Here is a 142,809-nt window from a genome sequence, read left to right on the forward strand (position 1 = left end):
AGGACTGTTAAAACCTTGAGAATTTTACCTTTTAACCAATGACAGATTATCTCAGACAACACAAAGCCACGTAAAACGTAATTACTGGCACAGCACTGCTTGCGATCATTTTTACACTAAATATTGTTAATTTAAATACTGGCTAATTAACTTAATGTCATAAGATTCATGCTCTAAATAACTGTGTTGTCTAACATCTTTAAGCTGCACGTCTTCCTTCTTTCTGGCTCCCTCTTCCTCCTACTCCAGCAGTGTCAAATTGCATCGAAGTCAATTAAGAGCTGCTCATTTATTATACACACCTTGTTAGAGCAAGCAGGATAATTGAATGCCGAGCCTCCCTCCCCTCCATGTCCACGACTGAGAGTAACACGATAGGTGAGAAGGATTTTTGAGATTAGGTGGTTTATAAATAGATGCACAGGAGGGTTTTTTAAAAGGCCCCCTTGTTGTTTCTTTGATTTTAGCTATTGAAATGTGCCTTAACCTGTGGGGCTGAGGGTGCAGGGACAGCGGGATTAAGGATTTTTTTTTTTTTTTAATCTGAATTTCTCTAAGTGAAGGGTTTTATTGGGGGGGGAGAACAAGGAGGGTGGCAGAGGCAGAAAGACAGCTGGGGGATGAGTGACGAGCAGAGCCCTCCCTTTGTGCCACCATTTGGTGGCTGCTGTGAAATGGTGGCAGCAGGGAGAGCTCCCAGCTGGGGTCCCTTGAGCAGGGTGGTGGGGAAAGGAGAGGGGAATGGGATCCCTGAAAAGCTTTTGATAATCATTGTTTACTGTAATGAGAATTAAAAATAAACTTCTCTCCTTCCGTGGGCATGGCTGGGCCCACCTGTGCTGTGCCAGCCCAGAGAAGCAGGGATGAACTATGAAAAACTCTCATCTGTTGCAATTGCACTTCAATAATTCCATTATCAGTATTCAATAATAACATTTTGGGATTCTGGAGCGATACCTTGGGCCCAGACAGCCAAACTCAAGGAAACAACTTTTGTTTTAGTGGGGAGCAGGCCCTGGTGAGATGCGGGAGAGCTTGGGGTTGGCATGAGGAATTATGAAAATTTATAAAAAACTCCTTTTATCAAAATCTACTTCACAAGTGCTCTCTTCCAGGAAAGGGGAAGGACTTTAAAATATCAACTCTAGGCACTTCCTCCCCTCACCCAGCTCTGTTTTGTTCTGCTCCTTCAGACCATTTTCCTGTCCCTTTCCCCTGCCCAGGAATGCCCACTCCGATCAGATAAAGAGCTGAAATCTGCACCCATAAATTACAGTACAGACACCAAAACCTCTCAAAAACGTCTCCTGAAATGTCCCTTCCCCGCAGCAGGAGCGGCCGGTTCACTGCAGGTGACTCATTTAATTCCATATTTAAGGACACATCCCTCTGCTATTTATTAGCTGAACACAAAGTGCCCAAACAGAATTGCACAGTCCCGACCCCAGACTAGAGGAGTTTGTGAAGTTTTGAGTTTGAAATCACTGCAGATTTATTGTGCCTTTGCTGAGAGTAGAAATGTGCTCCAGAAGTTTGAAAATATTCATTCTCAGGGGTGGTAAAAATTCAATGAAATAATAAATGGAATGAAGAATAAAATAATAAATGTAATAAAATAATAACAAAATAAATGGAATAAAGTAATAACGTAAGAAATAAAAATAAATAAGAAATGAAATAAAGATAAATTAGATAAAATAATTTTAATAAAACCAACATAGAATAGAATAGAATAGAATAGAATAGAATAGAATAGAATAGAATAGAATAGAATAGAATAGAATAGAATAGAATAGAATAGAATAGAATAGAATAGAATAGAATAGAATAGAATAATAAAATAAAATAAAATAAAATAAAATAAAATAAAATAAAATAAAATAAATAAAATAAAATAAACTAACCCTCTTGAAGCCCAGTTACCTGTTCTGCATATCAGCTCTTTGGTAAAGTTAAATAAATTGGATTTTTTCCAACCAATACGAAGCAATTAGGCTCGATTGGGGTTTAATGATTCTCCAAATGCCTTTTTTTGTTCTGTCCCTTTGTCCTGAGGGTTCTTTCCTCTCACTACGGACCCAGCCAAGAGAGGATGATAAAGTGCCCAGGTTAGACTGGAAAATTTGAATAAAATCTCCTTCCTAGCAGCTCCTCCTCAAAGAAAGAATGGTATGAAATAAATAAACAAGCAAGCAAAGAGTTAAAAAAACCCTCTTCTAATTTCCTTGAAGACAGTAGAGCTGGTTGCTGTTGTTTGGATAATAATGATGATGATGATAATAATAATAATAATAATAATAATAATAATAATAATAATAATAATAATAATAATAATAATAATAATAATAATTTTTTCCCATGGCACTCATCTCAGAGAGCCCCTCCTGGGCAGCAGGACAGAATAAAAGGTTTCCAATGCTGATGTTTAAATGTTTCCAAGGAATTTGTTAATCCCACTGGACAAGGCTCCTGCCCTCTCTGGAGCAGCAGCCCCATCCCGCTTTTAGCAGATCCTATAAGGCGATGACAGCTCACAAGGAGTTGATAAACGCCATTCCTCAGGAAGATAAATGTAAACCAAACCCTCAAACCTCTGGCTATTTATCCACAAATCCAATTATTTTACACCGGCGTTTTAAATTGAAAGGGATGGGGATTTTTTTTAAAGAACAGCAAGGACTTGGGCCCGGCTGTTGCTTATAAACCCCGAGAAAGGAGAGATATAAAACACAAAAGTGAAACAAAAGGAGGTCAGGAGGAAGGCATCAATATTCCCTCCTGCGGGAGGGCTTCCAGAATAGTCAGATCCAAGGAAATCCCGATCTCTTCCCGAGGTGAGCAGGACAGGATGGATTCCAGAGCTCTGGAGCAGCAGAGCTCCCACCAACCCCGGCTCCTGCTCCCAGATTCCCGGATTTGGGAGTCCGAGGCTCCCACTTTGTTGGGATATTATTTTATCACGAGTTTGGAAAGAGCAAACGCTGATTTTCAGGAATACCTTCCCTGGAGAAAAAGCCCACTCCATAAATAAAGTGAAATTGGGAATGATATTCTTAATCATAAGAAGGATAATTGTGTTTTGGGATACACAACTTTGGAGCTGGGGTATCAGAAATGAACCCGGGGGTAATTAAGACATGCAGGAGAGACCTGAGATATCCATGGGTGTGTCTCGAGCCATGAGAACAGAGATGATGAAATCAAAGGAATTACAGAAATTAGGATAAATACATCAGAATTTAAGCCTGGCGCTCTGGGGGATCCATGTAAATTCTCCTATTGGTGCTGCAAAGCTGGGAAGTTCCACTTGGATATCCAACACACCACCCCAACACCCTGAGATGTGTCCTGGGCTGTTTTTTACTATTTGAAAACAGCCCTGGAGCTGCATCTGTCCATCAGAGAGAGCTGTGACCCTTGAAGGGGCAGTGCTGCTGCTGCCCCAGCACAGAAACCCCCATAATCCAGGGGTGAATTCCCCAATATTCTCACTCCTGCAGTGCTCTGCCAGCCAGCAGCTCTGCCTCTGTTAAAATACACTTTTTACTGATCCCCGGGTTCACATAACTGCACTGGACCCGCAGAAATACAGAAATGTTGTTGCAGCCACCACGTGAGGCTCAGGCAGCAAAAACTGTGGGAATCGGTGAATTCAGGGATGGCATCTCCTGCCCAACCACATCTAAGATAAAAACGCCTCCCTGTGATTTCCATGTGACAGGGAATTGCTCTCTCTGCGTGTTTGAAACCCTTTTACACCGCACCCTGCCCTTGCTGGGCTCCCCTGGAGGCTGGAATAGGTGAGCGCTCCTGGCTGCTCACCTAAATAAAATAATAAATGTAATAAAATAATAATGTAATAAATGGAATTACAGGCTGTCTGAAACCTCCTTAGACATTCAAAACTTCTTTTTTTGGTTGTTTTTTTTAATCTCCCCCATTCCCCATCAGCATCCTAATGACTCATGGGGAGTGCTTGCACACAAACCCCCTGGAGCCAGCGCTTACAGTAAAAATGTTTGGAGTGTGTGTCAGCACTGCAGAACGGGCGCATAGAATTTATCAGAAAAGCTCTGCCTGAGGACCACTCGCTGCTGTCTGAGATATTCTGGGGTATTTTCGCCGGGAAAATTCGAAGCGTGTTATCATCCCCCGCATCTGCCCGCGGAGGGGAAATTTCGTCATCCCTCCCGATGTTAAAATTCGCTCAGCTGCGAGCGTGAGAAGAGGGAGGTTTGGCCAGAGCCCTGCTGAATTTCAGAGTTTTTATTCCACCTCAGCCGCTCCTTAAGAGGTGCCGGGCTCTTTGCTTGGGATGAATTTGTGTCCAGGATGGCACCACTGCCCTACAAACACCCCAGAAAACTCGATTTTCCCAACCCTAATTCAGTGTCACATTCCTGACTCTAATTCCAAATGCTGTTGGAGCAGTGTATTTCTAATTATTTTTTATTTGGTGTGTTCTGAACGTGGTTTTTATATTCTGAATAAAATGGTGTTCACTCAAATTCCAGCTGAATATTTTGTCACACTCAGGGCACATTTTCCTAAAATCCTCATTTTTGCTCAGATCTGCCCCACAGAGATCCGTTTTCTAGATATCCACTCTAATTCTTTATTATAACACCCAAATTCTCTGCAGTTGTAACCACCCCATTTTATGACTAATTATTTCCCCCCCACACACATATTAACACTTCAAACTAATGGGACTTCCAGCAAAAATTAACATTTATGCCCTGGTTTATATTCTATCTATTTTATTGTAATATTGGTGAGAAAGGAAACAGAGAAATAGCCACACGACAGCTGTAAATTTTACATTTCTTTGCAGAAAAACCTTATTTATGATCGCCCAAAAACTCCCACGCTTGAAAATATTTCTTAGCCCGACTGTGCCTCCAGAAAATATTTATGGAAAAAGTTCAGTTCCGAACGAGGAGTGATCCATGACTTTTGTTTGCTGCCAGTACTGTATCTAATACTGCGGCTGTTTAGATCTTAGGTCACGGAAAGGAGAGAAAAGGAGATATTTCCATATCAATGGAGCACTCTCCTCAGGAGCCAGGCCACGGGAACAATATTTGCATCTCCAGTTTGTTAACAGCACGGGCAAAACCGCCAGTGAAAATTCTTAAATTGGGGTTTAATGTGACGGTCTGTGTGCGAAAAAGAGAAACAAAAAGGCACCACGAGCCCCGTGTGCTCGGGAGTGGCCGGCTCTGTGTAAATATCGCCGTAAATCACCGGGGAAGAGCTGAACCCCTCTTGGCCGGGCACAGAACAAACTCCGGATTAAAATCCCACCCAGAGCTGTCCCCTCGCAATCCTCCCGGGCTTCCAGAGGGGAATCAGGCAGCTAAACGGAACCGGGTTGTTAAAAATGCGCTAAATTCGTGATATTATTGAAGAAATCTCCGTTTCACAGAGGTGCAGAAGGCAGCACCTCGAATAAACCTCGCAGATAAACATCTCCCTGTGCCGGCCTGCTCAAAGTCTGCTCAAGGATCCTTCCTGAGCCGTCTGTTCACAGCCCAATTCCTCCTCTTGCCCGTGGCTATTCCTGATACACATCTAACTTTTTCTCTTCCAGAACATCTTGTGATAATGAGTCCCGTGCAATATTTGTGTTGCAGTACAAAAACAAATTCCTTTTGACGGTTTTAAACACTCCACTCATCCCTCAGCCGCAGTTATTTATCGGATATTTCTTGCTGAAATAGGACTGAGCCCACTATTCCAGCTGACATCACAGCATCACCATTCTGTGTTTTATTTTCTAGCACAGCCCTTATCCAGCCTAACATTTTAAAGAAGAAATTGAAATCCTGACTGCTGAACGCAGCACATCAAACCACCCTCAATGATGCTCACATATTATTTCACACTTAAGAGCTCACTGGAAAAAAATAAAGAGACCTTTTCAGTGGAACCACATGTGAGTGGAATTGTTGATATGTTTGCTATCACTAGTTATATTTAAAGATGCTAGAATGAAACAAAAATCAGAGTTTTTCACAAAAGGGAACTGATTTCTGCAGCACCTTTGTGTTCCAAGCCATGACCCCCTCCTTAGGACCAAAAAACAACAGCAGCTGAAGGAAATTCAATATTTCTGAAGTTATGGCCACAAATTCAGGAAAATAAATATAGAATTAAGGGACTGTGCACTGCCAGTGGTTTCTGAAATCCCTTAATTGGGTGATTTTATGTAGTGCCAAGAACCCAGCTGAAATTTTAACTTTCAAAGCACGAGTTCAGGGCCCAGTTCTCAGAGTGATGAGCACACTCAGGTTCTACAAAAGCCACTGTGCACTATAGCACTTAATAAAAATCAGCCCCCATGTTGTTTATTTAATTTATTTTTAAAAGATTTTCTTTGCTTTAGTCCACTAACAACTAATTAAGCTGCCTCCAGATTAAGAGGCCGAGCCAAGAATTACAGGATATACCACATGCTTTCTCAAGGCAAATATTTACAGTTGTTTGTTGGGTCGATGTCTCTGACATCCATCTTCTACACACACAGGCCATGAAAAAAAACCAAAAAAAACCCATGCAACATCACAAAAATCACCACATGACATGATGTGAAAGATTTGCTTTTTGAAAAGCAAGATGTACTTTGCAAATTGTCTTGCAGATGCTGTTTCTGTGATGCTGGCATGGCTCCTCCGAGAGAGGGGGGCCGGGGCCAGAGCAACATGAAAGGCTCAGATCAAAGATTCTTTTTTGGTAGGCAAAGGCTTCTGGCTCCTTTTTCCTAATAGGAAAAGTTTGTGATATCAGAGCAGACCGCACAGCGAGCGGGGCTGTGGCCCAGCTCCCCACCCCCTTTACCCTGCCCTGCCCCTCCCCGGGCTGGGCTGGTGCCTCTGGGGCCGGGGGGGATTCAGCACAGGCAGAAAACGCTGCAGAAATGCGGATTGGGTGATTTGTTTGTCACTTCTGCCTTACAAACCCTAGGCCTGGCTGGCTGGCCTCGATGAGAGGCTCCAAGGCCTTGGTGACGCTGTCCGGAATCGTGGATTTATTCCTGAGTGTCGTGAGGGCAGCCCTGAGTGGGAAAATGCTCTGCCCGAGCCTCCCAAAATCCTGTTCATCCCTGGATCCAGCAGAACTCAGGAAGGGCTGGCCCCTGGGGGAGAACCAGGCAGCTCTGGGGGAGCAGGAACAGAGGGAGACCTGCCCAGAGCATCCCCCAGTGCTGGGGAGCTGCAGCCCCCCCAGTTTGGGATAAATCTCCCATTTTCCCCATGCCCAGTGTCCGTGTGCTGACTGAGGAAGGGCTCAGAGCTTTTCTTTTTCTGAGCACTTATATTTTTATTACAGGAAATTAAGAGGCTGAATGATGTGTGATTCAACTGTGGATCCCTGGACATGAAATGAAACCATAATAAAACATTTTCCTATGAAATCAAAACCAGAAACCTGACGCTCTCCTACTCCTGACCTCTGCTCTCTGGCCACGGTAGGAGCCAACCACTGCTCCTTGTAGTGTTACATTAATAAGCATTTAGATGGGTTTAATGCTGCTTTAAAATCTATTATTGACCATGGAATCCCTAAGAACAGACCCCTGAAGGGCTCCCAGGGGTCCCTGACCATGACAAGGCAGGACAGGGATCTCCTTTAGCACCTTTATGCCTGCTGGACTTCAAACCCAAGGCTGTGAGTCCCACTCTGTTTATTTACTTTGCCTCCTCCTACCACACTGAGATACAGATTTTGGTCCATCCTTTAGAAGGATGAAGTGCAGAAATGAGGCTAGGCAAGAGAAGGTTGCTTCAAAGATGATTTTTGCTTTGAAAATTGCTACTCAGGAGGAACAAATGCAGCCCCTCGGTGTCCTGCTGCTGCTGCTGCTGGCAGGGAAAAACCTGTGAGAACTGGGAGCATCAGGCAAAGAAATCAAACTGATGCTCTAATCAAGTACAGCTCAAATCTGTAATGCCCAATAAAAGACAACCAGCACAGCTGGGACTGTGCCAAACAACCAACAATACAAACGGAGTTTTCCAGGGAGGGCCTCTCATGTTAAACTACAAAAATTATCAAACACTGCAGTTACAGCTAACCCAGTGCAGGGGATCACCCTCTGCTCCCCACCCTGTGCCAGCACCTCCAGCCACAGGGAGCGGGTTCAGGGGCTGAACCAGCCGAGCCCAAACCATTTTCTCTGACACTCAGGCTCCATGAAATGGCCAATTGCCAGGGATGAGTCTGGGGGAAGGAAAAAGCAATGATTTCCTTCAGCTCCCAGTTAAATAGGACACCACCTTCCTGCCCCTCACTCCTCTTGTGGCATCCCTCATCCTGCCTTTCGTGCCACATTTCTGCTCTGATCTGCCCCACACCAGGCACCAGACCTTCAGGGCAGCCCTCTCCTTATTTTGTTATTAAAATGGAAATAAGGGGCAGCAGTGTTAAACCAGCTTTATGCCACCTGTGCTAAGGAGTCAGAAAATGCTGGCTCAAACCCTCAGGACAGAAGGCACTGTTTGAAATGGAGCAGTCACCTGGGCACCCTGGAGCAGAGCTGTAAATAGAGGTGTAAATACAGGTAAATACAGGTGTAAATACAGGTGTAAATACAGGTGTAAATACAGGTAAATACAGGTGAGGTGGTGCCAGGCTGAGGGACAATCACCCCTCACACAGAGCTCCCTGCTCAGCTGAGTGTTCACTGCCAACACTGCCCGGGCTGCTCAGAGAGGCCACAACACCACAGGTGTCACACCTGGGTGACAAAGGGCCCTCCCCTCGATGCCTGCAGTTTTCTCTTCCCTGTGTTCCAGCCCCTGCGCTGCCCAGGGTGAGCTCTGAGCTCACAGCCAGGGGCACTCAGCTCTGCACACAGCAGGGACACAAAACAAATCCTTCTCCTGCTGCACACCAAGGACAACTTTCAGCCCCAAAGCACAAACAAGGGTGGCTGGAGGGAGGAACAAGAAGGATGGGACCTCCCAGCCTGGAGCTGGAACTGGACAATTAAACCCCAAAGTGCAAATGGACCAGAACTTAGAAAAATGTGAGACCTGGTGACCGTTTGTCCATTTTATGTCCATTTTGTGCCCATTTTGTGCCCATTTTGTGCCCATTTTGGGTCCACCTTGGGTGCAGCCCTGGCCAGGCTCTTGTCCTGCCCAAGGTGTGCCCTAAAGGCCTTTCAATAAATCCCTGCTTTATTCTCAGCTCTGCACACTCTGTTCCAGCTCAGCCTCCCCAGGGCATCTCCCTGTGCACGAGGGACACGGGGAGAGATGGACCAGCACTGGAAAGTGAGACCCAGACAGGGCAGAACCAACACATGGGGAAGTGAAGTGATACAGAAACAGGGAGGAGGAAACAGAGGAAAAGAAAAACAAAACAAAAAGCACTGAAGGTTCTTTGTCCTCTACTCAAATCTGGAGTGAAGGATCTGCTCTGGTTCTGTGTGGTCACACAGTGTCTGGAACACTCAAATTCACAGGCAGGGGATGAGAGGATGGCACGGACAGGAGGACAGGGACTGCTGGGTTGGGGCAGCACCTCAGGCAGGGTTTTCCTGGTTTGTGACCGTGGATTTCAGCAGCAGGCTGATCCCACAGCACCCAGCTCCAGAACTGCAATCTGTGGCTTCTCATCTCCATTTAGAAGGATGTGAAATGCACAGTGACAAAATGATGCCAGAGCAAGCAAGGCCGAGGAGGAAACCCAAAGATTCTGCTCGGATCCTTCCAAAAGAGGGAGTGAAAGGCTTGAAAAAATAAAAAATAAGACATAGCACTGGTCTCTGCCAGTATTTCTGAGACATTCAAATGGGAATGGTGCAGGCGCAGTGGGGGGTTCTGAGTGTCCCCACTGAGGAAAAGACAGCAGGATCCAGGATTTCCTGGGAGCAGCACTTGGAAAAGGCTTGGACATCACTCGTGGTTAGAAAATCCCAGCTTAGGTCACAACTTTGGCCACAACAGCCCCTAGAAACCCTGAACTTGCTTGAGCACAGCCTGAGATATCCCAAACCTTTCACAATCCAGGTAAGTGACTTGCAGAGAAAATCCAGATCCCAAACATTTGGGGAATTCTTCTCAGTTCGCCAGTAAACATCTCCTCAGCCCAGTCTGAGTTATTTGGGTTACCAGGTCCCTGATCTTTTGTGAGCACCTCCAAATCCATCCACAAATCCCAAGAGCAAAACAATGAGGATTAAGAGAGTTGAAATAACCAAGTCATTTTTCCTGAATTTTCATGGATACATGCAAGATACGTGGGCTTTTTATCAAAAATATATATTCATGTAAATATTCATATTTATATCAAGGGATCCTCTAATTTTATTTACAAATGCAGCTCCCAAACACAAACACTGATAGACAGCCTCAGTGAAACAACCGTGTCACAATAACCAAAAGTTTGAAAAACCAAGAAGGGATCTTCCCCCATGCAACAAACAACAAATGCTGCTTTTTTGTTAAATGTTAAAAATAAAAGAAGTCATCAACTTACATTTAATGGTGGGACATTCTGGCACTGTCCAAACTTTCCTGCCTCTTCGAGTGATGCAAGAAATCACAGGAAAAGTTTTCACACTTCTTCAGAGAGGATAAAATCCCTGTTGCTGTTCAAAAGAAAATCAAAACAAAAGCATTAAAGATAAACAGTTAAAGGCAAAATGTTTTTTAGTTCTTGTTTCCCAAAAGAGACAGAAATTAAGCTCAACAACTCTCCTTTTGCCACTTCAAAAAAATTATTCTAATTATAAAATTACAGCCTTTGCTGACCTTTTCAGAGTATTTTCAGTTATGCTGTATAAATCTCCTGAACAAACTTCCTCCATTACCCACCATCTTTACTTAGGAAGCATTTCTGAGGTTATTTCTAGGAAAAAGAAACTAGAAAATTACAATATTTGCTGTTGTTTCAGTGCTGGTTTGGGTTTTTTTTTTGTTTCCTCCTTCTCATGTGTCATCCTGAGGTGACTGGAATGTACAGGAACACCCCAACACTCAGAAGAATAAAGTCCAAAAATAATTTTATTACAGAACTCAGGAAAAAAAAATGCAGGGCTGGTAATTTTTCCTAATTCCTCCTGCCATGAAATAGAAATGCTTTCTGGTTCATTGAGCAAATTGGTGGGCCTGAATTCCAGAAATTCAGATATCCTGACAAAGGCAGCATTATGAGCAGACAGGTTCTGTGTTGGGAATTCTGGCCGGGCGCCACTTTGTTAATAAATACAAGTGTTGATTTCAGCTGGATTTAAAGATTGTGCTCTCTGCTCGAGCAAGTCTGAAAGTGCCAGAGTTGTAAAATTATCGTTGAGCTGGAGCTTTGGAACTCAGAGAGAGCAGCGCAGATAAAAAAGATCTGATCCTGCAGGGAGAGGGGCAGGGCCAGCAGTGCCCAAACCCTGCAGACAGAGATTGCACCCCTGGAACAGAGGAGCTGCTCAGATAACCCAAAAATATATATTCAGTTTTACAAAACAGATTTAATTCGGCTTTTCATGTTTTTAATTGGAATTTCAGTGATAGATGACAAAGCAGCAAAGAGCAGGATTAGAGATCAGAGCTGAAATTGTTCCTTTTTGGGTCTTCTGTGCTCTTCCTCATTAAAAAGAACTTAATTTTCTTCAATAAAATGGGTAATATTCCATTATCAAAAATGGCAACCAACTAGAATTTCAACAAAAAAATTTCAACAAAAATCTTTACAATCTGCACTGCAAGATCCACACAGGCCCTGAGTGGGAAATTTAGAAATTCCCTATTTTTTCCAAACCCTTGAAACGCATAAACATTACAAGGAGAGATGCTGAGCATCTCCTAGAAGAATAAAATGAAACCTCCGGTGTGGAATGGGCTCAGTAACAGGAATCCTGCTTTAATCCTATTTTTTTTTTTCCTCTAAAAGCGTTGGGAGGGTTTTAATTGCAGCAGCCTAACGAAGCTCTGCCATTCCCCTTGCTTTTCCCAGGGCTGGGCTGAGGGAGGAGGAGGGAAAAGCAGGAGAACAACGCTTGCCCAGGTGCTCCTCACGGCATTGTGAGAGCTAATCCAGTCCAAATAATCCAAAATATCCCGTGAAGGAGATGGCGACTGCACAATGAACCCTCACAAAGACATTTATTCTCCTCTCAGACTCCACCAGGACCCCGGCTGAAGATTCCCAACTCTTTTCCCCCAGCTGAGCACGTTTAAATCTCTGCACCATTGCTGCACAAACCCTTGTAAATAAAAGTAAAAAAAAGAAAACGCCCCTGTGCCTGTATTTCCACACCCTCGAGCTGCAGCGTTTGCAGAAGTGCAGGCACTGAGCTGTTCTACCGAGTTATTTTACTTCTGTATTTGTACAGCTCAGAAAAAAAAAGGAACAGTGCAGCTCCAGTGGGGTCGTGTTTATGATTTCGAGTTACTTTATTTTACTTTCTTTACTTTACTTTATTTCTTTACTTTATTTATATATTTATTTGCTTTATTTATTTACTTTATTTATATATTTATTTGCTTTATTTATTTACTTTATTTATTACTATATCCATTTACTGTATTAATTGACTTTCTTTACTTTTCTTTACTTAGGAGATGTGTGTGTGTGTGTTACATCCCGTGGCAGACACGTTGTACTGGGATTTTTATCCATTCCAATGGATTTTTATCCATTCCAATGGATTTTTATCCATTCAAACGTCACCCCTGGGAGCTGTCTCACCACAGTGTCCTGTGCTGCTCGAGGGGGATCAGTCACCAGCAATAATTGCTTTGATATCTCATCAATATCGAGGTGCAATTAAAATATCGAGGTGCCACTGGGTGTTAGTGCCTGGCCACGTGGGGGATGCAAAGCTGTGCCCACCCTAAAGATAAACGCAGAAACTTCCCTGCTCTGAGCTAGAAGGAAAAGGTTTTAATTGCCTGGCAGGTGGCTGGAGAGTGCACACCACATCTGTGGGCAGAAAAACCCTGTGCACTGAGAGCTCCTGTTTGAGATACACCTGAAACCACAGGCAGAGCTCTCAGCTCTTGGTTTGCACCTCCAAATTCTCCTCCTGCTGCTCGGCCCTGGCAGAACTGAGCAGGGAATCGGAGATTCCAGAACGGAGCAGGCAATCGGAGATTCCAGAACGGAGCAGGGAATCGCAGATTCCAGAACGGAGCAGGGAATCGCAGATTCCAGAACGGAGCAGGGAATCGGAGATTCCAGAACGGAGCAGGGAATCGGAGATTCCAGAACGGAGCAGGCAATCAAAGATTCCAGAACGGAGCAGGGAATCGCAGATTCCAGAACGGAGCAGGAAATCGGAGATTCCAGAACGGAGCAGGAAATCGGAGATTCCAGAACGGAGCAGGGAATCGCAGATTCCAGAACGGAGCAGGGAATCCGAGATTCCAGAACGGAGCAGGGAATCCGAGATTCCAGAACTCAGCAGGGAATCAGAGATTCCAGACAGCCAGGGCAGAAGGATTCTGCTGAGTTATGCCTTTAGATAGAGCTTTTATGGTTAACCTTCAAAAATCTCTCACTTTCTCCCCAGTTCTTATCCTAAATAACGTTTTCAGTCTGAGCACCGCTGATTTAATTGCTGTAGTCAAAACAGAACCACAAAGATCTTAACACAGAGCCAAAAGAATGGTCCTTGTTCCTCGTCTTACCTCAGCATCTGTGTCATAAAATGCCCTTAAACTAATCAAAGAGCATTTTTAGGGATGCAAAAATGTCCCGAGGCAAAAATACCTTTTGCCTGCTCTTGAATTTACAAGGTTTGGATCAAATTATTTCAATTCACTGTGAGAAAAGAGGTTTTGCAATGATTACACATTGAGCTGAACCTCTTCCCCAAAGCACTCTCACACCAGAGCAATCCTCCAGCCCAAGCTGCTGCCTGAAAATTTCTTGCATTTATTTTTGCTCCTTCCCTCCACCTTTTGGCTGAAGCTTTGCCCACTAAAGCCACACAAAAGGAATGAAATGATTTAATTTTGAGAGTTTTGCCAAATAGAATGTGAGATTCACCTGTCAAATACTCAACCCAGCTGAGCACCAAGCTCATTTTTTGCTACTTTTTCTTCAGGAAGTGCAGATTTTAAGCTCTGGCAGATGATAACACACAGAGCCAGGGTTGGTTTTTTTTAACCCAGAGATGCAAAGGAAGTGGTTTTGTTGCTAGCAGGTACCTTGCTTGGGATATTAAGATAATGAAAGTTCATCACTGCAGACAAATTGTAACTGCTGCCCATCCAATCTGACCTCGAACCTGAGAGACTGAAGGAGAGAACTGCCTTTAGAACAGCCCTAAACCTCCAATAAATCAACTTCACCTCCCCTGAGCTGCGAGAGCTTCGACAGACACAGATTTAGAGCAGGAAACAAAATAATCTGTAAGAAAGAGAGGTTCCAATGGTGCTATCTGCATGCAAATCACAGGCCAGTTCGAACTTTAATCACATTTAACTTTCCTTTCTTCCAGCGATTGCTCCCTGGTTTTAACGATCACACTCTGGAAAAGGATGCAGGGGAGGGGTATCAAGAGGCAAATTTACTCCAGGAGATAGGAAAGGTCACACACTGACCCCTAATTCTGCGAGGCAGGGTCTTTCCCCAGGAGAAATGCGGATTTCAAACCGGTGTAGGGAATACACAGATATGAGCATGGGTTTTAATCAGAGCAATGGAATAACTGAATAAATACCAGCAAAGGCAGTCCCAGCTCTTGCAGGCTCGTCTATAAAAGGTCTTCTCTACACCAGTGTTTCTGGAGTTATTTAGGGTTATTTAGGGTTCAGTGCCTGGGAGTGAAACACCCACCCTGCAGCATAACCCGGTCACCTCGCTAAGGACACTTTTCCTCCAAGCTGAAATAGTCACTTTTCCTGATTCAAATGGGTAAAAAATATAATTTATGTCGGTGGTTAGCGATTAAATCCTCTGCAATACTTCAAAAGCCTGTTTACCTGAGATTTAACCCCAGTATCTTGTGATCAGAGAGATAAGCTGTCTCCACGCTGTCTGCTGAGCACCTCTTTCCCCCTGAGTTAACTTTGGTTTTCCTGAAGTACCACAGGGTGTGAGTTCCCAGTCTGTCCCTGCACACTCACACACAGGGCTCCATCACCCTGCAGATAATGTTTCAGCAATTTAAGATTTAGCAGCTGCTGCCAGGAGCTGCAGTTGGGGAATCTTGGGGCTGCTGCTGCTGCTTTGAAGCTGCCAGGTCCCAATAAACCCCCCAGTCCTGAGTGCTGCATTTGGGATTATTACCATTTAATTGGGAGATCTTCTGCATTTGGGATTATTACCATTCAATTGGGAGATCTTCTGCATTTGGGATTATTACCATTCAATTGGAGATCTTCTGCATTTGGGATTATTACCATTTAATTGGGAGATCTTCTGCATTTGGGATTATTACCATTCAATTGGGAGATCTTCTGCATTTGGGATTATTACCAGTTAATTGGGAGATCTTCTGCGTTTGGGATTATTACCAGTTAATTGGGAGATCTTCTGCATTTGGGATTATTACCAGTTAATTGGGAGATCTTTGGAAAATATTGGAAACGCTGAGATGCACTGGGGTAGATTTCTGCCAAAATCAGCTGGAAGCAGCAAAGCAAACTTCATTCTTCAGGCCAGCTTGGAGTAGAATGGGAGAGATGAGTTTGACCTGACATCCTTTGGAGTTTGCTGCTACCATGGGAGCAGAAAGGAGCTCAGGGGCTGGCAGGCACTCCCTGAGAGCACAGAAAATAACCTGCATTTACTGCAGGTTGTGCTGAGGGCGGGGAGTCTGATCCACAGCTCATTCATCTGCTAAAAAGGAGATGCGAGACCTCCCCTGCTGGACAAATTTCAGCAGAGGAGACAAGAAATCCAGAGCTAGGGAAGGATGCAGGGATGTATTTCCTCCTTGAGAGAAATACTTATCTCTGATACTGTTAAATAGAAAATGCTGAAGCTGAGCTACTGGAGGGGGCATCAACACTGATAAATATTTACTTGAAAATATCGTCCAAGCTGAAAGTTAATTGAAATGCTGAAGCTTTGTTTGCTTCCCCCTTCAGCACAGCTGAAATAACAAAACCAGTCGGGCAACTTTTCTATTTTTTTTTTTCTTCTCTTTATTTCTCTCTCTCTCTCATTTTTTTTTAGGTCGGGTATGTGCTGAATTACTGACAAAAAAGCTTTGGGGTTCTCAGAAGAGCTGAAACACCCCAGGGACTTCTCCCAGCTCCAGACAGAGTGACTTCATTAAATGAGTGACTTCATTAAATGAGTGACTTCATTAAATGAGTGACTTCATTAAATGTCCTGGGTGCTCTGGTTTGTGGTCAGACACAGAGCTCACTGCTGGGACACCCCTTCCCCAAACACTCAGATCTTTACAAATGAGAGTTTAAGGTTCTCACTGGTGAGGGTGAAGGGCCTGGGTTTGTTTTTGCTGCACACCTCCCCCTTACAGAAATGAGGAGCGTGGAGATAAAAATTGAGTTCTCTTTGCTCCACTCCCTCCTCTGTTTGCTTTCTGGATAAAACGAAATTTCTGAAATTCCACAGGGGATTGTAACATTTTGTAGAATGCTCACATTTAGTAACTTCCGTTTTTACGTATTTAAAACTTGTCTGTTTTTTTTTTGTTGTTGTTGTTTTGGTTTGATTTTTTTTAATGCTTTTTACAGCGTAGCTGTAATTGCATAACGTAATTCCATGGAATGCTTTCACACCTCTTCTGCATAAAGGTCAGTGTTAAATAAGAGCCACTGCCTTCATTTTACAGCTGGAGAACTTCACCACAGCCCCCTGCAAGGCACTGGGCATTAATGCATTTATCTGTCCCCCTGCAGCCCTGGCTGGTGCTGGGAGTGGTCAGAGAACCTCCCTGAGCCCATCCCACCCTCCCGGCCTTGCCTGGCCTTTCCTTGGGCCTGGAAGCAGAACTCCAAGGGCACAGGTGGAAGGGGAGGTGTAAAGGAGAAGGAACGATGCCTTAAAATATCCTGAACACAGAGGATTTTTCTTCCTGGCTCTTCACACTAATATCATTTTACCTGTGTTACCTGAACTAAACCCAGCAGCAGCTGCTATATCCCATAATACTATTCTTGCTTCATTCTGGTGTAAATTCAGATTAAGTTTATAGTTAAAATCTTGATTATCCTGGCCCAAAGCAATCCAAACAGGACAAAGCCCATAGGTCAAGATTCACGAAAATTAAGAAACCCAAATGAATGAACTGTTCCTATTTAGAGGGGATGGTGGTGCAGGAAAAGGGGGAATGGTCTCAGGTTAAAAGAGGGGAGGTTTGGGTGGGATATTGGGAAGGAATTCCTGGCCAGGATGGAATTCCCAGGGCAGCTGTGGCTGCCCCTGGATCCCTGGTAGTGCCCAGGGCCAGGCTGGGATAATCTGGGGTGGTTGGAGGTGTCCCTGCCAGGGCAGGGGTGGCACTGGAGGGGCTCTGAGGTCCTCCCCCACCCAACCCATTCCCTGATTGCCACAATTCCCAGTATTCCCAGTATTCCCAGTATTCCCAAACTGATCTTCCAGCTGAGGCGAGGGCAGAGAACACTGACCCTGCTGAGAAAAGCAGTTCTTAAAGAAGAATTTGACCTGAAGAGCCACCCCCTACACACTCAATAAACTAAGGAACAGCCCGTGTGCCACAGACAGTTCTTTTTCAGGGAAATTCTGTGTAGAACTTTTCCAGGACAGGTCTCTGCCCTCCCCCTTTCAGTGGAAAAAAGGCAGAAAACAGAAATTATTGTCCTGCGTGTTTCTGATAATAAGCAAAGATTTTCACATGTTTCACACACAAGATGAGGTGATGCATGCCAGGATGTGGGTGACACAAAGGTTAGTGCTAATATTCAAAAAATACCTGTAAATGATGAGGAAATAAAATTGACAGAAAAGACACGTAAAAAATTCCTGGAACTTTCATTAGAAATCCTCACCCACACAAAACCAGACAGATATTCCTGCATTTTGCCTATTTTTTAATAAGCTTTTTTTTTTCTTTTTCCCTCTGTTTAAATGTCTGACAGGATAATAACCAGCAGCAGCAGGAGTGTCTCTTTGATTGCTGTTCCGTGGGCTCCCAGGTAAGGTTTTCCCACTGCAGCACAAAGGAGCCATTCAGGGCCCCACAAGGCCACGCTCAGAACAAACCCAGCCAGGAAACTTTGACCCCACAGCATGAAATCATAAATTGATATCATTGAGGGACAAATGTAGCATCTTATCCCACGTTTATTGCCAGCAACTGCAATAAAATAAAGATAAATGGGAGGGATGAAAGGATCAGCAGGAGCTGATCATATCAACACCTGAGTGTTAGATGGAGTCCAAAGAAAGCAGAGTCCAAAGAAAGCTCAGCCCAGGGTGTGCAGGGACAGGGATGTCTCATCTGCCTGCCAGACAAAGCTTTGAATATATTAAAACCACTTAATATTAAAAAAAACCCCTTAATTCTCCTTCTGAGGCTCCCTGTTGAGGCATTCTGGTTGTGCAGCTCTAAAACACTGAAAAATGAAACTACAGTACTGGTGCTATTTTTGGGGCTGTTTTTCAAGAACCCACAGGTTGTTCTGGGACACGGCAGAAACTCGAGGCCAAACCTGCAGAGCTCTGAGTTTCTCAGGCTGTGTTCACAGGAGGCTCTGGTGCCTCCAGAAATTGGAATAAGTGCCTTGGTAGTTTGGAGAGCGGCTGTAGAAACCCTCCTGGCATTTTGATTTGCACAAAGGTGTTTGTTCTCCCTTTGAAGAGCTTCAGGATTTTTGAAATGGTGGAAATGGCAGATTTGTGAGGCATTTTTGGCCAGAGCAAACCTCTTTTCCCCATCCACCCAGTCTGGCTGGGAGGTTCTGTGCAGCACAGGGGGAGATTCTTCACCTGCAGGTTAAAAACTCCAGGTAATGAGGGGTGAAAAAACTCAGTGTAAGCACTAAACTGCAGAGAGTCCATCCTGATAAGGAAAAGCGAATCAAAAATCCCATTTCGGAGGGATTAACTGTGCAATCAAGGAAAAACTCTGCTGTAACAACTGTGCTTTTAAAATCATGAAGACTTCAAGAACAGAGGATGAGGAGAGCACCTAATGATTTATTTTCCTAATTTCAGAATGTGCCTTGTACCTTCTTTTCCCCTGGTGAGAATCCATTATTAATATTTACAAGCAATTCTCCAGTAAGCAGGTAAAGGCTCATAATCAAATCAAATTACTGTGCTCCTGATGACACTTCATGAGATGAGCACTTTATTAGGGAACAAAGGCTTCCAGAGAGATTATTTAATGAGAAGTACATAGGTTTCTTTAATACTTTCATGGTAATTGCTAGCGAGACAATTATTTTTCTTGCCCAATGATTCTTCCTCCCCTAGTGAGCACTGTTGTACTCAATGCTTAGAGCATGATGTAATTATCCAGAGTTCATTAATAGGCAATATTTCTTGTCCTTTCATTAAACCAGATCTGTGCATCTGTTTGAACAAGAGTATATAAATCAGCAGCCATGCAGTACAAAGTTTATATTATTTCTTTAACTGCTAAGAACAATATGAGGAATAAATTGAGGAAACCTGACTCTGGTGGCGTGAGCAAATCTCTATCTCCCAGCACATCTGCTCCACTTCACTTTCCCACCAGTCAGGCAAGGACAATTATTCCCCAGCCTTGTAGGGAGCCCTGAGAATCCAGAGCTGAGCAATAATAAATTACTAATGTTCTTTTTAAACCTCTGCCAGGCAGTGCTGAGCAGTGATAAGACGCGGTGATAAGGCCAGAGGGACGGGAGCCTCTGTGGCCCCAGTGGCGTTTTGGTCCCAGCAGGGGAAGAGCTGTGGCAGGGTGGTGGAACCCCGGGCACTGAGAATTTCAGATTTTCTGTGCTGGCAGGCACTGACCCCCAAGAGAACACTGCACTGACCTGAGGCCGTGGAAAAGGCTCCAAAATTGAGTGACAGCACTGGGATTGTGGGTGTGGGGTTTGAATAGAAGTGTGTGACATCACAGGGTGCAAAACTTAGAGTTTAAGGGTTAAGAATATAGTAATATACATAAAGCAAAATGGAGGATTTAGGGTGGAGGCCAGTCCTTCTTTTGCACCTTCTTCTTCATGGTGGTGTTTTGTAATTGAATAGAAAAATCCATGCTGCGGGCCAAGGGTGGTTGGGTATTGGGTTAAAAGTAAAAATAATTCAGGTGTATTTCCTAACTGGACAGTTTATCCTTAAAAGGCCTTGGAAAGAAAGAGTTAGGGGCCACTTTTTACTTTGTTAGCTAGAACTCACAGAGACTGTAACATAGATAAGAATTAATCAACATCTGAGTCCAAATTAATCCATCAACTGCCTCAAGCATTTAATCCTGACTCTGGCAGAAAAGAAGATAAAAACCACCAGCAGTGACCATCATTTGGGGGTGTCTTTTGCCAGTGGCACCCCTTCCCACCACAGGACTTCCCTGAGAAGTCTTTCCAAGTGGGAAGCAGCAGCTCCTGCAGGGATTTGGGTGGGTGAAGCAGCAGTGAAAGGTTCCCCCCTGCAGCCACGATGGAACCTTGGACAAGGCTAAGGAGAACCACGGCCAAAAAGGGACATCAGGGAAGGGCTCCCTGGGTGACACACACAGCATCAGGGGTTTAGAGGCACCTGCTGAACCCCAAAATATCAAACCAGCCAGGGCTGAGCTCTGCAGAGCAGCAGTGACCTCACCCTGTGATTAACAACAGTGTGCACCGATTTCTCTAAAACCTTACAAGGTTTTCTACTTATAGAAAGGTATAGAATGCCTTAAGCAGAATAAGGTATTCTACTGAAGACAAATCTACAGTTCTGAGGCCCTCTGGGCCTCTCTGCCCCATAAAGGCCCAGTCCTTTCCCAATTCCAGCCACCAGAACGGTGGGAAAGCAGTGCAGATGCTGAGCAGGGAACAGGGGAGCTCCTCCTGAGTGCTCCGTGTGGGAGCAGGGTTTGCTGCAGGGTCCCCCCTCCCTCTGCAGCTGGATCACTGCACAGAACCCCTGAGTTCCCCCTGTGTGGTTTTACATGCGGGGCTGATAAAGATCTTTTCCTCAGTTTCATGTTTGCGTGGTGTTCTTGTGTAATGGCCAAACCTGTTTGGTTACAGATTCCTGTGTCTGGCCTGATTAATGCCCTCCTCTCTGGACCCCACGAGGGAATCTGGGAAGCTTTTGGTGCTTTTTAGGCCTCTTGTTGCATTATCTGGGCTGTCATTCTCTATTCCAGCTCTGGATTGCTCAAAACCCAGCGGTCTGTGCATTGCTTAAGGCCTTGCTCAGCTTCTCTGTTCTCCAGAGCAGCTTTTCCCTGAACTGCTACTGAAACCAATTTCAGGAATAACCAGCTGTTACGAGAATTTAATGGAGATATCCCAGAGTCTCCTCAGCCGAGGATTCCAAGCTCTGTATGTGCAGGGAGCCAAGAAAGGCACAGCTCTTACAAACTCCAGATAATTCGGGTTGTGAACGCCCTATCAACCTCAGAGCAGTGAACAGGAAAACTGGGATGTGTGTCCAGGTTTAAAGGGAGGAGACAGCGCCCAGCACTGAAAGGAGCAGTCCAGTCCCAATGTGAGGCAGCAAAGTCTCTCCTGGGGCACAAAGTCACCCCCAGAGTGGTTGGATGGTCATTTATTCCCCACAACCTGAAGAAAAGCAGCTCAAGTCACACCTGTCGTGTGGAGCACTGCTGCTGCAGCCTGGAGAACCTGGGCACACGAGGCACAGAAAGGTGATTAAATAAAGTCACTTGGATGTGACATCCCCATAGAGACTGTTGCTGCAGCAACAAGACCTTTAGTTCCTCAAGTCACTTAAAGATAAATAATAGCAGGAAAAAAGAGATTCTGCTTCCCAAGCCCCTGTGGAAGGTTCAAAAAAGCACATTTCACCTGAGGAGAACTCGGGGTGAGCGGTGCTGTGCACATCCAGCAGGTGTGCAGCACTGCAGGGCTGTAATCACCACTTCTCCCTGATCCTAATTCTGAGGCAGCTCATCATCCTCTCCATCTCCCCCCCTAAAAAATACCAGAGGAAAAGAACCCAGAGCATTTGGCTACAATGTCCTATTTGGAATGGCTAATAGAGAAATGGGGGTGGGAAATGAAAAGTGTATTTATTGCTGATTCTCACGATGAGATTTGACAGATAGCATTTGCCTCCAACCTTTCAAGCCAGAAGTGGAACAGATGTTCATGAAAAGCCAGTTAATTTCCTGCCATTTGTGAACTGATTAGAAACTGAAACATTAGCACACTGACACTTCTTTATTTTTAATCTTGCTTGTGTTTTGAAAGGAAAAGAACCACCGGGAGCTAAGGTCTGGTTTTCAGATAGGAATAGCTGCACATTTTTATTTCCTCTTTTAACCCCAAACGTCACTGGTAAGGAAATGGGAAAAAGCCAAATTAGTGCTGCCAAGTGTGTCCTGGTGCAGCTTTGCCAGGGAATGAGGAAGAGGAGGCTGAGCTTCCACACACCCCTAGCTCCTGTTACAGCTGCTAAATCCATGTACAAAGGCTCTACAACCAGTTTCCAACAGCTAGTAAACAGCCAGGTATGCTTGTACAGGTCACTGTCAAAAACAAAGCGTTCTGCCCCGCAGGGGAGGATCCAGGAATGAGGAACCCTCCTGGCTTTGGTTTTCTGTACTGCTGTCACCCTTTCAGAGCTCCCAGACCAGAAATTCAGGCCCAAGTACAAATATGGGGGAAGCAGGTTTGGGTCTATTCAAAACTGAGTGATGGCTCCAGATCTAATTCAAGGAAACAACATTTACAGACTGCACTGAATCCCAGGGGGAGAACTTTGGTATTTGTGTTTTCCCTGCCCTTAGAAAGAGGATTTTACTCTCTTGGGTCAGATGGGGCACGTTACTCAAAAGTAAAGCCGGGCAGAATGTTTCTGACAAAGCAAGGTTTTGTTGGGCAATCCCAGTTTGCCAAGGCTGGGATCTGTTATTTAAAACATCCTGGGTTTGACGAGCAGGCACCGGGGCTGGGGCAGGTCCAGCCCGGGGCTGGGGCAGCTGCTGGGCAGCTCCAGCTCCTGCCTTTTCCCTGCTGTCCTTGTCAATATTCCTGGAGGGCTGTGGAGCTGCTTTGCAGCCAAACTGAAAAACTTCATCTTCCCAGGCCCCAAAGCAAGCTGGAAATGAGCAAGCAAACAAAAAAGGGAAAGGAAACCCTGTGAGTTGCAAACCCCGCTTTTCAAGGCAGCTGCACTCAGGAGAAATTACAACCAAACAAAACAAGAGCTCTGTGTTTAAAACCAGGATTTCAGAGGAAAATCAGTCAGGAGAGATTCTGACCAATGGTTGATATTTTATGTATTTTTCCTAAGCTGCACTCACACCCACAGCTGGAAGAGCATGGGATTTCCAGCGTGGAGCACAAACTTTGCTTATCAGCACCAACGTGTGCAGATAGAGGAAAGAAGAAAGAGGAACGACAGAGGGCTCAGGGAGCAGCAGGCTGTGTGTCCGTGTGAGAAATCACAGAAGGCCCAAGCTGGGCCCAGCGGGGCAAACCCCCACGCTGCAAACCAAAAGTTTTGTTTCCTTGGAGAAACCTTCCCTCCATCCCTCCCCCGAGGCCTCTGGAAGGCTCTGGTTGTTTTCCCGCCCGAGTTTCACGTTTTACTAACAGGTGGCTGGGCTAATCCTCAGAGCCCCAGCAGCACACAAAGGCAGGCCCGTGCTGAACGCCGCTCTCCTGCTCCGAATCAGCAACACGCCCAAGATTAAAGGTTATGAAACGTCCGCGGCGAAACTCGGCCCAGCTCCGTGTCCTGTGCCTGGGGATGTTACACAAACCATCCCCTCCCGCTGCACCCCAAACCTCCGGGACACACCCCGGCTTGGAGCCAGCCCCGGGTGGCAGCGGGACAGCGCGCGGGAAATTAAAGTCAATTAAAATTGGGGTAACTGGCTGGAGCTGGGGTTCGGCCCTCCCGCTGGAATCGCACGGTTCCCCTTTAAACGCCTCCCTTGCTCTGCTTTCAGGATCGTTTTACTTTTTAATTCCTTTCTTCTTCCGACTTCTGCCACCACTCCTCTGCTTCCTCCCTCTCCTGGGGGAGGGGAAAGGGAAGAATAAATGCTTTGTTGTTGCTCCCCTCCTCCAGTCTGTAAAGTTTGCTTCTCATCTCCCCCTGGAAAAGAGCATTTCCCCCTGGAAAATACAATTTCCTCCAGGAAAAGAGCACTTCCCCCTGGAAAAGAGCATTTCCCCCTGGAAAATACAATTTCCTCCAGGGAAACAGCACTTCCACCTGGAAAATACAATTTCCTCCAGGAAAACAGCACTTCCTCTTGGAAAACACCAGTTCCCCCTGGAAAACAAACACCAGTTCCCCCTGGAAAACAAACACCAGTTCCCCCTGGAAAACAAACACCAGTTGCCCCTGGAAAACAAACACCCGTTCCCCCTGGAAAACACCAGTTCCCCACCACTGGAAGAAACGCTGCCATTTTTAATTGACAATTAGATGTTTGAAAAAGAGACGGGAAAGGGGGAGGAAAGGCAGATTTTGTGGGAGGAAGGATGAATCAAGTTGGGTTTTTTTTGTTGCTGGACATGTGAAGGGGAGTGGGACCCGCTCACTCCCAGCGGGGACAGCCCGGCCACCCCAAAGGGCTGGAAAGGGCCAGGAGTCACCACAGCTCCATCCCCTCCTTCGGAGGCTTTTGGGTGTTTTGCTTCTCCCTGAGGCAGGAATTTCCTATTCCCGGGCTGTTTCTGGAGTGCTCAGCTGCTGAACAATTCCCAGCCACAGGAAACCCCCTCACTGCACCCCAGGAAAAGCAGGGCAGCCTCCCTGCCCGCCCCAAAGTTTGGAATTGCAGGCAGCCCCTGCAGGCTCCTGTGCCAGCCCCAGCTCCGCTCCCAAAGCCAGGATATTCTGTGAAAGGTGCAATTTGTTGTCTCACATTGATCTTAAGTGTGCTCAAATTAAATCACCATCAGATTGCCCAGAAAAAAAGTAACAAAAGTCACTGACTATTTTTAGAATCATTCAGGAGCTCTGAACTGGCAGGAGAGGATTGTTTAAAGAAACCACAAAACAAACAAAATCACACAATTCCCCCCAGGATTAATTTGCACAACTGTTGCAATCTTTAGAACAGAATTTTAAAAAAACCCAACAAAAACCTCTTATCACTTTCCATTAAAAATACTTCTAATGTTTCTATATGAACTCAAGTTGATTTTTAAAATTCCCCCTTCCTCCCTATCTGTTTATAGTGCTCTACTGCTAATTCAGGGACTAGATAGTAAATTAAGTAACTTAATCTATTACAAAGCAAAAAGAAGATGACAAGAGAAAGGTTGAATGAGTGTGACTTGATCAAATCATGACTAAGGGAGGATATGACAACAACCTAAAATATGTGATGTGTGCAAACTTTAGAGACTGGCACAGAATTTATTCTGGATTTATTCTGCTAATAAATTCTGATAATAATTCTGAAATAAGGCTGGGTAACAACAGAGCCTCCAAAGGTTCCCCAAAGTCTCTCCAGCAGGAGATGAGGGAGATGCTGACAGTTCCTTCTGCTCTCAAAGTGCAACCAACTCACTCCAGAGAGGGAGAGAATAAAGAAAACAACACCCAACACCTCCCGACCCCGCCCCTGCATAAACAAAGATCTTATCCCAGCACAGCTTTGATCCTGAAATGCAGAAATGACCCAGCGCTCCGGGATTCCACTGCAGGCTCTGACCTCGGAGCAGAGCTCCTCACTCCTAGAGAGGAGCTGTCCCAGCAGAATTATCAAATAAATCTTGTCTAGGAGTTGATTTTCATATAAATACTGTTACAGGTTCAGGGCACAGAACAATACTGAAGTGACAGAGGACTAAGGGGACCATTTTCTTAACTTGCCTCATTTTTATTTAAAAATAGAATTTTAAAATCGTCCCTACAGTCTATTTAAAAATGCTATTTAAAATCAGAGTATTGAATGAACGTGAGCAGAGGCATTTACTGATCTACACCAAGTCTGTGTTTATGTCACAAAATCAGTTTGCTGGCATTGTTTTTTTATATTTATGTTGCATAAACCCAGCCTAGTCAGATATATTTATTTTAGGCACTGCAGTTTTAAAGGTTTGTATTTTGTTCTAACTGAATCACAACCAAATTCAGTTCATTCCTTCCCCCTTCCCAGATACACCTAAACCACAAAAATAAAGCCACAGTTCTGCAGAAGGTTTGCTTTTGGATTAAGATACTGAATTGCTGGACCTATTCCAAATGTTAAAAAAGTCTCACATATCTAGACTTGAAAACTCTATTTTTCATTTTAGAATTGATAGCACTGTAATCTAAACTACAAAATAAATAGACAAACCAAATACCACGGGGGTTTTATTGCTAAAATTGGCTTAAACCTTGTTAAAGCTTTGTGGGTTGGACCTGAACAGAATTCTGGTTACAGCGGGGTGATTTCCTGAAGCACTTTAGCTCCAAGTCCTGCAGGGGATCAGCTCCTGCTCTCCTCTGGTGAATCACCCAGTGTGGGGTCACCTCCAGGAGCACCCCTGGGTGCTGAGGGGTGGCACAGAGCACCCTGCCTGTCCTGATTCACTGCTGGATGCTTTAGAGCAGAATGTAAAGGGTATTTGTGTCATTCTCATGATCTGTTCTCTGTGCTGGGTTTTCCTTTGTGTCTCCCTCATCCCCTGAATTTCCAGAGGTGCCTGAAGTGGGCAACAATCAGCAGGTCCGGTTTGGTCAATGCCAGGCACTGCTTGAGCATTTGCTTTTTGCTGAGCATTCTTTACAAAAGTGTCTTTTATGAGCTGGCACCGAATTCGTTCAGTGCCCTTCCTTTTTGCTGTGATCCCTGCTCTTCCATTTCAGTCTGAGGTGATGGTGAAAGCCCTGGCTGGGCTCATTAAAAGCAGGGCTCTGTGAGGAGTGAATCTCTTCCTCAACCATCATTTGTGCTACTTTTGCCTAATTTTAGCTCAATTATTAATGGACAACAATGCCAGGGCCCCAAGAGCCCTGAAATGAAAGGTGCTGCTCTGGTGTGAGATGTTCCCAGGCCTTGGCACCAGCAGCTCCTGGTCCAGCTGGAATTGGCTCTGCCTGGAACCCTGCATCCAGCCCTGGGGTGCCACAAGGAGCTGCTGGAACCTTTAATGGGAGGGTGGGCAGGGGCTGGGATGGAATTCCCAGAGAAGCTGTGGCTGTTCTGGATCCCTGGAAGTGTCCAAGGCCAGGCTGGACAGGGCTGGGAGCAGCCTGGGGCAGGGGAAGGTGTCCCTGCCATGGCAGGGTGGGATGAGAAGACCTTTGAGGTCCCTTCCAACCAAACCCATTCCATGATTCCGCACTGGAGCGTGAATTTAGTGGCAAAACACCCCCAAATGTACCCGGAGCTGCTTTACATGGGATCCTCCAGCTGCCTCTGCACAGGGAGACAGAAGAATCTGGCCCAAATACATGAGATGAAGGTGATAAATCAAATAAACAACTGCTCAGATGGAGCTTGAAACCAGAGGTGCATAAAGACAAAGAGGAAAGATTTGAGCACTGCTGTTCTCCAGGACACTGAGGAAAAGCAGCTCCTTCTCCTGTTCCAGGGGTCCCTGAAGCCAAACTCGTTTTGGGTGGAACTGCAGGGAAGCGTTCTTGGGCCCGTTCTCAGAGCTGGGGTTATTTGCATAGCAGATCAGATAATATGCAAGACCTGCAAATCTCTTATTTCTGTCATCAGACAGGAAACAGAAATAACAGAATGTGACTTGTGGCTGATCGTGTGACAGAAAACTGAGCGACGTGGAGCTGCTCCTGGAGCATCTTCAGCAAAATCACAGGACAGGGCTTGTTTGCACAAACCATTTGACAAATCATTGTGAATAAATCAACTTGAATCAAGTGATTTTAAATGAAAAAAGGGTTAGATTATTCACGATGTCTGTGTCAATAATTTGTCTTATTCCATAAAATATTACTTTTCATCTAAACTACCCAATGCCTGTATTTAAGTCATTCAATCATTTAATGGTAAAGCGAGACGCAATGAGTGAGATTTTAAGTGAAGAAGAACAAAGTTTTGAGCCTCTTGCAGCTCAGATTTGGGTCACTTTTACTCAGTCCAGTCTGCTCATTCCAAACCCAAACCTGACTCTCACTGACATTGTAAATGTCCCTTCCCCTACTCCAGTACTATGAGGTTTTTTTTCTTTCTTTTGTTTTGAGCACAACAATATTCAAACATCTCCTGTGTGGAACCAAACTCAGCAATTTTTCTTTCTGTAACTTCCTTTGACACAGAAAACACCAAGAGCCTCTGGCCCAGACAGGCAGGAGCTCACTCCAGTAACATGAGATTTTTTTCTCTTTTATTTTTCTTTTTTTGCTTTTTTGAGCACACAGGCTGGGGAGAGATCCCCAAATCTTCTGGATCAAATTCCAGGATTGGGGTTTGTGCCTCGATTCTGCTGTCACTTGATAGGCTTTGAGGAAGGAGGTGCTGTTCTTGCTGCACAGAACAAATCACCCTGCACTGTATCCATGGTTGGGCTGCAATAAAACCCCTCTGTGCCCTGCAAACTGGGGCTGCACTTGGGAAATTGTCCTTCCTTTTCTCCCTGTCCCTGCAGAGTTTTAAAAGCAGCGATTTCTCAGAGCTCCTTCTAAGAACAGGGATTTTCTGATCAAACCTGCAGCAAGGAAAAGCCCTGCTGCTGTGGGAATTTGCATTTCTCACTTCTCCAGCCCCTCCCGACCTGACTCTGTTTTTACACCACCAAAAGCACTCGGTCCTGGCTGTGCTGCATTTATTTGCTCTTTCAGCTTTGATGGAGAATTAGCTGCTGGCTGATCTTTATGAGGAGCAGGGAGACACCACGGAGATTTTTGGGCAGATGTGAAGCCCTGTGGGAGGGGTTTGGGGATGTTTTTCACTCCTGACAGCCCTGCAAAGAAACATTTTGTATCAGTGTTCCACATGCACTTGGTTGGGCTTTTTATTTGCAGGTTTCATTCATTATAAGGAGGTTATGGTAAGGAAAGAAAGATTTGGAAATTGCTATTTTTCACTGTGAGTTATTCTGATGAGGTTAAAGATAACAAGTTAGGGACCCCAGTTACCCCAGTGTACCCACATTAACAACCCAAACTGGGGCCACACAGGTTGGAATTATTGGCTTGTTTGGGATTTGGGGTTTGTCTCCACGTTTCTATGAGTGGCTCGACAGGAAAAAACAAACAAACGAACGAACCCAAATAACACCAAAATATCAAAACAAACAAACAAACAAACAAAAAAACCCAAAAAAACCCACCACCAAAACAAAACAAAAAAACCCAAACAAACAAACAAAAACAAAAAACCCCCATAAAAACCCCCAAAAAAACACAAAAACCAAAACAAAACAAAAAACAAAAAACAAACAAAAAACCCCAAAAAAAACCAAAAGAAAAAAAAACAAAAACAAAACAAAACAAAAAAAAAAAAAACCAAACAAACAAACAAACAAACAAAAAAAAAAAAAAAAAAAAAAAACCACAAACATAACAAAACAAAAAAAAAAAAAAACCACCTGTAAGTGCAACTGCTGGGATAGTTTTAGAGGCTGAACCATCGGAGAAATTAAATCCAAGTGCCCTCTACTGGCCCGGGAGAGAGAGAAGGGCTGAGAAAGGAGAGGAGGAGGGCGCAGGGAGGAGGGAGGGGAGGTGGGACAGGACTCAAAGGAAACTGCAGGGAAATGGGGATGGCTGAAAACTCTGATCCCCGGCAGAGGCTGCGCTGCTGCTGCCATGCTCGGGACACTCCAAAGAACATAAAGAAAATATTGCTGTGTGAGAGCAGGGGCGGGAGAGGGGAGATAACAAAACTCTTTATGGTGAAATGTCTGTGTTAGGACAGAATATCACTCTATTTTTTCTTTTTTTTTTCTTTTTTTTTTCTTTTTTTTTTTTTTACATTTAAAAAAATTATTTTTGCCATCTCAGTTTCTCATTGAGAAAAATTAGTGGTGGAGGCAAGGAAGAAGAAACCTTTTTTGATTGTTTAGCACTCGGTGTGGTTATTTTAAAGCTGAGTTGTGTAACAATGACATTACCACACGAATCTGGTCCTGGCAGGAATTATATCATCCCTGCTTATGGGAACTGAATCCCCGAGTTCCAGGAACGCTGGGATGGTGAGTGTGTGCTCACACTGGCAGAACACTTCATGGAAAATCTGTTTCAGGCTGATATTTCTGCACAGAACAACTCCTTCCTGCCCTGACAGAAAAGCAACAGCTATGATTTTATTGCTGACATTGAGTTCACAGGATGAAGAAGTTCTGAGTCAAACAGAACTGTGGGGCACTGAGATTTTATTTATGAGATCAGTAATCCACAGGATCCTCCCAACTGCCTTCATAAAACCTAAACCAAACTAACATTATTATAGATTATAGATTTATATTATAGATCTATATTATAGATTAACTGCAGTACCAACAGCAGGGCTATGATAATTTTTATATATATTTTTTAAAGCAGCAAACTTCAATAAACAGCATTGAGATTTTATTGTGCTCAGTAATCCACAGGATCCTCTCAACTCCCTTCATAAAACCTAAACCAAACTAACATTATTATAGATTATAGATTTATATTATAGATCTATATTATAGATTAACTGCAGTACCAACAGCAGGGCTATGGTAATTTTTATATATATTTTTTAAAGCAGCAAACTTCAATAAACAGCACTGAGATTTTATTGTGCTCAGTAATCCAGAGGATCCTCTCAACTGCCTTCATAAAATCTAAACCAAACTAACATTATTATAGATTTATATTATAGATCTATATTATAGATTAACTGCAGTACCAACAGCAGGGCTATGATAATTTTTATATATATTTTTTAAAGCAGCAAACTTCAATAAACAGCACTGAGATTTTATTGTGCTCAGTAATCCACAGGATCCTCTCAACTGCCTTCATAAAACCTAAACCAAACTAACATTATTATAGATTATAGATTTATATTATAGATCTACATTATAGATTAACTGCAGTACCAACAGCAGGGCTATGGTAATTTTTATATATTTTTTTTAAGCAGCAAACTTAATAAACAGCACTGAGATTTTATTGTGCTCAGTAATCCACAGGATCCTCTCAACTCCCTTCATAAAATCTAAACCAAACTAACATTATTATCCTGCTACAAATCAAACCCTGCCTAAAAGAGTGACCAGACTTTGTGGGAGCCCAGGTTCATGCATTAGACTTTTCATTAAAAAAAAAAAAAAAAAACAACTGTATTTTGCATTTTGCATTTGTTAGGCTGGAATTTGCGAGAATCACACAGAATTCCAGGTAACCAGCACTGGAGCAGCCTAAAAAAAGCTTCAAATCTTGCTCACCTTTCTGATGTAAAAATAACCCTTTCTGATGTAAAAATAACCCTTTCTGATGTAAAAATAACCCTCTCTGATATAAAAATAACCTTGTTCTCAGTGGGCTCAGGGTCTCTGCCTGCAGCACACGCTGGTGTTTGGTCCCTTCCTTTAACAGTGTCCATCTGTGGCTGCCCTGCCAACGCACGGCACCGCTGCGTTTAATCTGATTTTCAATAGCCAGGACTGTTTCCTCTGTTAATCTCTGATTTTTCACTGCTGAGCAGGGCCTGGAGCTGGCTCTGCAGCAGCCTGTGCAGCCCAGCTCGGGTGGGCACCTCCCTCCTGGCACCTTCCTCTCCCTCCTGGCACCTTCCTCTCCCTCCTGGCACCTTCCTCTCCCTCCTGGCACCTTCCTCTCCCTCCTGGCTGAGCTTTTCTGCAGGGCAGCACCATCCACTGCTCATCCCCTGCCCAAACCCCCCTGGGGCCGGGCTTGAAATCAGAACCAGCTCAGTTTGTGATGGTCTAAGTTGAGTGTGCAACAAGAAAAAAATAAAGAAAGAAAGGAAAAGCTAAAAAGGAAAAGCCTGTGCCTAATTGTGGACATCTCCCACCTGAATGGTGAATCTGGTACCACACGTGGTTTGTGGAGAAACAGCTCAGGTGTAGTAAAGGAAATTTCTTTATTAATTTTCTGGGAAAAGGAAAATTAAACAGTGGATGCAGCTCTCTTATTGCCTCTATATCTCTGCCTTGAATGCAAAAAAACCCCAAAAAACCCCAACCAACCAAACCAAAAAAAACCCCCCAAAAAACCCAAAAAACCAACAACAACAACAACAAAAAAACCCAAAACAACAAAACAACCAAAAAAACCCAAAAAACCCAAAACAAACCCAAAAAACCCCCAACCCCAAGACATCCAAGAAGGATAAATAAGTGTAGGAAGAATAAAGCATTGTCCTCCTGGAGGTGCCTGATTTGAAGTCAACACTGCCTTAACTTGCAAAAATTGCCAATTAATTTATTTTTTTTTTCTAAAGAGACTTAACAGCAAAATCTAAATTCAGGCTAACAACTGGAATAAAAATCTCACTTTAAATACCTGAGATGGGTGTTGGTGATAACAACTAGGCTGCTGCATTAGTTTTAACTATCTCAGATTGCAAATTGAGATCTTTCAGGAGTACTTTGTGTTCTCTTGTTGGCAGGGTAGAGCTCAACTGAACGTATTAAGAAGTCAGATATGAAAAAAGGACTTAGATAAATGTGGTCGATACATGGAGTCCAACGATAAATTGAAAACAGACAATATTCCATAAAAACAGTGATTTGTCCCCAAACTCCCAATTCCAGTTAAAAACTAACATTGTATTTTTCACCTTTTATAGGAACTAACAGTACAATCCTGTGAAGAGTCATTTAGGAGTAAATTCAAGGTAAAAGAGAAGTTGAAAACGAGCTAACAATGTCAATTTTGGGTGACCTCCACAACACCTCACTGCCAAAGAATCTGCATTTATAAAATATCCAGTTCTCGGAGAAATGACAGGCAGAACCCCCCAAATTTGAAGTCTGCATGATCAGTAGTTGCTTAGGAAATTCTTGGCAGCCGCGTGCAGTAAGAACAAAGCTACATCTGTGAACAACAAGCCTGAGGAACACGTCCTGCACACCCCTGAATTCTATTTCCAGCCTCCAGTGCAGACATTTACAAGAAATCCTGCCAGTAACCAGCAGCAATTTTAGTGCAATGTTTGTTCCCAAGTTCTTGAAGCACCTACTCTGTGGAAAGGACTGGGAATAGCAGCAACCATCTTTACCCTGTCTACAGCAATTACATTTTCTCCCCCTGTGAAGCTCAAAAAACGAGGCACAGACTGGAGGGAAAGTGAGGAAATTTCTTCTGAATTCTTCCCCTTTCAGCATATGGTTTAGTTTCAGTTTTTTCCAAGCTAGAACAATGTGCTGTACAGGAGACAAGATGATGAATGCTGAGTTTTGGGCTCAGTTAAAACAAATAACTTTCTCTAAAAGCACATGCTTTGTTTCAAAGTGACGTTTGGTAAAAGCCTCGGTGTCCATGTTGTGTTACATCACTGCAGCTCCCTGACTGACACACAGGGAGAAGAAAAGGAGATTTCCCTTAACCCTCACCTTGCCACAGCCCCTGTGTGCTCTGAAGGCAGAATTCAGGGTCCTTTTACATCATTTCTTAATCTCTTTGCACTAATCAAGGCAGTTACAAACTTAAGTGATGCTGAGAATTTTGGTTGTTGAGAATTAATAAAACACAATTTCCCACCAAGATTAACCCAAAAATGAGTTTTTCATGGTTTTCTTCACCAAGAAAGCTTTTCTGATGCTGGAATTCAGGTTCCTTTTACACCATCTCTTAATCTCTTTGCACTAATCGAGGCAGTTACAAACTTAAGTGATGCTGAGAATTTTGTTTGATGAGAACTCATAAAACAGAGACAATCCCCCACCAATATTAACCCAAGAAAACCACAGGGGATTCACCCCATAAACCACGGGGGAACAACCCCATAAACCACAGGGGATTCACCCCACAAACTCCAGGGGATTTGCACCACAAACTCCAGAAAATTCACCCCACAAACTCCAGAAAATTCACCCCACAAACTCCAGAAAATTCACCCCACAAACTCCAGAAAATTCACCCCACAAACTCCAGAAAATTCACCCCACAAACTCCAGGGGAACAACCCCATAAACCACAGGGGATTCACCCCATAAATCACAGGGGATTCACCCCACAAACTCCAGAGGGGAATCACACCATAAACGACAGGGGAACAACCCCACAACCTCTAAAGGATTCACCCCACAAACTTCAGAGGATTCACCCCACAAACTTCAGAGGATTCACCCCATAAACCACAGCAGAACCACCGCACAAACTCCAGGGGATTCGCCCCACAAACCATGGGGGATCACCCCATAAACCACGGGGGATCACCCCACAAACCACGGGGGATCACCCCACAAACCACGGGGGATCACCCCACAAACCACGGGGGATCACCCCACAAACCACGGGGGATCACCCCACAAACCACGGGGGAACAACCCCACAAACCATGGGGGATTCATCCCACAAATTCCAGAGGAATCAGCCCGGGGGAATCGCCCCACAAACTCCAGAGAAAGCTGGAACCAGAAGACCTTACCAACACCTTACTGCTGCCTCCTTGGGAAGCCACAAAAAGACCAAAAACACACCGAACACAAAAGTTTCCCCCAGAGGTGGCTGGGCACAGCTCTTACCTGCTCCTGTGAAGAGCCAGCCCCTGCTCCAGCAGCTCCTGGGAGCTCTGCCTCCCTTCCCCAGCCCCTGCAGAGGATTAAACCTTCTCATCACCTCCCAAATGAGCCCAACTGGGCTGACCCCACTGCAGCCCTTAACCCCTTCTGGCACCTGCAGATCCTCCTCAGCAGATTAAGGGCAAAACCTCGTTTTTACCTGGCAGCTTTGCTGTGTTTGGACTGTGTGGAGGCAACAAAGTGGGAGGAGAGAGCCAAAACATTATTGTCAAGTGTAGTCACAATGGCAATAAAAGCCTTTGCATGGATTTATGGATTTATTTATTCTCGCTGGAATTAAATTTGTGTGCCTGTGTCTCTGGCAGGGCTCCCCCACTCACTGCTGGAAGCACCAAAGTCCTTCTGGTGTGGCCCAGTCCTGGGTTTTTGGGGTAAAGAGAATTTTTTGTATGATGCCTAAGACTGATTCTGCTCCATGACTGTGGTTGTGAATATTGATACAGCCTTTTGTGGCAATAAACAAGGAGTAATAAAGTAATCTAGCCCTGATTACTGAATTTGATGAAGGGTTTCTGAACAGGGCATTTGATAATTATGTGGCTTTTCAATATGTGAAGTGGTGGTTAAAAATAAAATTAAAAAAAAAAAAAAAAAAAACAGAAAAAAGACTGTTTCATCTCAATTTTACAAGCAACTTTTTCTCAAGCAATTCTTTTCCTTCACTTATGCAGCCATTGGCAGGACTCAAAAGCTGCAGAGAGAAAGTTTCCTGTGATGACAGAGTCCCAGCAGTCTGGGCTACTCCAGTTTAATTTACCAAAGTAATAAAATTTCAGCCTATACCAGCTCAGAATCTATTTCTCCAATGGACTCGAAACTGCTGACAGCAAAAAAAAGTGGAAACTCTGCAGCTTAATCCCCACTTCCCTCTTGTGTTCCAAACAACTCCAGGGAAGTAATCACAAACATCCCTGAAATCGGTGAACAAAGATGAGTCTGCAGAATTCTGCTCGTGTTTTAAATATCACTGGGGTCTGTCCTTATCACTCCCTGTGTGCCAGGAATAAAAAACCTTGCATAAAGGTGGGTGAAGGGGCAGTGCTGGATTCTGCATCACCTGCTCACTTTGGGATGTGATAAAGAAGGAATTTGGACTTTGTTCCTTTCCGGTTTAAAGTCAAATCTCTGGTGCTTCCTGTGCAGGAGGTTCTTTCCTCTGCCCTTCAGCAGGTGACAGATTTAATAGGAAATGATTAAGTAAAAGCAAAGAGTGGTGATAAGAGGTTTATTCTTCTTCGAGGCGTTTGATAATTTGTTTTCAGAAAATGGCACTTCTTAAGGAATTTGTAAGCATCTTCAGCCTCGTCAGGGCTGCTGCAGAATTTCCTGTTTTTGTGTTCTCAGAACTGCTGAGCTGCTGAAGCTGCCAGTAAAGCCCAGGGCGCGTTATCCAGAAGAGGAGGAGCCTGTAACAAATCCAGATTCTGCACTGAGATTCTCAGAGTGTGTGACTGTGCAGAACCCAGAGCTATTCCAGCTCCAGCCTCACCACGGGTCAGAACCCACAGCCACAGCTGTGATTCCCTGCTAATAGAATTGATCATAATCTTTATTTGAAAATAACTGAAACACTCTTTCGGAGGTAACCACAGCAGCATGAAATCAGCAGATCTCACACCTCGTGCCTCCCTCTGAGAGCAGCCCTGTCTCACGTCTGGCACTCCCACACCCTGAGCAGCCACGGGGTTTGTCTCCCTGAAAGGGCTTAATTCAATTCAATCTCATGTTGTGTAGACAAAGCTGAATTTTATTTATTTCTTTTTGTGGAGCCCGCTGGGTCTGACAACCCCAGTTCTTCTTTCACGCTGGGGATGCACAGGAGGCACAGGTCCTGCCCAGGTGGACAGGGAGGGGTTTGGATCAGGCTGGAATCACCACGGATTGGAATCCCTTTACAAGGCATGGGAATGCCAGGGAGGGGAGCAGAAAGTGCCATTAGAACAGAGAACCTTTGCTCTGTGCTCTCTGGGCACCCCAAACCTGCAGGTTTGCAGAACCCAGGGCAAAAATCCCACTGAACTGTGGGGGCTTCTCACCTCTGTCCTCTCTGATCAGTTCGAAACAGAATTCTGCAGAATTTACAGAATTCCCTCTTGCTTTTCAGATGTAATCTTCACTCAGATAAAGAGAGAATAACAACTATTCCCTCCACAGGCAAGGTTTGTCTGTGCTGATTTATGCCTTAATGTCACATCAATCACCAGAGCATGAGGATGTAAATAACAAACTTTGTTTGAAAATGGAAGCAGCAACAGATTTTTTGTTTCAAAGGATAAGTATTAGTTTATTTAAAGATAAGGATGTCAAAATATACAGTATTGTATCATTAGGATCAGTGTGGATTAAAATGTCAGGCCCACGGTTCCCTGTACAGGCTAGGATTGAACAGAAATCTTAATTTTCTGTAATATTTATTAACTACAGTTATTACAGGAGCCTAGTGAAGCACAGAGCTGCCGGAGCAGCTTTGATTTTGGTTTTTATTAGGGTTAATTACAAGTATGGACATAAACAGGTACCAGGGTGAACAACTAAGTTTCCTACGACCTAAGGAACATTAATTCCCGGCTGGCAGGCACAGCCCGGCGTTAGGGGACGTGGGTGCCCTCTTGTGTCCTATTAGAACCTTAAATAGCTTTTAATTTGTTATCCCACCTCGCCCGGCCCAGAGAGGAGCTGCCCCAATCAAGCCTTTGCATTTTAGAGTTTTAATTTCCATTAATAACCGGGGAAGCAGGGTTGGATCGCCACGGGCTCTGTCAGGGTTCAGCTCTAATTTCAGCTCTGTCGGAACCCCCCAGAAGTGACTCTGCTGGGTTTTTTTTGTTTTTCCCGTGAAGCAGAACGTGTGTCCAAGGGGATTTGTGGTGTCGGAACCCCCCAGAAGTGGCTCGGCTGGTTTTTTGTTTTTCCCGTGAAGCAGAACGTGTGTCCAAGGGGATTTATGATTTTCCTGGCTGCTCTCAAGCTCTCCCCAGCGGAGGATCCGCTGCCCGTGCCTCGCTGCCCTCCTTCTCCACGTGCTCTGTTTTTCTGCATTTACTGAATTCTCTGCCACCCTCGCACCTGCCTTACCCTCCCCTCCCCACGCTCCAAACCACCCACACCACCTCACTTTAAACACATTTCTTGGGATCTTCAGAGCTGCTTTCCACAGGTGAGGAACAAACCCTGCCAATGACACCCTGCAGTGGTACCCCAGCATTTGCTTCAGCCTCGGGCGTTTGCCGGCAGCCCTGGGAGGGAAAAGGAGTCAATTCTGCTGCCAGGAGCCCCAGAGGGCAGCTGAGCCTCCCTTCAGCAGCCCCGGCTGGGCTTTACTTGGATTTGCCAGCAGGGAGGATGGACACGGGGTCTGTCTGCACTTCTGCATCCAGCATCCTTTTGGAGCCCTGTGGAAGGAGGGAGACACCTTTAGAAACATTTCCAAGTGTTTCAGAACGGCCAGCTCTGGAACTGTGCCTCAGACCTTTGCTACTGCATATTTCCCACTGATTTAATCTCCCTGCATCTCTTCATTTCCCCTTTATTTAACATGCACGGATACACGAGCACCGTCTGCATCATGAGAACCACACAAACTCCCTGCCCCTGACTCTGCCTAAATGCGGGGGTTATTTTAATATAATTGTCTCAATTGGCGTGGAAACAATTGTTTTCAGGGCCTGGGCTCCCATGGCAGAGCCAGGCTGCTGCGTGTCTGTAGCATTGGAGTTCTGGCATAACTTTCTTTAAAATCTCCCTGCCCTGAACGCTTCACTGCAACCCTGCTAGGAGTCCTTCAGGCATGATGAATGGTGTATTATAGCCAGCCCAGCTCTGCTCTAGGTTAAAGGAACATTAAATACTTTTATGCATGACAGGTATTCGACAATGTTGGAGTGATAAAGCTTTTTTTACACTGCAAACCTAATTCTGGGTTTGGAACCTCTCCAAGACACTAATCCAGCTTAGATGAAGGAAATGTATAGCTCTAACCATACCAACTACATTTTTCACTAGCTGATAAAAACTTGGCTCTGGTTTGAGGTGCTTGACCTAATTTTGCTGGCCTTGAAGCTGCCAAAACTTCAGCAAAAGGGACCCACAAACAGCGTTTGAGGTCACTGTAACCACCGTGGGGTGTCAGTGCTGTTTGTAACCCAAATCGTGCCTTGCTGAGCAGAAAATGCAGCATGACAGAGCTAAAGGTGACTCTGTGCTTTCCCTAGGATAGGAACCGGGCAGAATGATGTGTGAATTGTCCTTTCCTGGAGATGTGAGCCACCACCTCAGGACGATTCTGTGTTACACGTGGAGAGTGAAAGGTCTCAACTTCCTCATGCCCTTCAGGGAAGTAAAAACAGCGAAGTTTTTACACTGATTAGGCTCCACCTCGCTGATCTTCTTTAAATGTTTCACCTTGGAGGATCTAAGTATGAAAAAGAGCAGCCAAAATTCATAATGGACTGAAAAATCTCATCTACAACTGATTGTAACCTTGTGCAGCTCCGCTGGCTGCAGTGGGTTTGTTCTGCTTCCCCTGATGCTGAGTTTGGAGGATGCTCTGGAGCAGAATAAAAGGGTTTGGCCATTTGCAGGTAGCAGCAAATCCCTCATTTATCCACCAACCAATGCTAAGTGAGTTGCTCATTCCAGATTTAACCTGAAACCCTAAAACCTCCACGTCAGGCAAAGAATTCCCACATCACAGGAGTAACGGGGTCTGCCAGCTCCACCTCCTGATGAAATCACTTCTGAACTGATCTAGGGAATAAGGTGACACAAATTCCCTTTCTTCCTATAAAAGGGTGGAGGGAGGAGACAGGAGAGGAGGCTCCTTGGAGAGAATCCCCTTTTTGCCTCACTTAGCACTCACTTTGCAGAGGTGACTTTATTTGCTCACTGCAGTCTCCTGCTGCACCCATTTTCAAGGCGCTGGCTGATTAAAGCAGGAAGATCAGGCTGGCTGATGATTCTTGCTGAACTGGAATTTCCGAACCCGGTGTGAAAGAAAGAACTTTGTTCTGCCTTCTTTAATGGAAAAATCCCAGCCCTGCCCTGAATTTGGGAGCTCGGGTACCAGCAGCTCAAGGTTTTGTGACAGTGAATGTGCTGGTTTGGGCAGAGCATTTTGAAGTGCACACAAAGAAAAATCGTGGTACTGGAGCATTTCCCCCCAGATTTTGCTCAGGAGAAGCCTGGGTCAGTGCAGCACACTCTGATCTGAATAAATCCAAATACTTTCCATGTGCTGAGCACTCCCAGCTCCTGACAGCTGCGCTATGAGTTATTCCAGCTCAGGAAACAATGTTATTAATCTTTTTCCCCCCTTTCTTTTTCTTTCTAATCTAATCTTTGAAAGACTCCCTAACTACATTTGCTACAGCTTATAAATTAATCTCTTTTACCATAGGAACAACCTTATCTGTGCTCAAACCCTGCAGCAGGGCAGTGATGCTGTTTGCATCCATAAATGGCTCCAGTTGTAGCCAAAATTCCAGCATTTTTAGCCAAAATTCCGGCGTTTTTAGCCCAGGCTGGGTGAGCTGCTGGATCCCCTCTCCAGCATCTCCTGCTCCCATTTGATCAACAAAAAGCTGAATTTTTCTGCTGAGTTGTTCCCAGACAACTGAGCAGTTATCTTGAGATGGCAGTGCAGGCATTGGTTGGTGTGTGTGATCTGATGCTTTCAGATCAATGATTGCACATTCTGATCACCCAGGAGATGAGGAGATCATTTTTTTTAGGAATTGCAGAATGAGTTGCTTTGCTCTTGGTAATCTTGAGGATATTCAAAGACAGATAATAATTTTCCATGAGAGTTTTCCCTCATTGTTATGTGGTTTGCTGCCACTCTGAAGCACAATAAATTGACCAAATCAGCTTTACTGTTGTCAAAAACTCCTTTTTTTTAAGAGTTAATGGGAGAGGGAAGCTGCAGGAGCGCTCTCTGTAATTGCAGCAGAAGATAAGGGACTGCACAACCAAACTGAAGCCAGCAAAAAAAAAATAAATCCTACAGATCATCTGCACTTCCTCTCCATTATTCTGTTTAATTCCTCAAATGGTCTTTTTACCTCTCACAATCTCCTCCCTTGATCTAAAAGCTTTTCTTGCCCTTTCAATCTGAGCCACCTTTCCTGCCTCTCTCCCGTTCTCTTTCCTGAATTTTGGAGGTGTTTCCTCACTCCTTCAGATCTCCCTTTCTGGAAGAATTCTAAATTTTGTTTTTCATTAAACTCCACGAAGGAGTTTTGATTTTGATCCCCTCCCTTGATTCTGACCTCACAGGGATTTTGTTTGGCAGGGATGTCCCAGCTGCACCCCTCGGGGCAGGCGGGTTCCCCTGGTACCCCACTCCCCTCTCCCCTCAGGGACACCCTGGAATTTGCAGGATCATTGAGCCAGGGCAGGAACCCCAAACCCAGCGCTGGGGAACCAATTCCAGCTCTCCCTGGGCAAACCATCCCTCCTCAATCAGCCTGGACTCTCCTCCCTTTCCCAAACCCTGCTGCTCTTTAGCCCAAGCCCTGCCAGCAAAGCTGATGCACAAATCCCCCTCAGATCAAAGCCTGCGTGCTTCATCCAGCTGGAAAATGGCAAAAAAAGGAAAAGAAATGAACGTACAAAGCCTTTAAAAAACCCTCCCAGGGACTGCCTCTTCTCTGTCCTCTTGTAGGAGGGTTCCTTGGTGTCACCGCCGTTCTGGACGGAGTCGGGCTCGGCTGCCGGCTGCTCCCGGGGCTCTGGCTGCTCCCTGCCCTTCTGCCTGCCCAGCTCCACCAGGCTCTTCTTGTCCTTGGAGCCCTCTTTGCTCCTCTGGCCCCCAGGGTCGCTCTCAGACGGGGCAAGAGGCTTCTCCGTGGGGTTTAAGGTCTGTGGTGGTTTCAAACAGGGGTTATTTTTAGTGGGGAATAGAAAGAGTTCAGAAGGAGATGCATAAATATGTTAGAGGGGGAAAAAAATTTAAAAAAAGAAATGAAAAGCCACCTGGCAGGGAGGAACCCTGCTGGCCAGCAGGTTTGGATTTACAGAGGTTGGGTGGGCTCAGGGAAGGGCTCCAGGGAGCTGCTGGAATTCCACGAGCAAAGACTGCGGGATGGAACAGTTCCTGCATGGAACTGCTGGAGCTGCTCAGGGAGGCAGAGCACAGGCACAGAACCCCACTAAAATACCCCAGTGTTTTCACCCCAAGCTGGGGAAGCACCCAAAAAACACAAGGAAAAGATTTGAGAAAGGACAAAAATCAAAAGACCCCATAAAGCAAAGGATGGAAACAAATTCCCTGTGAGTGAGCAACGCTCCACCCAAAATTTAACAGCACAGGGTTTGGCTGTGGGAGGCCAGAACATCATAGAAAATTTCATGTACAAGTGCAAAAGGAGAGACAGGAAATCTTCCGAAAAACCATAATCATAAAGCACCTGTCCAGGCCTGGAACTCAGAGGAGTTCAGGATATATTTGAAGTTCACACAAGAAAAATCATATCTGGCAAACAGAGGACGAGACAATGAAATTGTTACTGTTTGGAAAGCAGTAAATGAGAGTGGTTTTGCCAGGAAATCTGTTTGCAAATAGGATTTTCTTCTTTCTCATGAAAAAAAAAAAAAAATAGACCCATATGGCTTTATTTATTACCATCATTAAAACAGCACAAATTTACCATGTTGAAAAGCTGGAAATCTCACATCTGCCCTCCGGCCGTGGCCCAAGCTTAGAGCTGTGTGTTTTTCCAGCTTTGGGAATTTTAGCATTAGTCTTGAAATATTTGGTGTTCTTCTGCAGGCCTGGGGTTATGTGCTCACACGCCAGGCTCAGCTTTCATTCAAAACAAAAACATTTTTAGATCTCATGATTTCAGAGAAAACCCTGAAAACAGAAACTCTAGAGAAACAGAATGCAAATACACCTCGTGTAGTTCAAAATAAAAAATGTTCGAGCCTGTCTAATTTTGGGGAAACAAGAATGAGAGGGGACAACAATCCTGCTGCTTGCCTTTTTCAATCTATTCACCTTTCCTCACTACCTAATCTTAAAAAACTTCCATGCTTAAATCACAGAATGCATTTAATACATTCAGGCTTGACCAGGAGACTCAGCTCTTCCACTAAATATGACTTTTGGAAGGATTTCTTTTTCCAAAGACAGATATATGTGGGTAAATATTTCCTCACACCTGGATTTCTCTGCTCTTAGACTTAAAAATCCCAAAAAGGCAGCAACTTGCCTTTGTGCAGGAGAACGTGAAGGGGATCAGGAGATTTATAATTCATCAGAGTTTATATTTTAGTTTATATAGTTTATAATATAGTTTATAATATTGTTTATAATATAATTTATAGTCCATCCAAGCAGACTCAGAGGGTCAGAGGAGAGCAGGGTGTGGGCTGGGGCTGCACACACCCCCCCCGTGTCCTGGCACCTGCAAATGGCACCTGGCAGTGCCCAGGGGTGCAGGAGCTCTCCCAGCACAAGGATGGACAAAAAGGATGGACAAAAAAATAAAATTAATGTTGTCTCTGGCTCAGTTAAACCCGGGAGCTCTGAGCTGAGTTCCCCAGACCCTCCTGGCTGTGATTTCCTCACCTTTGCAAGGTGAAATTGCAAATGTTCACCTTCACTGCAGCAGCAACCACAGCCCTGGGGCTGAGCCCGACATGGCCGAGCTCAGCGGGGCCAGAGGAGCCTGGAACCCTCAGAAACGCTCTGTTAAATCTGTGGCTTTGCTCTGTGGGTGTAAAATTAGAATTTTCCTCCCCACACGTGCCTGAGACAGCGCTGCAGCCACAGCAGAGCCGTCCCCGTGGCTGAGAGCAGGTGGGGCTTTGATGTCAGGCAGACAAAACACTTCTTAAAAAATATTCATAATGCATTTTCCAGGGGAAAAAAAAATAACCTAAACCCTATCAGATAATCTCCTGGAGGTGTTTCATATTAACCTTGAAAGGCAGGAAATTGGCATATTTGATATTGATGGGAGCAGCTCAGGAAATGCAGAGCGAGGCCATGAAAAATGAAGATGTTAATGCTCCTTGCTCCCAGCAGTTTGCTTTGCCTCCCTCAACATGAGCAGTGCCACTGAAACAGAAAAAGAAAAATGGACAGTATTTTCCTGTTATCTTAGAGGAGAGCTTGGTCCCAGGGTGATTTTTAAGCCCAGGATTTCTGTGGGTTTCGGAGCGGTGCTGAAATTTCTGGAGGGTGCAGAGGGGCAGGGATGGGGAGAGGAGAAGAATCACAGCATTCCAGAGACACATTGGGATAATTTAAGGAAATCCTTTCAAAGAAATCCCCAAAAAAGGAAGAAGTCAGCAGCAGATTTTTCCTTAGGCTCCTCTGTGGAATAAAACTCTTCTACTTTACACCAGGGCAAGGGAGAGAAGGAGGAAGAGCAACAAACTGATTTACAAAAATGGAAGAAAGCTGGCTGCTCATTAAAACATTAAAATAAATGAGCTGCTCATTTCTTAATAAAAGAAAATAGATCCAGGGCTGAAACTTTTGGTGTCTTACCCAGATCACCTCACAAAAGTCCTGTATGAAATAAGGATTAAGTGTCACAAGACAAGGCCCTTCTATATTTAGGATGCTTTTAGAGACATAATTCATAAAAATTAACCTTGGTGCCATCAGACGTTGTGAAAAGAGGAAGGGGGAGATATCATTTTACAGCCATTTCAGAAAGGAAATTCTGAAATGTCAGTTTTGAATACAACTTCAGTTTTCGTCTTAAAGGAACCTGTCTATACACAGAACCTTGTTTTATCTCTCATTACCAAGAGATTAATTCTTCTGGATTAATTCATCTTCTCTTGCAGCAGATGAGGGTTTGGCTCTGAGATTAACAGAATTTGTATTTCTGATGAAAATATTATTTTTGTGAAGCATTTTGAAAGCCATGGAGAATAGAATGCAAATACCACGCCCAAAGGTTGGGTTCTGATTTTATGAACACAGAACGAAAGAAGCAAAACCAGAACAAGAAACAAATATTTTCATGGCCTTTGTTACATTGCAGTGAACAGTTTTCATTCTCACTTTCACTTCTCTTTTGTAGAGTTTCCACCTAAATGATTCTTTCCTCAGAAGAGAAGTAAATCAACAAAGTAAAAATAATTCTGTGTGTTTTTGGTTCCACTGCCTGAGCCAAGGTACTTGCAAAAAGTCAAAAAGCAACAAGAAGAGGAAGAAGACTAAATGTAAACCTATTAATTATTTTAAGAAAAGGAACACACCTGGAAAAAGGGTTTTTTTTCCTTAAGTATGATGTTGACTTCAAAATATTAATATTATGAATAGATAAAAGAAACAGAGAAGTTATGAGCAAATATACGAAGCTCAGTGAGTGTAGCATTTTTCTCAAAGACTTTTACATTTTAAGAGGTTGAGCTGTGTGGAAGGAGGTGACGAGAACCCAACACCAGAGGATGAAGAAGTCCAGGCCAAAAATAAAGAGTCACTTACGCGGTGTGTGGGGCTGGGACCTGCTCCCTCTTCCGAACTGGGGGTCCCTCCATCACCCTTGAGTGACTAAAATAACAAAGGTCCTGTTTGAGGCGCTCAGTCAGGAGGAGAACCCACAGGAATGGGGCTCTGAAGGCGCTGCAGCAGCTCCACCTTGGAAATCTCCCCATCTCCAGGGCGGGTCCTGCTGGGTCTGCTCTGGGGATTGTCTCCTGTCAGTCAGGATTCCCACCAGGGCCTGGGCAGGGATCATTTCCTCCACTGAACACCCCAGCCCTGCTGCTGGAATTCTAGGAAAGAGCTTTTCCCTGCTGCTGGAACTGCTAGGAAAGAGCTTTTCCCTGCTGCTGGAATTCTAGGAAAGGGCTTTTCCCTGCTGCTGGAATTCTAGGAAAGGGCTTTTCCCTGCTGCTGGAACTGCTAGGAAAGGGCTTTTCCCTGCTGCTGGAACTGCTAGGAAAGGGCTTTTCCCTGCTGCTGGAACTGCTAGGAAAGAGCTTTTCCCTGCTGCTGGAATTCTAGGAAAGAGCTTTTCCCTGCTGCTGGAATTCTAGGAAAGGGCTTTTCCCTGCTGCTGGAATTCTAGGAAAGGGCTTTTCCCTGCTGCTGGAACTGCTAGGAAAGAGCTTTTCCCTGCTGCTGGAATTCTAGGAAAGGGCTTTTCCCTGTTTTCAGAGCCAAGTCTGTCCCACAGACCTAGTGGGACTCGCTCTCTATTTATCCACCCTACCAAGTGCATGTGCTGTGAATAATTAAAGCCCACTCAGCTTTAAAGAGATGTTTTATATTTTGTCATCAGCATCTGTTTAATCCTGATTTTTGCTTTCCAGTTTATTCCTGCAGTCCTTAAACCTCTAAATAATAATTCTCCTTGATTCCCACTCATCCCAGCCAGGACAATCCAAGCAGAGCCTGAGGCTGCAGCACTGGAAGGTCACTCAGAGCAAACCTTGACTCTCAAATACCTTTTTAAGGTGAAATCCCCTGTTTCCATCTAGATTTAAAAGTGAGAAACGCTTGTTTGACCAAACTGAGTAAACAGTACAAGCTTTGTGAGAATTAGGTTAAGCTTAAGTTACAATTAAGCTACAAAGGAGACAAGAGGAATGAGGATTTGTGTTTCACGATGTGTTGGAGGGTTCATTGTGTTCTCCTGGGTGCCACAGAAGGCACAGAGAGCTCAGCAGCAAAGCGCAAAATAAACTCCAGGATTTCAGAGTGCCCAAATTTAAATGTCATTTCTCATTGCAGAAGTTCAGTGAAAACAATGAAAGGAGGTGACTTTTGTTCTAAATTTATCTCAGGCAGAATTGTGGTTTGCTGCAGCTCTACATTTGTAACGTGAGGCACAACCAGCCTGCTCCCACAGACGGGGTGACTGCAACTCAGACTGTCCTAAAAACCACAAAAATCAATCCCTGGCAGCAGCAGGAGAGAAAACAAAACCACTCCATGGCAATTCATGGCTTTTGTGGGGAAAATGCTGCTCCTGGGAGGTGCCACTGCTGGGCCTGGCCCGTGCTGGTGCTGGTGGAGCTTTATCTGTGCAGGAGGGGAGGAAGCTCAGTGTGGTCTGTGCAAACCCGGTCCGGAGTGCACCAAGATGGGCTGAGATAAGATCTGCCCTGCATTTCTGTGTTAGCAAATCCTCAAATACCTTCAGAAAAACAAAATTCTGCTCCAACAGCCATCAGTGTTACCTTTTCCCCTATAAACACCCCAAACCTGGATAAAAATAGCCCTGCTTTAGCCAACCTCTCTAACCCACCTCTTATTTTTATTATTATTCTTCTTATTTTTAACCAAAAATAACAGAGTAAAGACCTTGAGGTCTAGACAAAGCTCCCTCTTGCTGCCAGTGAGACGAGGATGGAACAACCCCAGGGATTTCTCTGCAGAGCACTGCTGACCTCTCATCCTTGCCTCTGTCACTTGGACTCGCTGCTGGCCAGGGATCCCAAAAAGCTTCCTGCAGTGAGCAGGGTGGATTGGGATGTTTTAAATGGAAGATGGGGACAGCCAAAACCCTGCTACGTTTCTGTGAATAGCTGTGACAAGATAAAAGGGTTATTCTCGATTCTAAATGCTATTTATTGCCTAGAAGCTGGATCATGTGGGGGAGTAGGGCAGCACAGGGACTGCAGATGGTTTGGGAGCAATCCTCCTTTGGCAGGCAGGATTAGATTTTATTTTCTGCCTTTCCCACCTGACGGACTTTTGCAGGAGTGAGTGCCGCCTTTCCTTTCACGTGCCAGTTTACCTAACCTGCATAAACTGCCAGAAAAACCTGTGGCACTAAAAACACAACTCAGAGCCGGTGCAGGACAGGACACAGCACAGGGAGGTCTGACAGGGCCGTGGCCAGCGGGAGATGGATTTGGAGGGGTTTGGAGATGCGTTCCTCCAGGAGCATCCCACCGGGGGATGGGTGTGTAAGAGGAGCATCCCCGGTGTCGCCACCCCTGGAGCTCCCCGGGCCACCCGGGCGGGGAAAGGGCCACCGGAACCCTCGGGACATTCCGGGAGGAGCCGCGAGAGGGAGATGCAGGACGGGGAATGCGCGGGGGGATGCGGGGAGGAGTCCCAGCGGTGCATCCCTGAGCACAGCGCATCCCTGAGCATTCCTGCGCACCCCTGAGCACCCCTGAGCATCCCTGAGCGCCCCTGAGCATCCCTGAGCACCCCTGAGCATCCCTGAGCACCACTCATCCCTGCTCATCCCTGAGCCCAGCTCCTCCCTGAGCATCCTTGAGCACCCCTGAACACCCCTGAGCACCCCTGAGCACCCCTGAGCATCCCTGAGCATCTCTGAGCATCCCTGCTCATCCCTGAGCACCCCTGAGCATCCCTGAACACCCCTGAGCATCCCTGAGCATCCCTGAGCACCCCTGAGCACCCCTGAGCACCCCTGAGCATCCCTGCACATCCCTGAGCATCCCTGAACATCCCTGAACATCCCTGAGCACCCCTGAGCACCCCTGAGCATCCCTGCACATCCCTGAGCATCCCTGAACATCCCTGAACATCCCTGAGCATCCCTGAGCATCCTTGAGCATCCCTGAGCCCCCCTGAGCACCCCTGAGCACCCTTGAGCATCCCTGAGCCCCCCTGAGCCCCCCTGAGCACCCCTGAGCATCCCTGAGTATCCCTGAGCACCCCTGAGCATCCTGAGTATCCCTGAGCACCCCTGAGCATCCCTGCACATCCCTGAACACCCCTGAGCATCCCTGAGCATCCCTCATCCCTCCGCCCTCCCAGACAAAGGCAAAGTGTTTTCCAAGCCTCTCCCGCAGCCCTCCGAGCTGCTCTTACCAGCTTAAAAAACTTCCTCAGGTTTGCCTTGGGCGTTTTGCTCTCGGCCCCGCGCGGTTTCACCTCGGCGCTCTCGGCGCTCCTGCTCTCGTCCCTGTCGGGAGCCGCCGCCTCGGGAGCCGCCTCTGCCTTCTCATTGCTCACGGCCTCTGCCTCTTCCGAGGAGTTCTGGGGTGGGGAAGGAAAGTGGGAAAAGCCTCAGACTCCATCCATGAGGAGTTGGTTGATTTTTTTAAATTTTACAGTCAAACAGGGCATAAAAGCATCCTCAGCTTCACCGTGCTCTCCGTGTTGCTTCAGGAACTCAATTAATCCCAATTGAAAAGAAGTAAAGAAGTGTTAAAATCCCACCAGTTGATATAAGTGAAAGAAATAACCTTTCTTGAGTTGCTGGTTCCCAATCACAAGAATCTAGCTTTGATTACAATATAAAAATAATGAAAATGGAATTACACACAGCAGATGAGGCTAAAGTAAATCCAGTAAATATGAGAAAAATCATACTCAGGAATTTGCACCCAAAAGCAGAATTAAGACTATTTAAAACACACTACGGACACTATTAATTGCTGAAACATGGCCTTGGACACATCCAGAGATTGGGCAGCCACAGCTGCTCTGGGAATCTGTGTCAGGACCTCACCTCCCTCAGGGGAAGAATTCCTTCCCAACATCCCATCTGAACCCCCTCTGTGTCAGTTTGAAGCCATTCCCCCTGCCCTGTCACTTGTTTGTTCTTATTTGTCACCACATTCTTTTATTTGGACTCTGCCAGGTTTATTGTGAACAATGAGATTTCCTGTTCCCCTTTACAGCCGTTTTTCTGTGTGCTGTTTCTGTGCTCTCCCTTTCTGAGCAAATGAAATCCCAATTTATTTAGCCCTTTGTACAGAAGGCATCCAAGATATTTACTCAGTTTTCTATTACATCTTTCAGCTCTGTCACATTTTTAAGTTGCAGGCAACTCCACGTTCAGGAAGGGGGCTCACCATGGGCTCCTAGAGCAGCAGGAGAGGTTTTGCTTTGTTCCTGACTCCTCTTTTGTGGAAGAAACAACATTTTGGGGGTGGGGCAATGGGGAGAAGAATGATGAGGGAATAAATATTCCTTATCCCCCGCTGCCTGAGATGGCTGCAGCAGATCCCACCTCCCCATGGAGCTGTAGATTTAATTTATATTTATGAACAGCTTTGAGATAATCAGTCTATAATAATTTTACTCTGGATCTCTGCCTACTCACACGTTCATATCATCAATTCCCCATCTCTTTGCTGGAAGGGAATGATTCAGAGCAGAGTGGGAGCAGTGGCTGAGCAAAGCAGGGCTCAGCTCCTGGATCTCTTGATGATCTTAGAGGTCTCTTCCAACCTCATTATTCTGTGATTCCGTGATTCCGTGATTCCGTGATTCCGTGACTCCGTGACTCCGTGACTCCGTGATTCTGTGACTCTGTGATTCTGTGATTCTGTGATTCTGTGATTCTGTGATTCTGTGATTCTGTGATTCTGTGATTCTGTGACTCTGTGATTCTGTGATTCTGTGACTCTGTGATTCTGTGATTCTGTGATTCTGTGATTCTGTGATTCTGTGACTCTGTGATTCTGTGACTCTGTGATTCTGTGACTCTGTGACTCTGTGGTTCTGTGATTCTGTGATTCTGTGATTCTGTGATTCTGTGATTCTGTGACTCTGTGATTCTGTGACTCTGTGATTCTGTGATTCTGTGATTCTGTGATTCTGTGATTCTGTGATTCTGTGACTCTGTGATTCCGTGACTCTGTGATTCTGTGATTCTGTGATTCTGTGACTCTGTGACTCTGTGGTTCTGTGATTCTGTGATTCTGTGATTCTGTGACTCTGTGATTCTGTGACTCTGTGATTCTGTGATTCTGTGATTCTGTGATTCTGTGATTCCGTGACTCTGTGACTCTGTGACTCTGTGATTCTGTGATTCCGTGATTCCGTGATTCTGTGATTCCGTGATTCTGTGATTCTGTGACTCTGTGATTCTGTGATTCTGTGATTCTGTGACTCTGTGATTCTGTGACTCTGTGATTCTGTGACTCTGTGATTCCGTGACTCTGTGACTCTGTGATTCTGTGATTCCGTGATTCCGTGATTCTGTGATTCCGTGATTCTGTGATTCTGTGACTCTGTGATTCTGTGACTCTGTGATTCTGTGATTCCGTGATTCCGTGATTCTGTGACTCTGTGACTCTGTGATTCTGTGATTCTGTGACTCTGTGATTCTGGGATTCTGTGATTCTGTGATTCTGTGATTCTGTGACTCTGTGATTCTGTGATTCTGTGATTCTGTGATTCTGTGACTCTGTGATTCTGTGATTCTGTGATTCTGTGATTCTGTGATTCTGTGATTCTGTGACTCTGTGATTCTGTGACTCTGTGATTCTGTGACTCTGTGACTCTGTGGTTCTGTGATTCTGTGATTCTGTGATTCTGTGATTCTGTGACTCTGTGATTCTGTGACTCTGTGATTCTGTGACTCTGTGATTCTGTGATTCTGTGATTCTGTGATTCTGTGACTCTGTGATTCTGTGATTCTGTGATTCTGTGACTCTGTGATTCTGTGACTCTGTGATTCTGTGATTCCGTGATTCTGTGATTCCGTGACTCTGTGATTCTGTGATTCTGTGATTCCGTGATTCCGTGACTCCGTGATTCTGTGACTCTGTGATTCCGTGACTCTGTGACTCTGTGACTCTGTGATTCTGTGATTCTGTGATTCCGTGATTCTGTGACTCTGTGATTCTGTGATTCTGTGATTCTGTGACTCTGTGATTCTGTGACTCTGTGATTCTGTGACTCTGTGATTCTGTGATTCTGTGACTCTGTGATTCTGTGATTCTGTGATTCTGTGACTCTGTGATTCTGTGATTCCGTGATTCTGTGATTCCGTGATTCTGTGATCTCATTGCCCCGAGGGGGCGGGTTGGGATCTCACTGCTGCATCCCAAGGGAGTTTTGTCTCTGCACTGGGATTGGTGGCACAGCCAACAAAAGCACCCTGGCACCAAATGCCAACCTCCAAAAAGCACTGCCCAGTTATATGAGGGTTTGTCAGCTATTCAGAGATGGAGTTGTTTGAAGTATTGGGGATTTTTTGCACATTTCTTCAGGAAATTCTTCCGCAGGACAAGGCGGAATGGCCTCACGCTGAAAGAAGGGACACTTAGGTTGGATATACAGAGGAAATCCCTCCCTGGGAGGGTGCTGAGGGCCTGGCACAGATTCCCAGAGCAGCTGTGGCTGCCCCTGGATCCCTGGAAGTTTTCCAGGCCAGGCTGGACGGGGCTTGGAGCAGCCTGGGACAGTGGAAGCTGTCCCTGCCCGTGGCATTGGATTGGCTTCGAGGTCTCTTCAACCCAAACCATTCTGGGATTCCCTATTCTGCTTCTCCAGTAATTAACCAGTTTGCTGTGTGCATATAATTAAAAAGAACATGATTTTCCTGCAGTTGCATGGCAAGAGTTGCTTAAAATTCAAGTTTTTTAAGCAAACACATCTGCTTTTAAAGATCCCAGATCCCAGAGCAGTCTAAATAATGCTGCCTTGATCACCTCCCACCCTGGCCTGGCCTGCTTTCATCAGAGAAATGTGAAGCATCACATTTCTCTGCCCTGATCAGATATCTACAAGGCCTGAAAGCGGCTTTCCAACACAAATATTGGAAATTGCCCACTGTAATTCCCTATTAGTATTCCTCCTGGGAAAAAAAAAAAAAAGAAATGCTGGCACAGCAAATATTTGAATAACTGTTCTGAAAATTCTAGTGAAGACTGATCAGGAAATGGGGCAAATACAAAGTGGCTCCCAGCTGAGAAGCTGAATAAGGAATTTTTCATTTTCCCTTTCCATATTTATTCATGTGAGGCAGAGCAGCAGCATTTACTGCCACGTGTTGACAGGCACTTCATTAGCTGCACTTTGAAGTGAAAGCTCATCAGAAGATGGATATTTAAGAGACTGACTGGAAAGAGAAGCTGGAGCTGAATCCTGGATCTATTGAGTGTTGTGGTTGCTGTTTGTGAGTTATAAAACAAAGCTACTCCTGACTCTGAGTTCTCCACCTATCTGAGCTGGGATTCTCTGTCCTAGCAAAAGGACAGTGCATTGAATGCATCAGAAAAAGATAAATTCACTGCAGAACACTCCACAGACTCTTCAAACCAAGCTGAGTTTGAGGCCAACCTGTTGTCTTTTGGTTTTTGGTACATCTCATTTTCTTTAGTTTTAAGCTGACTGGGTCATCAGGGTCTTTCACCAAAGGAAATATAAAATATTATTCTGTGCCAAGAAAACTCGCTAAAACCACATCTGACTTTTTACAGGTAAAGGATTCAATGCTCAAACAGACAGAGTTGTTGTTTTTTCCTAATTCTTAGGACCAAACTCAGTTCTCTCCTGCAGTTTTCTGAAGGGAATTTCTGCAAAAACCTTTGGTCTGAGCGTGATCTCAGACCCGAGACGTTCTAACCCAGCAGAAGGGAGCTCGTTTGCCAAAGTCCAGGTTCCTGCAGTACCTTTTTCCAGAAGAGCTTGCTCAGGGGCAGAGGGGTGGCCGGGCCCTTGTCCCTGGTGGCCTCGCGGGGGGGTTCGCTGGTCACTCCCTGCGGAGGGGCCGCAGCCTCGGGCGCTTTCGGGTTCTGCTTGGGCTGAGGCTCCTGGGCCTGGGGGACATTCCTGTCAGCTTTTGCACAGGGGGCTGCAGGCTGCTCGGGGCTCTGGGGACCACAAGGACAGGGCTATTGTGGAGAGCAAATCCAGCATCACCTGGGGCAGGTGAGCACCACCTCTCCCCACTCAGCTGCATCCCTTCCCTTCCCTTCCCTTCCCTTCCCTTCCCTTCCCTTCCCTTCCCTTCCCTTCCCTTCCCTTCCCTTCCCTTCCCTTCCCTTCCCTTCCCTTCCCTTCCCTTCCCTTCCCTTCCCTTCCCTTCCCTTCCCTTCCCTTCCCTTCCCTTCCCTTCCCTTCCCTTCCCTTCCCTTCCCTTCCCTTCCCTTCCCTTCCCTTCCCTTCCCTTCCCTTCCCAAACCTTCCCAAACCTTCCCTTCCCAAACCTTCCCAAACCTTCCCTTCCCTTCCCAAACCTTCCCAAACCTTCCCAAACCTTCCCTTCCCTTCCCAAACCTTCCCTTCCCAAACCTTCCCAAACCTTCCCTTCCCAAACCTTCCCAAACCTTCCCAAACCTTCCCAAACCTTCCCAAACCTTCCCAAACCTTCCCTTCCCAAACCTTCCCTTCCCAAACCTTCCCTTCCCAAACCTTCCCAAACCTTCCCTTCCCAAACCTTCCCTTCCCAAACCTTCCCTTCCCTTCCCTTCCCAAACCTTCCCTTCCCAAACCTTCCCTTCCCTTCCCTTCCCAAACCTTCCCTTCCCAAACCTTCCCTTCCCTTCCCAAACCTTCCCTTCCCAAACCTTCCCTTCCCAAACCTTCCCTTCCCAAACCTTCCCTTCCCAAACCTTCCCTTCCCAAACCTTCCCTTCCCAAACCTTCCCTTCCCAAACCTTCCCTTCCCAAACCTTCCCTTCCCAAACCTTCCCTTGCCTTCCCTTCCCTTCCCTTCCCAAACCTTCCCTTCCCTTCCCAAACCTTCCCTTCCCTCGAGCAGAAGCAGCAGAAGACACAGCAAGCCCAGAACACAGATAAAGAAATTAAAACTCTCAGAGACTGAACATGCCAGCCAGAATTCCCCTTTCCTTGCATTGCACAGATAATTCAACCCCTCCTACTCACTTTGGTGTTGGTTGTCTGCTGGGTTTCTTTCGCAGCCTGAAGGGAAACAAAAGACAAAGATGAGTCTGTCTGAGGCTCTGCAGTTCCACAGGCCAGGAATTGTGTCACCAATTATTTTATTTTATTAGTGAATGTGTGTGCAAGTCTTGGCTCCTGCAGTCATGGAAACTGATCCACTGGAAGAGTGGAGGGAATCCCAGGTCCCATCTTTGTACCTGCCTTGGTGCTGCATTCTTTGTGCTTGTAGTCCTCAATTAGTTCTTTAAAAATACAGATATTTAGATATGTATTGCCATACTCACATTCCCATCCAGCTCAGGTAAATCATTACAGAGAATTTAAAGGCATGAACAGATTTTTCTGTGTCTGCAGCTTGCAGTGCTCAGAGCTGGGTGTTTTCCATGGGAATCCCACAGCATCGCCGGGGATTGTGCTCCCGTCCCCTTCCAGCAGGAGGCCTGGATTTCTGGGATCCAGGACAGGAATCCTGGAAACCAGGGCAGGGAACAGCCTTTGGAACTCGGGCTGCAGCTCTGCCAAGAGCAGCTCTCAGGTGCTGCACCCATCCTCTCACAGCTTTGGGCACGAGGGGGGATTTCCTTTGGTAAAAGCGTTCAGTGAAATCCTCCTGAGTCCCTCAGAATGCACAAACACAGGAGGAGCTGGTGAAATTCTGATTCCCTCAGAATGCACAAACCCAGGAGGAGCCACTGAAATTCTCCTGATTCCATCAAAATCCACAAACCCAGGAGGAGCCAGTGAAATTCTCCTGATTCCATCAGAATGCACAAACCCAGGAGGAGCCACTGAAATTCCTCCTTGGCCAGGGATGTTACCCTGCAGCCCTCACCCAGCAGAGCTCCCCCAGAATTACCTGAGCTGTACAGAAACCCCATCCAGCCCCCGCCTGAGGCCAGGCTCCAGCAGCCTGGCACAGACTCCGGGCAGTTTTCCACAGAACACCTGAGATATTTTGCAGGTGAGATATTTTGCAGTGCAGGTGAGATATTTTGCAGTGCACATGAGATATTTTGCAGGGCAGGTATTTTGCAGGAGCCAAGAACTTTTTTTTTTTTTTGTGATCAGCTCTGACAAACAACATCCAGAACGGGAGGTGAGAACAAGAGTGAGGATGCCACGGGCTGGCTTCAGCATTAGTGCTGGAAGGGAGGGATTCACCCCTCCCTTCCAGGGGAAAATTCCAGAAATCAGCACAGTTACACCTCAAAATTAGCATGGAATGAAGGGAAATGTGCATGGATGGGAAGAGCATCACAAGCTGCTTCAAAGTTAGGATTTGGTGGCACAGGAGCCTGAAAAACAATGTTCCTGTTAACTCACAGCCAATCTGAGCTGTGTTTAGGCAGAGAAGTGGATTTTGGACATGCAGAGAAAGCACTGTCAGAGGAGACAGGCAAGAGTTTGAACACAAATATATCTATTAAATGATCATTTCAAATAAAGGAATTGGTTATCTATCCATCCAATTCACACAGCATGGAAAGCACTGCAAATCTAAAGATACAAACTATATATATATATATATTTACTGGAAGTTCTAACTCCAGGGCTGGCCTCTGACATCCCTGCTCTGAGTTGAATTCCCACTTTTAATCAGCCTTAAAAGCAAATTGTTGGCACCATTTTAATCCCTCTCCTTGATTCCTAATAGGTCATAAATGATATCTCAGCTCCTGATTCTGTAGATTCACAAAGAAAACTGTGAAAATTATCGTAGAAACGAGAGAAGGCTATTTTAAAAGTGCTATTTTATAAAAAATATTTTACTGGTGTAAAAACTTACTGCTCTTGCATTCCTTCAAGATAAGTGTTGTCATTCCAGGCAAAAAACTCCTTAAACGTCCATTAAATATTCCAGGGAATTTTCTCACTACAACTTATTGCAAGATTCACTGTTGGTACTGAATCTTTAAAAATGCCAGCCAGGATTGCTTTTTACCAGGAAGGCTTAACTCATTATGAACAAGTAATTAATATTTTAATTTTATTAAGAAATGGAGCAGAGATCTCAAATTTAAGTTTTTTGGCAAGAACTGCACACTTAAATTCATTTGGAATATTATTATTCCTTCAGCAATGCAGATGACATTTTTTTCTCAAAAATGAAGTAGTGGAAAGAACATTTTTTGTTTTCAAATGTATTAAAGAATGGCCTGTGCCCTTGATCATAAAGCCCCCTACTCACCAGAAATTCTACGTGGGTGTCTGGAGGGAGAATTAAATATTAATTATGTTCCTCCCCCACTGGAAGGGTCTCTGCTTCTGCATTCTCTGGGTTAAAAAGTTGCAATTCTCTGCTTCTCTGCCATGATTATCTTCAGAGAGTGCAGAAATCCCCAAATAGAGTTTGAGACTAAAAGTTTTGGGTGATTTCTGGGTTTTAATATAAAAGCTCACGTCCTCTGAAACAGCCATTGTCTTAACTGTGCGTTTTAAGCACTTTAAAGTACCCATCAAACCCAGATTTTTCCTACTTCAAACTAAAGTAGGACTAAAATAAAATAATTTTCTTATTTGTGGGGACAAATCCCTATTTCTGCAGGAAATTCCACGTTCCAGCTGCTGTATCAGATGTCCCGTTTTAGCCAGTTTTGATGCACATTAATGGAATAAAACCTGAACTGGGCTGAGCTCCCAAACCTCTCTGGTTCCAGGCTCTGCTCCACACAATCCATTGTTTGTCAGCACCTTGGATTTATTTTGGATTTTAGTGGGGTTTAGTCTGTGTTAGTAACGAGGGCAGGAATTGTCACAGGAATTGTCACAGGAATTGTTGCAGGAATTGTTGCAGGAATTGTCACAGGAATTGTGGCAGGAATTGTCGCAGGAATTGTCGCAGGAATTGTCGCAGGAATTGCTGCAGAACCCCGAGCTCACAGAGGGCCCAAGGAGAGGGAGGCTGCAGCTGGGGATGTTTCCATCCAGAAATGCTCCCCGGGGATCTCCAGAGCTCTGCACATCTGGCCAGATGTTGGGAAGGAGCTCCTCTCTCTCTCTGCCAGCAGCCAGCTGTGATTCCTCAGGGTTCTGCTGCTCCTGGACCTTCATACCGACCTTGTGCCTAAAGAGTTTGCTAAAGGTGCCGTGGCCCAGCTTGGGGCTCTCTGCCTTCTTTTTCTTGGCTCCTTTGGAGGGGGATTCTGCCTTCGGGCCGGGCTGCCCCCCGGGGCCCTTCTCCGCCTTGGAGCCCTTGTGCACAACAGCAGGGGCAGGTGAGGGTTTATTGCAGGTATTTGCTTTGTCAAAGACATTATTCCATCACTCACACACGTGGGGTTAAAGGAAATATTCCCTCTTAGCCCTGGACCAATTGTGGGTTTTTTTCCTGAGTGATTTCTCAGCTCTCCTCAGAGTTTCTTTCACATGAGCAGCAAAATAAAAGCCAAGGCAATCCACCTGATTCCAAACCAGACCTGATTCCAAACCAGACCTGATTCCAAACCAGACCTGATTCCAAACCAAACCCGATTCCAAACCAGACCTGATTCCAAACCAGACCTGATTCCAAACCAAACCACAGCTTTCCTTCTAAAACCTCCACTAAACTGAAACCTAAATCCACAAACTTCTGTCGTTTCAAGCCATGAAGAAGCAATTTAGGATTTATAATTTTAAAACAGGCAAATATAGAAACCTTTGGAGGAACCTTCAGTCTCTTTACTGCAGCATAATAAGGACTTCAAAACGTTTTATATAATGCATTATTTAGGAAAAGGGCAATGTGAATATTCATGATACACACTGCCTAAAATATTTCAAGCTTGCATTAATGTCCTTGAAATTAATTAATTAATTGTTCGAGGCTTTAAAGCAGGAAGATGCCTTTGGTTACCTGGCACGGAGGAGGAGGAAGGATTACCCCTCACTAATTCTCACTGAGAATTAAAACTGACCCTTTTTCCTGCAAAACTCTCACAATTCCCGAGCGCAGAGTGACACAGGGTGAGCCCAGGGTCTGCCACGGGAGGGTCAGGTCAGGGGTTTGGGGCAGAGCTTGTCCAAAGAACCTCTGGGGTTGTGCAGGTGCCCCAGGAGCTGTGACAGAGGAGGGGACGGCCACCAAGGCTGGCACAGCAGCTGAGCAGAGCTGAGGCAGCGCTGGTGGGAGCCTGGTCCCACACAAACAGAAAGTTCTGTCCCCCCAGAGGGTGCTGGGGCCCTGAGCAGGCTCCCCAGAGATCGTTCCCTGCTCCAGGGAGCCCCAGGAGCGCTCGGACAACGCTCCCGGCGGGATTGGTGGGGTCTGGCAGGGCCAGGGGGATCCCTTGGGTCCCTCCCAGCTCCAGGATATTCCATCATTCTGTCATTTGAGGGCACAGCAGCCACCCAACAGCCCCACAGCACTGGGGAAAACTTAACAAAGCTTTGCCTTTAACACACAAGTTGGCTTTTTTAAGGAAAGAAAAAAAAAGATCATTATTTCCTATCAGCCAAAAAATCTGGAGCTTTTCTGCCTTGAAGTTCCTAAGCATATTTCCCCTTTATTAAAGTACAAATACCATATCAGATAAAGGAATTCCCAGTAAAAGAGAACTCCCACTTAATCTCCTGTGAGCAGTTTGCACATCCTGCAAATCACCTGGGTTTGTTTGCCCTGCCAGGTGTGCCAGCAAAGCAAACCCTCCCAGAATATTCCAAATTACAGCAGCAGTCACCTGGCACAGGGGCAGGTGACACAGTCAGGGATGGAACGGGGCTGTTTCCATCCAAACTGGATTATTTCCATCCAAACTGGATTATTTCCATCCAAACTGGATTATTTCCATCCCAATCAGATTGTTCACCACCTCTGGGAAGAGCTGCAAGTGCTTTAATCACTGCATTTTCTGCATGGCTTGGAAGACCTTCACCCCTATTTGATGATTTTCAGAGTTATTCAGAATTATTGAGAATAATTTTCAGTTATTCAGAATTAAATCCCTCATGTACTCAGCAAGCTTGCTGCAAAGACTGATCATTGAATAGGACAAAAGAATAAAAAAATAGGAGAAACCCAAAAAATATTGTGACTTTCGTTAAAATCCGCATGGAAAAAACCCTTCCATTTTTAGGGTTTTATTCCTTATTTCTGAATAAAGTTTTTTTCAAGGCACAAGGAAAACTGTTCTATGAGGAAACGGATTTTTTTTTTTTGTGGACTCAGAGATTTCAGTGAAATTTTAGATCAAGGACAAGTCAGAGTAATAACCAGAAGTGTTACAAATCATCACCAAACTTGCAGAAAACACAACAGATTTTGACTTTGGAACAGATGATATTGGGAATTGCACTGTTTAGTCTCTTTTTAATTTCAATTTATCCAAGGAAAAATATCTGAAATTACTTGAAATGATGACATCAGTTGGGGAAAAAACCAAAAAAAATGAAGAGGAAATCCCTGTGTGAAAAACACCAAAGACCAGAGAACAAGAAACTGCCTACCTTGTCTTCAGAATCACTTTTGGCTTCAGCTTTGTTTGGGGAGACCTTAAAAGAATTCGAGAGAAAACAACTCAGCCTTTCAAAGGATGGAAAAGATACATTTGAAATCAGCAGGTTTTCTTTGCACAAAGGGAAAATACAAACATTGCTTCCCTCAAACGGGAAAATTTATAATGCAAATATTTCTTGAGAACAAACTAATGGCTAAAATGAAAAACGCCTGGGTTGAATATTTGCTATTCAAGCTTATAATCAATGAATAAAGGTGAATTTTAGAGGTGGTACAAAAGGAATATCAAGCTGAAAGTCTTCGAGACAGTTAAAAATCTGTGAGTATCAGAGAAGTGGAGTTTGCAGAGCAGGGGCACTCATTGATCATTTCATTTTCCACAACCCCTCACCTCACCCCTCCAGCACCCAGCACAGAGAACATGTGAAATAAATTCATATTTATTTATACATTACTTATACAGTTTTTTCAATCCCACGGGGGATTTTTGGAAGCAATGGAGACACAAAGAGATGGAGAGGCAGAACTTACCAGTGTTTTGAGGAAGCTCATGACTGAGCCCTGTCCTGCAGCTGCCTGGGGACCGTCCTGCTGTGCCTGTGCCCTCCCAGGTGCTGCAGCCACCTGCTCACCTGCACAGTCCTGCCCAAGCTCCTTTTGGCTGCACTCATCTATCTCCTAAAAAATAAATAACAGGGGGCAGAGGTTGCAGGCTGCCAGCTTGCCCGGTTCCCAGTGGAATGCAGAAGTGACTTTTGTGACTTGCTGGGAGTCACAGCAGCAATTCCAACCATTCCTGCCCAGCCCACGGCTCAGAACAATCCAGCATTTATCCCTCTCCTTCCCCTTGCTGCTCACACATTCAGCACTTGCTGCTGCTTGGGGAACGTCGTTCTCAGCCACGACAAGCACAGGGCGAGCCCCAAACCCCACTGTTCTCTTTTGGAGGCTGAACTTGTGAAAAATGGGAGCAAACGCTGAGATTTTGGCCTTTGCCAGCCCCGTGTCTGAGTGCTTGGCTTCTGAGTCTCTATTTTGCCATGCCAGGAATCATTTTTATCTATCAAACGCACATCAAAAGAAGGAAAAAGGGAACAAATCAAAGTAATCCCCTTTGGCCAGATGGAGCTGCCTCTTCTCTTCATGGAATTACGGTTCCCAGAGCCCCAAAAAGTTTTCCAGTGCTCAAGCACTCACAAGTGGGTAATATTAAGATATTTGTTTTCTGTTTAGACACCTGGCCAAGGATTTGGTTTTAAAGATCACTTCTTGAACCAGTTTTGGAGAGTTTGGCACCTCTCACGCTGAATTTACCTTCCATTTCGGCCACCTTTGCCTTGAGCCTGCACAGGAAAACTCAACACAAGCATTGTGCAGCACAGTGACACCAAAGAGTGCCTCAATGACATCAAAGGTTTTTGCCCTGACCAACCCATTAAAGCTCAATGCTTTTTTTGGTGGGAAAAAAATAGGAAAAAAAGCATTTTAAAGATCCTTTCCTTGTGCTGGATGATTAAAACAGCACAAAAATTTTATAATATGGATTTCTTTCTGTCACCAGGGGAAGGAATAGACTTCAAATTCCTTAAAACTTCAGAGGGATCAGGAGAGCTGGGCGTGGGGTGGGCAGTGCCAGCAGAACCCAGGGAATTAAAGTGTGCACTGAAATGCCAGAAGGGACTTCTGGGCAATTCCCACCCACCAAGGTCTCCAGGCTGGCCCAGGAGCAGCAGAGCAGTGCTGGAATGCTCAGCAGGCTGCTCGAGGGTCTCTCACCCCTTTGTGCAGTGCCAGCCCCAGCACGGCCCCAGAACAATCTGTCCCTGCAGGACACGCGTGGCCACGCAGCCCTGGGTGGCATCCACACAGCTCTGGTGCCATGGAAAGTGCTGGCTCTGCTCCAGGTGCTAAAGGGACAACTGAGGCAGGAGCAGCAGGAGGAGGAGGAGGAGGAGGAGGAGGAGGAGGAGGCTGATGTGTTGCTGAACAAAACCAGCTTCACAGCCCAAGAGCTTGGTGCCATCAAACTCTTTAGTGCTGGATGCTATCAAGAAAAAAACTGATTGGAGTTTTTTTGGGGTTTTTTTGGTGGTGATGGGGTTTGTTTGTTTGTTTGTTTTGTGGTGTTGGTTTTTTTTTATAATTATAGGCAAGCTCAAGCCCTGGTTTTGGGCTGCATTTCAGGAGAGAGCTGCACACAGCTCACACAGCTCTTTCCAGCACCTCTGGCTGATCCAGGACATCTCCCTGAAGAGGTCACACTGAAGAGAAAACCACTGCAGATCCTGAGAGCTGGGGCCATCCCCAAATCCCTGAACTCCACCTTCAGAGCTCAGCTGTGCCTGTTTGATGTGCCCGTTTCAATGCACCCTTTAACTCCCCGGGTTCTGTTGGAACACACAGAGCACATCCACACCCAGCTGTCCTGATCCCTCTGAAGTTTTAAAGCATTTAAAGTCAACTCCTTCCACTGGCGAGGTAAAGAAATCCACATTATAAAATTATGGTGGCATTTTAATCACCCAGCACAGGGAAAGGTTCTTTAGAATGCTTTTACTCTGATTTTTCCCACTAAAAATGACCCTGCCCTGCTGGAGGATCCCTCTCTGTGATTCCCAAGCTGAGGCTGCCTTTGGCCACAGAGGATCCCTCAGATCTGGCCTTGGAAGGGGGCTCTGATCCATCCCGTGCTCCCATGGGAATATTCCTGCAGGAATAGCCCAGCCTGGGGCCACCAGCACAGAAATTGGGCATGGAGAGGGCACAGCCCTACAGGATCACGGCCTCAGAGCCACAAAATCACCACAAAAGCCTCTGTGGCTGCTCCCCGCTCAAACCCTGAGGGTAAAGAATGAAAGAAACCCCAGCAACAACAGGAGATCAGTCTTAGGAGTTAATAGATGCCATGTAAATGTTCAATTCATGTCTTTGAGAAGCTAAATTTGGGGGTAATAAACACCTTAAATATACTGTAGTTTCAGTTCAGTCATCAGGAAAAAAAAAAACCCCAAACATATCAAAAGAATGTATTCCTGCCAGCACTTTTGTTTGCATGAATCATGGCTCAGTGAAACATTTCAGGCATATAATTTATCTTTTCTTTGGCTTACATAGTAAATGCTTCATGAATTCATGAATTCTGCCCTTGTTTTAATTATGCTGCGCTCTGAATGTAGTTTTGTAGACCACAAAAATAAAGAGTGGCTCAGCAAACACAGAATGTTTGTGCAGCTCTTAAGCTACAACTGTGGAGCCTCTCTCTTACTCACCAGCAACGCTGTTTGTTTTGTCTTGGCACTCAGTGCAGGGAAACTTTGCTTTTAGCATTTTCAGATACTACAAGCCATAATCCACAAAGAAAAAAAAAAAAAAAAGACAGAGAGAGAGAGAGAAAAAAGGAGCTGTTGGCAGCGATATCTTGATTTTTAGTATGATTATTTGGTAACAGTTTGTAATTACTACAGTAACAGTAATTAAATTAGGCTTGGTCATTCTCCCATCCAAGAGGAGAATTGGAACTTCAGAGGGAACAGAAGGCAACTGTGCTGCAAGGCAGAGCCCCAGCCTTTGTTTTAGGGATTGAGTTGAATTTGGCACCACATTGCAGAGTTCAGCTGATGTATTTTCCCCAGAAAAGGTGCATAACTCCTCTCTGCCCCCACCATATATTCCTTTTCATGCCTGAAGAACCAAAGACAAAATTATAGCCCAAAAATTTGAGCGTAAGGTTAAAATTCCTCCCCCTGTGATCCAGATCTGTCATTTATTTGAACCCCGATTTTTTGAGTCCTCATGGTGCAGCTTTAAGCACACACCTAAGGGATGCAGAAGCATTTTTGATAACCAGAGCTGTCCTCAGGAATGTTCCTGGGTTTTAAAAGCTGCTGGGATCCTGCAGACACTCCCTGACAGACCCAACACCACCCACTGCCTGGGATTTCCAGGTTATTCCCATCAGGGACCTCCAGGATGTGCGTGGGTCCAAGGGGACTGGAGCAGAACTGCAGAGCAGTAGGAATTAATGAGAAATCCAGGTGTTATTGATGTAATAAAGCTTGATCTGGATGAGCACTGCTTCCCTGTTTGAGGTGGGAGAATGGTTTAGATTCCCTTCTGTCCCTGATCATGCTCATACAGCACTGCCTCACCTCAGCTTTCAACTGGACTGTTTGCCCCAGCAATGCTTAACCCTGAATTCTGGTTAAAAGTGCTCCAAATTGTTCTTTCCTTAGATTTTCACACCACTCCTCCAGCAGCACCAGCTGTGACCTTCCCCACCCCGTAAATGAGAGCAGATTCACTGCAGTGACAGCACCATAGGAAATGAGAATTTGCCTTTTGGTGGGAAGAGAGACAATTCCTGCAAGCCACGGGGAAGATTTGTGTGTGACAGTAAAAATATCTGCAGGAATTCGGGGTGTTGGAAAGCTTCATTCTAAAAGGCTGAACACAGGATTCATTTCAAATTATCCACCCTGTTCTCCTTAGATGCTGAATGCCTTTATGGGTTCTTTAAATGCCCACCCTGAGCTGTCTGAAACACCAGGGATGGGAGCACTCCTGAAGGGCAGGGCTGGAAAATGAGACTGCTTTTGTCTTAAAAATGAACCCTCAGAAAAATATTACAATGGGTAAATGTGTACAAGAAACGTGATCTTCAAATTTGAGAATGTCTATTTAAAATAGAGAAGACAAAGATTAAAAATAAAAGAATTTCAGGGCAACCTGCAATGCTGGCAGTGTAGGCAGTGAGTATCTCATGAGTTAAGTTCAACACTACCCAAGGCATCAGTGACCACTTATCAGTGACCACAATCTTATTTGTGAGACTGAATTGGCCAATAAAAGCAATTATTAAAATGGTATTTACACATTGTTTTTTCCCTCCTGTTCCTGACATCAGACAGGGTTTCAGTTTGATCACCAGTTCCTGTGTCCACCTCTCCAGCAGAGCTCAGACTTACACCACTATTCCCTTTCAGAGGACGGGCTTTTTCTGTAGATAATTCCCTGAAAATTAATTTTATAATACCCTTGCTTAGATCAAATTCAGCAGGAAGTGCAAAATCTAAACTCAACTTTCAGCTCCTTTAACCAGAGCGCTCTTTCAGTTAAGATCCACAGTTTCTTATACCACATCCTCGTCCGGTAAAATCCTTTCTAATGAACCACCTTTCCTTGACTAAAACTCCACAATAAGCTGGAATATAAAGTTGTTGCTGCATAATATTCCTTTTTTTGAATATTCCTTTCCCTATTCTGATGAATAGGGTATCCAGTGTCTGTTGCTCGAGAAGTAGAACTATTTTAAAAACGGCACAAAACACACCAAAGAACTTTTAGAAAACTACCCCGTGCCAGACTCCAAGGACCTAAAGCACAAGAAAGAGTTTTAATTTCAGGTATTTTTGCTTTCATTTGCAGCTGGCTCTTCCTAGCAATTGGAGCTGTGCTGCCCAGCCCTTTCAGGGAATTATAAATTAAATTAAACTGGAGGTGATGGAGTCATGAGACAGAGCTTCACTCCTTGGCCACAGGTGCCCCTTCCACGCCTCTGTCCCGCCACCCCTGGGCTGTCACCTGCGGTCATTTTAGGGTCATTTTAGGTCATTTTAGGGTCATTTTAGGTCATTTTAGGTCATTTTAGGGTCATTTTAGGTCATTTTACGGTGCCACACTGATTCATTCCCACCCCCACGCGGAGCTAGGGGATGGAACTTGGATGAATCTCGCCAACATTCCCAAGAGTCTCCATTAGCAGAAATGAATTAATGGATATTTGATGGCAGCACTTGCCTTGCCCAGCGGGACCCCAGCGTTGGGTGCGCCGGCCGCGATGCCCCCGTTGGGAACGTCCAGCTCCTGCCTGCCCTCCTGAGGGTCCCCTCGTGTCCTTCCCTTGTGCTTCTCCAGCCTGAAGATCCTGTCCAAGAGCGTCACTTGTTTGGCCTTTGGGGCGGCCACATCCTGTCCCTCAGGTGTCTCCTCGAGCTCCACGTCCTGCAGCGGGGCCTGGCCCGGGTTTTTCTGGCTCTCCTGCCGGTCCGCAGCCGTCCCGGGCCGGTCTGTGCCCTCCCTCGGGGCTGTGTTCAGCCCGGTGGCATCGGCAGCGGGCTCTGCGGGGGCCGGAGGCTCCGCGGAACGCCCTGGCACAGCCCAGGGGAAGGCGAGCGCGGCGCGGGGCCTGGCAGCCGGCACAGCCCCGCTGGCAGCTGGCACAGCCCCGCTGGCAGCGCTCCCACCGGCCTGCCCACCTGCCCGGGCACCGCGCAGCTCCGCTGGAGGGACGGCAGCGGCATCCCGGCCAGGAGCTGCCCTGGCATCCCCTGCAACAGAGGGAGAAAGGAATTATCTCTCAGTGATGGGATTATCCTGGCCAGGATCCACCCTGGAATGCCCTGGAATAGAGGGAGAAAGGAATTATCCCTCAGTGATGGGGTTATCCTGGCCAGGATCCACCCTGGAATCCCCTGGAATAGAGGGAGAAAGGAATTATCCCTCAGTGACAGGGCAGTGTTATCCCAGCCAGAAGCCGCCCTGGCATCCCCTGGAACACAGGGAGAAAGGAATTATCCCTCAGTGATGGAATTATCCTGGCCAGGATCCACCCTGGCATCCCCTGGAACACAGGGAGAAAGGAATTATCCCCAATTATCCCTCAGTGACAGGGCACCGTTATCCCAGCCAGGAGCCGCCCTGGCATCCCCTGTAACAGAAGGAGAAAGGGAATTATCCCTCAGTGACAGGACAGCGTTATCCTGGCCAGCAGCTGCTCTGGCATCCCCTGGAACACAGGGAGAAAGGAATTATCCCTCAGTGATGGGGCAGCGTTATCCTGGCAGCAGCAGTCTTGGCATCCCCTGGAACAGAGGGAGAAAGGAATTATCCCCAATTATCCCTCAGTGATGGGGCAGCGTTATCCTGGCCAGCAGCTGCTTTGGTATCCGCTGGAACAGAGGGAGAAAGGGAATTATCCCCAATTATCCCTCAGCAGCGCAGCTCCCTCAGGGGGCTCAGCCTGTGCTGAGCTGCTTCGGACAGGTGGAGCACTCGGGAGCCCTGGGGCTGCTGCTCATCCCCCCGAGATGATTTTGGCTCCCCTGCCACCCCTACACCCTGAAAACTGTGCAAATTTTACTCCCTGCACACTCCCTGACCCCTCACACTGTCAAAGGCAGCTGCCAGCCCCGTTTGGCACTACTCAGCCCAGTGGACAGCGAATTAAAATAGTGATATGGAAAATAAAACCACCCCAGTAAAACCGAGAGTGTTGTATATCAATATATCACCCTCTCCTCTGTCAAAGCTAAAGAAACACAAGGAATGGAAAGCACCAGGACTGATCCCATTTCCTGGCTCCTACCTGCACTTCTCCTTTGCCTGCGGGTTATTTTAAGCCTGATTTGAATAGTGATAAATCACACCCGAGCCAGGTTTCTTACCCTTACATTTCTCTTTATGTTTTACATTTCTCCTCTTTACCCACAAACCGTGGCTCAGAATCACATTTCCTCCCCCAAAATTCACACAAACCATTCCACATGTACACACGTGGCCATCAACCCCTTTTGATTTAAAAGTGTATTTTATGATTTTATAAAACACGGTTGAGGGGAAAACCCCTGGTATGGGATTCACAGAGGGGAAAAGGCAGCTCCTGCTTTACACAAAACAAAAGAAATAAGAGCTGTAAGAAAATGAATCTTGCTTGGATCTGTTTTGTGGCTGGGAGGCAGAACCACAGATGATGTGGTGTGAAACCCCAACTAAAAGGGGTCTTGTCAAGAAGTAAATCTTACAGCTCCCCCCAAGCCTCAGCTGCTCTTCCCTCCTTGGACTGGAATATGGATCTGATTTCCCTGTCAGTCATCACCACATTTCAGGGATGAATTTAGATCTGTTTAATTATAACTGTGGAAAACTGACAGGCTCACACCGACTCGCTGAATTAGAACGGGAAAATTGTCAGTTTCAATGCAAAATTGAAATTGTTTCAAATTATAATTGTAATAGTCTAGTCAATATTATGCCTTTCACATTTTCCTTTAAGAGAAAGAAAACCCCAGATACCAAAAAAAAACTTGACTGAAACACATCTTCCACACAGCACAGACCTTCACTTTGAAATTATTTGAGATAAGGAAAAGAGAAGAATTTTAGATCCCAGCTTTCCCTTGGATTTTCACAGCAAAATTCCCCCAGCTCCCCAGGGATTCTGGATAATCCCACAAAGCATCAGCAGCTCCTGGGCTGATGTGTCTGTGTCCAGCAGGTTCTGTCCTCCCGTGGCAGCACCCAGGGGTGCTGGGCACACCCCTGGGAACACCCAGAGCAGAGCAGAGCCAGGGCCACGAGATTCCTTTTTCCACAGCCTCAATTCCGTGGCTGAGTGTCCCCACTGGACCCAGGCTGGTCCTGAGGAGCTGGAAGTGGGATTTTCCATAAAGCCCAGGATCGTGGAATGGTCTGGGTTGGGAGGGACTTTGGGGACCATCCCATCCCACCCCTGCCATGGCAGGGACACCTCCCACTGCCCCAGGCTTCACATGAAAAGAGGGATATAAGCTCAGCATTAAGAAAAGCAGCTGAACAAGTGGCAGCTCAAGAACCCACGGAGCTCCTTTCATCTCTGATTATCATGGAAGGGGTGGAAGCCCTGGAAGATGTCACTGCCTGGGCTCTGCTGGGTGTGTGCGGTGCCAGGACAGCTCCAGCTGCTCCCAGGAAAGTCAGCTCAGAGCCAGAGCAGATCCCCCCAGGCTGGGCTGGGCTGCTCCTCCCAAACTGAGGGAGAAAAGCCTTGAAATTCCAGTATTTAGGTGAAAAATGTGCGATATTGTTGTTTTTAAAGCCTTGTTTTTCCCAGATTTATTCCTCAATCCAGAGGCAGAATTGCAAAGATAAGCAAAACCCCCAAATTCTAGGCCAGGTCTTCGAGCAGATCAAAGCTGCTTGTTGTGACTGAGATTAAAAGCTGCTCTGAAATGAAAATCAATACACAATTTACTGACTGCATTTCAGGCTACTCCTGCTCAGGCATTTGCCTTTCAGCTCTTTAACAAAAGGCAGTCACACTCCAGAAAATTTGTCTGTCTTCCCCCTTCCCTTCACCAGGATGTGTTAAAAAGGAAATTTTATTGGTTACACGAAGTCTCTCTTCTGTAAGAGCACACTCAAGGAGATTTTTTTCCCTGTAATTTGGCAAATTGGACCAACATTTTTTTCCTTGACTTAAGGAAAAAAAAAATAGAGAAGATCAGTGGTTAGTGCAATATCACAGAATCCTGGAATAATTTGGGTTGGAAGGGACCTTAAAGCTCATCCCATTCCTTTATTTTGAGTACAAGCCAGCCACAAACAAATATTTTGCTTAGCCATGGAATTAGAGCCACACAGCACTTTTTTCTCTCCTGCTGTTCAGATAAACGTGGAGAAAATATTTTAATGGCCATGAAGAAACCATTTAGGGCTACAAGGCAACATTTGGCACCAGGAATTTCAGCAGTGCAGGGCAGCACAGGGTACAACAGCCCTGGGTGAATTTCTGCAGCAAATACTAATTCAAAATAAACCATTCCTCCTTCCCTAAAAAAAGAAGGAACACACTCATCCTTTTGCCATCTTGCTCTACCATTCCATGCAAATAAAGTTTATGCTCTAACAATCCTCTTGTTTCACTAATTTAACTTGCATTGCTTTTTACCTACAGATTTCCAGAAATTAATGGGAACGGGGTGAGAGGAGCCAGCAGCAGGAATAGCCAAGATCATTCTCTAAAAACGTCCCTGAAATATTTCACATTTCGGGCACACGGAGCTGCTGCCATCAGGATTTGCTGAATAGGATTTATCCTGTGGGACAAAGGAGCTGCATCTTCACTCAGCTTTTCCCCTTTGTAGCTTTTTTAACTCCTTTGTAATTCCTTTTAGGAGCAGGTCGTTGTTTCAGCCTGCGTGGAATTACCTCCCAAACCAAACCTCACACGGGATTGTTCCTGCTTTATTCTCCTGCTGCATTTCTGCTCTGTGCAGTGCAAATCAGAGACACAAACTCCAGTTCCGACCTTCCCTCTTCACCTGTTGCTCACCGAGTGCTTTTATCACTGAAAGGACAAAAATATTCCCTTTTTCCAGCTCTAGCTCCCCTAAAATCCTCACTTTATGCCCCAAACCTGCTATTCATTGCAGTATTTCATTTCAGAAATACTACCAGCTGTTTTCCATAGTAATAACTTCTGTCACTTTTATTTCTCCAACACCTGCATTACATTGTACAAACGTGGAGATTTCAATTGTATCTCAATGATTTAAACTGCTTTTCAGCCAGGAAAAAAGTTAAAATACAAGAAACATCAACACAGAAAAGTCTAATTTTTCAACTTGCTACTTAAACTGATTTAGCAATTACATTAATTAGCTAATCCATTTAAGTAAAGCGGTCCCATATGCTTCATTTTACGTATAAAGAATAAAATGTACATGTATTTTCTAGGTCTTCAGGCAGTGTAAATCATCTGGCTTTTATTTCCTCCTCAGGACTCTGCTGATTTGCAGCAGAAACAACACACAGAGACAGGCTTTGCTGGTGGACAACTGCCTAAAGTGACTTACAGTGGGATGGCACTGGGAAATTTGGGCCACGGAACAGGAACTGAGCTGTTATCAGAACCATCTGCACATCCCCACACCAGCCTTTGATTATTTTAACCTAAATTTAGATTTTTTGTTTTTCAAGTGCCTTTGACAGACTGAGAGGGCTCTCTTAACAACAAATCATAAAGTAATTTTCTCAGCATTGAATTATAAAGAAATTTCTTTCCTTTATAAGACTGCAGAGGAATTGTTGGGGGTTATTTATTCTGAAAAGAGAAGAAGTGACAGAGGTGTGAACAGGGGTGGTGCTGCTGCTCAGAAAGGCCCCGAAGCCAGCAAGGGGAGGAGGGAGGAATTAAATTAATGAGGGGCTGAAAAACAAGAAGAGCCACGTGGCTGTGGATGAGAGTAATCGCCCTCGAATATGCCGAGATAACTTTAGGGGCCAGGGCAGAACCAAACCCCCAGAACTATCCACCAGCGTCCAGAGAACTTTGGAAAGAATTCCTTCTTTTTCTTCTTGTTGTATTTAAACTCTCCAGCTTCTGTAGAAGCGCATTTACGAGTAAGAGCTGGGACGTGGGTACATCCCCTAATTCAAAGCTGTGCATTCATATTCATATTTATATTCATATTTATATTCATATTAATATTCATATTTATATTCATATTTGTTGTGCCTTCAGTCCGTACCTCCCCGGGGCACTCCCAAACCCAAATTTCCAGTCCGTACCTTCACCGTTCCCTGCCGGGGGAGGGTTCTGAGCAAACACCACAGATCCGTTCTGAACACCGTCGGGAGAGTCGGAGAGGGGCTGGAATAACAAAAAACAGGGGTTTTAGGGCTGGAATAACAAAAAGCAGGGGTTTTTAGGGCTGGAATGACAAAGAGCAGGGGTTTTAGGGCTGGAATAACAAAGAGCAGCGGTTTTAGGGCTGGAATAACAAAAAGCAGGAGTTTTTAGGGCTGGAATAACAAAAAGCAGGGTTTTAGGGCTGGAATAACAAAGAGCAGGGGTTTTAGGGCTGGAATAACAAAAAACAGGGGGTTTTAGGGCTGGAATAACAAAGAGCAGGGGTTTTAGGGCTGGAATAACAAAGAGCAGGGGTTTTAGGGCTGGAATAACAAAGAGCAGGGTTTTAGGGCTGGAATAACAAAGAGCAGGGGTTTTAGGGCTGGAATAACAAAGAGCAGGGGGTTTAGGGCTGGAATGACAAAGAGCAGGGGTTTAGGATGTCAAGGGGGGCAGAATTGCACCGCAGCAGCCAGGGGAGGTGGGAGTGGGCTGCTCACCTGGTAACTCTTCACCGTGCAGGTGCCACCATCCTCAGCCTCCTCTGGCACACCCGGGGTGTTCCCCATAGCTCCTGGGAGAGGAAAAAACCCAAATAACCCCTCCTCTGTCATTAATGTGAGACAGCCCATGGGACAGGCTGTTCAAACCCCTGAAATCCCGAAATCCCCCCTGTCCTCCCGAGGCACCTGCCCCAGCCAGACTGACACAAACACATCGAGCTCAGGGACCGCAGCTGCTCCCCAAAAATGGCACAAACCCCCCAGCTTGATTCAGTGTCTGCTTGAATCTGGAAATTTGCTTTGTCCTGCACCCCCAAGGGCTGGTTTGTGCCAGGACACAACTCAGGCAGAGGATGGAGTATTTGCAGATTTGCTTCCTTTCTCACAGGTGCTATAAAATCTGTTTGGGGAGAGAGAAGCAAATTCTTATTTTTTTAAAAAAAATTGAATGATCTGTAGCTGATTCTCAGCCCCTGCAGCTTCCTGTTGATGCAGATTTCCTCACACCGAGTGACTGCTCTGGAGCTGATGCAGAGCAGGGGCCACAGGCTATGATCTCTGGCAGATTTGGCTGCAGGGGGGCTCAGCCATTTCCTAAAATCCAGTTTATAATTCTCACAGAAACAAAACACACACAGCGGCCGTGTGGAATTTCCAAACGTCTTCACTCCCAAGAACTCTCTCAATGAAAGATGGAGATGAATGGGAGAGGGTTTCTGGCTAAAAATGGGAAAACTTGGGAAATGTGATCCCAAAACACCAAACTGGAGTTTGCTGTGGAACAGAGCAGCTGTGGCTGCCCCATCCCTGGCAGTGCCCCAGGCAGGGCTGGAGCAGCCTGGGACAGGGGAAGGTGTCCCTGCCATGGCAGGGGTGGCACTGGAGGGGCTTTAAGCTCCCTTCCACCCCGAACCACTCCGTGACATAGAAAACATCCACGTGTGCTACTTCTGCCCTAATTTACAGAAAAATGACAGGTCAGTGCCACCTACAGACAGCTGTGAGCAGCGGCAGTGGTGACACAAACAGGAATGGAACGGGGCTGGCAGCGTTTGCAGCTGCCAAGAGGTGATGTCAGCTCTGCCTGTGCCAGCTCCTGCAGCTGATTGCTGTGCACACCGACAGCTCCAGCCTGGCACTCCCAGGGGATGGCTCTGCTCTTCCCAGAGTGCTCAGGCCTCTGTTTGTATGGTCAGATACACTTTTCTCTCATTTCTATCACATTTTTCTCATTTTTCTCTCATTTCTCTCTCATTTTTCTCATTTTTCTCTTATTTCTCTCTCATTTCTCTCTCATTTGACATACCAAGTCATGAAGCTGCAGCTATTCAATGTTCAATTCAAATGCAGCAAAGAGGTTTTCTGGGAAACAAAAGGGCTCTCATGGTGGTTTGTGAATTAGATGCTCAGGGAATTGCAGAAGGATTAGGTGGGAAGGGCCCTCTGGAGGTCGCCCACCTGCAGCAGGTGACACAGGAGCCCATCCAGGGGGGTTTGGGATGGCAGAGGGGGAGATCCACGCCCTCCCTGGAGCCCTCCCAGAGCTCTGTGGGAAGAGGCTCTTCCTCACATCATAAGAGAAAAAATGAGAATTTTTATAGGAGAAGACAAATTTTGAGGACTGAGAGAGGAAAAGAGATGATTCTGATACAAGAGCATTCTTCAAAACGAGAGGAAAGCCCTCAAAAGTCAGGAGGAGCTGGAGTAATTCCTATCCTTAGGTTTCCTTTCTGGGTACAGGTTTTTCACCAAGTCCCAAGGATTTCTCCTTGTGGGGGCTCCCTCAGGCCAGCTGGAATCCAGCCCAGCTGGTTCCAAAAGGAACATGAACCTTCTACAGCTCTGAAACAATCCTGTTCCCAAATCATGCTCCACTGCTTCCATTGTAGTGCAGAAAATAATTCAAAAGGAAAATAAATGTATTTTTAATTGGTTTTAATGTTATGTAGTCTGTAGTGTGCCAAGTTCAAGGCTTGGGAAAATCCTCCTTTTCCACTCTCACTCTCAAATCATTGTTTTGGTCCTGGCAGAATGGTAAAAACTTTGAAAATACGAGAGAAAATTACAGCAAAATCTGTGATCGCTGTGTGCTCCTAAAGGCAGCCAAGCCTCACCTTTCTGATGTATGGAACAGGCTGGAATATTGCAATTGTCCCTGTCTATTAATGCCAAAAGCCCACAATCAACTCCTCACTAAAACTTGCCATATGTTGTATTTAAACCCCAGAGAAAACAATCCATTTGCCTGCCCTCGGGACCCAGGTGAGCTCGAGGACGTGGCCACGTCCAGGGGGAAAAGCGGAATTTTCAGCTCTGCTCGATGTGGAGCAGAAAGGGGCTGATAACAGGATGGAATTCAGGAATTGTGCTTACCTTGAGCACAGCTCTGCCGTGTCCTGCGGGGAGAGGCACCAGGGACACGTGCTGGGAGCCAGGAGAGGTGGCTGAGCCCTGGGGAGGAGCGGTGGCACCGAGGGACAGCAGGGACAGCAGCAGGGACAAGGCTGGGATGAGTCACCTACACAAACAAGAAACACCCAGGAGCACCTCGAGTCCAGCCTGGCAGGGCTGGGCACGCAGGACACGCTGAGTGCCAGCCCTGAGGGCTCTCGGGGCAGGGTGATACCATTCCTGCAGCCACTCCACGCTCAGCCAAGTGCCAAAAGCAAAATAGTTCAAACATTCACGCCCTGGGCGCTCAGGGAGGGGACAGCTCCACAAAGCCACCAGGCCAGCAGGCAACCCCAGGTGGCTGGGGAAAGGCTGTGGCACCAGGCTGTGGCACCAGGCTGTGCCACCAGGCTGTGGCACCAGACTGTCACCAGGCTGTGGCACCAGGCTGTCACCAGGCTGTGGCACCAGGCTGTGGCACCAGGCTGTGCCACCAGGCTGTCACCAGGCTGTGGCACCAGGCTGTGGCACCAGGCTGTCACCAGACTGTGCCACCAGGCTGTGGCACCAGGTTGTGTTCCCCATCCCGCTGTCCCCCCGCAGGGAAAGCCAGGGCACCGAGGGGGAAAGGCACAGCAGCAGCTTGAAGGCCCAAAAAAAAAAGAAAACAAGACCTGCAGGAGCCTCCAAGGTCCTCGAGCAGGGGAGCACGGGAGCAGAGCAGCAAAAAGAGAATGCAAAAAATGCTTTGGAAAAAGCAAAACCCAGGAAAAGCCAAAGCAGCAGCAGCAGAGCTGCACATTAGGGGAGGAAGGGGAGGAAGGGTAGGCAGGATAATAAAGGATAGGAAGAATAGGAAGGGTATAAAGGATAGAAGGGTAGGAAGGATAAGAAGGATAGGAAGGAGTTACCTGGGGGAGAGGGGCCGGGACAGCCTCTGGGAGCCGGAGCTGCTCCAGGTGAGGTGCTGCTCACCCAGCCCCGGCAGCTCTGCCCCTGCCCCTGCTCTGCCCCGCAATCAGCCCAGGGAGTGCTCACAAACACTGGGTGCAAACACAGCCGGGGTGGAGCAGCCCCGTGCCCCTCCCCAGCCCTCTCCAGGTGTTTTCTGTTCTCTGGGCACCCAAACCTGCTCCAGGGCACCTCTGGACCCCTGGCTCTGGGGCAGCCCCTCACCACACTGCTCTGGGGATGGTGACGTGCTGGACACCCACAAACCCCTTCCAACTTTTCCCAAAATTCAGAAAAACCCCAAAGTTCTTTTACTGGCGTGGCTGTTTGCTGTTGCCACCGTGGTTCCTAATCCCCCTGCAAAGTGTGCAGACTGACTAAGTGCTGATATTCCGAAGCCATTGTCACCATCTGCTGCTCCCTCAGGTGCGTCACGGCGCCCACGCTCAGGGGGCGTCTGCAGCAGGGAGAGATTTTTCTCAGCACCTCAGTCAATAAAACCTTTGCAAAGTGAGCTTTCCACAGTCAAAATCCCAAGAAAAATTCCCCCCAGGATCTGTTTCCTGACTGACTTGCTTGCATCTTCCAGGGGGCACTGGTATTTCGGGGTGCTTTATGTGTTTGGGTATAATTCTGTTATTAATCACGACAAAGAAAGGGAAACAGATTTGTCACCAGGGTTGTGCTGGCTGTGGAGGGTGTCAGGTGCTCCAGGGATGATGAGGAAGCCGCAAGGATGGAAACAGAGCAGGAATCTGCATCCAGCCCCTCAGCAGGGCGTGGGAAGGGAGGGGAGATCCTGATTCCCTCAGCGCTGGGTCAGGCACCTTCCTCGTTTTCTCCTTGGTGTAAATCCCTGTCTGCGACAAGCTCAGGTGATATCCCACGAGTTCAGTCTCAAAATCCCATCCAGAGGCAGAATACGATTGGGGAATGGTCCCTGGATTGTTCCTGTGGTGCTGGGAACAGAATTTATCCCTGGGCTGAGGCACAGGATCCCAGCCTGGCTGTGAAACCACTCAGCCTTGCAGTAATGATGGACTAATTGTATTTTTTAATTATTTTTTGGTCTTTCTCCTTGGTTAAAATATTATTAAGTAATTTTGAAATGCAAGATATAAATATTTAACTCTGGAAATGCTTCATTTCTGTAAGAGAAGGTCACTAAATTCACTACAAGTTTGCACCATATTTTGCCTTCTGTGGATCTGTTTGCTCCTAAAATGTCTTCAAATTCAGCCTTAAAACCTTAATATTCCTCATGAAGGAAGTAATTTGGATTATCATGTCCTTCACCTGTGAATATAAAATAACAGCGCTCCTTTTCCTCAAAAAAAGGCTTTTCCTTGAACTGAGCTGTCCCAGTGAGCTTTATCCTGATTAATTTTTCCCAGTTGTGTAGACAATGAACCATCCATTCTTTCAGATGTCTTTCAACTCTTTAATAGTCTTTTCCAGTAATTTCAAAGCCATCCCATGTTTCCATCAAGGACAGACCAGAGGGCCACACGGCGAGTTTTGTTTTGCCAAACTGGGAATTATTTATCTGGGTGGCAGCCACAGAAAAATCTTCTCCAAAGCACAGGAAACTGTGGTGCTTTCATGATTTTTCAACCCTCAAAATGATATTTTTTCCTTCTAAAAAATCTCCAATGAAGCTGTCACCGAATAAATCTTCCTCCCCTGCAGGAAATGCTCATCTCGTGCATCTGACAGCTGCAGAAAACTTCCTGTTCATTAATGGCACAGAGCTCCCAACAATTATCAATGATTAACCAGCTTCTTTCATCGCTGTCCAGAACGAGAGCCAGGAGCATTCAAATATTGACAGTGGAGGAGCAGATGACTCCTGGTCTGTGTTTGCCTCTGTTTTTGCCACACGTGCTCTGGACGGGGCTGGTGTGAGGTGAGGGCTCCCACCTGGCTGCTGCTGCCGTGGTTTGCTCAGCAGAGCACGAGGGACGAGCAGCACGAGGACGGGAGGACAGAGGGAACTGCTGGAGCAAAAAGCAAAGTTAGGGAAAGCTCCAGTGGAATTCTGACAGTTTGGAATTAAACAGAAATGAGGGTTTGGCTCAGCTTGGGTGTTTCGCTCTGAAGAGGATGGATGGGCTGAATCAGGGATTCCTTCAGATGAGAGAGGCCAAACATTGGTGTGGATTGATGGATCCTGGATCCACGGCAGGGAGAGCTGTGGGAGCCACCTGAACCCAGATCCAGATCTCTGAGATCCACAGGGTTCGGTTCTTCTCATGGAGCCTGCATCCCTCAAACACTGAGTGACACCTCTGGGGGTGACACAAACACCGGGTGACACCTCTGGGGGCCACACAAACACTGAGTGACACCTCTGAGGGTGACACAAACACCAAGTGACACCTCTGGGGGTGACACAAACACTGAGTGACCCCTCTGAGGGTGACACAAACACTGAGTGACACCTCTGGGGGTGACACAAACACCGGGTGACACCTCTGAGGGTGACACAAACACCGAGTGACCCCTCTGGGGGTGACACAAACACCGAGTGACACCTCTGGGGGTGACACAAACACTGGGTGACCCCTCTGAGGGTGACACAAACACCGAGTGACACCTCTGAGGGCGACACAAACACTGCTGCAGTGCAGGAGATTTGGGAAAGGAGAGAACGACTGCTGCAGTGCAGGGGCTCTGGGGAAAGGAGAGAACGACTGCTCCAGTGCAGGAGATTTGGGAAAGGAGAGAACGACTGCTCCAGTGCAGGAGATTTGGGAAAGGAGAGAACGACTGCTCCAGTGCAGGAGATTTGGGGAAAGGAGAGAGCGACTGCTCCAGTGCAGGAGCTCTGGGGAAGGAGAGAACGACTGCTCCAGTGCAGGAGATTTGGGAAAGGAGAGAACGACTGCTCCAGTGCAGGAGCTCTGGGGAAGCAGCCCCATCCCTGACCTCCCCGTGCTGCCCATGCCCCTCGGCAGCCCCTGGGTGAGGCTGCAGCCCATTCCTGTGCTCTGGCCCTGCAGCAGCTCCACCAAAGGCAGGGGGATCCCTGCAGAGCCACACCGGGGTGGGAGCAGCCTCTGGCTCACACTCTCCAGCTGGAGCTCCACGGGCAGCATTCCCTCATTCTGCCTCCCAGAGAACAGGGTTTGAGATGATATTTCAGCCTCGGGTTCCTGCAGACTGTGAGTCACAGTGTTGATGTAGGAAGGGAGCTGCTGATCTGATCGTCTCCTCTTCCCCCATCACAAAAATCCCCCAGGTTCCTGCTGCCACTATTCTTTTATTTATACAGGGGGAGAATTACAGACTCTACACCAGCTATTTCTCCACGTGGGAGCTTCTAGAACAGATAAAAGGTTCCTGTGTCAGGACTGAGACAGAGAGTTATTGTAGACGTGGTGCCTCAGTGGGTGGAACAGGCATTTGAGCCACAATTATTCTCCTGTAGGAGCACTTTAAGGCTCTATCAAATATGCAGCGATGATAACAATACTATGTCAAATATTCACTTCCTCCATGCAGCTCCTGCACAGCCTGGCTCACAGCTTTCCCCAGCTGCCTCAGCTTTGAGCTCCCTGGCTCTGCTTTCCTCTGTCAGTGCTTCACCCCTCCCCTTCCCAAGCCTGGAATACGGAAAATTTGAGGAGCTGCAGCTACTAAAAATAAAAATAAGTGAAAAAAAGTCTTCTTGTAAATGTGTATTTGATTCTTGCCCTTAGTGAGGAAGCAGCAGGTTCATGAGCATGGCCCTGCAGCACGGGGGTGATTTTTGGGGGTGTTGAATCCACGTGGGTCAGGTTTGGCTGTTCTCCTGTCCCGAGGAGGGGCCAGGCCAGGCTGAGCCTGCTCTGAGGATGGGCAGGGCTGGGGACAGCAGAGTCCCCACCCCAGGCTGTCCTGGCAAACTCCTGGTGCCACCTGGACACGGGCGAAGTGACGTCCCCACCCCTGCCCTTCTGCCGGGGGCTGCTTTGAAACCTTTGTCTCCCCACCCTCGTGGCTTTGGGCTGAGGGAAAAATCCAAATTTTCTCCTATTTTCTTCAGACTTCTCCCAAGAAAAGACATTGATGGCCTGGGGGCGCCTTGTCCTGGTGCTTGCTGCTCACCGGGGTCCCCTGGGAGGAGCCTCCCTGCAATTCCAGCTGCAATTCCAGCTGCAATTCCAGCTGCAATTCCAGGGTTAAAGCTCCCCTGCAGCACGGGAGAGGCCCCTCAGGTCTCTGCGGGATTAGGGCAGCTGGAGCCAATCCTTCTCCCTGGAAAAACACAATTTGTTAAACTTGGAAAGTGGAAAGGCGAGGATGGATCCCCCTGATCCACGGAGGGGATAAAAGCTCTGCAGCCACGGCAGAAACTGAAATCTCAGCGAAAGGCTGCGAGGGATGGGAATTTGGGATCGTTTTATTGCTGCCCTGGCGATGGCTGTCCCTGGAATATCAGACAGGAGCTGTGCCAGCCCCTGGCTGTCCCTTCCCTTTGGAACCCACCCGAGCTCGGTGACCCCCGGGTTACTCAGCGAGTTCTGCATTCACTCCAGGAGAATTCCAGCTCTCCTGTCCTCCAGCACAGCTCCCTGGCGGGCAGAGACACTGCAGCATCCTCGGGAGAGACAAAACCGGGACTGCAGCAGGACAGGAGAGCTGGGAACCCTCCCGGTCCCTGAATCCGCAGTTCATGGCAAAAACCCTTCTTGTGGTTTTATTGATTCGGTGGTGCCGGGCTTTGAAAGCCTTTAGAAGTGTTTTGATAGGTTTGGGTTTAAATAAAATAATTATCAGGGTGAGAAAATTGTCAGTGTTGGAAAACGAGGCAAAGAGGAGCTAGCAAATATTTAGAATTCATTGTGCAATTCGAGGATCTACAGCCTGACTTAACTCATTGGCAGGAAAATCAATAATGCCCAAATCCAACGGTATTCTACAGCTTTGAAGGGGATAATATTGTCAGGTAGGAACTTTGGGACTCAATTAAATATTTTAAAGTATAAATCTTCAAGAAGTGGAGCTGTGCTTAAGAAGGCGAGGAACTTAAAAAACTCATTTTAACTCATCACATCTGAATTCAAAATTGGTTAAAAAAGTTTAAAATATTAGAATGTTTTTAGGGCTGATGCAGCTTGGAGCAGTTGCTCCTGGATTCAACCCAAATATCACTTTTTGAGCTTTAAATGGAGAAGATTCACCTCGTTTGAGTGCAGCTCTGCAGCAGTGACGCTCCTGAGCAGGACCCGACCTGTCCTCCATGGCCAAAGCTTGGGAATTACCATTCACATAAAACATTTAATTTCCCTCTTTATTTTACGACTTGTAAAAAGCAATGACAGCTTTAAATGTGACCACATTTTCAGCATCAGCTGGCAGAGATGGCCGGGGATGCTGAGGGATGCTCAGGGAAATTCAGGGATGCTCAGGAAAGCTTCGGGATGTTCCAGGATACTCAGGGATCCCCATGGAAGTTCCTCTGCACTCTGTCAGCAGGTGGCGGCGTTAAGCCGCGCTCAGCAAGGAGACACTAGATTTCTTCCCTTCCCTTCCCTTCCCTTCCCTTCCCTTCCCTTCCCTTCCCTTCCCTTCCCTTCCCTTCCCTTCCCTTCCCTTCCCTTCCCTTCCCTTCCCTTCCCTTCCCTTCCCTTCCCTTCCCTTCCCTTCCCTTCCCTTCCCTTCCCTTCCCTTCCCTTCCCTTCCCTTCCCTTCCCTTCCCTTCCCTTCCCTTCCCTTCCCTTCCCTTCCCTTCCCTTCCCTTCCCTTCCCTTCCCTTCCCTTCCCTTCCCTTCCCTTCCCTTCCCTTCCCTTCCCTTCCCTTCCCTTCCCTCTACATTGATTTATTTACAATTTTCTTTACAATTTTATTTACAATTTTATTTACAATTTTTGATCCCTCATGTTGCAGCCCAAGCCTGCAGCTTTGGGCCCCTCAGTGTCCCCCTGCTGTGGTGACAGCTCAGAACTCCTGCACTTCTCCTGACGGGAGGAATTCCCCCAGTCAATGGGAATTGAATTTGGATAAATGAATTTGGGGAAGGCTTTGCCTGGCTGGTTACAGGTGAGCAGTGCAGGAGCTTTGTGCCTTCCAAGCCTTTCCAGGTACTTCCAGCCTTTCCCCCTCCTTCAAAGGAATTTTCTGTCTGTTCTCCTGTCCCTGAGCCAAGGACAAGCCTGGCTGCTGAGCTGCTCCTGCCTGTGCACGCTGGCGCAGCTCAGACTGGAAGTGACATTTCTGCTCTTTAATTGCCTCCTCTGGAGAAAAGGAACCTTCTCAAGCCCTCTGGGTTTCCTCCACGCTGCCCTGGTGTGTTAAAGCACACAGGTTGTGGTGACTGAGGGGGGTTTGGCTGCACCAGAGCTCTTCTTGTCATCACAGCCTCATGAGCAGGTTTGTTTTTAGTATCTTGAGTAAAATCCTAAGCTCCAGCCATGAAAATAACATGTGGGTGTCAACAGGCCAAGGACATACTCATACATCCTTAAAATTAGGTTAGTCTTGTGATTGTCTTTTAAATAAAGAAACACAACCAAGAGAAGTCGATTTGAACATTGACATTTGGGTAATTAGGAGTAACTTAAACATTTCTTTAATATCAAATTTCTCTCTTTAGAGAGAACCAGCTGTTGTGATTGACTCCTACTCCAGCTTCATCCCTTTGTTCCCATTTTGAACAAAAAACCCCAATTTAGGCATGAAAAACCCTTCTGAAGATGCCTCTGTGCAGGCAGAGGTGGAGATGAATGCCAGCACACGGCTCAGGCTGGCTCAGGCCACACCACTGCCACTGTTTGCTCTGAACCAGCCTCATCCTCATGTTAGCTTCATTTTTTCTTCTCTCAGATCAAGTTTTTGTGTTGTTAAATTTGTTCCCCGGGGTCAGAGAGTCCGTGCTGGTGTTTTCAGGTGTGGTTAATGATTTAAGGTGACTCATATGTCAGGGCTCACTCACTCAGGCCTCACAACAAACCCAGCCGTGACTCAGGGAGGGTTTTTTATCTTTCTGTGCTCACAGAGTGCGAAGAGAAAGAGGAGTAACAGATATTTTAGCAGCTGTTTTTATTGGTGCTCCTACTATCTGTTTGTAACTCCGGCCCTTATCAGGGATAAGGAGCAGCTCTGGGCTCCTGCAGGTTTACAGAGGACACCTGGTTAATGTTTTTGCAGCTGGCATGTGACTCGCAGAGGGGACACTCGAGGGACAGGGGAAGGACATCTCTGCACCGTGTGGCACCGCCGGGGTCGCTGAGTGCAGGAGGCAGAACCGTCCCAGGTCTCATCTGAACACGTCCAAAGCCCAGGGAAAGGAATCCACCCATTTCAGGCAGCTCTGGAAAGCACCTTCAGTGTGCACGGAGATAACGGGGGCAGAACAGCAGAGCCAGGGCTGGGAGGGACAGCAGAGCTCATCCATCCATCCCTGCCACGGACAGGGACATTCCCACTGCCCAGGGTGCTCCAGGCTGGCCTTGGACAGCCACAGCTTCTCTGGGAATTCCATCCCACCCTGACACGGACAGGGACATTCCCACTGCCCAGGGCGCTCCAGCCTGGCCTTGGACACTCCAGGGGTGGAGCAGCCACAGCTTCTCTGGGAATTCAAACCCACCCCTGCCATGGACAGGGACATTCCCACTGCCCAGGGCGCTCCAGCCTGGCCTTGGACACTCCAGGAGTGGAGCAGCCACAGCTTCTCTGGGAATCCCATCCCACCCCTGCCAAGGACAGGGACATTCCCACTGCCCAGGGTGCTCCAGCCTGGCCTTGGGCAGCCACAGCTTCTCTGGGAATCCCATCCCATCCCTGCCACACACAGGGACATTCCCACTGCCCAGGGCACTCCAGCCTGGCCTTGGACACTCCAGGAATGGAGCAGCCACAGCTTCTCTGGGAATCCCATCCCATCCCTGCCATGGACAGGGACATTCCCACTGCCCAGGGCGCTCCAGCCTGGCCTTGGGCAGCCACAGCTTCTCTGGGAATCCCATCCCACCCTCACAGAGGAATCGCTTCCCCGTGGTGCTGAGCGGGGATCACAGAGGGAGTGATTTCCATCCGTCACTGTCCCCTGCTAGAGGCAGGCACAGCGGCAGCAGAAGCTGAGGTTTCGGTCAAAAAGAAAGAATGAGCTTTGAGTCAGAACAGAAATCCCACAGGAAAAATTGTGGGCGCATTCCTAAAATGAGATTTCTCCAGCAGGCATTAGTAACAGCCTAAATAATCTGTTCCAAAAATGTCACTTTTTGGAATGCTGGGGAGAGACAGGGACTGGTTTGTTTTTTTTTTTCCCAGGAAAAAATTGGTTGGGAATTCTCAAAGCATCTTCATTGCATTTGTGTGTCCTGCAAATTTCCCATGCAAACACTTCCGAAGGGTGACCCTGGCACTTCCCTGCCTCCGGATTTGGGGAGTTATAAATAACTGCTCGGAAGTCCTACACGTACCACTAGCTGGGTAATATTTACTGGAGGTCAGTGTGCAATGAACTCCTCAGGTAACGGAGTCCAGTGGACAATCATTGCCTGACACTTCAGTTTTCTATTTGGATCATTTGACCTTTTAATTGAGCACTTAACCTGAAAGTTTACACAGTTCGAGGCCACTCTCAGAGGAGACAAAAACCCCCACTATTACATATATTCTTCTCCAAATTTCCAATGAAAGGGGAAACATGAGAAATTAGTTTTTCTGTGGCTGCTGGCTGTGTTGGAGCTCACAGGAGCAGGGCAGGGGCGTTTGAGCCCAGGGATTTCCTGGTGGGGCAGAGTGGGTCACGCACTGCCAGGGTGGGATGGGCTGCACCCGCTGGCCTCTCCTTATCTCAGGAGGATTCCAGCTGGGGGTTTGCTGTGCTGCTCAGGGTTTGCTGTGCCTGTTCAGGGTTTGCTGTTCAGGGTTTGCTCTGCCTGCTCAGGGTTTGCTCTGCCTGCTCAGGGTTTGCTCTGTTGCTCAAGGTTTGCTGTTCAGGGTTTGCTGTGCCTGCTCAGGGTTTGCTGTTCAGGGTTTGCTCTGCCTGCTCAGGGTTTGCTGTGCCTGCTCAGGGTTTGCTCTGCCTGCTCAGGGTTTGCTGTTCAGGGTTTGCTCTGCTGCTCAGGGTTTGCTCTGCTGCTCAGGGTTTGCTGTGCCTGCTCAGGGTTTGCTCTGCTGCTCAGGGTTTGCTCTGCCTGCTCAGGGTTTGCTCTGCCTGCTCAGGGTTTGCTCTGGACACACAGCATGGTTGTATTCCCTGTTTTTCCCCAAGGCTGGAGGGATTTTTGGAGTCACTCAGCAAATCCTGCAGGGCTGGAGGGGGCACAGCAGTGCTGGGCTGTTCCTGCTGCTGTGGGGTGCAGCCTGCCTGCCTGCGAGGCTCCCTGGGCATCCCCAGCCTGCCCTGGTGCTGCAGACACTGCCTGGGTGCATGCCTGGGTGCATGCCTGGGTGCATGCCTGAGTGCCTGGGGGCTGAGCCTGGTCCCAAAGGGAATCCTGGTGCTTAGAGAAGCCACACCATGATAAAATAGATATATTTCTGCTTCCCTGTGAACTTTCTGCAGCTCTGGTGGATCAGCCAGCTGCTGAAACAGGTTGTAACACTAGCAAGGAAGCAGCTCAGAGATTCAGAGACCTCCAATTCCAATTCCAATTCCAATTCCAATTCCAATTCCAATTCCAATTCCAATTCCAATTCCAATTCCAATTCCAATTCCAATTCCAATTCCAATTCCAATTCCAATTCCAATTCCAATTCCAATTCCAGGTTTGTTTGGGGTTTTTTTCCCCACCCTTAATAGTGTCCAATAAAAGAGAAAGGATGGGAACTGTTTTCCTTCAGAGCAGCGACTGCTGAAGGCCAGGGCAGTGCTCTTACTCATGGGCAAGCCTGATAATCCCAGCAAATTCCCTCATCCATCCTCCCAGGGGAATTCATCCCAGCCCAGATCACGCAGTTCATCGCTGCTCAGCAGGAGGAACAACCTTTTGCAATAAGTTCCTCCGGGCCAATCATCCTTTGCTACTGGCTTTTTCCTACCAGGTTGCCCAAGAACATTAAAGAAAATTCAGCGAGGTTTTTCACACTGCTGACTGCAGTGGTTTGTTTTTGTTGGCAACAACAAACCCGGGCTTGAAAGTTTGTGCAACGTGGAGATGGGATGGGTGGGTGGGGGAATAACTGAAAATGCAAAAGCGAACTCAGGGTTTGGGGTGTGGGATTTAGGATGCTTCTGCTTTGGGTGGGACAGAGAGGGAGAGCAAAAGAGAAAGAAATTCAGCACAGAAGCTGAAAACTTTCAGTGAAATTGTAAAGAAATGAGTTTGGGAGAAAATGTCTCAAAACATTTTCATGGCTAAGGAAGAGCAGTGGCTACAAAGATTTTACATCTCTGAATATTTGCAGTATCCTCTGCGTAAGCAAAGTGGTCTTGACTCAAGCCCTGCTGGTCAGAATCTCCACAGTTTCCCTTATTGACAGTTCTGGCTGAAAAAAACAGCAATTAACACAAAAAAATTAATGACAGCTTCTCTGCTAGAACAAACTCCTCGAGGTAAAGGCTGATGGAGCTTTAATGATCTCTCCAGAAAATGGAAATGGTCATTTCCAGCACAGCCAGCTGTTATTCTGGCATTTTAACCATCCCTGCCCACCAGGAAATGCTGAGGGTGGAAATCTTGCTCTGAGTGTTCCCGTGACAAAGAATATTTAACATGTCACAGCAGGGAAGAGCAACCAGCCACTCTGTTTGGTTTTATTATCTGTCTCAATCCCGTCCAGTTTGGAAAATGTAGAAACAAAGAGCACTTTATTTCTCATGTTATCATAAATATGGATTAATCCTCTGAACTTACAGGAAAGCTGAGGGTGCTGTGAGATCCAAAAGGGGGAAATCCACATGAGCTCATTACAATGCTGGCACTTTTCACCAATAATCATGATGTGCATGATCAAAAATAAACACGATGGGGTGATCAAAGCTGCTGCAATTCAAATATTATCCCTGGGGCAGAGCCACGACCGGGTTCTGTTTCTTACTTAACCTTTCAAGTAAAAGCCCCATTGCTCATGAGTGTCTCAGTGCTCTGCAGCTCTCCTGGGCTGCTTTTCCTCCTGGTTTTGCTGCTCTGTCCCGAGGTCACACAGTGCAGGGTGCTGGGTACCACACTCGACACTGACTCCCACTTGTGCGCCGTGGTGGCATTTTGGGGTCACACTGTTGCCCGGAACGCAATAATCAACCACACAGAGGCAGAGGTCTTCAGTGAAAGCTGCTCCCCACCGAGAAAAAGAGGGCCAGCCTGTTTATTTCTTTCCTTTTATAATTTTGTGGGTCTGGAAGCACACTGGCTCTTGGGGTTACTACCCCTTCACCCCACTGGCCATGCCAGCTGTCAACTAACATTATTTTCAGGCTGGAAATATGTAAGCAAAGGACAGTGAACAAAAACAAGAAAGGTTGCTTATGTTCCAAAGCGTGAGAAAGTGAAAAACTGACCCTTAATATCGCAACAGTAGCTAAAGAACTGACTCCATCTTACAAGCAAGTAGAAGGCTTTAAAAAATCTCAGAAAAACCAGGGCAACATCACACCCCGACCTCATTCTCTTTACAGAGTACCTTAAAATGGCCTGGATCTGTTATTCCTTCTGACATCATCATCCTGCCCTGCTTTTCGAACTCAGAACGGTTCCTAACGTGGTGATAGTTGGGAAATCCGGGGAAATGTGCAGCTGAGAGCTGTGAGCCTGCACCTCATCTGAGCCTGCACCCCCTGAGCCTGTACCTCACCTGAGCCTGCACCCCCTGAGCCTGTACCTCACCTGAGCCTGTACCTCATCTGAGCCTGTACCTCACCTGAGCCTGTACCTCACCTGAACCTGTACCTCACCTGAACCTGTACCTCACCTGAGCCTGTACCTCACCTGAGCCTGTACCTCACCTGAACCTGTACCTCACCTGAGCCTGTACCTCACCTGAACCTGTACCTCACCTGAACCTGTACCTCACCTGAACCTGTACCTCACCTGAGCCTGTACCTCACCTGAACCTGCCTCCTGCTGGCAGGAGGTGCCCTGGGCACAGCCCTGGGCTGCCCCTTTCCCTCACCCCCTGGAACCCTGAGGGAGGAATCTGGGGCAGTTTGGCCGCAGCTCATCCCAGAACAGTTTGGGTTGAAGGAATCCTAAAGCTGATCCCAAACCACCCCTGCCATGGCCTGCACACCTTCCACTGCCCCAGGCTGCTCCAAGCCCTGGCTGGGGCACTGCCAGGGATCCAGGGCAGCCACAGCTGCTCTGGGAATCTCTGCCAGGGCCTGCCCACCCTCCCAGGGAGCAATTTCATCCCAAAATCCCACCTAAACCTCCTCTCTGTCAGTTTGAAGCCTTTCCCTGTGTCCTGTCCCTCCATCCCTACAAATCATCTCTCTCCATCTTTCCTTTTGGAGGTCACCCCAGAGCTTCTCCAGGCTGAACAACCCCAATTTCCCCAGGCTTCCCTCAGTTCTGACACTCAGCTGGGGACATTTCCCCTCAGGAGCCGCCAGCCCAGCCCGTGCCCCTCCTGCCTGTCCCTGCTCTGGTTTTGGTGTCTCTGCTAGAAAAGTTCTCAGCTTGAAGGTTTCCCCCTCACCCCATGCCCTGGCACTGGTTACTCATTAAACCCCCTGCTATTAATAGCAGGGCACAGGGTGGGAGTGCAGGTTCAGCCAGTGCGTTCTCCTACCCAGCCATGCCAAAAATAGACACACAAAAGTCCAACCCTGATGAAACTTTAACTATTTTTAGTAAAAAAAACCCACATACTATACTAACCAGCTGATCCTTGACACTCACGTCCGAATTCCTCAGAATGGAATAAATATGGACATTTATAGATGCCCGTAATTAACATTTACATGGAATAAATGTGTTCAAACACACACCATCTGTTGTATTTACAGATTATATTTAATATCTCTTTTGGCTGTATTTAAAAATTAATAGATATATTTTTTTTTCCCCCTACTTTTCAGCTGGTGAGGTGAAATGAAGCCCAAGGATGTCTCAGTGCATTTTATTAACTGCAATCAGCGATGGGCTGGTGATGGACACAAGCTGAAGCTGCTCCCTGCAGTGCCTGCTCCTGTCAAACCGAGAAAAAACAGCCCAGGGAACGACAGGAATCGTGTGGGAGGGGGATTCCAGGAGGGAAGGGGAGGGATTCTGACAGGCTGGGATGAGCCCTGGGGGAGAATCGATGGATCCTGAATTCCTGACCCGTGGTACCAGGTAAATCTGGAAAGGTGCAGCACAAAATGAGAGCAGAGAGCTCTGAGAGGGAGCAGAGGAGGTGGAGTCCACCTGCTTTTGATACAGACAGAATTAACTTTGAGTTATGTGCTGCTCCCCGAGCTTTAAAGCTTTTATTATCAATGTCATATTTATGATTTCTGTGAGGAGATGAGAGGGTCCTGCACAGGCTGCTGGAAGTGGCTCAGGAGCAGCTCCCAGCACTGACGCTGGTCCCAGTCTGGCTCTCCTGCCAGAGAAGCAAAGCTCTGCCTCTGGATTAACAGAGTTAATTAACTGAAAATAAATCAGCCGACCCTGTCTGCACAGACACGGGCAGCAAGGTGGGGATGGTCACATATTTCTGAAAGTTTTAGTGCCATCCATGCACCAAAAAGGTTCAGCTTTTGGCAGGAGTGAAGTTTTCCTGCTCAGACCAAGATTGTCCAAGGTTTTCATTGAATGGTGCTGGTTTGGGCCTGATGCTGCTGTGCCTGAAGGTGTCTGGGTGGAGCTGCTTTCTAAAAATCAAAACATGCCATGAGAATGAGGTGGTTTTCATGAAATGCCCTTTCAAAATGAAAATGAAGAGTTGTTGACATAATAACGCTGAAAACTGCAGGTTTGGAGCTTGACTGGAAGAAAAATCTTTGTCATGGAAGAAGCTCTTGTAACAGCCCTGCTAATCTTAAAAACAACTCCAAGCTTTCCAAAAGAATAATTCCCATTAGATTTGCATCCAGCTGATTCCCCTCTCTCAGACTTCTGCTATAAAAACACCTTCACTTCAACCAGGTTTCCAAGCATGGAAGAATTTTAAATTTCAGGATTGTCCAGAAAAATCTCAGCCCTGGTTCCCACTGTGCTTCAGCAGGGCTGGTGTGGGGCACGTGGCTGGCACTGTGTGACCCCCCTGCTTTCACCTTCCTCAGAAAATGTCATTTCCACATCTCTGCCTGCCCAGGGGCTCTGAGTTCCCCCAGAAATTCCAGTTGCTCCTGCTACTGTTGATTTTGTGTTGTTTTATTTTTTTTCCTTTTTTTCCATGGGTGTCATTGACTTCTATAAATAGCACGCTCCTCTCTCTCCAATGTCACAAATCTGTTTTGACAAAAAGAAAAGAAGAAAAAAAAAAAGAAAAAAAAAAAAGGATAAAAGGAAAAGTTTTCCAGTCTGGCAGGGCTTTGGGTGCCAAGCACAGCCCCAGAGGGGCTGGGAGGAAGCAGCAGCTTCCCGGGGGATGTTGAATATGCAAAAACCCCTCTGTATTTCCGAGGGCACCGGCCAGAACCTGCTGCTGCATCAAAGCACAGATCAAACGTTTGGCATCAGCCACGCACAGCTCCTGCAGGCAGCATAATGTGCTATTTTTAAACCTTTATTCCACTCATTTGTACCCACAGACAAATAAAACTTCCCCCAGTGCCGTGGTTATCTGTTGGCTCAGGTTCTCTGAGCAATGAATTTCCCTTTCAGTCCTGCCTGTGGGCAAGAGGAACTTTGCAAGGGTTATGAATCAGCTGCGTTTGGAGCTCCTGTCCTGTCTGGAAAATGTCTTGGGGCACACCTTCCCTGTTTTCCTTGCCAGGCTGCCCTCGGAGCCTGGCCCTGTGCTGGGAACTTGTTTGGCCTCTGTTCAGCAACAAAAATACCTTTTGCAATTAGTTCTTTTCCCGCTGGAACCAAAGGGAAGTCTCCTTCTGAGAGAGGTTCCTGCGTACTCAAAGTGAAATTTTAGTGTTTGGAACAAAAAAACCTAAAATCCTGCTGGTTTGGGGTGGCTTAATTTCACTTTAATATTTAAGAACCTGAGGGGCTGCATCTCAAACTAAATTATTCAGCACCTAAATTTCTCTTGAGAGAGACCCTGGGGTGGTCCTGGCTCCTTGGGGTGCCCGTGGGGTGGTCCTGCCCTTTCCATCCGCCAGGTCCCATCCCCAGGCACCCCCTGGTGCCACATCCCTGCAGCGGTTCTGAGCCAGGAGCTGAGTCAGAGCAGCCCTGTGATCCCACTGACAGCAGCCCTGACAAAAAGGATTTTGTCTGGATCAAAGTCCCAGGATCCCTGCTCACGAAAGGGGGTGAAGGACAAGGGCTCATAATCAGTCTGTGAACCACAAAGTTCCTCGGGGTGCAATCTCCTCCTGCTTTTATTGCAGGCCAGAGAACCACACCTAAAAAATTCCCCCAGCTCCCCTCTCCTTTGGGATTGGTGTGAGCAGCTCCCAGGGCCCAGTTCTCCCCTTTCAGGGGGATTTCACTCCCGGTAATGAATTGTGTCTAAATGAAAGCATCATCTATAAAGAGGTCAAGAAATAAAATATCCTTACAGTTACGGGCTTGAATTCTTCTTGTCACTCAATGGCTCTTTCTGCCCCCAAAAATCCTTTTCAATCTGCACACAAATAGGTATTTAATAGACAGGTAGGATGCACCACTCATTCTGGAACTAATAAAGCTGATAAAATGATATTTCACTACCCTGCAAATGTTTCCCTCAGCCTGCACTTCCCATCAGCCCTTCCAGGAGCGAGCACTGAGAGGTGAACTTTGAAATGTTAAATTTTCGTAGGAAATCCAAATGCCTGATCCCTTACGGAGCCAGATTGTCTTGAATCACAGAACCACTGATGGATTTAGATTGGAAAAGAGCTCCAAGGGTCCAACCTCTGCCCAGCCTCCACCTTGTCACCTAAACCAGAGTTCCACCAGTTCCCCAGTGGTGGTGGAAGCTCCCAATAAGAATGTCCAGGGTGTCCAATTACTTGAGAACTTTATACCATTGACTGCATAGCAAATGTCTCCTGTTTTCTCCTCTGTGTTTATTTTATTTCAGTGCAGTGTGCTTTGAAGCTTTTCACTTGTGCTGAAATCCTGAAGGTTACAGTGGCAACGTGCATCGAAGATTTTCCTTCCCCTTGCGCTGACTTCAGGCCAGAGGGAAGACAGGATTCTTCCAGAGCACCAAAACCTGGCACCTCCCAAACAGAGCAGAGGGTGGGGATGATCCCAATTATCCTGCACTGCCCAGAATATTGCTCCAAACTCTTCCTTGTCCTGGCTCTGCTCCCGTTTAAAATGAGGAGTTTGGGCCCCAGCTGAGTTTCCTCCTGAGATTTCTGGTGTCCCTGCCAAGCCACCACAGCAGCTCTGGGCTCTGGGCAGGGGTGGCCTTTGCCCGTGGCTGGGCTGGCTCCTGGCTGACCCCTGAGCAGGTATCTGGGGACCTTTGCCCTGGAGAAAAATGGGACAGAGCCTGGGCCAGGCATCGACCTCACCTGCCAAGCTCGCTGTGATTCCTGTGGTGGAGCTCAGATAACCAGAAGAGTTATCTGAGGGAGCCTGGAACCCCTTCTGCCTGAGGCCTCTCAAACATTTCCTTCCATTAAATTTGGAGAACCTTTTCCCTTTTGCACCTTGAGCCAACTCCGCGCTGCTGGAGGTGGATCAGCAGTGAGGGGACAGGACCTGGAGCATTCCCCTCTCCTATCTCCTGTTTTTATGTGGAGCACAGGTCACAGCAGCATGAATCAGATGAGACTCTGATTTCCTTCCCACTTTCGGGACACCTGAGTTGATAGTGGAGGGTAAAGTACCAGGGACGTGCAGATTCCAATTTGGGGTAATTTTTGTCCTCCTTTATTGCCCTGCTGTTGTCCTTGCCAGGAGCTGACTCCAGTGCCTTCCCTTCCCTTCCCTTCCCTGCCCGGAGTTCACTCAACACATGGAAAATCAGAGGCAAAGAGTTCCAACTTGTTGGGAGGAACATGCCCAAGGAAGCACAGGATAATTTCCCCTGATTATTAAATGCATTCCATTCCACACTTGTTTTGACATTGTCCCTCAGAGAAAAGTATTTTGTTTTATAGAGAGGCCTCTTTGTTGCTTTTCCTGTCAGGAATTATTGCTCCATAAGTGTTCAGCTCCATCCAAACTCTACAACCTAAAGTTCTCTAAAATTCCTTCTGGATCCAAGTCCTACAGCAGAAGTTTAACTCAGGTTGTTCCAAAGCCTCCAAGATCACAGAACTGAGATAAAAGAGTTGAAATTTGATGGAGTCCATCCTCTGCTAGCAAAGAATGTGGGAATAGAGGAGATAAAATCCATACAGGAATTGTACGAGGCATTAATGAAGTTCTAAGTGAACAGACAAGAAAGGAAAACTCTGCTTTTCACTCTCTTCAGCTCTGATACTCAAAAATACCCAAGAATAAATATAAATGAACAAGCACAGTGCTCAGTTTCATAATATAATATTCACACTTTTCTCCAAGCCTAGCCTGAAAGGAGACATTAAAACAATTTTTGAATGAGTCCACCCACACCTTGAGCTCTCAATGCTCAAGTTCTTGGAGGAATTCACACATCCAGGTAAGGGGTTAATGAGCTGCTGGTAGCTTCAATCTCAATTAACCTCTTGTTTCAATTACCTGAAGCCAAAACCAGCTTTTTCTGCTACAGCTACGACTCTTCCATGAATTTTCAAGACATGTGCCACAAAGGACTGAAAATGTCCAATTTCTCCTTTTCTAAGAAGTGATAATGCATTAAAAACCCACCCAGTGCAGTGCCACTGAACTAAAAATTAAACTTCACATCTTTAAAATGAGGCATGGGATAAACTATCTGAACATTTGTCCTGAAATGAACTTCAGCAGTGAACAATTCACAGGATCCATTTTTTAGATTTTGGGGTTATTTTGATTAAAGCTCGGACAGAGATGTGAATTCTGCCTCTGGTGGTTGCGCACAAAGGCTCAGGGACAAACCAGAGCTTGGTGTGTCACTGATGAGGGCAGGGAGAGGTGCCCAGATCCCTGTGCAGGGCCTGACTCCAGCCTGGCAGGAGCAGAGCACACAGCAAACATTCCACACTGCCAGGCCTGAAGACTGGCATTCTTATCCATTAAAAAATTAAAAAAATAAATGGATTATTGGCTGCAACTTTGCCTTTTCAATCCCAACATGCCCAAAGCCTGAACAGAATTTATTTCCTTTTGGACAGGTAAACCTTGCCCCCTTCCTGGCTGAGACAGGGAATGTGGAGAGCAATTAATTCAATTTGAATTGAGATCCAGCTGCCTTTCTCTGAGGAGTGACTGAGGAAATGATGGCAGGGAGGAGGTGCTGAGATGGAAACTCTGAATGAGGGACTCGTTTCAAAGCAGCAAAGGACTGCTCTGGATTTATCCTGCTGGGCAAAAAGGTTTCCCAGGTATTTATTAATCTCAGGGCGTCCTGCTGGGTTTCTGCTCCGGAAACAGGAGGGAGAAGAGAGCTCTGCTGGTTTCTGAATGTGGAGGTCTGGCTTGGTCATTCATTGTCTGCGCAGATTGATAATTAGCTATTCCCTAAGTAAATTGCTCTGGACATTTACTGGGAGGTAGGAGATTAATGGAGCTCTTTGCAAACTGCAGGAACCTAAGGAGCTCCACAAATTCCGGAACTCAATTTTCGGGGTCAGTGGTTATTGGAGTGCTGGTGACCCAGCAGAGAGCACAGATCTGTACTGAGTGTGGGCCTGACATTGGTCTGAATTTAGGCTTCAGGCTCTGCCACTGTCTGTGTGAAAGGCAAGCGAGCAACTTTCTCATGTTAGCCTGAGAAATCTTAAAGAGGAATTCAAACAAACCTTGGGAAGTGAAAAACTATCTGCAGGTGGTGTTTTTCCAACATGTTTACTGGAAAGAAATATTTACAAAAGAGTGTAGACGCTGAATAACCAATCATGTTCTTTGTACCGAACTACTCTATAAAAGTAGAATTTAGAAGAATAAAGTTTGCTCTCATCTTTACCATCATGGAGAGTCATGTTGTTATTTCTGTGCCGTCCGAAAACCATAGCAACACTGAGCTTGTCCAGAACCCACCAAACCCTCCCTCAAAAACCCCTGCCTGGAGCTTTGGGTCCACTGCGTTTAAACAGCAAAAACCCCCGAGCAGCCCAGCAAACCCCAACCTGTGATTTACAGCCCGGCAGCAATCGAGGGTTTCGAAAGAGCTGATAACGGGGCTGGCAAGGTCAGGGCAGGGAGATAAGAGCTGCTCTGATTAAATCATCCTTGTGAGCAGTGAGGATGCCTGGAACCCAGCAAACTGCTGCTCCCAGCGCTCCTTCCTATTGGCACCGCTCCACGGGCTGTGATGCAGAGAGATGAGCTGGTGATGCTGTAAAAAGAGCTTTGTGTGGGGATTTGTCCCTGGATTTTGGGTCGATCTCCACATGGACCCCTGGGGATTGATCTCCCACCCTCTTTGCTCTCAGTGTCACCCCCACCCTGCCAGGAATGGTGCTGAGGGATGCCATTTTTAAAATATGCATGATTTCTTCTGATTCTGCAGAAATTCAAGCTATTTTCATCCTTCCTCAGAACTTTCTATGGATTTTATCCTGTCCCAATGGCAGAGAAATGTCCCAATCCCATCCCTGGGACCTTCATGCCAGGCAGAAACGTGTTCAGGCTGTGCCAAGGATGCAGAAGCCTCTTTTGTAAAAGTGCAAAGACTTTAAAATAAATAATGGAAGACTAATTCTAGAGAAAAAAAATAGAACTCTTTATTTTCTTACAAAACTGCCTAGAAATATTCAGATAGTGCACAAATTGTTTCATACATTGTTCTGGGGGTACATTTACATGTCTGAGCAAAACAGAGGAGAACAAACAAACGAAAAACAAGAGACACACCAACAAATACTAAAAACTTACATCATTTCAACATGTAAAAAAATAAATTCAGGGTTATATACGGAGATAAAGCTGTGCTTGAAACTACAAAAGTGTAAAACCAGTGGCCATAACAGCCAAAATCCAGCATTGCATGCAGGGCAGTGACAATTTGAACCTTCAGACATCGCAGTCTCCACCAGAAACAGACCCCTTGGGAATGTTTTGGGTCCCCATTTCCTGTGGAATTGTCCTTGGAAGCATCATTTTGTTATTGATCTCCTGTTAGGATCAGCGGCAGAGGCAGAACCCACGGGGTTCCAGTGGCTCAGGCCTTTCCATGCAAGGAAAGACCATTCTATTTTTACTATAAAAGTGGGATAAAATGGGTTGTGCAGGAGCTGGAGGGAGGGAAATCCACGGGGAAGAGCAGAGGGTGTGTCAGGCACAGGACTGCAACTGCTCAAAGCAAAGCCACCAACCCTGTCGGTGCCTTTGTCCCTGTTTCCCTCCCATCCAGGCAGTGAAGAATGCCAAGAAAATGTATTTCTGTCCTTATCCCCAATTCCCAGCCCTGCTTTAGCCTTTTTCCAGATCCCCAACCCCTTCTCATGGCACTGGTGACTCGAGGAGGTCTGAGGCAGTTTCCTCTCCCTCTCTGAGCTCCCAGGGCCAGTCCAGCCGTGCCTGGTCCCAGACTGGAGGCAGCTCTCCCCAAACTGGGCTTTAAACAACCTCCAGGGCTCCTCAGCTGCACTAAATCCCTGCATTTCCACAGGTCTATGAAAGCATTTGGTGCTTTTCTCTCTTTTTAAGCACATTTTCCCAATAAATCAGCCTGGGAGCTTCTCCTGGTGCTGTTCCTGGCTCAGCAGTGGCTCCAGGGATGTGGGGCAGTTCCTCCCTGGCTGCTGGAGCCTCCAGAGCTTTCACTTCCACAGCTGATCTCTCTCTCTTTTAAGAGGAGGCAGCAGCAGGGCTGTCCTTTATTTTCTGGAACCTGTATTGAACAAAAAAAGAATTTTTATAGTGATTATGTCAAAGCAAACAGCACTGAACAAACTTCAGTTAAAGGAGTGAATATTCAGATTAGACTGGGAGATATCTTTTTCCTAGGTTCTTGGCTGACAATAAATTACCTTCCCCAGCATTGAAATGTCCTTGATTTCTAACTGGAGGATTTAATTCTAGATCTGAGGCTTGTTTTCTCAATTTACGTTGTTGCACAAGTTAAATTATTTTGTTAGCTCGTTTGTATAAACTTGTGAGAGAGAAAATCCTCCATTCAAAACACGTAACTTGCAACACTGCACGACTATTTACAGACAGATTTTACTTTGTCCTGCTGCCTCAAATGAGGTTTTGTTAACTAAACAAAATGTCTTTAAACAAGATGCCTTCACTGAGGCATCTTCTTTCCAATGTGTGAAGTGATGCTCAAGGACAAATGCTCTTTTCCAGGAAATAGCTTCTGGGAAGAAGTTGTAACACAAATTACAGAGAAGTTGTAACACAGCACTGGCTGTTATTTCCTGCAGCAGTGGGTACATGTTGATTTCCCCTTTCTGGTCTGCATCACGCACAGAAAACGTGGATACAGAATTACCTGCAGAGCCACGAGCTGTGCGAAACAGGGGACAATTCCTGTTCAGATACGGAATGAGATGGGATTTAACGTGCTAAAACAGAGAATCGGGATGGCCCTGGCGCTGAGAGAATGGAGAGCAGACAAACACGTGTTGTACTGCACCCTGTTTGTATGAGAAACCCCCCGAGCAGTGAGGAGAGCCCTGTGCGCAAGGAAACACACACACACGCATGCACACATGTGCACACACACGCACACACACACACAGACACACACAGACACAGACTCACACACGCATGCACACACAGACACACACAAATACACAGACTCACACACACCTCACACACACCTCACACACACAGACACACACACACACAGACACACACCTCACACACACAGACACACACCTCACACACACAGACACACACACACACGCACACAGTCACACACAGACACACACAGACCTCACACACACCTCACACACACCTCACACACAGACACACACAGACACACACAGACACACACAGACTCACACACGCATGCACACACACACGCACACAGTCACACACAGACACACCTCACACACACCTCACACACACACACAGACACACACAGACACACACAAATACACAGACTCACACACACACACAGTCACACACAGACACACCTCACACACACCTCACACACACCTCACACACACCTCACACACAGACACATACACACACAGACACATACACACACACAGACACACCTCACACACACGCACACACACAGACACACACACACTCTTACACACGCACACACTCACTCACACACACTCACCTGCCCGCGGGCGGAAGGCGATGGGCAGCGCCCGGCTGGGGATGAGGATTCCTGAGTGCAGCGTCTCCACCGGGCCCTGGTCCGTGGCCACCACGCGGTACTTGCGGATCAGCTGCAAGGAAACAGCCCCCACGTTTGGATCTGGATTAATTGAGTGATTAATTGGAGTGTGGAGCCCCCGGGCTGCCAGGGGAAGCTGCAGGGCAGAGCCCTGGAGCACTCTGCTCTTTGGGAAAGCCTCAGCGCTCAGGTGAGCACAGAGCACCCCAGGGTGCTCTGCAGCACTGTGGAAATCATCTCCTCACCTGGCTTCACCCACCGGCCCCGGGCCTTGCCCACCTCTGCTGTTCACACCTGTCCCAGTTCCAGAGGATTCTCCTTTCCCAGTGTCCCCAGTGGCTGTGGCGCTGCTGATGCTCTGTCCCATGTCCCCTCCAGGGCACTGCCCCTTGCCCTGCCCTTGTACCACCCCCACGGTCAGACCATTGCTCCTGACCCCACACCTACCCCTGAACCCCCCGTTGGTCTCTGTGTCCCTGGAGCTCTCTGGCACGAGCCTGCAGAACCGACCCTGTGGAACCCCAAACAGGAGCCCCTTGCTGCTCCCTTCTCCTCCTGACCCGTGCTGTGAGCACGGCCCCAGTGCCTGCTCCGTGCCCACCCTAAAGGCCTCCAGAGGAGACAGGGAGGGCAGCAGCAGCCACCATCCACCTCCACTTTGCTACACTGGAGGAGCAAACCCCCCCTAGAATTCCCCGAATTCCCCTTTTTTTGGGGTGTTTTACCCAGCAAAGGGCCAGGTGGAGCTGCAGCTCTGCCCAGCAACCACCCACCCCCAGCCATATCCATCTCCAGCCACATCCACCCCCAGCCACATCCACCCCCAGCCACATCCACCCCCAGCCACATCCATCTCCACGTTGCTGCACTGAAGGAGCAAACCCCCCCTAGAATTCCCCTTTTTTGGGTGTTTACCCAGCAGAGGGCCAGGTGCAGCTGCAGCTCTGCCCAGCAACCACCCACCCCCAGCCATATCCATCTCCAGCAATATCCACCTCCAGCAATATCCACCCCCAGCCACATCCACCCCCAGCCACATCCATCTCCACGTTGCTACACTGAAGGAGCAAACCCTCCCATAGAATTCCCTTTTTTTGGGTGTTTTACCCAGCAGAGGGCCAGGTGCAGCTGCAGCTCTGCCACGCGGCGCCCCACGCACATCCTCTTGCCGATGCCGAAGGGGACGTGGGAGAAGGGGTGGATGGAGCCCTTCTGCAGCCAGCGCTCGGGCCTGAACTCAGCCCAGCCCCTGAAGTACTCCTCGCTGCAGCCCAGGGCGTGGCTGTTGATCATCAGCACCGTCTGCAGCAAAGCAAGGCAGAGAATCACTCCACAAATCCACCCCAGGCTCCCGAGGGGATCAGCTCCGGGATAGGAAAGCGTAACTCAGCAGCTCCCGTAGGGGAGCTCGTGTCATTCCCCAAAAATTCACTGGAAAGTGGAAAAGGTCGTGGTTTCCTCAGAGAATCGTGGAGGGAAAAAAAGTTGGAATGGTAGATTGAAATTATTCAATCAAACATTGAAATTATTCCAGGCAAATCTTTCTGTCTAAGCCCAACAGCAGTGCAGGCAGGTGTGGGTTTGTGTTTGTGGGAATCCCTCATTCCTTATCCTGGGGCTGCTACTTTGGCAAAGCCAGTCTGGAACTGAACTATGAGCAACTGCTGTGGTTTACAGGGCAATTAATAAACGGGAAATCCTCCCAATGAACTGAATTAATTGACTTACCCCTTTGGGCAGCACGTAATTTCCCAGAACCATTTCCGTGTCGATGGTGCGAGTGGTGAAAGGCACTGATGGACTTAACCTGCAGGGCAAGAGAACAATGGGTTAAATTCCCAGAATTTTCCTTCTTTTATTCCCTTTAAACAGCAAGATGAACAAAATCCTGCTTTCTGGAAAACTCTTTCTCCCCTGTACAAAGAAGCTGGTAAAAACCTGGGTGATGTTTTGCACGTTATTTGGGATTTTTACCTCATGGATTCTTTCAGGCAGGCTTTCAGGTAAGGCATGTCCCTCAGGCTCTCAGCACTCGGGCTCTTCTGGGCACCCAAAACTCTCTGGATTTCCTGGAAAAGCTTCTGCTGGACGTGTGGATTGCGGGAAAGGTTGTACAGAGCCCACAGCAAACTGTTGGCTGTCTGGAACAAAGCAAAAAGAAGAGTTGGGGGCTCCTTTTGCAGGCACAGAAGGAAGTTGTCCAAAGTTCAAACCAGCGTTCATGGCTGGGCACAGCTTCATGGGATTTTGGACAGCCTGAGGGATTGTGAGCAGTCCCAGTTGTCCTCCAGAATTAAAAATCCAGAGATTTCAGGCAAAAATCCAGGGATTTCAGGCAAAAATTCAGGGATTTCAGGCAAAAATCCACCTGCACTTGGGCCACTGAGGATTAACTCAGGATGAGCTCCCTCCCAGGTGTGCTGGTGGTGGGGTTGTGGAAGGAAGGGGGGAACTGGGATGGTTTGAAACCCTTGGAAAATCAATTTTACCATCTACAACCCCACTATCTGCAGCCAAGGAGGGAACTGGGGAGAATTTAAACCTTTGGTAAATCAGATTTACCATCTCCACCTCGGTGATCTGCAGCTAAGGAAGGAATTTAAACCTTTGAAGAATCAGCTTTACCATCTCCTCCCTACCAATCTACAGCCAAGAAGGGAACTGGGGAGAATTTAAACCTTTGGAAAATCAGCTTTTACCATCTCTACCTCAGTGATCTGCAGCTAAGGAGGGAGCTTGGAGGGAGTTTAAACCTTTGGAAAATCAGATTTGCCATCTCCACCCCACCAATCTGCAGCTAAGGAGGGAATTGAGGGGAATTTAAACCTTTGGAAAATCAGATTTGCCATCTCCACCCCACCAATCTGCAGCTAAGGAGGGAATTCAGACTCTTGGGAAATCAGCTTTACCATCTTCTCCCCACAAATCTGCAGCCAAGGAGGGAGCTGGGGAGAATTTAAACCCTTGAAAATCAGATTTACATCTTGTCCCACCAATGTGCAGACAAGGAGGGAATTGAGGGGAATTTAAACCCTTGGAAAATCAGATTTGCCATCTCCTCCCCACCAATGCACATCCAAGGAGGGAGCTGGGGGGAATTTAAACCCTTGGAAAATCAACTTTATTATCTACAGCTCCACTATCTGCAGCCAAGGAGGAAACTGAGGGGAATTTAAACCCTTGGAAAATCAGATTTGCCACCTCCTCCCCACCAATGTGCATCCAAGGAGGGAATTGAGGGGAATTTAAACCCTTGGAAAATCAGATTTGCCACCTCCTCCCCACCAATGTGCATCCAAGGAGGGAATTGAGGGGAATTTAAACCCTTGGAAAATCAGATTTGCCACCTCCTCCCCACCAATGTGCATCCAAGGAGGGAATTGAGGGGAATTTAAACCCTTGGAAAATCAGATTTGCCACCTCCTCCCCACCAATGCACATCCAAGGAGGGAGCTGGGGGGAATTTGAGCCCTGTAAATTCATCTTTACCGTCTCGACGCCGGCGATCTGCAGCTCGGCGATGGCAGCGTAGAGCTCCTTCCTGGACAGGAGCCCCCCCGAGTAGATGTCACACAGAAAATCCTCCTGCGGGTTGGCCGAGTGCTTCTGCAGCCGGCAGTCGATGGAGTGCTTGGCTGGGGAGGGCAGAATTCAGGGAACACAGCTCAAAATCCCGGAAAAATAACAGCAAATCCACGTTTGGCACGCTGGGGTTTAAGGGAGAACCAATCTGTGCTCTATTTTCCAAGCAGTGGGTAGATAATGATTCACTTTATAGTCAATAAAGAATGGTATTTTCACTTTTCAAATAAAAGAACTCAGTCCCAAAAATCGCTTTTCAACAGAGGAGCTCCTGCGGACTCCAAGGAATTTTACTCTCTTAAATCAGGGGAGGAAATCCGTGGCACACTGAGGGAAATGTTCAGCAGACAGAAGCACGAGGGTGTAAAATTAATTACCTGGGGTTCTCAAAGGGGATCAGGGCGTTAAAAAATCAAAGGGATTTAGCACCCAGAACCCCCGAGGGGAAATGTAACCCTTGGATTTAGCAGGGGAAGGCACAAGGAGATGCCAAATTCCGACATGCTGAGGTTTCCTTAAATAAAAATAAACAGATTTTGCTCATGAGTGTCCCATCTGTTAAAACCAGTTCCTGTAAGGAATTATTCATTTGAAGTGAAGGTGTCAAACTGGTTTTTCTGAGCAAAACTGGTTTAAAGTGTCTTTCCTGAAGCCCATAAAGTAAGAAGCAATAAAATAGGTGAGTGTGTGGCTGGCAGGATAAAAAGCCTTAGGACTCAAATATCCCAAGGGAATATATAAAAACCAAGGGAAATATCTCAGAGTCACAACCTCCCAAAAGCTTTCTCAGCCTTTAGTTATGCCTCTAACTGTGTAAATTAATGAAATTTAAAATATTAGTGAATGAAATAATTTTAAAATATTAAAAACACAAACTTAACTTCACATCTGGAGTTTAAATAATTTTTAAACTTGGGGGACCAACTCATTTTAAATAGTCAAAAAATGTTGTCAAAAAGTCAAACTGCACCTTATTATTTAAATTACTTCTGGTTTTAAGATCTACAACTATGCTGCAGGTTGTTCAGAAAAGCTGGAGTTTCTATTTTTTTGGAAACAGGTTTTTGTTGTGTGCACAATTCTTGTTTCTCAAGAAAACGAGTCTTTGAGGGAAGTCCCTTTTCATTTATACCCTCACCTTTAAAGGGATTGTACATTTTTAATTCACTTTTATGATAGATTAAGGTGGTGCCACGACTCTGCTGGCTCCCAGAATCCTGGGGCTTCCCTGGGAATTGGACATTGCCCCGGGGCTGGGTGTTAGTGACTGAAAACTGCTCCCATGTGGGAATAAATCCATGTTTAGGCACAGCAAAGGTGTTCTGATCCCTGCTGAAGGCGGGGATTACCAGCAGCATGTGGGAAAAAATCGATTCCAGCGAGGAGAAGACAGAGGTAAAGGGAAAGGAGATAAACTGGGATAAATTAAATAATGACCTGTTTTAAATATATCGTCCCATGCTTTGGTGTGAGCTTGCCAGACCTTGGTGTTGAGCCCCTTGTGCAGCTCCACGGGGGTCACCATCATCATCCCGAAGGTGGCCATCATCTGTGGGGGGAAAAAAGGGGGGAAACCTCCCTTTAATCTCTTTTATTCCATCTGCTTGCAGTCCCTGAACCTTAGGAGGCTGGAAAGTGGGGGGAATTTTCAGGAAGGCAAAATCCTGGTGGGTTTTCCATCCTGGACAGAGAGGACAGGTCTCAGTCTGCTGAGGGCACATCCAGATAAGAACTGGGGACAGCCAGGAGCTCCCTGAGCAGGGAATGAATCCCATTTATTTCAGGCACCTGCTGGGAGTGGGACAAGGTGATTTTTGGCAGGGCCTCTCCCTCCCTTGACAGAAACCCTGAGGCAGGGTGGCTGCCTGTGTTTGGTGACTGAAATCAGGCAGGTTTGTACCCCAGGGGTACCAGGAGTGACCCCAAGCCCGGGGATTTGTGTGACCCCACACAAAGGCACTGCCCACCCTGCAGGGTGCTCAGGGAGGAGCAGAGCCACCAGCCAAGCTGCAGCTCTCCTTCCAGGGCTGCCCTGCTGGCCACTCATCATTCTCCCACCCCACAGCAGCTCAGGATTAGCTGGTTTTGGACACTCAGCACAGAAGACTGAGCTGCTTTTTCCAGCTGGCTCCTTTAAACTGCTGCCTCCCATTAACAGCAGGGATAAAAAATCACCCCAGCCCCGGGAGAGACTCCTCCCTACCGTTTTTACAGCCTTGATGAAGTTCAGGCTTTCCTCTTCCACGTCCTGCTGCAGGAGGCCAAACCTCTTCCCATACAGCACCAGACAGATACCTGTTGTTAGGCAATATTATAAATAAGTTTATAAACAAAAGGGAGCGTGGGATGCATCATTTATCGCCAGGGGATGGCTTGGAGGAGCCTTCTGAAGATGTTCTTGGTGCAGACCTGTCAGAGCAGCCCCGGTAAAACACCTCCTGTGGGTTTGCCTCGATCAGAGAGGGTTTCCAGCTGAGGGGCCCTTGCAGCAACACTGCTGCACAAATTGGGATTGCCTCTGACCCCTCACGAGCAGAGCTGGAGATTTGGCTCAGATCTGGTGAATTCACTGAGGAAAATTGAGTGGCAGGAGGACAGGGCTTGAGGAGCATCTACCACAGCATTCCCTGCTCCTTTCCACAGCCACAAACCTCTTGCAAAGTCTGGCAGCATCCTGCACTCCACCCCTTTCCACTTGTCTTTCTTTCCCCTTTCTTTTCCAGCTGTCACTTCCTATTTCTCCCTTTCCAAAAGCAGCCATGGCCACTGACAGTGGAAAAAAAAAGAAAATAATCACTTTGAGGAGCTCAGTCCAGAGCTGCTGAGGGCAGCGGGGTCTGGCAGAGCTGGGTCAGGCACTACACCCAATCCTCCCTTTTTTTGGGAATCACTGAGCTCCTTTCTGCCCTGTGCCATTCCTGGCAGATTCCTCAGTGCTCTGGAAGGTTCCTAAGGATGGGGCTGTGCCTTGGTAACCCATTCCAGCACTACTCAATCCCAACGTGAACGTTGGAAATGGGATTTTCCAGCCTTTGCCTACAGCCAAGGCTCTGTTATTGGAATATTTCATTGATCCTGCACTACTGCTAATTAATAAACATCACAAGGACAAAAAAGGCTGTGTTATCTGATCCCACTCTAGATAAATGGACCGTAATCCCCCCAATTTTTGGATTTCTAAATCTTTGGAATGTTTGAATTTTTAGAAGCCATGCAGGCAGCGAGGCAGAAATTTCTATTTGTGCTGATGAATTTTGCACTGGCAGTCCCTGGCTGGTCTGCAACTCTCTTTCCATGGTATTACAGCTGAGAGTTTGGAATAATATAAATAAGCAGCCAACACATTCATCCCTGCTCACATTTGAACTGCAGTGCCCTGGCAGGTGCACCACACTCAGGCAAAATCCCACTCACTTTCAAAAGACCATTTGTTGAATTCTGAGTAGACATCTTCCATCTGGCCATTGTGGTCACAAATTTCATCTATTCTGTGCATAAAATCCTCCAGGACCTAAATGGTGAAGAGAAGAGAGAAAAAAGAATAAAAATATATAATAGAATGACACCAGCTAATAAAAACCCCGGTGTAATTCCGCATTTCAACTGCTTTTAAGCAGATAACAATCTGGCATGAGAGGAATCCTTTTGTTCCCCGTTCTTCGAACAAGATTCAACTTCCCCCTGTGTGAGCAAACGTTTGGATTTGACATAGCTCCCGTGCCTCGCTGAACTCTGCCTCCCTCGCAGGGATGAAATCCCTCACTCGGGGCCAGCGCTGGCGTTTCACAAGGGAGGATTAAAGTGTTTGTTTATCACAGATGCTGCTCAAACTCCCCCAGGAGCACAGAGGTTAAGGACGGAGGTGTTCCCTCAGGGGAGGAGCAGAGGAATCAAGGGGTAAAGGCAAAAATCACTGAATGCAGGAAAAGCTGCTTGCAGGAGCTGTGTCCTTATGGAATAATCCTATTTTTCTGTGGAGACAGCCTCAGCTCAGGGTTTCTGTGTGGTCCCAGACCCTGGCAACAATTTGTACTTGTTATTCCCTCGGTCTGGGTGTGAACCCGCGGTTTTATCACTGCGGAGTCAATAAAGCTGTCCAGACAAACCGGATCTGTTTAGTTCCCCCGGGCTGCTCGGGATTCCTCAGAGCACGGTACCTCATTGATGGTCGTATCCAGTTTCACAACTTCCGCGGGCTTCATTAATTTCTTCTGAAAGGCGCTCCTCACCCTCTGCCAGTCCTTTCCCTCCCTGCATTGAAACAACCACAGCCGGCTTGGAGGGCGAAAAACCTCAGAGAAGAATGAAAACAGGGAAAAACCACCCCAAACCTGCGGCGTGCGCGCTGCTGATGCTCCATCGCACCGACGGCACAGCCGGGGGATCCTCGGGGGCGGGGAGCGCTCTCCAGCCGCCCTCGGCGACCGGAGCCGGGCTGGGGGCGGCCACAGCATCCCCCGGGCACCGGGACCCCCGGGCACAGCGACCCCCGGGCACCGGGACCCCCGGGCACAGCATCCCCCGGGCACCGGGACCCCCGGGCACAGCATCCCCCGGGCACCGGGACCCCCGGGCACAGCATCCCCCGGGCACAGCGACCCCCGGGCACCGGGACCCCCGGGCACGGCATCCCCCGGGCACCGGGACCCCCGGGCACGGCATCCCCCGGGCACCGGGACCCCCGAGCACAGCGACCCCCGGGCACCGGGAACCCCGGGCACCGGGACCCCCCGCACCCTCCACCCCTGGCCCTCCCCGAGATGCTGCGGGTACCACTCACAGGATGAGCAGCCCGTAGCCCTCGTCGCGATAGTCGCGATAGGCTTTCCAGGGCTTGATCTCCAGGCGCTGGGGGCAGGCGCTCTCGCGCGGTACAGAGCCTCCAGCAGGCAGGGCGCCGCGATGTGCACCGAGTCGAAGGCGCCCAGCTTCATGCGGAAAATCTTCCCGAAGCGCCGGTGGTACTGAGCCTGCGGAGCGGGGAGAGCAGCCCGCCGTGAGCGCTGCCCAGTGCAGCATCCTCATCCCGTCCTCAGATCTCCATCCTCATCCTCATCCCATCTCCACCCTCATCCTCATCCTCATCCTCATCCCATCTCCATCCTCATCCTCATCCTCATGCCACCCCCAGCCCCGCCGCCTCACCAGGGTCTCGTGTTGCCTCTTGAGCCCCCCTTTCCAGAGCACGTCGGGCAGGCTGCCCATCAGCGGCCAGCTGGGCGGCCCCGGGCAGCGTCTCCGCCGGCCGCAGCGCGCTCAGCGAGGACGCGGCGCGGCCGCAGGTGCGGGCGGGGAGCCGGGGGAGGAGGAGGAGGAGGATGCTGCAGCCGCCCATGGCCGCGGTGCCGGCCCGCGGCCGTGCATAGGTGCATTTATAGCAGCCCGAGGTGCTGGACTTTCATCCGCGCCAATGGGAGCCCTGGGTGGGGTGAGGTGGGGCGGCTGCCCCGGCCCTGCCCGCCGAGCCCGCGGGGCAGGCGGGTCATGAAAGGGTTCAGGCGGGGCAGGGAGGAACCGCGCCAGCGCCTCCGCCCACCGGGAGCCGGGGATGCGCTGATCCGACCCGCCGGGAGCCGGGGATGCGCTGATCCGTCCCGCCCGGAGCCGGGGATGCGCTGATCCGACCCGCCGGGAGCCGGGGATGCGCTGATCCGACCCGCCCGGAGCCGGGGATGCGCGGGCCGGACCCGCTGGGATCGGGGGGAATGAGTGGATGGGACCCGCTGGGACCGGGGGATGCCCGGGTCGGACCCACCGGGATCCGGGGATGTGCGGATCGGATCCGATGGGATCCGGGGATGTGCGGGAACGGGATCCGGGGATGCCCGCTCCGGTCCCCGGGAGGAAGGGACGCAGCGGTGGCCACGCCGCGGGCAGCGGCTCCGCTCCTTGCCTGGCGTTCGTGCGAGCGGTCTCGTAGCTCTCTCTCTCTCTCTCTCCTCTTTTTTTTTTTTTTTTTTTTTTTTTTTTTTTTTTTTTTTTTTTTTTTTTTCCCATTTTTTTAAATTCGTTTATTTTAGAGTCTGAGCACCCGCATGAGCGTGGAGGGGCTGCGCTGTTCATCCTGCAGAGCGCAGGTGGCAGAGCAGTTCCGTTTTCCCCGCTGCATTTGCACTTTAAAAAGACGGAATTAAAAAACACAAAGTGCAGGGAGCTGAGGAACAAGAAGTTGTGGGGTGTGAACTGCCCTTGCCCTCCCTGGCTGAACAACCAGAAAAGGTCATGCGGGCATCACCGGAGAAGGCAAAATTCCCTTCACTGTGAGAGTTGTTAGCCATTAAATCCTGACAAAAATGAGTGAATCCCTTTTAATCAGAAACTGCACAGAAATGCTGAAGGAATCTGAGGCTGAGAGAAGGCAGGAGAGGAGCAAAAACGGGTAAAGGAGGGAAAAGGAAAAAGGAAAAAGGAAAAAGGAAAAAGGAAAAAGGGAAAGGGGAGAGAAGAGAAGAGAAGAGAAGAGAAGAGAAGAGAAGAGAAGAGAAGAGAAGAGAAGAGAAGAGAAGAGAAGAGAAGAGAAGAGAAGAGAAGAGAAGAGAAGAGAAGAGAAGAGAAGAGAAGAGAAGAGAAGAGAAGAGAAGAGAAGAGAAGAGAAGAGAAGAGAAGAGAAGAGAAGAGAAGAGAAGATGGATCCTGCTGCAAGACAGAGCTGCCTGTAATCCAGAGGATTTCCAGGAAAGACAGTGTGGCTCCAATGGGGATTTGATTTTCTTGCACCCCACGCTGCCTCTTCTCCTCTCTTCTTTCCCAAGTGCCTTGTGTGACTCAGCTCTAATCCCCTTTCTGTGAGGTTTTGACAAAAGCAGGGTGCAGACAATGGCTGTGCTGGACAGGGCATGATCAGAAGATGGATTTGACACATAAAGGCACACTTCTCAAAGTCAAATTAATACCAATAAAAAGACCAAGGCAGCAGTGATCAGCAGAGAGAAAATGTAGAACAGAAAAGAAAATGTACAGAAGAAAAAAAAGTACACTGCAGAATTTTTGTAGGAGTTTTGTACATCTCCAAGTGATTTTCTGCAATGGGATCATCCTCTGTGGGCCACAAGGTCAGACCACTGCCCAGGCAGGTTTTAAAGTTAAAACTGATTCAAAGATTTGTATTTTTTTTTGGGGGGGAACACCACAAGTTGACGCTGTGCGATTTGTTTGCTTTGGAGCAGTGCTACTGAAACACATCCCACTGTCCTTGCAGGCAGCTCAGGCTCCATTCAACCATAATGAATGGAATTTTCTGAGAAACCAGACAAGAAGGGACAATTTGTGCGCTCTGCCTATTTCAGGAATGAAAATGAACTCATTTGAAGGGTCACAGCTCCGTGCCTGTGAAACGCTGCCTCTGAAGAGCCTGGAAGAGGCAAGTCAAGGCTAAACTGGGCACAGGTCAATTTTTCCATGTTCTTCACAGCTACGGGGAGGAAACCACGCTGTTAATAGGAAATCTTCTCTCTCTGGAGCTGTTTTTAAGTGACAGAATGGAAAAGGTTGTGTTTAACTCCCATGAATGTGATGTGCATCCCTGGCAGGGAGGTTGGTGTGCTGGGAGCTGGCACAGCTCACTCTGATCATTCCTCAATTAATTCCTGCTCCAGTGCAGCTCTGAGGGCGTCTTCAGCCTCCCCTTCTTCCCTCCTTTTTTGAGACACCTCAAATCCAAGCGTTAATTCTCATTTGGGACCCCTAGAGCACATCAAGGGTTATCTCAAGAGAAAAGCAAGGCCAGGTCAGAGTTCCTGAGCTGAGTTTTAGGTGTATCCCTCCAGTGGGGCACCGGGAAGGGTGGAGGTGTCACCACTGTCCCACAGATGTCCATCCACAAGAGTTCCCAGTGTTTCCCAGTATGACAGCAAATGACAGCTGGGAGTGGAACATGAAAAACCCTTCTCACCTCCCCACTATGGCAAGGAGGATTTTTAGGTGAAGACCAGGAGACAGCTGAAGATCAGAGCTGAAAAGCTGATTGTTCCACGCTTCTCTTTCACTCTTGGTTTGATTTCTGCTCTCTTGGATGTCAGCAGAGAACATTCCCTGGAGAACCCTGTGCTCCTGTGGAAGATCTGCTGTGCGGGTGCACACGGCTGGCTCACATTCTTTCACCACTAAATATTTAATTAGTCCAAGTTTTAGAGGTGTTTTCTGAGCTGGTTCGATTTCCAGTCCTACCTTTTGGGAAACAGTTGTGAAGTATTTGAATAAAGCCTGGAAACCCCACCAGGCTCAGAGCTCCTCCCCGGGATTTAAGGGACTGAGGTGGGCTTGGGGAGCTCATTAAAAACAACATCTGAACTTCCAGATCAAACCCTGGAGCTCAGGCAGAGTGACCTGAGTGATTTTCATGTGGTTCACTTCAAATACTTCAAATATCACCAAAATAACTCCTCAGTGGGAAGCAGCTTTATGCTGGGCGTGGATTTTCATTCTTAATGCCTGTAACTCCAGGAGGTTTGTGACATATTACACAATTCCTGACCCCTGCTCGTTCTCCTGGCTGGAAAAAGCTTTTTGCCAATTTAGCCTGAAAATTTTTGTGAAATCTCTGAGTTTTCTAAATTGATACAAAATGCTGAAGTGCCACAGGAGAATGAGGAGATTTAACAGGGAAGGTATTTCACAATGTGGGGAAGGGAAAATGATTGCAACTTGCAAACTCTGGTTGTTGTTGCAGGGTTTGCTCATGTTTGTTTATGCACTTTTAATTCTGTGTTAATTCTTTTAATTCTCTTTCCAGCTGAGGATCTTCAAGTTTTGTAAATATTGATGGGAAAGTACAGTCATTCCCATTCTCCAGAAGAGAAACTGAAATGGCTTTGAAAACTGAGATCTCCAAATTATTCACGTTCACCGTGAAATGAAAGCAAAAGAAACCTTTATTCCATTTTTACTCAAATACTATTCTTTAACACTAAACTCTTCTTATCTCACACTGTGGATGATCACCCCTCTCCAAGATGACAGCAGCGGTGTGAAGATAAAGCTCTGCTGAGGAAACGGAGCCCAAGGCAGTCCTGAGAGAGGGATCCAGACAAACAGAGGGAGGGATGAAAACTCAAATTCCACCAGCCCAGGGACCTTCCAGGAGGGCAGACACAGGGACCTGCATTCCCCAATAAATCATCAAATACTGGGAATGTCCTAGCACCGCCACCTCCTTTACCTACTGGCACAACTGAAATAGGACAAATTCGTGTGGCTTTGGCTCAGAGTGACCCCCTTCATGCAGGCTAAACCTGGAGAAATAATCACCCCATCCCCGTTTCCAGTGCACCTTGAATTCACAAACCCCCCTGGTGTGTGGAGGTTTCAAGGTCACCAAGGGCTGAGGAAGCTCTGTGGAACTCCAGGGAATGGGGAGAAGTGTTTGGGAACTCCAAAGGTCTCCCTGAGGCAGCAAAAGCTTGGGAATGCTCTTCCCCACCGAGCTGGATTGCAAAAGGCTGAGGAGGAAGGAGAAAACGTGCGAAAAGCCCCGGAGGAGATGTGAGATGGAGGGCAGGGCATGGAAGGGATCCCAGCCAGGGGAAGCCAACCACAGCAACAACAACGCCAGGGACCATGGCAAGAAGGAGCAGGTCCTTTTATGCAACTGGGAGAGAAACGAGGGCACTGGGTTCACTGGGTTCCTCTTACTCCACGGGTGCTGGCTGCTCGCACCCGTGCGCTGTTTTCACTTTTATTTACACAGGGAAGGTCTGCAGCCAGTTACTCTTGGCAGTGCTCACCCCGCAGAGCTTGCCTGAGCATGTGGGAGAGAAAAGATTTATTTTCAAAGCCTCGGAGTCATCGAATTCTTGTGAAATGCACTCCTTTTCTACTTGAGGGAAATTGCACTGGCTCGGTGGATGATGCAGTTAATCCAGCCAGGGGAATAACCACGGCTGGGGCTGTGTCCTTTCCTAGCAGGATCCTTTGGGAAGAGCAGGAGAATGGCCAGGGAGATGAGAGCTTGTTTTCACAGGAAAAGAGAGGTTTAGAGCTGGGATTATTTTGTTATAGAAATTAATAATAAAGTGGTTCTCTGGGGAGAAATTTGGTGATTAACTTTTTCCCTCAGTGGGAACAAGGCACGATGACGAAGATGCACCAAAATAAAATGTAACATTGGCCTGAGGGCCATCCAAAATATCTTTTATTATTCTGTCTTTCCTACTGGTTTGGAACAGGAGTTTTGAAATAAGCAGTCATTCAGAACAGAAAAAAAAACCCATAAAATAATTTTATTTCAGGGAATATTATAGAATTCAGTATCCCATCCTACTCCATCCCATCCTATCCCATTATCCCATCCCATCCCGTTATCCCATCCCATTATCCTGTTATCCCATCCCATTATCCCATTATCCCACTATCCCACTATCCCACTATCCCACTATCCTGTTATCCCATTATCCCATTCCATTATCCCACTATCCCACTATCCCATTATCCCATTATCCCACTATCCCACTATCCCACTATCCCACTATCCCACTATCCCACTATCCCATTATCCCACTATCCCATTATCCCATTATCCCACTATCCCATATCCCACTATCCCACTATCCCACTATCCCACTATCCCATTATCCCACTATCCCACTATCCCATTATCCCATTATCCCACTATCCCACTATCCCACTATCCCACTATCCCACTATCCCACTATCCCATATCCCACTATCCCACTATCCCATTATCCCACTATCCCATTATCCCACTATCCCATTATCCCACTATCCCATTATCCCATTATCCCACTATCCCATATCCCACTATCCCACTATCCCATTATCCCACTATCCCACTATCCCATTATCCCACTATCCCACTATCCCACTATCCCACTATCCCATTATCCCACTATCCCACTATCCCATTATCCCACTATCCCACTATCCCACTATCCCATATCCCACTATCCCATTATCCCACTATCCCACTATCCCACTATCCCACTATCCCACTATCCCACTATCCCACTATCCCACTATCCCATTATCCCGTCCATTCCCGTCTCATGGCGCCCCCTGGCGGACCAGCGCCCCCAGGCCGCTTCCGCCCCTCCTTCCGGGCCGCACCAATCGCGGCGGGGGTGCTCTCATCTCCATTCGGTGCCCTTGGGGCTCTCGGGGCATCCCTCCGCGCTGAAAGCGGCACGAATAGAGATAATCCCCGATTTTCTTAGGGTTGCGCCTCTTTTCTGGAGATTTTCCTGGTCTTTCTTCTTTTTCCCATGCCCGTGCCCCTCCTCTGCGCGGAGGGCGGATGGATGCTTCAGCGACAACATGGCCGCCACCATGAAGAAGGCGGTGAGTGCGGAGCGGGCCCGGCGGGATTTGGTGCTTTTGTTCAGGATTTGTTCCCTTCCCGGGCAGGGATCGATCCCTCCCGAGGAGGCTCCAGCTTCTCCGCTGCCCCCGGGCCGCTGTGAGGGGGCTGAGGGCGCTGGGGTCGGGGTCTGGCACAGCGCTTGTCCTGCGGGGTTCGCGGCGTTGCGGAGTCTCTGCTGCGGCAACAAGGGCAGGGTGGACGTGTGGAAACAATTATTCCCTGAGAGGGTGGTTAATTATGGAGTCATCATCACGGCTTGGGGTGGAAAAGAGCTCGAATTTCATCTCGTTCCACCATTCTGCAGGAATGTCCCTGACTGCTGCTGTTCACAGCCTTTCTCCAGAGCAGCGTCTGCAGTTCAGCCTCAGGGGCAGGAAACCTTTGACTTCAGCATGCCAAGGCTGGCCAGTGTTCTAATTGGATGTTACCCAGCTAAATATGTATTCATTTGTATAAATATGTATTAAATTTGTATTTGTGATGTCCTTGGAGAGGCACTTTGAGCAGCCAGGTGCATGAGCAGGCTGTGGTGGCTGTCAGATTATTTTCCAAACACTTTGTGGCAGTGTCCTTGCAGTGAGACTCAAGTTAGTGCAAGAACTGAAATCATCTCTGAAATCATCATTCTGACCTCTCCTCCTCGCAGGCTGCAGAAGATGTCAACGTCACCTTCGAGGATCAACAGAAAATTAACAAGTTTGCAAGAAATACCAGCAGGATCACGGAGCTGAAAGAAGAAATAGAAGTGAAAAAGGTACATTTGTTTCACATCTCATCAACTTTCCCTTGGTCTGAATTAATTTTCAGCTGGAGCATAGAAAATTAGCAGCAGTGAGTTCCTGTGAGTTGAAGGTTTCTGATGCTTTGGAAATAGAGAATGCTAAAAATAGATCAGATATTAGTGACATTTAGATCTGCTGGATCGCCCTTAGTTAATTATTGTGTTAATGACAGATAATGAGTGCTTAGTAGGAGTTTCTGCAGAATTGAATGGCTGAATTCCAGCTCTGAAAGGGATCTCTTGGCCATCCTGGGGGTGGGACTTTGTTGCCAGGGCCTCTCTGAGCCCTTGCCCAGCTGTGAGCAGTGAAGGCCTCACAGAGGGGCCTCTCTCTGTTCTTGGCCACAGAAGCAGCTGCAGAACCTGGAGGACGCCTGTGATGACATCGTGCTGCTGGACGATGCCGATGCCCACCTCATCCCCTACCAGATCGGGGATGTCTTCATCAGCCACTCCCTGGAGGAGACACAGGAGATGCTGGAGGAGGCCAAGGTGTGTCTGGAGCTGCTGGAGCGAGCTGTCTGTGTGCTGGGCACTGTCTGTGCATCCTCTGGAGCTTCCACAGCCTGAAATTCCTGTTGGATTTGGGATCTGAGTCGCTCCAAAGGCGCTCCAGCCATAAATGCTGCAGCCAGACCTGGCAATAAGTTGGCAAAGCAGCTCCTCTTTGTTGGTTCTGTGTCGCTGACAAACCTGGCTCAGTTTGTTGTACAGAACTGGATGATTTTTATTTGTATTTTTCTTTTTCAGAGGAGTCTACAAGAGGAAATTGAAGCGTTGGAATCGCGAGTGGAGTCGATCCAGAGGGTGTTGTCTGACCTCAAAGTCCAGCTCTATGCCAAGTTTGGAAATAACATAAATCTGGAGGCTGAGGACAGTTAAAGCTTTTCTAAACACAACAACTTTTCTTAGGTTATTAAATGTTTTGATAACATTGCTGCAATTACATTTGAGAAAAGAAAATCCATCCCTTTCTCTTTGTTGTGTTGTTTTTTTTTTTTTACTTTCCTGTAAAGTTCTGTATATTTAATAAGAACTTTCTTATTTTGGTTATTGCAGTTATTTATTTATTCAGGAAAACTCTGACTTCACACTGTTGCTGAAGCAGCAAGATTGGAATATTTGCATTGTTTATTAAGGCAATAAAGCCAGGCACGTATTGGAGTTTTCTGGGTTTTATTTTCCACTCATGAGAAGGTTTAAAACAAATGGAGAGAAGGAATTTTGGGGTGGCTGTTGGATAAAAGCTGTGTGATACAGGGTGATGCTGTTCAGGTTTTTTTAAGGGCCCTTCTGGAGCTCCCAAATTCGTCCTCTGTGTTTCACCCTTAGCTCAGGTGCCAGGAATTTGCCAGAGGACAAACAAGGGCTCTTAAAAGCTCAATTGGTAGTGAGGAAAAGCTTTTGGAACCCCCATATTCACTCATTTACTGCTTTAGAGTTGGGACTCCCAAAAAGTGCTGCAAGTCACAGTGGTGAGCCTTAATTCCTAATTTCCCTGAACAGTTCCTAAATCCATATTTATGCAGTGAATTGGTGCCACAGTTGTTTGTAGGTTTCATTGCAGTGCCAGCATCAATCCCTGATCTGTGCCTCCGTCACTAGGAGGGGCTGAACGTCCTTTTTAAATGTCTTAATTGGCTAAATTAGTATTTATAACCAAAGGAAATACAAGCAAGGGGTGTTTTTTCCAGGTGGAAACTGGAGTCTGACCCATAGCAAGGAGCACCCAGCAGATGGCATCAGAGATCTGGGAATGCCAGGCTGGGGCAAGCCCTGCCAGGCTGGCAGTGCTGGCAGTGCCACTGCTGCTGGAGTGACAAAGCTTTGGGGGCTTTAACAGCTCCAAAGCCACCGCTGTGCTGAGCCTGTCACTGCTCTGCAGGGATTTCAAATGAAATTGGGAATTTCACCTCCAGCTGGGCCACAGGAGGGATGTGGCATCACTGGGGGGAAATGGGGGTTGGGGCGGTTTGGGTTGGAAGGGAGCTTAGAGAGGATTCATTTCCAAACCTCCAGGGTGTGCAGATCCTCAGGATCTTTGATCCTGACACTGGGATTGGCCATGAACACAGTGCTGGTGTTCAGGGGACTGCTCAGTGTGTGCTCAGTGCCACACACCTGATTTTCTCTCCCTGCAGGGTTCCACGTGTGTGATGCATTTTTCCTGTTGGCTTCATCCTTGCTACAAAAACGTGAGGGTTTTTTGCACCTGGGGTGTCCAATTTCCTCGTGTGCTCTGGACAATTGAGTTTGCAAGTCGTTACACCTCGGAGTTTTTCAGCTCAGCCTCTGAATTTTTGTTGTTTGCAGAGCTGTGCCAAGCCATCATTTGGTATTTTTGTAAGTGTAAAGCAGAACGTGCAGGAAGCACTTTTTTTATTCTGGAGTTGTCATTGTAGAAGTGGCTTTGCAGATGGTGCTTCAGCTGCTGGGGAGTGTTTGACAGCATCCTGGCTTTGCCTTTTAATAACCTTTCTGTCATGAAGATTTGCAATTGCTTTTGAGTTGGCACTTCCTCTCTTCAGCACCCCATGCTCTAAGGGCTTTTTATTTTTGGTAGATTGGAATCTTATCTCTGATAATGTTTCCTTTACCTGATCAAGGGAGCTGTGAGAGCAGCCCGTGAATCAACCCCTGGTGCTCTGTTCACCCCTGGACATCACAGGGATCATTCAGGTGCACTTGGCAATGTAAATGTTTAAATATCCTGGTCAGAATGCCAAGAGTTTATTGTCATTGTGTCGGCCAGGGAGTGACATTTGTAAGGCACCTGGAGGATGAAATGTGTCACAAAGTTCTTTTACTCTCAGGGCTTGTGGAGTGCTGGGCCCAGGATCCCTGACTGATGGAATCACCCATTCAGCTTTGTTTTTGTCTGAAAATACAATTTCAATTTGGTTTTGCAAGTCACAGAGTCACCCATGGCTGGTTTTTCCCTTGGCTGCAGCAATTAAAGCAGTAAAATACAGCTGAAATTCAGCTCATTTGGGTGCCTGCTTCAAGGAGGGCCCAGTTTTTTAAGGCTTGATAAAACCTCTGGCAGACAGGTGGGATTCAATTCCTGCATTTCAGGTATTTGCAAGGCTTGTTTGTGTTTCTGTGCCTCTGATACAGAAATGTTCCCCACAGGATGATCTCCCTTATCAATCCCCATTTTCTCCAGCAGATCTGGGATCCCTTTACACTCCACGACAGAAATGTGGTGGATAATTATTCAGTAATTACAGGAAATGGTGCGTAGCTGAAGCACTGAGAATTTTGTAGTAATAAAATCACATCCAAGGACAAAGAGAGCCTGAATTCTGAATGCTGAAGCCACATTTTCTGTAGGAACAACACAACTGAGCAGTTTGGTTTGCGTGAGTCAGTGGTTCAGATAATTTATCTAATGTTATTCTAATAGTCTGATTCATGAGAGGGAAAAAAATATGAATATATATAGGCATAATAAGGCCTGACAGAAATTATTTACAACCAACTTTGTCTTTATTTAGATTGCATGAGTCATGCAGAAAACCAAATTATTCTGTAATTTAACTTCAGCTGCTGGTGGGGCTGCACAGAACACCAAACACAGGCCAGGGAGGATTCCCCCAGCAGGAGATGGAGCAGGTTTGCAGTAAGGAGAATTCCATACAGCTGATAAAAGGTGGAATAAAAAAGGGAATAAAAAGTTATAAACGTGAGGAGAACATCAGGATGTGCTCGGTGTTGGACTCCAGGCTAGCCCAGGACTGCTCCCAGCTGTTCCCTAAGGAAAAATTCCTGTTGGATTTCTCACCACAGCCCAGCAAAGGGAGGAAAAATCTTGTTCAGGGGAGTTTTAGAGTCTGACAAGTTTTACCCTTTAAGCACAGGACAGAATTCCATCAAATCATCAAATTTGGGTGGTTTTTCCTGCCTTTTCTGTAACAAACAGGGCTGTGCACACCAGACTTACAATGCACAGCTTTGGGGGCTTTTAAAATTCTATTTAGAGTTAAATTTCTGCTGCCTCTTGGGTGTCTGGGATAAATCTGAATTTAACCAAGCTCCTGTGTAAGGCCTGGCCTTTGACCAACAACCTACAGCACACAAATTCATATTTATTTATAAATAAACCTGGCTGCCTTTGGGTACAATCAACTCAGAGGAAAATTATTAATCCCAACACACATGGCCGAGGAACTGCTGGCAACTCCAACACTGCTTTTTATTAACACCTGGGGGGAAAATAATAAAACTTCCAGTTCCACTGCTGTTGTGAAAGCATTTTCCCCTGCAGTTTTTAATCTTGCTGTTAAAAGTTCAGCCAGAAGAGCTTTGGTTTCCTTCTGAAAATGTCTCCCAGCACTGATGTTGAACATATCAGGGATCAAACAGCCTCTGGGAGAGGTGTTGAAACTAAAGTTTGTCTCTGTTGGTAGGGTTGGGGATGTGTCCAGGTGTTTGTTATGTGTGTGCTGCCTAAAACAAAGAATTGTGGTGGTTTCAGCTCCTGAGGAGTCGTGGGTGAGCTGGAGATGTTCAGGATGGCATCTACAGCAGGTGACTTCGACTCTGCAGAAAATGCTGCTGCAACACGTGTGCAGACAAATAAAAATTACTATTTAAAACCAGAAATGTTCAAGTTCACTATTTTTATATAAAGGAACAAAATGGACCTCACCGGAGACAAATTTTGGTCCTAGTGCCACATTTTATTGCAGTTACAATGCTTGATTTTAGACAAGAGGTGGGAAAATCAACTGCAGGATTCAGCTGGGTACAGCAGCAAACCCATTCCCGCTGTCAGACACAGGATCGGGTTGTGTTCATCCTCCTTTGGGGCAGCCTTCACACCTTTGGATTATTTACAAAAAGCTTTGGAAGTTTTGCTGACCAAACTGCTTTCCAGTGAGAAAATAACAACTTTTTCTGAAGAAGGGAGATTTATTTTTGCCCAGTTCTAAGGAAGTGATTGGAGCTGGCAGCTCTGTTATGAACTCAGAGGATTTTTTCAGATGTTATGTGGCCACCAAGACTTCCACTGGAGGAAGAAGAGTCAGTAACAAATGCTTAGCTGTAGTGAGAATTATTCTGTTGCCTGTGGACTGTTTTAAGATCCGATTTTGACTTTTCTCAAAATAATTGTGCTGCAGGAGATCAGGCACTGAGACAGTAATTGCAGTTCTGACAGCATCACCACGGAACGTTCCTGACTATCCCAGCTCCCAGTTTCAGTTCATTATTTCACCAGCTGTGTCACCTTCCTTTCCTTGGGGACTGAAGGGATTTAGCAAGTTCATTGAGACTCTGAAGTGCTGGGTTCAGAGAAGCCGTGGATAGGATGGATTTTCTGTTTGCAGTCAAGTATTTTAATTATCAAGTTAAAAATCTGTCTTTTCCTTCAAACACAGAACACTTCTTGTGTGGGGTGGAGATTTGGTGTGCAGAGCTTTAAAAAAACTCAACCAGCTACAGAAAAATCTGAGTCCAGAGCTGAATTATTTTTGTTTTTAGTGCTTGAGTTTGGTTGATGGCAGTGCGTCCTGTCGATTGCAGATAAACAGATAAATTAGCAGATAATTAGTTCCAGTAAGCACAGAGCATTCAGCAGCACGAAGCTGATATTTCCAGGGATCTCATTTCACCATTGGCTGAAAAACATGTTTAACATTTTCTGCAAACCAGAAAATGACTTCTTTTGTCTCCCTCTGCTGTTTGATTTGCTCTGCTGCCTTTGCCCACCGCGTTTTTCCCGTTTTTCCCCGAGCCTCTCTGTAACTCTGATGATGAAATGTGCAATTAAGGCTTAAGCACTATTAGCATAAGGGATTTGGGAATTAGGATGAGGCTGTAACACTGACACCAAATGGAAATGGGAGCAAAGGTGTTATAAATGTCCCTGCGTTTATCACAAAGGTGTGACTTTCACCTTGCACAAGGGCTGGGTGTGCAAATTCCTCACGGGGAGGAGGCAGCAGGACCCCTGGAGCAGCAGCAGCCCGGGAATGGATTTATCCACAGTAATTTCTGGAACTGTGTGTGTGCTGACAGCATACAAACGGCACAGCGCAAATTATATTATTTTAACTTGTTTATCAACTTGTCATCACAGCCCTTTTCTTATTCCCCCCCAGTGCAGCGGTGTAAATCTGACTCATGCAGAGAAAGTCACAAAGATGCACTGGCCTGTCTGGATTTCCAGCAATATTATGATGAGAAATGCATTAATTTGTCTGTATGGAAAGGATTTAAAGGTTGTTGCATTCATTTGTTACCAGAGCCTGAGCACTTAATCATACAGACTCACTGCAGCAAGGAAATTATCTCTTCTTCTCAACTCCATTAACAGCACTTTTACAGAGTCCTGAAAAATATAAATATTGGAGGATGTTAATGGAAATGACACCTGTAGCTGATGTATTGGTGCCAGGAAATGTGATTAAGTGCCCTGTTAATTAACTCCTTTGCTCTGGTACTTTAAAAAGTGGAGTCATTTTTTAAAGGAAGCTGAACTGCCTAGAAAAGGGCACTGCTCAGATCTGGGGCTTTTACCTGGAGAATTTTACCTGCTTCTGATTTTAAATGCTTCACCTCAATTGCACACCTGATTTCCAAGACCCCAGCAGAGATACAAAGCTGGAAAATCAGTCACAGGACCTGTTCATGCCTATTTATTTCCTTTGGTTGAAATGTCTGAGATATTGTCAGGATAATTTTAAAACACCCCAAATAAAACGGGCATGTAGAGCCCTTGTCTAAGATGATGATTAACGCGCAGAAATGAGATTGACACCATCAGGATGCTCCTCTTTAAATGCTCCTCCTCTGGCCCAGGCAGGCTGCAGAGCTGGGGACAAACCCCTCTGACACTCCTCACCGTGTGCAGCTCATTACTGGGCATAAATCATTCCAGGCTTTCCACAGGATTTCCTGCCAAGCTCTGTCCATGTGTTTCAGAGTGGTTCAACCTCGGTGAAGACACACAGAAGGCTTTTCTCTATTAAAAACAAAAAAAAAGGCACCTTTTGGTTGAGGAAATTAGAGCCAGCAGCGTTCAGCTGCACCTTTCTGAACAGCAGTTCGTTAATATTAATATTTCCCTGTTTAACAGGGGAATATTAATTTCATTTGTTCTTTTCTGAGCTGCTTTCATTGACAGAACCACTCTGATAACAGCAGCGATAAAAAATCACCAGCCCAGCTCCGACACCCTTCACAACCACGGGACACGAGCTCGCCTGTGGCTGCCCTCATTTGCATTCTGCAGCTGTTAATGAGTTAATGACGGGTGCGGGTTTAATGAACAGAGCACCAATGGAGAGACAGGGGAGGGGATCAGAGCTGGTTTAATTAGCCCATCTCCAGGTCATTAACTGCATAACTACCTGCGCACAGCTGATCATTATCCTCCCGTGGCACTGATGAATTTGAGGTTGTTTGGATTGGGAAAAATGGGGAAAATGGGAAAAATGCTGAGATCCTTTCCACGAGCAGCCCAGGGCTGCACTGGACCCTGAGCACACCCTGCGTGCCTCCCTTCACCCCTCATGCTGCTGCAAATTGGGTTTAATTAGGATTTGCCAGCCTGACTTTCAATTAACTTTGCTGCAGGTGGACAGGAAATGCTCCAAATGTCTGCAGGGCTTTGCAAGAAGAATCAAGCAACAAGCATTTCATTTTTCACAAAGGAGCTGCTGAGTGTTCTGACATTTCTAGAGGCTGATCCTGGATGTGTTGTCCTTGAACTCAGAGATGCCTCAGCTCCCAGAATCACGTGTAAACCAATAGAACATAATCCCTACCCCTGATCATTCTGGAGTGGATTTTTGGCAACTGTAACACACTTCTCAAATAAATGTAATTTATTTTAGCTGCTCTGAAAAGGGTGGCTTAAAATGTGCACGGGGTAATTTTTTCTGAGAGGTTGCAAACCTGTTTAATCCATTTTCCCCTGCACTTTACACGTGTAATTGCACTTGCCTGCAACGAGCGTTTGAGTGAATGCACAGATCAAAGGAGCTGACAGCTCACATAACAAATCCTGTTTGCTCCTAATAGAGCTACAGGGCTGAGCATTTGCATGAAACAAATCTGGGGGAGTTTAAAATATCTGAAGATGCACAGCAATCAAGTGGTATCAATCTCATTTCTAGCAGATAATCATCACCTTAAGTATTTTTATATGGGGAGCAACGGGATATTTTTAAGTTATCCTGATAATATTTCAGATATTTCAACCAAAGGAAATAAATAGGCAGTGAACCAGGTCCTGTGACTGATTTTCCAGCTTTATATCTCTGCTGGGGTCTTGGGAATCAGATGTGCAATTAAAGTATTTAAAATCAGAACCAGGTAAAAATCTCCAGGTCACGACCCTGAAAGGTAAAGAAATAGTGGCAGTCCCCAAATTCCACCTGACTTACACAGGACAGTGACTGATTTAAAGCACTGAACAGTTAATAAACAGTTTAATCACCTGAACAGCTTTCAGAGGGTTTGAGGTTCATGTTTGGTGTGTACTGAACATAAAACACGGGTGATGCTGAGGGTTGGGTTATTCCGTGTTCTGCCCTTCTGTTTCCAATTTTCCTGCGTTTATCTTCAAAAACAAGAATTAAACTGATGAACCTCTCTGCCCATTGCTTGTCTGACAAGGAAATCACTTTCAGACACCTGAAAAAGCGAGCACAGGGATTACTCAGCTGGCTAACACTGGGTCTGAGCTATCCCCCACTTTTTGAAGGCTCTTGACACGTGGAATATCCGAGTTATAATCTGATGGGGAGAAGCAGCAAAGGAAAGACAAGATGCAGTCGGGGTGAATTTACTGCCAAGGCTAAACTGCTTTCCAGCAACCCTCATTTCCCCAGGAACAGCTGGTTTAATTCCCTGAGCCTGCTGCTGAGGAATAAATGCAAAATCGGGGGTGGGCACTGACAGAGGTGTCAGAGCCCTGCAGGGCTCCAGGCACGCAGCAATCCCAGCCCCAGGGAAGGGATCTTTATTTATCCCGGACTGGAGAGCTCACAGCCTCCAGTGATGGGACACTGAGAGGTTGGGTCTTCAAAATTAGGTGAAGGAAGCAAGGAAAACACAGAGTGTAGGGGTTGGGAATTTGGTTTTGCAGCAGGAATCTGAGGCTCAGATGTATTTCCAATACCATGGAGCCTGTTGTTCCCATAGATCCCCTTCTTCCCATTTCCTTGTGCATTAAATTAATTTATTAATTAATACAGGACACCTGCCCTTCCCCATCCCCCTGCTCCAGAGGGGTCACTGAAGGGGTTGCAGTCAAAAATGCAATTTCCAGCCTGAGTTCCCCCCTTAGTCTGGAAATCTCCTTTGCAGCCCCACAGATCCCCCGGGGCTCTGATTGCTGCCCCACCCCAAAGGGCAGCACTGCCCCAAAACATCCCCTAAAGGAGAGAGGGAAAGGTTTGTGGGGCTGGGGAGGATCAGGGCACATCCAGCTCCTTTTTCACCTCAGCCCCTTCCCCTCTGGAAATCCTGGATTCAATTCCACCCTGTGCTCTGTGTTTGAGCCCATTGTTCTTTGGGGCAGCAGTTCTGACAGTGTTCCTGTGGATTTAGCACGGGCTAAATGCAAGCTGGAAGATTTTATTAAACTGTTCCTGCTTCTTCAGCTTGCTGTGTATGAGATGCTGGATGGTTAGCAAAGAAAAAAAAATTGGATTAACAGAATGCTCCATCCATTTTTCTCTAACTTCTGGGTCAAATTTAATCAGCTTACAAGCCAAAGAATGCTTTCTGCCACAGCAGTAAACACAGCTGGGACCCAGAGTGGAGCTGTTGGGGGCAGGAAAAAGGCTCAAGCCGTTGAATTGTCAGCTAAATTCTTCTTCCAGGCTCTTTCTCACTGCTGGTGATCCCTGGGAGAAAGAGGCAACTTTTTAATTTCAGCAGCCAGGCTGCCTGGGCCCCAGGACTGCTCATGGGGCTCCTGTCGTGCTTCTCTCACTGCTGAGAAGCCCCAGCCCTGCAGGTGCTGAAGGAGAACATTTATTTCTCCAGTGAAGCCCGAGTGGAGGATCAGGAATGGAGAGGAATCAGATTCATCGTGGTTTGCCCTGGTCTGGTTTTCCGACAATAATCCAAGCTCTCTGCAATATTGCACGAGGTGATGTCCCCACGGAGGCAGGGGAGGGCTGGGCATTCATCACCCTCTGCCAAACCTCCCTCTCCAGTGTGCACAGGAAAAACAGCAGAGCAGGAAAAGGGGGCTGACTTCACTGAGAAACTGGGGAAAATGACTTTTTGTCAAATATTGGCAGAGAAAACGGTGATATAAAACATTATCCTGTTCATTCTGCCAGTTCCAATGTGAATTTGGTGAGGGGATCCATTTTCCCCTCTGAGCTGGCTGCACTCCACAAGGATAATGGGACACCAGGATAATGTGCTTTTTTCCCAAATGCCCCATTGTCCTTTTAGCCATTTACATTTCTGACACCTTCATGCACACTCTGCTGCTGAAATGAACGTCTCATTAAAATAATTCAATGGAATCATCATTTGTTTTTAACTAATTATGTGTCCATTCAGTTTGCCCTCAGAAGAATTTAGCTCCTTGTCTCACTGCTGGGATGATCCAGCCCTAAGGAATTTTGGGGAATTTTATTTTTAACCTCTGGATGCAACAGAACAGCTCTGGAGGATCCCGGGTTGGCATGAGCTGTGCCAGGGTTCTCATTCCAGGGGACATTCCTGAGCTCTCAGTGAGTTCAGGAACCTTCCCCATCCCTCCCTGCAGTGCCCAGCACTTTGGCTGCTGCTTTTGCCACTTTCTCATTGAAATTCCCTCCAAAAATTCAGATTTTGTTTTCTTCAGGCAGAATCTCACCTGGGCCATGTAACAGTGGAAAGCAATTTTTTTTCTTTTTTTTTTCTGGAGTTTTCTAAATGCTCAGAAAAGTATTTTTCTCTTCTTTTCTTTTCTCTTCTTTTCTTTTTTTTTTTTTTTTTCCAGGCAATGCCAGTGTAGCTTAATTAGAGGAAAGCAAGGAGGTTCATAAAGCACTGCTGTATTAATTACTACTGAAATATTACAGGCAGCACGGTGAGCACAAATCTCATGGAATAATTTCACCAAAATTTGTGACTTTCTCTGCTTTCCAACTCCTGTTTCTAGTTCTAACTGAACCCAAACCAGAATATCATTTTCTGATCACAATATTTTTTTTCCTCCTATTGTTTGTAAAGCAGTGAATTGTACTGCATGTTCTGAATATTAGAAAGCATTTCCTTGCTTGGTCAGGAGCCAGTAATAAAAGCAATTATAATGAGCTAATTTCAATTCCAAATGAACTCATTCCTGTGCTGGCTGCTGAAAATGCATGAGCCACTGGCAGGAGGAACTTGGATTCTCCTTTTTTCTCCCTGTGTGCCCACAGGAAAACATCCAGGCTGGAACGGTTCAGAATGAACAGGTTGGAGAGGAAAATCAACACCTGCTCCAGAATTGGCATTGTTGGCCTGGTTTGAGCTCCTGATCCTGCAGAAAAGGTTCAAGGGCTCGAGGGCAGGAGTGGGGAGCCCTGGGTGGTGTAAAATTCCAGCAGGGAGGAAAATCCTGCTCTGAGCCAGCCTGGGCTGGGCTCAGCTGTCCTGGTCAGGCCACGGGATGGACAAGCAAAAATCCCTTTGTCAGCTCAGTCTGTGCTTGATCCGGGGCTGAAACACCCCAGAGGAGGCACAGAGGGACCCAAAGCCTTGAATTCCTCCCTCTAAAGCACCATCTTGGGTAGTGGTACCTGATCCTTTTTAAACTGAAGTCCCTGACAAAGCTCTTAAAAAGCCTCAAAATCTCCCCCTGCTCTTGTCACAAAACTGCCAGGACTGAGGTAAAAAGACTCCGACTCTGTGTTCTGCTTCCAAAGTCTTTCAAAGGATTTTTTTATATCAGTATTCAGCGCTGCAACACAGACTTTAAATGCCTTGAGCTCTTATAAGAGGGATTTTATAATTTTTTTTTCTTTTTTTTTTTTTTTTTTTTTAGTTTGGGGAGTCTTGTGGCAATAAAAAAGTGGATCTGCTAAAATCTATGGCAACACAGCCCAGGAAATGTTAGCAAGGCTGTTCTTGTGGGAGAAAAAGCAACAGGAGCTGGCTGAGCTGGAATGTAATTCCGAGCAATAATCAAATACAAACCATTCTGGTGGGGGGCGTCCCTGCTGTGGCAGGGGCTGGAACTGGGTGGTCTTTAGGGTCCCTTCCAACCCAAACCATTCCGTGATCCAGGATTTTTTCCTAAGCCAAAACCCCACCAGACTCCTCTTGCTACTCCTCCCTCCCTCCGTGCTGTCCTTCCCCTCCTGCCTTTCTCTTCTAAATAGACACCAAATTTTAATTTTTGGGAGCATCTGAGACCCCAATTCACTCTCCCCAACAGCTCCAGGGTTTCACGCTAAAACCACAATGGCATAAACGATGGTGACTCACCAAGGCAGTGACTGGAAATCTGATTTGGAGTCAGCAGCCTCAGTTCCCCCAGCTCAGGGAGGGGAAAACATCGATTTTTGTGGGTGTCAGCGAGCCCTGAGTCACGGCTGCCAGAGCTCTGCTGCAGGGACAAACCAGGGCTGCAAATCCCCTCTGGTGCTGCCTCAGTGCCTCACATGGGCACAGAGAGCTGCCCCAGGCTGCTCCTGGCTCATCCAGTTATTCCCCAGCACCAGGAATGTTGTCTCCAAATAAATCATTCCTCACTGTGAGGTGAGAGTTATCCTGGGGATAACTGGGAATCTGGGATTTATCCTGGGGATAACTGGGAATCTGAGCTTTGTCCTGGGGATAACTGAGAATCTGGGATTTATCCTGGGGATAACTGGGAATCTGAGCTTTGTCCTGGGGATAACTGGGAATCTGGGATTTATCCTGGGGATAACTGAGAATCTGGGATTTATCCTGGGGATAACTGGGAATCTGAGTTTTATTCTGGGGATAACTGAGAATCTGGGATTTATCCTGGGGATAACTGGGAATCTGAGCTTTGTCCTGGGGATAACTGGGAATCTGGGCTTTATCCTGGGGATAACTGGGAATCTGAGTTTTATTCTGGGGCTAACTGAGAATCTGAGTTTTATTCTGGGGCTTATTGAGAATCTGGGCTTTATCCTGGGGCTAATTTGGAATCTGGGCTTTATCCTGGGGATGAAGGCTGACTGGGAATTTGGGATTTATCCTGGGGATAACTGGGAATCTGAGTTTTATTTTGGGGCTGATTGGGAATCTGGGCTTCGTCCTGGGAGTGAAGGCTGACTGGGAATCTGGGTTTTATCCTGGAGCTAATTGGGAATTTGGGCTTTATCCTGGGGGTTATTGGGGATCTGGGTTTTATCCTGGGAGTGAAGGGCTAGGTAGGAATCTGGGCTTTATCTCAGGGGTGAAGGAAGGGCTGGCTTGGAATTTGGGCTTTATCCTTGGTGTTACTGGGAATTTGGGCTTTATCCTGGGTGTAAAAGTTGACTGGGAATCTGGGCTTTATCCTGGAGCTAACTGGGAATTGGGGCTTTATCCTGGGGGTTATTGGGGATCTGGGTTTTATCCTGGGAGTGAAGGGCTGGCTGGGAGTCTGGACTTTATCTCAGGGGTTAAGGAAGGGCTGGCTTGGAATTTGGGCTTTATCCTGTGGGTTAATGGGAATTTGGGCTTTGTCCTGGGGGTTACTGGGAATGTGGCTTTGTCCTGGGAATGTGCTGGGGCACAGCAGAGGATCCTCCCTGGGCATGCCAGGGTGCCCTCGTGCTGTCCCTGATCCCACCCTGCCTCCCCTGGGCAGGGAGCTGAGGGGTGTCTGTGGCTCTGTCGTTTCTCTCTAAAGATTCTTTTTAGGAATTCAATTTTCTGGCTGCTTCTGCCAGAACTGGGCGGAAATTTGGGCAAAAGCAGCAGAAAGAACAATTCCTGTAGGCAGCACACGCCCAGAGCAATCCAGGACACCCTGAGGAGGCTCTGGCACCCCAGTTTGGAGTCAAACACGACTTCTGGTCTAAAATAGAAAGCAAAGCAATGAACCTGCAACATTAACTGCTGGGGTTATGCAGTGGAGTAATCCAGAACTTCCAGAGGATGAGGATTCCACACCCTGCCCCACCTCCAGCTGACCCCAGCAGATCTTCCTGGAAGGTTCAGAACACTCTGAAAATGTGATTTTATAGCACAGAATGTTTGGTGAGCTCGCTTCCCCCCTCCTCTCTCCTCAAATCTGGGATTTAAGTGTGACTGGACAATGTGCTGAGGTAAAAACTCCAATTCCATCCATGGTGAAGGATTCTTCCCTTCATTTTTTCTCATTCAGCTTAATTGCAAAATATTTGGTGTGACATTCAGTTTGGCTTCGGACTGGTGGCACGGTAATGGTTTTAATTTTCTCTCTCAGCTTGAAGACTGCCTGGTAAACAGTGGCTGACAGGCATGTCCTTCATCTCACTGACAGCAAACTGATCCGCCAAAAATCCCAATTAATATTCCGAGGGGGAGAGGAAAAGCAATGCAATTCAAATCAGGTTAGATCACTCGAGCTGAGATTTGGGATTCCTCCCTCTGGATCTCTCAGGTGCCTCGTGAGGGTGTCACTCTGCACGGGGGATGTCCTGCTGCAGTGAAATTCTGTTTGTGCCCCCAGGAGGAGGTTCAGGGCTTTCTCTGCAGTGTCCTTGTCCTGCCCTGCCCCTCCCCAGCTCTGCCCAGGGCTCCTTTCCGAGGTCACACTGCTCCTTCCATCGCTTCTGCCTTTCCCTCGGTGAAAGAATTGTTGATTTCCATGCAGCCCCTGAGCTGAGGATCCCTGATCATTCCTTATTTACATTTTCAAAGCCACCACGTCCAGCTCACAGCACTTTCTGCACACTTTGAAGAGGCTCCTCGGTGCCCAAATCGCTTCTCTGCTGAGCTGGGGTTGAAATTCAGGGATTGCAGAGGGCCAGGGGCTGCTGCTGCAATAAATTTTCTGGTCTTGCAGGGCAGCTGAGAGCGGGGTTTGATCCTGTTGTTAATCACCATAATGGTAAACAAACCCTAATGTTAGGAATGCATTAAGGGCAATGAAAAACGGCGTTGCAGGGGAAAGTGGCGGGTGGCTGCATTTGCTCATTATCCACTGAATAACCCCAGCAGTTAATGCCTTTCAAGGCTAATTGCTTTGCTTTCTATTTTAGACCAGAAAAGTCATATCCGAATACAAACTGGGCTGCCATGTTTATCACGGAGCATTTTTTTTATGACTAATTAACTTTCTTTTGCATTTAAACCATGAAGCCAATTGAACTCCAGGCTCACGAGCACCTCTCTCTCCTTTGGGGAATTTTTAAAATTCCAGCAAGGGATACCAGATGATCTGAAATCCTTTATGGCCTCTTGGACCCTCTCTTCAGATCACTCAAAAATCTAAGAGGTTGTTTGTTGTGTGGCTTGCAGAGTTCTCTGCTGTTTGCAGAGCAAACCGATTAAATGCGGACGTGTTTATGAAATATTGTTCAGGAGAGATCATTTCAGGCACCCCAGTCAAATCTTTCTATCTGCCACAGTGATTGTTCTTTTACAATAACAGTGGGGGGTTGGAAAAGAGTAGTTGGGTTTCTGAAGATTGAGTTTTGGATTGGAATTTTTTTTTCCTCTGTAAATCACAGAATTTTGTGACTTTTGCCTGATCCCCAGCCCAGAGCTCTGAGTGCCACCTCCAGGAATTCCTGGGACACCTCCAGGGATGGGCACTCCAAACCTCCCTGGGCAGTTCCCATCCCTGAGCTCCCTTTCCATGGGGAAATTCCTGCTGGAAATTCTCCTCTGCCCCAGCCTGGGGCCGTTCCCTCTCCTCCTGTCCCTGTTCCTGGAGCAGAGCCCAAATCCCCCCGGCTGTCCCCTCCTGTCAGGAGCTGTGCAGAGCCACAAGGTCCCCCTGAGCCTCCTTTTCTCCAGGCTGAGCCCCTTCCCAGCTCCCCCAGCCCCTCCTGGGGCTCCAGAACCTTCCCTGGACACCCCCAGCCCCTCCTGGGGCTCCAGAACCTTCCCTGGACACCCCCAGCCCCTCCTGGGGCTCCAGAATCTTCCCTGGACACCCCCAGCCCCTCCGTGTCCCTCTTGTGAGGGGCCAGAACTGGGCACTGAGACCTCCCCAGTGCCCAGCACAGAGGGACAAGCCCTGCCCTGCTCCTGCTGCCCACACCACTCCTGATACAATTTTCTGGTGTTTTGGGCATCCTGCCTTGCCCACAGAGGTGAGCTCAGCCCCTGCAGATGGGTTACCCCGAGGGAATGATGCATTTTTAACCGCTTGTAATTGCAGCAGGCATTTCCACGGCAGAGCTCCTGCACAGCTCAGTGCCTGAAGACACTTTCTGATTTTAGTTCATCTCTTGGTAACTCTCTTCTGCAGCTCCAAATGCTCGACGCTGAAAATCCTTCCCAACAGGGTAACAGGGAATGCTCTTCCCCACACAGCTTTGGTCACCAGGGAGTTTTATTGTCACAGTGGCGTTTTGGGCATGAGGAGGGTCCTGCCTTTATTTAAAACCCCAAACAGTGACGTGTGTCCTCAGCTGACCTGCCACTTTTATTTTTTCTGTCTCTTTTTTGGGAATGACTGCCGCAGGGGCAGCAAAAGCAACTTCTTTTCTTCTGTTTGATTCTGCATTTGCTGAATTCCAACCCAGCTCCTGCCAGGTGTTGCCAGAGGACCTGGACCTGCCTGGGTGTGCAGATGTTCCAGGCTCTGCTCGCCAGCTTCCCACAGGATTTTCTCTCTCTCTCGGACTGGGTTACTAAGACAACAGCTCCACTCGATCCTTTGAAGCCAATTCATTATTTGAACGAGCAGAACGAGTCCTTCTGCCACTCCCTGCAGCCTCCCCAGTCGTTTTTATGCTGCCTCGGGGTGGTTGCAGGGTGCTCGCTCCTTCCTCAGGCAGCCTCTCGTTCTCTGCAGCTCCTCCTGGCAGATCTGCTGGGGCAGTTCTCAGGGGCTCCTGCTCTGTGACAGCCACAGAGGATCAGCTCGCCCAAAGGCAGATTCTGGATTTCTGTTAATATTCATGAGCAAATCCATCGCAGGGAGGTGGCAGCACGTGGTGGTCCCAAATTATTCTGGTTCCCTTCACTGTAAGGTGATCTTGGAACACTCACTGGACTGAGAGCAAACAGTGGGAGGAGAACAAACACATTTGCCTGGAAATTCTTTAAAGAATTTCTTTAAATGTCCTGAAAACCAGAAAGGAACGATCCTTAGGGAACCCAGGGATGCGGCTGAGCTGCAGCATCACAGACATTCCTGCATCACTCTCAGTGGTCCCTGTGATGGATCAGGGGATCCATGGATTGATTTTAGTCCCTCCAACATTTTCAGGACTGAGCAGTGAAATGATTTTGTTGTCTTCAGTCCTTAATTTGAGACACTTAAAAAAAAAATATACTGAACACGATCTTCCTAGAGATTTGATCATTGCTTTAAATTTTGCATCGAGGGTGCTCCAGGATAACGAAGATGGTTGGAAAAGCTGGACAGAGGGAGAGAAGGTAGCTGAAGTGTGGAAAATGCATATTGTGTGTGTGGCTCTACGCAGATATTTACTATATGTAATATGCTAGGTAGAAAAGTTATGCAATATTAACATTTTAAATAATATAGTAAATGTAGTTTTTAACATTGAATCTAAGTAAGAATTGTGTGTAAGGTATTGTCCTTAGCTCAAGAGCAAAGAGAAGATAACCCAGAGGTTTCTACACAGAGAGAACAATTACAACAAGCCAGACTAAAAACCCCTCTTGGATGTTTCAGAGGGAAAGATACATATCTCCTCGAAACCACCCTGGTCAAGCCAGACCATGCATATCTCCTTGAATCCACAAAGCTATCTGGTTAAGCCAGACTCCAGGACGCCAGGGGTTTTGCAAAAGGCTCGTGGCAAACGGGCTTTTCTTAGATAAAGTATGCATATTCATTAAAGTTGGTCCTCAAAAATAGAGAGGCTTCTCTCTAACGGGGCCCTTCTCCTTCTCAGCCTTTGTCTGGGAGGGAGGGGGGACGGTAGACCCGGGCTACCTACTTTGCTCTTATTTGCCTCATTATTTGTCCTGTCTCTGAAAACTTTTTAAACTTTTATTATTGTATTAATTTTTGTAACCAATTTTTATTCTTTATTAAATTTTCATAAATTTCAAAAACGAGTGATTGGCATTTATCACAATTTGGTAGCAGAGTACGGTTAAAATACCCCACTGTGGGTGCTGTGAGAGGATTAGAGACCAGGAAGACGCGTCCCGCCTGCATTAGGCGGCCTCGGCTCTGGTCCTCGCAAAGTACCCCAGAAAGGGGTAAGATCCAAGGACAAAAGGAGGCAATAAGGCAAAGAGAAGGGAAAGAATTCCCTAAAAACCGCGGTAACCAGCTCCTAACATCAAAGTGTACACGAAGAATAAAGACCCAAGAACAACGGAGTGGTAAGAATTGCTGGGACTGGGGGTGGCAGCGTTTGGCGCGGAACGGGGGCTGAAAGTGTGTGTGCCTGAGAGGCGGGCTGGGGTAACACCCGGACCTTCCAAGCGAGAGCGGAGTCCCCTACGCTGCGGTTCCGTTGTCCCGCGAGGGAGGCGGCCAGTCCGAGGACGAAAGTGAATGGTAAAAAGGAGTGAAAGAACCCCCCGGGAAGAAGTGTGTGAAAAGGGGACCCTAAAAGCTTTTGCTGGGTTGAGGAAAATTATTCCAAGAACACCCAGGTTATTTTAATAATCGGCTGGGTTGAAGAAATATTCCAAGAACACCCAGAATTTAGCTGGGTTGAGGAAAATTCTGAGAGCACCCAGGGTGGATAACCAGCTGGATTGGAGGAAGCAATTCTGAGACATCCAGGGTTATGTTAAATTCTGCAGAATCTATGAAATAAACCCAAGAGCACCTGGGGTTGGGGAGAACCCCCAACACTGCCAGATTGAGGGTTTATGAAGGGCATTTTCTGGCCAGGTACTCTTAAAGAGTGTAAAAGTGTGTGGAAAGTAAAAGGTACCTTGTAGTTGTGATTGTTTTGTTGTGCGTGAGATTAAGTGAAAAATAGAGTGGAGTGAATGTGGACGAATGAAAGTATAGAAAGTGTAGATTTTTATTTTATTTTAAGCTTTATTATAGTTCCTCAGAGAAGGTAAATTGTATTAAGAAATAGTGTGGGAGAAAGGAGAAAAGTAGTTTTTGTGTGGGGGTAAAAGGGAAGGTGAACAGAGACAGGGATGGGTAGAATAGAGAAAATTTTGAAAGAAAAGGGATAGAAGTCCAGTGGGGAGAAATCATCGACAGAGATACCACCCTAGGATCGTCCCCTGGGAGTTGCACTGCCGGCTCCGGTGTTGGTGCCTGTCTCAGTCCCAGTGCTTGCCCCAGGTTCTGGCTTGTCGCTTGTTTCTGCCCCAGTTTCCATCCCAGGCAAGAGTCCGCTGTTCGCAGCGGCAGCCCAGCCGGTTTCTCCCCTCCCCCCCCATCGCTGTTCGCAGCGGCGGCTCAGTCGGTACCCGGCCCCCACCCCGGTCCCTCTCGCTATTTTCCCGCAATGGCTTTTTCAACCTCATTCCCGGTATTTGTTTGTTAGTTTGTTTTAGCAGCGCTGAGCGTTGCCACCACTGCCTTACTTTTTGTTGGAATCGGCGAGTACAGTCGCCATGAGCCACGTAGGGGGTGACCGCGTGGTGGCTTAGCCGACCCTGGAAAAGCCCCCCAGCTGCAGCAGCGGCGGCAGGACGGCCGGTTCCCCTCCCCTCCCCAGCCGTGGTGGCGAGTCCCCCTCCGCTTGCAGAGCGGGGGTGGGGGCGGCTGGTTCCTTCACCCTTTCCTCCCAGCGGCGGCGGCGGGTACCCCCTCACCCCCCTCCCGTTCGCGGCGGCGGCGGGGCAGCGGGCTCCCCCTCCCCCCTTCCCCCCTTCCCGGCGGCGGTTCCTCCGCTGTCGGCGTGTGGCGGGCTGGTCCGGTCCCTAGCTGCCTCAGTAGCGATTCCAGCTCCGGTGGTGCTGGGCGACTGCCGGAGGCAGCTGGACCCGCCAGCGTGGGCCATGCAGAAGAGCGCGGCCACATGGAAGAGACCGGAAATTGCTTCCCCTTCGGGAATTCCGGTGGCAGACCCCGCCCATGCCCCGTCCTTGGAAGACCAGGGGTCAGTAGTCAGTCCTCCAGGGCTTCCCACTTCCTGTTGGGGAAGCCGTTCCCTTGGAAACGGCAGTCAATGCAGATCTTCTCAGGAAGAGAGGGAGTGGGCAGAAAGGGACGGTGGGCCGAGCGCCTCTCCTGCCGGGAGTAGGAGGACGAGCGAGGCTCTCGTCCCCGGTGGCGGTGGCGGAGAGGGGCGGCCGCCGCATTCCTGCACGGCTGGGCCAGGGCAGCGGGGCTGCCCGGTGGAGGCGGCGGCGCCGAGCCGCGCGTGGGACACGCTGCTCTCTGCCCGCCCCTCCTCCAGCTCGTTTATCAGCGCCCACTGCAGCTGCCCTTTTCCTTATGACGGAGTGACTCGGGTCATAGAAGTTTTAAAGATTTTTTCAGTGTTTCTCATGCGCTAGCCTTCAGTTTCTCTCAAATCGGTAGCCTGTAAACTCAGACAGTGTGCACACGTGTTCTGGGATATTTTAGGAAGGACTTGTGGTTTCTTTGAGAGGAAAGGAGACAGTGTCTGAAGCTGTGCTTTTTAAATAAATGGCTGCTGCTTGATGTGCTAACATTTTTCAAGCGTTTTTCACTTGATGAGAGAGAGCTTGGCCATGTGAAATCAGTGTTTAGTGCTTTTTAAGTGTCTCTTCTACAGCTGATGAATAGATGTGGAAGGAGGAGGAGTGAAGAAAGGGAAGTATTAGTGTTCACTGGATTATTTGCTTAGTCTATGTTATAAAATTAGATGTGTAGAAAATATTTTGGAAGATGCAGACAGGAGGAAGAGTTGGAATTTGTGGAAGGTACAATAGCAAAAAGAATTTGTTTGGTAGATATTTCAGGAAGGCATGGTGTAAGTAAAGATGCAGTAGAGTGGTGGGAGCAAGAAAAGAGTTTTGCCTGTCATCAGGGATGCGGTGATATAGAGAGATACCAGAATTTAGATAAGAGATGTTTTGTTAGTCCCAGGAACAAGGAGTAATTTATTGGGACGAGACTTCCAAATAAAATTAGGAATAGGAGTTATACCAGAAAATGGGAAGATGACAGCTAAAATATTGAAATTAGAACAGGAGGATAAAAAGAAAATTAAGAAGGAGGTATGGACTGCTGAAGGAAATAGGGGAGGATTGAATATTGATCCCATACAAGTTACAATTGAAAGAGAAGATGGTCCCATACGGGTGCGTCAGTATCCTATCTCATTAGAAGGACGGGAAGGTTTGAAGCTGGTAATAGAAGGACTGATAAGGGATGGTACACTAGAACCCCGTATGTCTCCTCATAATACCCCCATTCCTCCAGTAAAAAAGTTTGATGGAAGTTACAGGCTGGTACAAGATTTAAGGGAAGTAAACTAATTGTGTGCACGCCTCATGCAGTTCGAAATGTGTTAAACCAAAAGGCTGAAAAATGGTTGACAGGCTCTCGGATGCTAAAATATGAGGCGATCTTGATAGACAGTGATGATTTGACATTAGAAGTAAATAAAAGCCTGAACCCAGCTCAATTTTTATATAGGGAACCAACAGATAACTTAATACATGATTGTCTAGAAATTATCCAATACCAGACAAAGATTCGAGAAGACCTTGAGGACCAGGCCCTTCTAGAAGGAGAAATAATTTATGTGAATGGATCCTCCAGATGCCTACAAGGGAAAAGAATGTTAGGATATGCAGTAATTGATGGGAAGAACATGCAAACTATTGAAAAAAGGAAATTACCTTCAAACTGGTCAGCTCAAACCTGTGAATTATATGCTCTAAAAAGGGCACTGGAACACTCAGCACGTAAAAGGGGTACAATTTACACTGACAGCATGTATTGCTTTGGAGTGGTACATACCTTTGGAAAAATTTGGGAAGAAAGAGGTTTGCTGAATTCAAGAGGAAAAGGATTAGTACATGAGGGGCTCATTTTAGAAGTCCTAGAAGCATTAAAATTACCTGAAGAGATAGCTGTAGTACATATTAGAGGTCACCAAAAGGGAGTAACTCCAGAAGTAAGGGGAAATAATTTGGCAGATCAGGAAGCAAAGGATGCAGCAGAGAATGGAGTAGAAAAAGTAATGTTGGTATTAACTACCAATGAGGAGATGTTGGAAATTCCAAAATTTAGTGAAACAGAGGAAAAAGAATTGAAAGAGATAGGAGGTGAACCAGATGAATCAAAGAAATGGAAACTTCTTGATAGAAGGCAATTACTTAATAAAGTACTTACTAGAAAAATATTAGAAAACATGCATCAGAAAACTCACTGAGGTACCCAAGCTTTGTGTGATTATTTCTTAAGGAACTATGGGTGCATTGGGATTTATGGGGTAGCAAAAAGAGTAACTGAAAGATGTATAACTTGTCAAAAGATAAAATAAAAAGATAATGAAGAGAACTACACTGGAAAGTAAGGAATTAGCCCTTAGACCATTTCAAAGTATTCAAGTAGATTTTACAGAACTTCCTCAAGTTCAACGATGGAAATATATATTAGTAATAACAGACCATTTAATTCATTGGGTGGAGGCAGTTCCCACTGCCAAGGCTACTGCTAATGTGGTAAGTAAAACCCTTTCGGAAAAAAAAAAAAAAAAAAAAAAAAAAAAAAAAAAAAAAAAAAAAAAATTATTAGTCCAAGATATAGAATGGTTAATAAGAAAGACTTGAGCAGAGGAACACATTTTATGCCAAAAAGTGTTACAACAATTAATTCAAAGCTTTGGGGACCCCAGGCCCAGCAGCTCTGGCTCTGTAAGAAAACCCTAGCAGAAGCGAATGAATGTCTTTGTCCCCAAGAGGGAAATCCCAGAAGCCCCAAGGTGTCCTTGGGGAAGTGTTCCTGAGTTCTGCTTCTGTTTATTATTAATGCTAAGGTTGGTGTTGTTTGTTAACCTGTGTATACACACCAGAAAGGAACTATTATTATAGTCCCATATCTTCACCTGAGAGCTCCCTAATTTTCAAAATTACAATAATTCAGAGGGAGAGAGTTGGAATTCTTCATTCCAAGGGTGGCTCCAGCCTTCCCTGGCAGACACCTGTCTTTCAGACAAAGACAGGACCATTTTTTTGTTATCATTTAGAACTTAGTTATAATATACTTATAACCGCATTTTAACATTGTGCAGCTTGTATTCCAAGATTTTGTTAAAACCTATGATCAATTTAATATGCTGCCATTTCTGTCGGCTATATGGTGCACACACAGATCGATTATGTTGTGCCAAAATATTATTCAAAGGAATTATAAATTGCACCATATCAAAACTGTTGTGATTAATATCTCTAACTCCAAAATGAGAAGGTCCTTTTCAGGTATTGCTGGCACTGAGGCTGCGATCTGGACCAGGGAACAAGGGTGGATCCATGCCAGCAGAATCAAAGGACCTGTGGAAAAGCCTAAGGAGTGGACAATATCATCGGAACCGGGTGATACGAAATTAACCCTAAAACGGGAATGAGAGGTGATGAACTGGGGAGATCCACATGATCCAGGAAACATACACAGGATCACACCAGACTGGGAAGCTAGACCGAGTTTGCACCAGTGGTTTCAAATACCACCTGGGAAAACTTTGAGACACCTCCGGTACCCTCCCTGGGGAGGAATACTTCCACCACAGACAGGAGGATCGGGATTGTTTCGGACAGAAAACCCCTGTGTTTTTGCCTTAGCCTGTGATTTATATAAAGAGGAGGGTGAATTACAACCTCATACATTGCCAAGCCAAATACCCTGTTTGATTCACCCAAATACTGGACATGCTGGTTGGTGTAAATGTAAGTGTTTGAGCTGTGGGAAAATTGGTACTGTAGTTCACACAAACGACGCTCTCGTTGTATGAAGTGTAGAGTGTCACCTGAGCCCCCTATCCAAGAAGAATTTGGAGCTACTGAAATAATAACTTGGTTGTGTGGTTGGGAATTATTAGTGCCTGTTGAATGGGAGATAGCTGAGGAAGAGTGGGAGACCACGGTTAAGGAGTGTCAAAAACGATTTGCCTGGAAATTAGCTAAGAGAAAGTGACAATAGAGGAGAGGGCAAGACCAGATTGGCCTCTATAATCGCCACCGAGAAGATCACATACACCTGCTGTGGGCTGCAACCCCATAGGCATGGGAGGTGGGACTATAAGCCATACTGGACCTCTGCTGGTTCTGTCACTCATTTTCTGGCTCTTCCCTTTTGGGATGCCGACCAGGCCATGCTACAGGTGTTACCAAAAACTGTATATGGAAAGACACCGAGGCTCCTTCTTTGTTTCTCACACTCATATCAACAGTCACTGTTATAACCCTTCCAAATTGGGAAACTGCATACACAATGGGAAAAAGTACTGGATGGCGGAAAATGTGAGGGGAAGTGAATGTGCAAAAGGGGAGAAATGGATGTGTTTCACCCACATTACTGGGAGTAAAACAAAGGATTTGGTAAAGGAGGAATTGATAAGCAAAAAAGCTAGGCCTGCACCACCACCAAAGCCTGTACCAATCTCGCTGGATGGTTTGTATAAGAAATTGGAAAAACAACTAGAGAAAGAAATAGATATTTCACGGATGGGTAAAAATCTGTTTGTGGAATTGGGAGAAAGAATAAGTAAGGAACTCAACGTAACCAATTGTTGGGTCTGTGGAGGGGCTTTGATGTCAGAAGAATGGCCATGGAAAGGCAGCAGCTTAGGCCCAATCGAGCTCCTTAAGTGGAACCAAACAAGTATAAGGGGAGAAAATCGGCCAGGGGGATGGATTTTAAGTTCAGTAGTCATAGGGGAGGAATGTCTTTGGTGTGAAGGAAAAAAGTTCCTCCATGAAGTAGGAAAAACTCCCTGTAAAACATACAAGGTTAGTAATGGAACCTCTGTATGGTGGATCCCAGAAGAACCTACCATGTACTGGACCCAGAAAAAAGAAAAAAACGGAAATTGTGAATATAATAATAAAATCAGGCTTTTTCAATGTAATGATACAGAAAAGAATCCTTATGTTGGCATCCCAGAGATTTCTAAATTTTGGGAGAATATGGATGAGCAAAAATTGGACTATTGGAAAGCTCCAGACGGTTTGTTCTGGATATGTGGGAAAAGGGCGTATCCAAAACTCCCTCCCAAGTGGAAAGGGAGCTGTACTCTGGGTGTCATACAACCAGGATTTTTTCTTTTGCCCGGACCTGAAGGGGATCACTTAGGGATACCAGTTTATGAGGATCTAAAAAGAGATGCAAGAGAGCAGTAAATATCCGCTCGAGCCAATTTTATTATAAAAAGAAAGAGGAGGGATTGTGGAAAATGCATATTGTGTGTGTGGCTCTACGCAGATATTTACTATATGTAATATGCTAGGTAGAAAAGTTATGCAATATTAACATTTTAAATAATATAGTAAATGTAGTTTTTAACATTGAATCTAAGTAAGAATTGTGTGTAAGGTATTGTCCTTAGCTCAAGAGCAAAGAGAAGATAACCCAGAGGTTTCTACACAGAGAGAACAATTACAACAAGCCAGACTAAAAACCCCTCTTGGATGTTTCAGAGGGAAAGATACATATCTCCTCGAAACCACCCTGGTCAAGCCAGACCATGCATATCTCCTTGAATCCACAAAGCTATCTGGTTAAGCCAGACTCCAGGACGCCAGGGGTTTTGCAAAAGGCTCGTGGCAAACGGGCTTTTCTTAGATAAAGTATGCATATTCATTAAAGTTGGTCCTCAAAAATAGAGAGGCTTCTCTCTAACGGGGCCCTTCTCCTTCTCAGCCTTTGTCTGGGAGGGAGGGGGGACGGTAGACCCGGGCTACCTACTTTGCTCTTATTTGCCTCATTATTTGTCCTGTCTCTGAAAACTTTTTAAACTTTTATTATTGTATTAATTTTTGTAACCAATTTTTATTCTTTATTAAATTTTCATAAATTTCAAAAACGAGTGATTGGCATTTATCACATGAAGGAAACATCCTAATTGCATAAATCATTACTCCAGGGCACCGGGACAGCTTTGGATTTCCTGCCTGCAGCCCCAGGGAATGCTCTTTGTTTCCCTATTTTATTTTATTTTATTTTATTTTATTTTATTTTATTTTATTTTATTTTATTTTATTTTATTTTATTTTATTTTATTTTATTTTATTTTATTTTATTTTATTTTATTTTATTTTATTCAGGTGCCCAAATGCTCGTGCAAATTTAACAAGTGCTCAGCCCGAGGCCTGGCAGAGCTGGACATTGCCTGAGCCTCAGGAACAGACCGTGGGTGATGTGCAAGGAAATATGCACAGGAGGAGAGGGAACAGCAGGGAAAAGCACCTTTTTGCCTCGGTGCTTTTTGCCACCCAAATTCACTCGTCATTAATATTCATAAAACATTCAAACTGCTTTGTGAACTGCTGATTGGAAAAATGTGAGCCTAAAGTGAGATGGATGTGTCTGGCCACAAATAATGACAGAGCGAAATTTGAATTAATGTAACATTTAAATATCAGTGAGGAAACAGAGGCACTGCTGACAGGACTTGTTAATGCTGGGCAGGGCAGGTTTCTCAGGCTGGCTTCGTGGGTTTAATTTATGAATTTATGAGTGCGTATTTTGTATTTTCTGTACATTTATTTTGTATATTTGTAGCTGTGTCTGTGCTGCCGTTCGTGTTCCCCCAGGCAGGACAATGATGAGTCCCCAGAGCCAGGTGAGCAAAGTCACCTGTGCTAATGAACCCTCGTTAGAAATCATTTACATGAAAAACACAAATCGCAATATTTTCTGTGTCAGTTGAAGGGAAATCAAGGATAATTGGGCGCTGAGAGGTTCTGCTGAGCTGGAGCTGCAGAGGAAGGGCTGCAAATCCCACCCACACCAAATTCAACTGAATTGAGTTTCAATTCATGACATTTGTTGGAAAACTTGCTAAACTCTGGGTGATAATAAAAAAGTGATGTGATTGAGATATTCCACACTCGGAGCCCCTGAGTTCGTGCATTGCTGGCACAAAATTGGAATCAGCTCTGGCAAAATTGCGGTTCCTGCACCTCCCGCGAGGGGAGGGGAGGGAAAATCCTCCCCTCCCACCCTCCCAAGCTCCAGGGCATGGGGGCAGCTTTAGCTTTTCCTGCCTGCAGCCCCGGGGAATCCTCATTGTCTCCCAATTTTATTTTATTCAGGTGCCCAAATGCTCGAGCAACTTTAACCCTGCCCAAGGGAATGGAAAACCCAGCCCCCAAATCCACTGCTCCTCAGGCAGCACCAAATAACAAACTGCCTCCTAAACTGACACTCCTTGGTGTCTTTTCCAAATGCCATCTGCAAGGGCTATATTTAGAATATCTCCTTTTCCCCAACTCATTTAGCAGCAATAAAATGATCGAAACCCAACATTCCAAGCATAAATTTTCTCTGGAGTCGTGCAGCAATAAACGCTCAGAGCTGCACCGAGGCAGGAGAAGGATTTGCCTTGCAGCTCTTCTGTTAACACAGACATCAAATTAGCTCGATGTGAGCTCAGGAATGAGCATTTAGGGCAAAACAACAGGTAAGAAATTCCACTGGAATCAACTGGTATTGGAATATCTACAAATGTGTGCATTGAAGCCTAATTTAGAAACAGCTCGGGGTTAAATTTGTGATGTAAAGAAAAGGAGCTTCTACTTGAATTTTCAAGTGAAACACTTGAGCAGTTGGGTTTCAGCTGAAATTTTTCTGCTTTCCTTGCAGGATGACAATGGTAAATTCTTTATTTAAATAGTAATGTTATGTATATTATGTAATAATTTTGTGTACTTGCAGCCAGGTTCCCGTCCCAGCGCTGGTCCCCTGCATTCCCTGGCACATTCACATTCATTTATTCCCACCTGGGCATCCCCTGTGCTGCCAGGGGTTTTGTTAGGGACAAAATATCCCAGCAGAGCAGAGTTTCCAGTGGAATGCTGCATTTCCCCCTCCCCTCTCTCTCTCTGCCTTGCTCTGCACAAAGCAGAATTCCTGGGATGAATCCTGCCATGTGCAGCCCGGTTAATTGATTATTTATTGTCATTAAATATTGATTATCAGCGGTTCCTGCTGGCAGGCTCTTCCCTGCTGGCTGCACCACGAGCTCGCTGCCTTCCTGCTGCTAGGATGGGGGATTTTTATAAGTTAAATGCTCAGTCTCATGAATTTTCATGTTTTGGCACTGACTGACATCTGCATAGTAATTCTGTGTGCGTTTCCCTCATGCAAACCTCTACCTGGTGTATTTAAAAATCCCTGGGGGGAATGAAGATGTTTTAACCAAGGGTGCTGCCCTCACTGCACTGGGGAATGCTGGAATTAGTGCCCAGTTTTAGGGAGGTGTCCTAAATTCTGACCCAAACCAGAACGGCTCAGCCTGAGGCCTGGCAGAGCTGGACATTGCCTGAGCCTCAGGAACAGACTGTGGGTGATGTGCAAGGAAATATGCACAGGAGGAGAGGGAAAAGTACCTGAGAAATCTTCATTTCAACAGAATTCATTCACTCACAATTCATTAGCACCATCACACGTGGGTGGGGAAGGAATTTCTGAGCAGTTTTACACTGTGGATCCAGCATTTGCACCAGAGGAGAGCAAGCCACAGTTATGAGGAAAATTAAATCAAATCTCTGCATTCTGAAAGAAATAAATTCAGGATAAATTCAGGATAAACTGCTAAAAGCAACAAGCTCATTGTAGGGCAGCACAATGAGAGTTTGGATGAGATTAAAATATAACAATAATCCACTTAAATTATTAACAACAGGCTGGTGCTTCAAAGTGACCCTTGGCTCTTATCTTCCCGAGAAATAACAGCAATAATATTGGCATTAAAAGGAAAAGAATTTCAGTGACAGCTCATTAAAGAGGGTTTGGACAGTTTGGAATGTGGATGAAGATAAACACAGAGATGCATTTCCTTGTGGTGAGGGCTAATGGCCAGCACACCCCAGGGAAAGGAAAGGATTCCTGTCCAACCAACCAGGGCCCGCATTTCCAGATTAAAAAGTGGGAAACAAGGTGGTTTTTTCTGGAGACAGCAGCGACTGGAAAACCTGAACAATGAGCTTTTCTGGCACATTCTTGGAATGCATTGCCCAGGTGGGAATTAAAGTGCATTTTCTCTTTGAACCGTGGCGTGCGTAAGGGATTTATGCTGTTCAAAGGGAAGATGTAAGTGGCCTCTAATATCCGAATTCATCAAAGAATAAGCACAGGCTTAAATCCACCTTGGCTTAGCCCAGCTGCCAGGGATGTGTTTACCTGCAGGAATGTGCCAGTGGCTGATGAAAGCAGCAGTGAGTGTTTACAGGTCCTGCCAGGGATTAGAAGAAACGTCTAAACTTGTTGAAAAGCCATCCAAAGAGGCTCCGCCGTTTCTTCCCTGCTCCAAATGTCTTTGAAACCCAACCAGGCCTCTCTGGGGTTGTTGATTGTTGTTATTTTTTAATCCTGGGTTTAGAGCTCACTCGATGCTTCCAGCATGAGGAGGGAACAGAAGTGCATTTCTTGGTGATTCTGCAGCCTGGGCTTTGCCATGTGCAGCTGCTGTGTGTGGATTTCATGGTTTGGGCTGGGAGGGATCCTAAAACTCATCCTGTGACACCCCTGAGGGGCAGGGACACCTCCCACTGTCCCAGGCTGCTCCAGCCCTGTCCAGCCTGGCCTTGGGCACTGCCAGGGATGCAGGGACAGCCACAGCTGCTCTGGGCACCTGTGCCAGGGCCTGCCCACCCTCCCAGGGAAGGATTTATTCCCAATATCCCATCTAAACCTCCTCTCTGGCAGTTTGCAGCCATCC

The 142,809-nt window shown here is 46.8% G+C and overlaps 3 protein-coding genes across 8 annotated transcripts; 1 reads left to right on the top strand and 2 right to left on the bottom strand.

Moving 5' to 3' along the window:
• Positions 1 to 36,971: 36,971 nt before the first annotated feature.
• Positions 36,972 to 75,001, bottom strand: BCAS1 (brain enriched myelin associated protein 1). Of its 6 annotated transcripts, XM_063404197.1 has the most exons (14): positions 74,875 to 75,001; positions 73,946 to 74,090; positions 71,570 to 71,643; positions 71,009 to 71,090; positions 65,480 to 66,009; positions 60,215 to 60,361; positions 59,674 to 59,718; positions 57,307 to 57,441; positions 54,232 to 54,267; positions 53,016 to 53,237; positions 48,475 to 48,642; positions 45,163 to 45,228; positions 41,325 to 41,573; positions 36,972 to 38,107 (listed from the first exon to the last, which is right to left on the bottom strand). In XM_063404197.1, exons 3-14 carry the CDS (start codon positions 71,636 to 71,638, stop codon positions 38,033 to 38,035), a joined length of 1,824 nt encoding a protein of 607 aa, XP_063260267.1. In that variant the 5' UTR covers positions 71,639 to 71,643; positions 73,946 to 74,090; positions 74,875 to 75,001; the 3' UTR covers positions 36,972 to 38,032. The 6 variants fall into 6 exon arrangements, with proteins under 6 accessions (XP_063260267.1, XP_063260265.1, XP_063260268.1 ...); XM_063404195.1 differs by lacking the exon at positions 74,875 to 75,001 and having other exon boundaries at positions 73,946 to 74,328; XM_063404198.1 differs by lacking the exon at positions 74,875 to 75,001 and having other exon boundaries at positions 53,016 to 53,216; positions 73,946 to 74,322.
• Positions 75,002 to 94,730: 19,729 nt separating this feature from the next.
• On the bottom strand, positions 94,731 to 106,766 carry LOC134552979 (1,25-dihydroxyvitamin D(3) 24-hydroxylase, mitochondrial). Its single transcript, XM_063402205.1, is given in 14 exon segments — positions 94,731 to 95,789; positions 97,200 to 97,311; positions 98,367 to 98,561; positions 98,988 to 99,066; positions 99,234 to 99,400; positions 100,749 to 100,894; positions 102,279 to 102,390; positions 103,045 to 103,136; positions 104,256 to 104,352; positions 104,999 to 105,092; positions 105,622 to 105,712; positions 105,715 to 105,811; positions 105,987 to 106,070; positions 106,072 to 106,766. Coding segments are annotated over 14 exon segments (1,485 nt in total). The 5' UTR covers positions 106,177 to 106,766; the 3' UTR covers positions 94,731 to 95,775.
• A 5,163-nt stretch (positions 106,767 to 111,929) lies between these two features.
• Positions 111,930 to 114,100, top strand: PFDN4 (prefoldin subunit 4). The gene is made up of 4 exons (XM_063402207.1): positions 111,930 to 112,133; positions 112,802 to 112,909; positions 113,285 to 113,428; positions 113,687 to 114,100. The coding sequence occupies exons 1-4, from the start codon at positions 112,110 to 112,112 to the stop codon at positions 113,816 to 113,818; spliced, it is 408 nt and encodes a 135-aa protein (XP_063258277.1). The 5' UTR covers positions 111,930 to 112,109; the 3' UTR covers positions 113,819 to 114,100.
• The last annotated feature ends 28,709 nt before the right edge of the window (positions 114,101 to 142,809 follow it).

Source organism: Prinia subflava, chromosome 8 (assembly GCF_021018805.1).
Source record: "Prinia subflava isolate CZ2003 ecotype Zambia chromosome 8, Cam_Psub_1.2, whole genome shotgun sequence".
Lineage (NCBI taxonomy): Eukaryota > Metazoa > Chordata > Aves > Passeriformes > Cisticolidae > Prinia > Prinia subflava.

Bases quoted from the DNA above. Each gene is read 5' to 3' on its own strand.
- BCAS1 (XM_063404197.1), bottom strand. From the start codon at position 71,638: ATGGGGAACACCCCGGGTGTGCCAGAGGAGGCTGAGGATGGTGGCACC. The intron at 71,091-71,569 runs GTGAGCAGCCCA...TTGTTATTCCAG, and splicing joins GCACGGTGAAGAGTTACCAG to CCCCTCTCCGACTCTCCCGA. The intron at 59,719-60,214 runs GTAAGTTCTGCC...AATTCTTTTAAG, and splicing joins TGAGCTTCCTCAAAACACTG to GTCTCCCCAAACAAAGCTGA.
- PFDN4 (XM_063402207.1), top strand. From the start codon at position 112,110: ATGGCCGCCACCATGAAGAAGGCG. The intron at 112,910-113,284 runs GTACATTTGTTT...TCTTGGCCACAG, and splicing joins AAGAAATAGAAGTGAAAAAG to AAGCAGCTGCAGAACCTGGA. The intron at 113,429-113,686 runs GTGTGTCTGGAG...TTTCTTTTTCAG, and splicing joins AGATGCTGGAGGAGGCCAAG to AGGAGTCTACAAGAGGAAAT.